We start from the raw sequence: 144,179 nt of genomic DNA, 5'->3' as shown, positions 1-144,179 counted from the left end.
AATACAGACCAATAAGGTGAGGAAATTCAGGCGCGATGTGCGTGACAAACAAACTGCTAATGTATACTGATGGCGTGGCCCGAGTGATCGGTCCTGTTCCCGTTATAGAAATATGTCAAGCTCCAGATCTAGGTCATGATCAGTGGCTTCAAACATCCCTCAGGATGCACAACATACTCAGATGCCAGAAGACCCAGTAGGATCTACCGCGTCTCAGAATAGAGTTACCACCAGACAGACATCCAAGAATAAAGGTCCAGCTGGGAGACGACAAGGGACGGGTACCCAGGGTGGCCTTCAGGTACTTAATTTATCAACAAGAACGTTCACCAGTACACAAATTGCAGTTTTAAGTAAGGGCCTGACTTTTTCACCCACCCACCCCTTTGATTTTTTTACAGCATTAAAGGATCTTTACCTTTTTTCTAGAAAATTAATTTTACGGAAATTACATCATAAGAGCTTTGATCCAGCTGAGTCTTTGACTGAGACGGAGAAGGAAACATTGCGGATTCTGGAGGAACTGTTGGACGAACAATCTCCGACACCCCAAGGTAGGTTTCCACCTACCATCATGCCCAGATCAACGAGGTTTCCCACCTTGTCACTTTGCCCGGCGGTTGATTTGTTCACCAAGTTGGTTAGTGCTGACTTAAAAAAACCTTTGTCAAAACGTCAATTTGACAATTTGACATATACTCAACGGTCCGCCATTAAAGAATTACAATCTTACACTGATGTAGTTTACAAACCAGCTGACAAGGGGGGAAACATCGTGATCTGGCCATGCAATAAATATGAGAAAGAGTTGTTCCGACAGCTTAAGGACACTATCACATACACCAAACTTACCCATAACCCAATGCTTTCCTTCTCATCTCAATTACAAGGTATACTCAACTGTGCCTTAGATGAGGGCATAATTGATAAAAAGGTGTGGGAGGGATAGACAATCAGGCACCCCAAGACACCCACATTTTACCTTCTACCAAAGGTCCACAAGGACGCCGTCAACCCCCCGGGACGTCCGATCTTGTCGGGCATCGACGGTCTTTGTGACCCGATCTGTAAATTTATAGATTTTTACCTCAAACCGTTGGTTGAGGTTCTTCCGTCGTATGTCAAGGACACGACGGACGTCATTACTAGGGTGGACGGGGTCCTTGTGGATCCTGGGGTTCTCTTAGTAACAGCAGACATTCAAACTCTATATACCTGCATAGACCATGAGCATGGTTTGGAAACGGTCCGCCTCTTTCTGGGAGCCTCCAACCTGGACGGCCCTTTGTGCAATTTTATCCTCGAGCTGCTGCGCTTTGCCCTTACCCACAATTTTTTTGTATTTAAAGACTCTTACTATCTGCAGAAGCGCGGCCCAGGCCGCCGACCATGTGCTGTGCTGGCTGCGATATATAGAGGATATTCTATTTTTGTGGGGGGGCACGGCGCAGCAGCTTGAGGTTTTTGTTGTGAATTCCGCTCTTGGGCTCCCTCCGGTGGTTATAAGTAGCATTTTTGTGAATTCTGCTCTTGGGCTCCCTCCTGTGGTTTTGAGTGGTATGGCTGCTTCTTGGATTTAGCATCAGCAGCTGTTCTCACTGATTGTCTTTCTGGCTCGGCTATATTAGTCTGGCCTTATCCCTAATTCAATGCCAGTTGTCAATTGTTGAGCTTGGAGTCATGACTCTCTGAGGATTTCCCTGCCACTCTGACCATTTCAGCAAAGCTAAGTCCTTGCTTGTCTTTTTGCAGTTCACTTGTTGTGGACTTTGTTGTTTGGCATTTTCTATGTTTTGCTCATTTGTCCAGCTTAGCAGTATGGATCTATTTAGCTAAGCTGGAAGCTCTGGGCAGCAGAGTTTGCCCTCCACACCTTTAGTCAGGTGTGGAGATTTTTGCATTTCTCTGCGGTGGACTTTTTCTAGTTTTTATTACTGACCGCACAGTTTTCTGTTCTGTACTAATTCTGTCTAGCTAGTAGTGGCCCCCTTTGCTAAATCTTGTTTCATACTACGTATGTCATTTCCTTCTCCTCTCACAGTCATTATTTGTGGGGGGCTGTCCTATCCTTTGGGGATTTTCTCTGAGGCAAGATAGCTTTCCTGTTTCTACCTTTAGGGGTAGCTAGTTCTCGGCTGTGACGAGGTGTCCAGGGAGTGACAGGAACATCCCATGGCTACTGCTAGTGTCTGTGTTAAGATTAGGAACTGCGGTCGGTATAGTTACCACCTGCTCAGAGCTAGTTGCATGTCGCTCCTTAATCACCAGACCATAACAGTACAACTGGCCAAAAATGAGCTGAATGCATCTCAAAAGAAGGAAAAGAAAAAGAGTTCTGAGCCATTTTTTTTTCTTTAGTCTGTTTTGTCTTTTTCCTTCCTCTTAATCTCTGGGTGATTCAGGATTTGGATGCGGGCATGGATGTTCAGGGGTTGTTTTCTCGTGTGGATCAGCTTGCTGCAAGAGTACAGAGTATTCAAGATTATGTTGTTCAGACTCCGGCCTTAGAGCCTAGAATTCCTACTCCGGATTTGTTTTACGGGGATAGAACTAAGTTTTTGAACTTTAAAAATAACTGCAAATTGTTTTTTGCTCTGAAACCCCGTTCCTCTGGTGACCCCATTCAGCAAGTAAAAATAGTTATTTCTCTGCTGCGTGGTGACCCTCAGGACTGGGCATTCTCCCTTAAGTCAGGGGATCCGGCATTGCTTAATGTAGATGCATTTTTTCAATCGCTTGGATTATTGTATGACGAACCTAACTCTGTAGAGCATGCTGAGAAAACACTGTTGGCCCTTTGTCAGGGTCAGGAAGCGGCAGAATTATACTGCCAGAAATTTAGAAAATTGTCTGTGCTCACTAAATGGAATGAGGATGCTCTGGCAGCAATTTTCAGAAAGGGTCTTTCTGAAGCCCTTAAGGATGTTATGGTGGGGTTCCCCACGCCTGTTGGTTTGAGCGAGTCTATGTCTCTGGCCATTCAGATTGATCGGCGCCTGCGCGAACGCAAAGTGGTGTGTTGTGGATTCTGTTTGTGGGCTCCCTCTGGTGGTTACTGCTGGTACTGGGTGACTTTGGTGGGTTGCGGCCTTTGGTTTCCACCTGTCCATCAGAGGCTGGGTGGTTCCTATTTTACCTGGCCTTTCTGTCATCCCCTTGCAGGCTATCAATGTATTCAGATGTGCTCTGTTTGGTTCCTGCCTACCTGCTCCCAGATCTTTCAGGATAAGCTAAGTGCTGATTTTCAGTTGTTGGTTTTTTTGTCCAGCTTGCTTATTATGTCTCTATGCTAGCTGGTAGCTCTAGTGGACTGAGGTTCTCCCCATGTGCCATGAGTTGGCACATGGGTTCTTGTAATCTCAGGATGGTTTTTTTGATTAGGGTTTTTTGCTGACCGCTCAGACCCCTTTTGTATCGTTCTGCTTTCTAGTTTACAGCGGGCCTCAATTTGCTGAACCTATATATATCATCTCTATGTGTGTGCCTTCCTCTCATTTCACCGTCAATACATGTGGGGGGCAACTATACCTTTTGGGGTTCATTCCTCTGGAGGCAAGTGAGGTCTTTATTTTCTCTGCAGTACTAGTTAGCTCTTAGGCTGGTGCGTGGCGTCTAGAACCAACGTAGGCACGCTCCCTGGCTATCTCTAGTTGCGTTTGTCAGGCGTAGGGCAGCGGTCAGCCCAGGTTCCATCACCCTAGAGCTCGTCCGATATTTTGTATTACTTTGCTTGTCCCTTGCTTTCCCTAGCCATTGGGATTCATGACAGTATAGCCGGCCCACAAAGTGTTAATTGTTTGGGCTGAAGCAGGAGAAAAAGAAGTGTTTAAGGGAAAATTTTTTTTTTTTCCTTCAGAGTTTTCCTACCTAGCCCTTAATTGCTGTCTAGCTGCTTCTTACCTCCTCTTAACCCTTGAATGGCTCTGATATTAGCTGTTTAACATGGATGTCCAGAGTTTGGCTTCCAGCCTGAGTAATCTCGCGGCAAAAGTTCAAAACATACAGGATTTTGTTGTTCACACTTCCATGTCTGAACCTAGAATTCCTATTCCAGAGTTCTTTTCTGGAGATAGATCTACCTTCCTGAATTTCAGGAACAATTGTAAATTGTTTCTTTCTTTAAAATCTCGCTCCTCTGGAGACCCTGCTCAACAGGTTAAGATTGTAATATCTTTCCTGCGGGGCGACCCTCAGAATTGGGCATTTGCATTGGCACCAGGGGATCCTGCATTGCTCAATGTGGATGCGTTTTTTCTGGCATTGGGATTGCTCTATGAGGAACCCAACCTGGAGATTCAGGCTGAAAAGGCTTTATTAGCCCTCTCTCAGGGGCATGATGAAGCGGAAATATATTGTCAAAAATTTCGGAAATGGTCGGTGCTTACTCAGTGGAATGAGTGCGCCCTGGCTGCAAACTTCAGAAATGGTCTTTCCGAGGCCATTAAGGATATTATGGTGGGGTTCCCTACGCCTACAGGTCTGAATGAGTCGATGGCTATGGCCATTCAGATTGATCGGCGTTTACGGGAGCGCAAACCCGTGCACCACTTGGCGGTGTCTTCTGAACAGGCACCTGAGACTATGCAATGTGATAGAATTCAGTCCAGAAGTGAACGGCAAAATTATAGGCGGAAAAATGGATTGTGTTTTTATTGTGGTGATTCAGCTCATGTTATATCAGCATGCTCTAAACGCACAAAAAGGGTTGATAAATCTTTTGCCATTGGTACTCTGCAGCCTAAGTTCATTTTGTCTGTGACTCTGATTTTTTCACTGTCTTCCATTTCCGTCGATGCCTATGTGGATTCAGGCGCTGCCCTGAGTCTTATGGATTGGTCATTTGCTAAACGCTGCGGTTTTAGTCTGGAACCTCTGGAAGTTCCTATTCCTCTGAAGGGAATTGACTCTACACCATTGGCTATGAATAAGCCGCAGTATTGGACACAAGTGACCATGCGCATGACTCCCGTTCATCAGGAGGTGATTCGCTTCCTTGTACTGTATAATTTACATGATGTACTAGTGCTTTGTCTGCCATGGTTACAAACTCATAATCCTGTCCTGGACTGGAAAACAATGTCTGTGTTAAGCTGGGGATGTCAGGGGGTTCATGATGATGCACCTCCGATTTCAATCGCTTCATCTACTCCTTCTGAGATCCTTGCGTTTTTGTCTGACTATAGGGATGTTTTTGAGGAGCCTAAGCTCAATTCGCTCCCTCCTCATAGAGAGTGTGACTGTGCTATAGAATTGATTCCTGGCAGTAAGTTCCCTAAGGGTCGTTTATTTAATCTGTCACTGCCAGAGCATACTGCTATGCGGAATTATATTAAGGAGTCCTTGGAAAAGGGACATATTCATCCATCTTCGTCCCCTCTGGGAGCAGGTTTTTTTTTCGTGGCCAAAAAAGATGGTTCCCTGAGGCCTTGTATAGATTATCGCCTTCTGAATAAGATTACAGTCAAATATCAGTATCCACTGCCATTATTGACTGATTTGTTTGCTCGCATTAAGGGGGCTAGGTGGTTCACTAAGATAGATCTTCGCGGTGCGTATAATCTGGTGCGGATAAAACAGGGTGACGAGTGGAAAACCGCATTTAATACGCCTGAGGGCCATTTTGAGTATTTGGTAATGCCTTTTGGACTCTCCAATGCTCCGTCAGTCTTTCAGTCCTTTATGCACAATATTTTCCGTGAATATCTGGATAAGTTTATGATTGTGTATTTGGATGATATTTTGGTGTTTTCTGATGACTGGGAGTCTCATGTTTTACAGGTCAGGAAGGTGTTTCAGGTTCTGCGGGCCAATTCTCTGTTTGTGAAGGGCTCAAAGTGTCTCTTCGGAGTCCAGAAGATTTCTTTTTTGGGGTACATTTTTTCTCCTTCTACTATTGAGATGGATCCCGTCAAGGTTCAGGCGATTTATGACTGGACACAACCTACATCTGTTAAGAGCCTTCAGAAGTTCTTGGGGTTTGCTAATTTTTATCGTCGGTTCATTGCTAATTTTTCCAGTATTGTTAAACCTTTGACTGATTTGACTAAAAAGGGTGCTGATGTTGCTGATTGGTCTCCTGCGGCCGTGGAGGCCTTTCGGGAACTTAAGCGCCGGTTTTCTTCTGCTCCTGTGTTGTGTCAACCAGATGTTTCACTTCCTTTTCAGGTTGAGGTTGATGCTTCCGAAATTGGAGCGGGGGCGGTTTTGTCACAGAGAAGTTCTAATGGCTCGGTGATGAAGCCATGTGCATTCTTCTCTAGAAAATTCTCGCCCGCCGAGCGCAATTATGATGTGGGTAATCGGGAGCTTTTGGCCATGAAGTGGGCATTTGAGGAGTGGCGTCATTGGCTTGAGGGTGCTAAACATTGTGTGGTGGTCTTGACTGATCACAAGAATCTCATTTACCTTGAGTCTGCCAGGCGTTTGAATCCTAGACAGGCTCGTTGGTCGTTGTTTTTTTCTCGTTTCAATTTCGTGGTTTCATACCTGCCAGGTTCTAAGAATGTGAAGGCAGATACTCTTTCCAGGAGTTTTGTGCCTGACTCTCCTGGAGACTCTGGGCCTACTGGTATCCTTAGGGATGGGGTAATATTGTCCGCCGTATCCCCAGACTTGCGACGTGCATTGCAGGAGTTTCAGGTGGATAAACCGGATCGTTGTCCGCCAGAAAGACTGTTTGTTCCGGATGATTGGACCAGTAGAGTCATCTCCGAGGTCCATTCTTCTGTGTTGGCTGGTCATCCTGGAATATTTGGTACTAGAGACTTGGTGGCCAGGTCTTTTTGGTGGCCTTCCTTGTCTAGGGATGTGCGTACCTTTGTGCAGTCTTGTGAAGTGTGTGCTCGAGCTAAGCCTTGCTGTTCTCGGGCCAGTGGGTTGTTGTTATCCTTGCCCATCCCGAAGAGGCCTTGGACGCACATTTCCATGGATTTTATTTCTGATCTCCCGGTTTCACAGAAAATGTCCGTTATCTGGGTTGTGTGTGACCGCTTTTCTAAGATGGTTCATTTGGTGCCCTTGCCTAAGTTGCCTTCCTCCTCTGAGTTGGTCCCTTTATTTTTTCAGAACGTGGTTCGTTTGCATGGGATTCCGGAGAATATCGTTTCTGACAGGGGATCCCAGTTTGTGTCTAGATTTTGGCGGACGTTTTGTGCCAAGATGGGCATTGATTTGTCTTTCTCGTCTGCATTCCATCCTCAGACGAATGGCCAGACGGAGAGAACTAATCAGACCTTGGAAACTTATTTGAGGTGTTTTGTTTCTGCTGATCAAGATGACTGGGTTGCTTTTTTGCCACTGGCCGAATTTGCTCTTAATAATCGGGCTAGTTCTGCCACGTTGGTCTCTCCTTTTTTTTGTAATTCGGGGTTTCATCCTCGTTTTTCCTCTGGTCAGGTGGAGTCTTCGGATTGTCCTGGAGTGGACGTGGTGGTGGACAGGCTACATCAGATTTGGAATCAGGTGGTGGACAATTTGAAGTTATCTCAGGAGAAGACTCAGCAGTTTGCTAATCGCCGTCGCCGCGTGGGTCCCCGACTTCTTGTTGGGGATTTGGTGTGGTTGTCTTCTCGTTTTGTCCCTATGAAGGTCTCTTCTCCTAAGTTTAAGCCTCGGTTCATCGGTCCTTATAGGATCTCGGAGATTCTTAACCCTGTATCTTTTCGTTTGGATCTCCCAGCATCGTTTGCTATTCATAATGTGTTCCATCGGTCGTTGTTGCGGAGGTATGAGGTGCCCGTTGTTCCTTCGGTTGAGCCTCCTGCTCCGGTGCTGGTGGAGGGAGAATTGGAGTATGTTGTTGAGAAGATCTTGGATTCTCGTGTTTCCAGACGCAAACTCCAGTATTTGGTTAAGTGGAAGGGTTATGGTCAGGAGGATAATTCCTGGGTGGTCGCCTCCGATGTTCATGCGACTGATTTGGTCCGCGCCTTCCATAGAGCTCACCCTGATCGCCCTGGGGGTTCTCGTGAGGGTTCGGTGACCCCTCCTCAAGGGGGGGGTACTGTTGTGGATTCTGTTTGTGGGCTCCCTCTGGTGGTTACTGCTGGTACTGGGTGACTTTGGTGGGTTGCGGCCTTTGGTTTCCACCTGTCCATCAGAGGCTGGGTGGTTCCTATTTTACCTGGCCTTTCTGTCATCCCCTTGCCGGCTATCAATGTATTCAGATGTGCTCTGTTTGGTTCCTGCCTACCTGCTCCCAGATCTTTCAGGATAAGCTAAGTGCTGATTTTCAGTTGTTGGTTTTTTTGTCCAGCTTGCTTATTATGTCTCTATGCTAGCTGGTAGCTCTAGTGGACTGAGGTTCTCCCCATGTGCCATGAGTTGGCACATGGGTTCTTGTAATCTCAGGATGGTTTTTTTGATTAGGGTTTTTTGCTGACCGCTCAGACCCCTTTTGTATCGTTCTGCTTTCTAGTTTACAGCGGGCCTCAATTTGCTGAACCTATATATATCATCTCTATGTGTGTGCCTTCCTCTCATTTCACCGTCAATACATGTGGGGGGCAACTATACCTTTTGGGGTTCATTCCTCTGGAGGCAAGTGAGGTCTTTATTTTCTCTGCAGTACTAGTTAGCTCTTAGGCTGGTGCGTGGCGTCTAGAACCAACGTAGGCACGCTCCCTGGCTATCTCTAGTTGCGTTTGTCAGGCGTAGGGCAGCGGTCAGCCCAGGTTCCATCACCCTAGAGCTCGTCCGATATTTTGTATTACTTTGCTTGTCCCTTGCTTTCCCTAGCCATTGGGATTCATGACAGTGGTGCACCATATGGCAGCGTCCTCTGAGCAGAGTCCTGAGCCTATGCAATGTGATAGGATTTTGACTAGAGCGGAACAGAGGGGATACAGACGTCAGAATGGGCTGTGTTTTTACTGTGGGGATTCTGCTCATGCTATTTCTGATTGCCCTAAGCGTATTAAGAGGGTCGCTAGATCTGTTACCATTAGTACTGTGCAGCCTAAGTTTCTCCTGTCTGTGACCCTGATTTGCTCATTGTCAACTTTTTCTGTCATGGCATTTGTGGATTCGGGCGCTGCCCTGAACTTAATGGACTTAGAATTTGCCAGGCGCTGTGGTTTTTCTTTGCAGCCTTTGCAGAGTCCCATACCCTTAAGGGGTATTGATGCTACACCGTTGGCAAAGAATAAACCTCAGTATTGGACTCAGCTGACTATGTGCATGGCTCCAGCACATCAGGAAGATTGTCGTTTTCTGGTGTTGCATAATTTACATGATGTTGTTGTACTGGGTTTTCCATGGTTACAAGTACACAATCCAGTGCTGGATTGGAAATCAATGTCTGTGACTAGTTGGGGTTGTCAAGGGGTACATAGTGACGTTCCTTTAATATCAATTTCCTCTTCCCCCTCTTCTGATGTTCCTGAATTTTTGTCAGATTTCCAGGATGTATTTGATGACCCCAAGTCCAGTTCCCTTCCTCCACATAGGGACTGTGATTGTGCTATTGACTTGATTCCTGGCTGTAAGTTCCCTAAGGGCCGACTTTTCAATCTGTCTGTGCCAGAGCATGCAGCCATGCGGAGCTATGTAAAGGAGTCTTTAGAGAAGGGGCATATTCGTCCGTCTTCGTCACCATTGGGAGCGGGATTCTTTTTTGTTGCCAAGAAGGATGGCTCCTTGAGACCCTGTATTGATTATCGTCTTCTTAATAAGATCACGGTCAAATTCCAATACCCTTTACCTTTGCTCTCTGACTTGTTTGCTCGGATTAAGGGGGCTAGTTGGTTTACCAAGATTGACCTTCGAGGGGCATATAATCTTGTTCGTATTAAAAAGGGTGAGGAATGGAAAACTGCATTTAATATGCCCGAAGGCCATTTTGAATACCTGGTGATGCCTTTCGGGCTTTCTAATGCTCCTTCTGTATTTCAGTCCTTTATGCATAATATTTTCCGCAATTATCTTGACAAATTCTTGATTGTGTATTTGGATGATATTTTGATTTTTTCCAATGATTGGGAGTCTCATGTGAAGCAGGTCAGGATGGTATTCCAGATCCTTCGTGATAATGCTCTATTTGTGAAGGGGTCTAAGTGCCTATTTGGAGTTCAGAAGGTCTCTTTTTTGGGGTTTATTTTTTCTCCTTCGTCTATAGAAATGGATCCTGTTAAGGTCCAAGCCATTCATGACTGGATTCAACCCACATCTGTGAAGAGCCTTCAGAAATTTTTTGGCTTTGCTAATTTTTATCGCCGTTTCATTGCCAACTTCTCTAGTGTGGTTAAACCCCAGACCGATTTGACGAAGAAAGGCGCTGATGTGACTAATTGGTCCTCTGAGGCTGTTGAGGCCTTTCAGGAGCTTAAACGCTGATTTACTTCTGCCCCTGTCTTGCGTCAGCCGGATGTTTCTCTTCCTTTTCAGGTTGAGGTTGACGCTTCTGAGATTGGGGCAGGGGCCGTTTTGTCACAGAGGAATTCTGATGGTTCCTTGATGAAGCCATGTGCCTTCTTTTCCCGAAAGTTTTCGCCTGCGGAACGCAATTATGATGTCGGCAATCGGGAGTTGTTGGCTATGAAGTGGGCATTTGAGGAATGGCGACATTGGCTTGAGGGAGCCAAGCACCGCATTGTGGTCTTGACCGATCATAAGAATCTGATTTACCTCGAGTCGGCCAAGCGGCTGAACCCTAGAAAGGCTCGGTGGTCCCTGTTTTTCTCCCGTTTTGATTTTGTGGTCTCATATCTTCCAGGATCTAAGAATGTTAAGGCGGATGCCCTCTCTAGGAGTTTTTTGCCTGATTCTCCTGGAGTCCTTGAGCCGGTTGGCATTCTTAGGGAAGGGGTGATTCTGTCTGCCATCTCCCCTGATTTACGGCGGGCGCTTCAGGAATTTCAGGCTGATAAACCTGACCGCTGTCCTGTGGGGAAGCTGTTTGTTCCTGATAGATGGACAAGTAAGGTAATTTCTGAGGTCCATTGTTCTGTGTTGGCCAGTCATCCTGGGATTTTTGGTACCAGAGATTTGGTTGCTAGGTCCTTTTGGTGGCCTTCCTTGTTGCGGGATGTGCGTTCTTTTGTGCAGTCCTGTGGGACTTGTGCCCGGGCTAAGCCTTGCTGTTCCCGCGCTAGTGGGTTGCTTTTGCCTTTGCCTGTCCTGGAGAGGCCTTGGACGCATATTTCCATGGATTTTATTTCGGATCTTCCTGTGTCCCAGAGGATGTCTGTTATCTGGGTGGTTTGTGACCGGTTCTCTAAAATGATCGATTTGGTACCTTTGCCTAAATTGCCTTCCTCCTCTGATTTGGTTCCATTATTTTTTCAGCATTTGGTTCGTTTGCATGGCATTCCAGAGAATATTGTGTCTGACAGAGGTTCCCAGTTTGTTTCCAGGTTTTGGCGGGCCTTTTGTGCTAAGATGGGCATTAATTTGTCTTTTTCTTTGGCATTCCATCCTCAGACAAATGGCCAAACTGAGCGAACTAATCAAACCTTGGAAACCTATTTGAGATGCTTTGTGTCTGCTGATCAGGATGATTGGGTGGCTTTCTTGCCGTTGGCCGAATTTGCCCTTAATAATCGGGCCAGTTCGGCTACTTTGGTTTCGCCTTTCTTTTGTAATTTTGGTTTCCATCCTCGTTTTTCTTCAGGGCAGGTTGAGCCTTCTGATTGTCCTGGTGTGGATTCTGTGATGGACAGGTTGCAGCAGATTTGGACTCATGTGGTAGACAATTTGACATTGTCCCAGGAAAAGTCTCAGCGTTTTGCTAACCGCCGTCGGTGTGTTGGTCCTCGGCTTCGTGTGGGGGATTTGGTCTGGTTATCCTCCCGTCATGTTCCTATGAAGGTTTCTTCCCCTAAGTTCAAGCCTCGGTTTATTGGTCCTTATAAGATTTCTGAGATTATCAATCCAGTGTCTTTTCGTTTGGCCCTTCCAGCCTCTTTTGCCATCCACAATGTTTTCCATGGATCTTTGTTGCGGAGATATGTGGTACCCGTTGTTCCATCTGTTGATCCTCCTGCCCCGGTGTTGGTTGAGGGGGAGTTTGAATATGTGGTTGAGAAAATTTTGGATTCTCGTTTTTCGAGGCGGAGGCTTCAGTATCTTGTCAAGTGGAAGGGTTATGGCCAGGAGGATAATTCTTGGGTGCTTTCCATTTGGCTCGTCCTGATCAGCCTGGGGGCTCTGGTGAGGGTTCGGTGACCCCTCCTCAAGGGGGGGGTACTGTTGTGAATTCCGCTCTTGGGCTCCCTCCGGTGGTTATAAGTAGCATTTTTGTGAATTCTGCTCTTGGGCTCCCTCCTGTGGTTTTGAGTGGTATGGCTGCTTCTTGGATTTAGCATCAGCAGCTGTTGTCACTGATCGTCTTTCTGGCTCGGCTATATTAGTCTGGCCTTATCCCTAATTCAATGCCAGTTGTCAATTGTTGAGCTTGGAGTCATGGCTCTCTGAGGATTTCCCTGCCACTCTGACCATTTTAGCAAAGCTAAGTCTTTGCTTGTCTTTTTGCAGTTCACTTGTTGTGGACTTTGTTGTTTGGCATTTTCTATGTTTTGCTCATTTGTCCAGCTTATCAGTATGGAACTATTTAGCTAAGCTGGAAGCTCTGGGCAGCAGAGTTTGCCCTCCACACCTTTAGTCAGGTGTGGAGATTTTTGCATTTCTCTGCGGTGGACTTTTTCTAGTTTTTATTACTGACCGCACAGTTTTCTGTTCTGTACTAATTCTGTCTAGCTAGTAGTGGCCCCCTTTGCTAAATCTTGTTTCATACTACGTATGTCATTTCCTTCTCCTCTCACAGTCATTATTTGTGGGGGGCTGTCCTATCCTTTGGGGATTTTCTCTGAGGCAAGATAGCTTTCTTGTTTCTACCTTTAGGGGTAGCTAGTTCTCCGGCTGTGACGAGGTGTCCAGGGAGTGACAGGAACATCCCACGGCTACTGCTAGTGTCTGTGTTAAGATTAGGAACTGCGGTCGGTATAGTTACCACCTGCTCAGAGCTAGTCGCATGTCGCTCCTTAATCACCAGACCATAACAGGTTTTCATGAGTCAGCTTAATGATAATCCGTTTAATATCTCTCTGACTTATCAGTATGATCAGAACCATATTGACTTTCTGGACATCAGTCTGGAGATTGACAGCACACGTCGCATCCAGACTGATGTCTTCAGAAAGCCAACTGCTGTTAGCGCTCTATTTCATGCTGACTCGGCACATAATCCAGCAACTGTGAGGGCCATCCCGGTCGGACAGTTTCTGAGGATGAGGCGGATCTGCTCCACAGAGGATAGGTTTCAAGCTCAGGCTGTGGCCCTCAAAGCACGCTTTGAGGCACGCGGCTACAGCCGCAGGTGCATCAGGCATGGCTACGATAGAGCTAGGAGAACACCTAGAAGGGATCTTCTTTACTCGACAGGTGATAGAGTTAAAACTGGCTTAAAAAATGAGAAAATAAGATTCATAACAACATATAACCATGAATGGTCTAATGTGCGAGACATCCTTACCCGACATTGGACAATCTTAGGAACAGAGCCATCTCTGGGTCCCGTCCTGGGTGATTTTCCCTCTATGACAGCAAGGAGGTCCCCAAATCTAAACAACATGCTAGTATGGAGCCATTATGTTCCCCCTGTTGGTAACCCTTTTGGTACTAGAGGCCCTCTGCTCGGATGTTTCCAGTGCGGCCACTGTGTGGCCTGTGCCAATATTGTACGGACAGCCTCCTTTGCATCATCTGATGGATCAAGGATATTTTCTATCAGACACCACATATCTTGTGGCACCACGAACGTTATATACTAGAACGTTATATACTATGCAAAATGTGGTTGCTCCTTGATTTATGTGGGACGTACGTCCAGGGAACTACGTATCCGTACCAGGGAACATGTACGTGACATACGGGCAGCTAGGAGCGCAGTCGATGCCTCGGACCTAAAGACGTTACCCCGTCACTTCAAATTACATCACGATTGTGACGCGGGGTCGCTACGGGTCAGAGGCATCGACTGTGTACACCTGGGTACACGAGGGGGTAACTATAAGAAGGTGCTGGCACAAAGAGAAGCCAGCTGGATTGTTAGACTCAATACTGTTGCGCCCAACGGTCTGAACGAGTCGCTTAGTTTTTCTGCATTTCTGTAATTTGTGGTGTGCAGCACATTTTTAATTCTCTGCATTGGCGTGTCCTCTCCTTCCTCACTGACATTGTATCCGACTCCCCCTGTATTGGACCAGATTTTCATTCACTGGTTCCTGTTTTTATTTTTTTATTTTAATTTATGTATTCACTGTGATATTGTATGTTTTATATTTTGTTTTTTTCTTTATAGTTTCTTCTCATTTTCTGTCATGCCGGTGTGGATCTTTATTACCATCTGCCCCAGTGGAGGACTTGGTATCAAGTCCATGGAAGAATTTGATTGACTGTCCCACACACATTAAAGAATATATTACCTGCTATAATTATCGAACTGTTTTGTGGGATTTTATCATCATTATTTTATGTGTATTTCTTCCATGTATACCATCTGCCTCGTACCCCCTGGGGCCCTCTGTCACCTTAGAACTTCTTAATTTTTCCCCCATTGCCTGGGACTTATGTCTGTCCTTATTAGTACCTTCTATACTGTGTGATCACGTATTTCACATTGGTGGCAGTGCGCATGCGTGGATCTGGTCGGCTGTCTCCTGCTCCCGGGCGGCGTCCTCTTGCCTCCCACGTGTGATTGGGGCTCATTCCCCGCTCGCACGCTGGGACGCTGGATGCCGGTCTCTGGCGCAGGACCTGCTGGCTGATCTGCGCATGCGCCGCTTTTGCCACGTTCTATTGGCTGATCCACAGCATGTGACAGACCACGTGGACCTAACCCGGCCCATATTAAGGTCCTATTCGGCATGGTATCTCACTTCCCCTTGAAAAAGCGGCAATTACAAAAGCGAAACGCACGTCGGGGGTCTTTTATTCCAACTCGGTTCCTGTCCGGTGTGCTCCGTTGCCCTTCAGTCTAGCGGTAAGCGTCGCATCATATGTATATGCATTATAGTGAGGACGTTGTGTCACCCTATGGTATTTGTGACTACGGCGGCGATTTGCGGCTACCGTATTTTTTGGACTACAAGACGCACTTTTTCCCCCCAAAAAAGGGGGGAAAATGGGGGGTGCGTCTAATAGTCGAAATGCAGGCTTACCCGTGGCGGCAGAGGTGCGGTGGCAGAGGTGCGGCGGCAGACGTGCGGAGATGAGGAGGCGCAGAGAGCGGGGTCCCTTTCCCCGGTGAGGTGATGCAGCAGCCCGGTAAGGAGCAGAGCCGGGTGAATCCTGTTGTCATCGGTGGTGGCGGCCATCTTCCGGGGGCCGCGCGTGCGCAGATGAAGCGCTCTGCTTCCCGGGGCTTCAGGAAAATGGCCGCGTGATGCCGCGCGTGCGCAGATGGGGATCGCGGCGGCCATTTTTCTGAAGTTCTTAGCTTCAGGAAAATGGCCGCGCGATCTCCATCTGCGCACGCGCGGCCTCCCGCGGCCATTTTCCTGAAGCCCCGGGAAGCAGAGCGCTTCATCTGCGCTCGTGCGGCCCCCGGAAGATGGCCACCATCACCGATAACAACAGCATTCACCCGGCTCTGCTCCTTACCGGGCTGCTGCATCACCTCACTAGGGAAAGGGACCCTCTCACACCATACCTGTCACTGCACCTCCTGATCCCAGCACCTCCTGATCCCTGCACCTCCTGATCCCAGCACCTCCTGATCGCAGCACCTCCTGATTGCAGCACCTCCTGATCGCAGCACCTCCTGATCCCAGCACTTCCTGATCCCAGCACCTCCTGATCCCTGCACCTCCTGATCCCAGCACCTCCTCATCCCAGCACCTCCTCATCCCAGCACCTCCTAATCCCAGCACCTCCTCATCCCAGCACCTCTGCTGGTAACCAGTGCTGCAACCCTCCCATGGACACCAGGCCGTGGCGTCGCCCACCTAAGCAGGAAGGGACCCTGCTCAGGTGCACGCCGTACCGCATCACCCCACCTCTGCCGACACCATGCCTCCTGTGACCCTGATCTGCCACCGCCAGCCTTCAGGTAAGATACTGTAAATTCGGACAATAAGACGGACCCCCATCTTATAAAAAATCTTTTTTTCTGCAATTTTCACCCCAAATTTGGGGTGCGCCTTATGGTCCGGTGCGTCTTATAGTCTGCGAAATACGGTACTTCTATTACCAACACACTGATTCTTTCAGATTGGTTTATATCTTGGGCACCGCACACCGGTGGATATCTGTTCCTCCAAACCACCCTTATGCATTCTTATTTACTTTTCTGTAATATAATTTCTTTGTACTCTCTGATATTTTTTGATACTTGTTTATGACTATTTTGTACATTTAATAAACTTATATATTTTTATACCCGTGATACTCCTGGTTCTCTTTAATGTCATTAATTATGGAGTGGATTGTTTTCTCCTTTGGTTGTGGGTTATTTTTCACTATTTAGTGCAAATAGGCCCTCTTCTCTCTTCAAGACATGTTTTCTGGTTTTGTTGTAACAATAGGAAGATGATGTGTCAGTAAGGGGTATCCCGAGTGAAGGGAAGCAGCCTAGAGATGCTGCAAGTATGCTTACCGGTGTGTAGCTCAAGCGCTGGTGGCGTACTGGGACGCTTTGGAACACACGCTGAATGCCCATGTCAGGATCACACTCAGTCGGAGTAGCCTTTGGAAGTGGGGAGTCACCAGAAATAATACACAAGACACGTCTTGTATAGTCTATCACTGGGAAGTCTCTGAAGCACGCCTGCCTTCAAGGTGCTATCCCTTCTTTATATAGTTGTTTCGGTAGGTTTAGTGGTTATACAAGTTTTGCATGTTTAAACAAAGAGACGAAACAGGAAAGAAAGAAAGAAACAGTTTCGTGGGCGGCAGTTTCACAGCAAACAGTACAAAGGCAATTCCACAGACAAGAAAAACAGGATTTTATACTATAGCTAAAATGTCTTTGAATGGACAGGTCAATATTGATCACAAATCCTTTTTGGTTCATTGAGGTAATCATTTTTGTTCTGCTCTTCACAATCCCCCCTTTGACATATTCCATTCAAAACCTTGTCGATCATTTTAGTCATTCTTTTTGTGATATTACAACAAAAAAAACTTTATATTCTCGCATCCATTACACAAAATTTACTTGTGCATACCGAGATACCCTTGAGTACAACCTTGAATAATACATATATAATTACAATAACCATAACTGTATGTATTAGGCTTTGCATAATCCCGGTAACCCACCCACCGATTCCCCTGAACCAATTGGCCGGGTTAAGAAAGGAAAAGGTATCTGACCACCAGCTATCCTTATTTTGGTCATTGTCTTTGTCATACTGATCCCTGAGTCGTTGTACGTCTTTTAATTTAAATCTCATACTCATAGTACTATTCGGGTCTATATAATGACAGCAGGTGGGTCCGATGATTTGACACATACCCCCTTGTGAGGCAGTTAGGTAATCCAATACCAGGGTATGTTGGTTAGTGACTATTATAAGCTGATTCTGTACAGCTATACTAGTATTTAATATGTCCAATATATCCCAAATCTGGTCATCTAGATAATCCGTGGCTCTAACTAATTTATCCCACATCTGTGTTAACATAATTAACATCAATATCATGAGTCTTATACTGCTTTTTTGCAATGGCTTGCATGTATCCATGATGCCTTTCCTTCAAGCTTGACTGCTGTTGGAGTTAACAGGACTTGGAAAGGTCCGTCAAATCTCGGTTCCAGAGTCTTTCTGGTGTGTCTTTTCACGTAGACTTGATCACCAGGTTCCAACTTGTGGCCTCCTTCGAGATTTTCTGGATCTGGAAGGGAAGCAAAAACTTGCGAATGCACTTTAGTTAAACGTTTTTGTAATTCTTGTACATAAGCAGTTAAAGTCTCAGTATTCAACATCAGTTGTTGTGGAAAATAACAACCCAAATTTGCTGCTCTACCAAAAAGAATCTCATGTGGTGACAGCTTAGCCTTCCCCCTTGGGGCGTTTCGGATGGAATACAGGGCAAGTGGTAGACACTCGGTCCAAGGCTTTCCTGTTTCTGCCATGGCCTTCTGGATTTTTAATTTTATTGTTCCATTTAATCTTTCCACTTTACCTGAACTCTGTGGGTGATACGGAGTGTGAAACTGGTTTTCTACTCCCAACATTTTCATAACATTCTGGAATATTTCTCCAGTAAAATGGGTACCCCTATCTGACTCGATCACCTCAGGCATGCCGTAACGGGGTATCAGTTCATGTGCTATTTTAATGGCAGTAGTTTTTGCTGAGGCTTTACGAACTGGATAAGCCTCTGGCCACCCTGAGAACATGTCCACACACACAAGCACATATTCGTATCCATTGTACCTAGGAAGTTGGATGTAGTCGATCTGGAGTCTTTGAAAGGGATACAGTGGTCTTACATGATGCTTGGTTGGGGTTTTAATGGTCTGACCTGGATTGTGTGCCAGGCATATAGCGCATGCAGCACACATGTTCCGAGCAAAATTACCAAAGCCTGGAGCCAACCACCTTTCTTTTACCTTGAGCGTCATACCATTTGCCGACACATGCGTGGGTAGGTGGAGGTCACTTGCCACTGCGGGGTACCAGGCTCTGGGTAAACACAACAAAGTTCCTTTTTTCCATAATCCTTGCTGATCTTCTGCCCCTTTTTTCTGCCACTGCCCTCGTTCTTCGTCGTCTACCTGTTTCTGAGCTTCCTTCAATCTCTCCTCATCATCTTCAGAGCTATCTAGTGTGTGGGCATGATGTAAGGGTTTACGTGCTGCCTGTTTTGCTGCCTTATCGGCTTTATCGTTACCCCTGGCTTCCTCGGTGTCGAGTCTCACATGTGCAGCTACCTTTATCACCGCTATTTCTTTAGTTTCTTGTGCTGCCTCCAGAATCTGTCTAATGAGGGAGGCATGTTTAACAGGTTGGCCTGAAGCAGTCATATAACCTCTGGCTCTCCATATTACGCCAAAATCGAAAATAATGCCATGTGCATATCTAGAATCAGTGTATATGTTTGCTGTCTGATCTTTGGCTATTTTTAGAGCTTCAACCAATGCCGTAAGTTCTGCTTCTTGTGCAGACTGATTAGCAGGGAGAGGTTCTGCTTTCAGCACTTCATGCTGAGTTACTACCGCATAACCTGTATGAAATTGTCCATTCATATCTGCATATCTACTGCCATCTATGAAAAGTTCAAATGTAGCATTACAGAGTGGCTTGTCACGTACATTACATAAGCCCTGAGTCTCTTGTTCCATTAATTGTACACAATCATGCATTGACTTTGATGGGTCAAAGGAGTTGGAGAGTGCAGTTTCCTCAGGTATGGTACCCCCCTCAGACTCTAAAGGGAGCAAAGACGCGAGATTAAGAGTCTGAATCCTGGCAAAGGAAATGTTGGGCGGCAGTAGTAGGGAACATTGGAGACGGAGGTGTCTGGCCATTGAAATATGTTTAGGTTGGACCTGGTTAAGAATGCCATGTACATCATGAGTGGTCTGAACTAGAAGTGGGTGATCAAGAACAATCTCAGAAGCTTTATCTAATAATAGTGAAATTGCGGCTACTACTCTTACACAAGAAGGTGCGGCTCTAGCTACAGGGTCCAGATGAGCTGATATGTATGCCACAGGTCTCTGTTTGTTTCCATGTTTTTGTGTGAGCACCCCTGTAGCATGTGAGGATATCTCAGCTGCCATCAATTGAAAAGGTTTAGTGTAGTCTGGGAGTCCCAAAGCCGGAGCTGATACCAGTGCTGTTTTCAAAGAGGAAAATGACTGTTTAGCCTCTTCACTGAGTGAATATGGTGTGTTGGCAATACAGTCATATAAAGGCTGCATGAGTTGACTTTCATGTATGATCCACTGTCTACAGTGTGAAACAATACCCTTTATCTAATCTAAGATGCACAGGAAAACAAACAAACAAAGTCAGTTTTACAGCTGAACTTCAAAGCTTAGGTGAACACACACCTCCCTACCTATCTTAGTTCAAGCAACAAATCAGAGCATCCATGGATGTGACTCTATTATCCTGTGATCTGTGTTACTCTTATCATTATGAATTCTATCGAAACCTGGAGCTAAAAAACACAAGTACCAGTAAATAACCTCATTTACTTCACAGGGGATCTGATAGAAAACAGCAAAAAAAAACAACAACTAACAAATCCTATTATCATTGCAATCACATTGCACCTCAGATAAGGCCCTTCTGCCTCCTGTCTAAACCACACTGGTCTAACAATTCATTTCAATAACAAAAGAGCAAACTTAGCAAATAGAAGAAGAATAAAATGAGCTAAAACAAAGCAAACAATCATAAAGACCAGAGACCAGATAGAAACTCTTTTAAGCTGAGTTTATATCAAGGCCTCACTAGCCTCCCTGGTTGTAATCGGCCATTTTGAGGAGTTTGCCCATGGCTTTGGACAGACTGAGAGAAAATGCCATTATGTCTGTGAAAATGCCTGTGCTCCCTGACAATATTGCTAGGCCCCTCACAATTACTTGTGCAGTAACAGTTCCTTGCAATATGTCCAAAGTGACCACATTTAAAACATTTCACAGAATAATATTTCCTCTCCTTCATCGTACCCGGCCATTTGCAGTACCTGGCAATATGGCCGGAGCCAGCACAGGCATAACATGTAACACATGCCAAGCCTGATTTATGGGCCCGGACAGAACATATTTCCTTCTGTCTGGAACTTTTAAACTCTTCCATTACTAAGGATGCACTCTTAACAATGTCACGTTTGAACTTTCTTTGTAATTTAGACAGCACATACCTGTCATTACTTTTTATTATTGGATCAAAATTTGATAAAATATTTGATCCCTCACCTATTCCATCACTCCCCCCTTTTTGCCCTGCACAGGGCACAATTGGTCGGGGATCTGACCTTGTGTTCAGAGACAAAGAGAAGGCCGGCACCACATTTGAAAAATCATTGATGATATTTTTCAGACTAGTAATCAGTTGGGAACTAGTATCCAGCTCCACACTGCACTGATTAACAATGGCATCACTGGCTGCTGCCATTTCCTTCACAGCTCTGACCTCAGCCCCAGACTGAATCAGCTGGGCTTCCATATCAACACAATGATTTTTCATTTTCAGCAGTTGTGATTCAAGACTAGCAATCTGCTTTTCTCTGTCTACATTATACTGTTCATTCTCTGCCAGTTGTGTCTGTAAGGCACACACTCTCTGCACATTAGTCACACAACACTGGCAGTGGAAATTTGGGGAATCTGCATTATACAGGGATTCCTCATACACACAGATCAGTTTAGCTAACATTTGTAGTCGTTTGCTTGATTTATTCAAGACCGTCCGTTTCTGTATGCACATGCTGTCATGCCCACATGCTTGTTCCAATAGGGCAGACCACAGCATTTCTGCTACCCTAGAGACATCAATCAACGCTTGGATCTGATCTATCCATTTCTTGTCTCTGATTATGCCCTTTTTTTTTTCTCCTGAATTCCTTCCCATTTTTTTCTACTAAAGGCTTCTGCCTTAGTAACTCCAAACTTACTAAAAATCTTTCTCAGCCCCTTAGTGGCATCTTCACCACTTCTCTCCTTTATGATAGTATAGATATCTAATTCTTCTGGTTCCGACTTTGTTTGCTTATTCCCTATTTTCTTATCCTGAGCTTTCTTGCCCTAGGTGGCGTTTGGGTATGAGAATACCTCGTTACCTTCTTCCTAAGGAGCTAGGATGTCTTTTTGCTTGCCCTAGGTGGCGTTTGGGTATGAGAATACCTCGTTACCTTCTTCCTAAGGAGCTAGGATGTTTCCTACACTTATAGCAAACAACACAAATGCAACCAGACAGAAAAAGAAAAAGAACATACAACGTATCTTGTCCCAGGCTAATTTATCTGTCCTGGGCTCATACTATCATACACAATGTATTCTTGTCCCAGGCTAATTTATCTGTCCTGGGCTCATACTATCATACACTTATCCGTCACCAGGTTTTTGTCAAAGACAGGATCAGAGATTGAACATAGGCGCGGAGGTCTCCCCGAAAGGACGCAACCACGTTGCCCAGTGGGACAGTCACTTCTTCTGTTTCAACACCCTGGGCGGCTTATAGGGCTATTCCCAACTTCCACACACCTTCTATTCACATTCACTCTCATTCAATGCCGTACTCCGTGAGGTGATCAATTCCTAAATAGTTCAAGAACCCAAGCTATAGGTATCCTCCTCTACTAGAACTACCCGCTAAAGAACACGACACAGAAAATCTTACGGACAGTGCAGGGCAGATATAAGAGATCTAACAGTGTCTCTTACCTGGCCAGGTTTTTGTTCATCTGCCGTCCATTATCCCAGATTCTCTTTTCGTTCGTATTCTGACGGTGTTCTTGAAGGAATACACAGACCTCGGGTCCCTGTTCAGGCGCCAGGAAATGTCAGGATCACACTCAGTCGGAGTAGCCTTTGGAAGTGGGGAGTCACCAGAAATAATACACAAGACACGTCTTGTATAGTGTATCACTGGGAAGTCTCTGAAGCACGCCTGCCTTCAAGGTGCTATCCCTTCTTTATATAGTTGTTTCGGTAGGTTTAGTGGTTATACAAGTTTTATGAATACACAAGACACGTCTTGTATAGTGTATCACTGGGAAGTCTCTGAAGCACGCCTGCCTTCAAGGTGCTATCCCTTCTTTATATAGTTGTTTCGGTAGGTTTAGTGGTTATACAAGTTTTGCATGTTTAAACAAAGAGACGAAACAGGAAAGAAAGAAAGAAACAGTTTCGTGGGCGGCAGTTTCACAGCAAACAGTACAAAGGCAATTCCACAGACAAGAAAAACAGGATTTTATACTATAGCTAAAATGTCTTTGAATGGACAGGTCAATATTGATCACAAATCCTTTTTGGTTCATTGAGGTAATCATTTTTGTTCTGCTCTTCACACCCGGCGTGTGCTTCCGGGTTTAAGTACCTTGGAGACAGTATCACGTGATACCTCACGTCATCGCGGTCACGTGTGTGTGGGAGAGGTGTGCACAAGCGCAATGCGGAGCTGACGCCATGTTTGGACATATTAAGTCCTGGCAGCCTGCCCTAAGGGCCCGTATCTATAAAGGAAAGTTAGGATGTAAAAGCCAGCGTCTTTGTGTTGTATTAGCGCTGTGAGTCCCGCCATGTTGTATATTTTATATTTTATAGAATAGAATGGGCAATGAATAGTGTTAGGTATGGCCATATGGGGGGATATAACTATGTTATGTGTGAAAAAAAGGGGGGGAAGAAGAAGGAGAAGGAGAAGGGATTGAAATATAGGGGAAAGGACTATGTGAAGGAAAAAAAGAGTGAGGATATGGGGTGCTGTGGTACTGGCCTATTGATTGACCCGAGTAAATGGAACTGTACAGTTAAAGGACACTCTATACTATACCGATTATATACTATACCGTGGATAGCACGGGGTGCCTAGAAAGAGACAAATAAGAGGATTAACGATTCTATGAAAAAAAGAAAGCATAGATTAATTTAGGCCTATCATAACACATGTAACTAATTCAACTTATAGTGGTAAATAGTCTTATATGGTACAAATGGTATATTCATAAGAAACTAGAGGTGTCGCAGTCTCTATTAAGTCCCTTGGGTTCCAAGGTCTATAAAGTGAAGATCCAATATGCTTCACACTTCTTCAAGATCCTCGTCCTATTCTGTCCCCTTCTGCATGGGTCAATTTGTTCCAAGACCTGGAATCTTAATTGAGCAACACTATGCCCTCTACTCCGAAAATGATGTGGAAGGGGTAAGTGAGCTCTGTTACACCTAATGCTAGACTTATGTTGCGATATCCTATCATGTATTGCTTGTGTTGTCTCACCTGGCCAGGCCGCAGGGACACTTGATCATATAGATCACATACGTGGACTCACACGTGAAGAAACCTTTAATAGGGAAACCCTGACACGTGTGGGGGTGGAAAAAATGTTCTCCCTTCTGAATGTTGTTACATTGTAGACAATTGAGACAAGGGAAAGTTCCCTGTCTTTGTGTATGTAGGAACATCTGTCTGGGTACCCTGGTGCCAGATCCAACTTCTGCCCTTAACAGCTTGTCTCTGATATTGGTGGGGCGACGACAGCAAGAGAGAAAAGGTTGCTGAAACTCGGGGATGTTAGGATAACTTTTGCTGAGGATATTCCAATGTTTATGGAGTGAAGCCTGGACCTGCCTGGAATAAGGATGGTAAGTGTTCACAAAAGGTATACCTGGTGCAGAGTTTTTGCTCTTTGGGGTTGCATGTGTAGCCGTGGTTAAAAGTTTTATTGGATAACCCCTAGAGGAGAATTTTTCTTCCATCTCTTTTAATCTCAGATTTTTGGTATCCTCTTGGGTCACAATTCTTCTGACCCTCTGAAATTGTGATATTGGGATTGATTTTTTTATGGCTGGGGGGTGAAAACTAGTATATTCTAATAGACTATTTCTATTTGTGGTTTTGGTAAACAGATCAATGGAAAGTGTACCATCTATGTTTTTGTGTAGCATGGTATCCAGGAAGCTAATGATATAATATATTAGAAATATTCAGAAAAATTCCCACGCTCGAGTTCATATGAGGTTATGCCAGGAGGGGGCGCAGCACCGCAAGTCTAGGTAGCTATGTTCCCCTGCTTTCCATTCATTCCCCAGTTTTTACAGCCAGGGGCAGCTGCATTAGCAGGCTTTTGCTTGTAAAATTATTTAACCCCTTCTGATGGATTTACATCGTGCGACATGACTGAGCTCCTGAGAGGTATGGGATATTGCTGTTTTTTATTTTAACTTTGTTTCAGGTGACAAGGATCTTCAATTGGGTTGAGTGTTTAATAAACATATTACAACACCCTGTGTCTTTATGTCATTAAAATACTTTTTTCATAATGTGTTTTTTTTAACCCTTTATTAATATAGGATTAATAATGGATAGATGTCTTATTGACACCTCGCCATTATTAACCTGGCTTAATGTCACCTTACAATAGAGAGGTGACATTAACCCCTTATTACCCCATATCCCACCGCTACTTGGGAGCGGGAAGAGAGAGGCTAAGTGCCGAAAAGGCGTATCTTAGAGATGTGCCTTTTCTGGGGTGGCTGGGGGCAGATGTTTTTAGCTGGGGGGGGGGGCAATAACCATGGTCCCTCTCTAGGCTATTAATATCTGCCCTCAGTCACTGGCTTTCCCACTCTGGCGGAGAAATTTGTGCGGGAGCGCACGCCAGTTTTTTCTGGGATTTAACCCTTTATTTTAACAGCTAGAGCCCCCAAATTTTGCACACAGACACTTCTAACATTAGTAGTGCGGAATATGTAAAAAATAAGGGATATGAAATGGCTTACTGCATGTAAACCATATCTCATATCCTGTCGGGCTTGGGAAAGCTATAGCAAAAGCCGGCAATTGAATTACCGGCTTTTCTGCTATCTAGCGCTATATGAAATATAAACATATCTATATATATGTGTCTCACTGATATATATATATATATATATATATATATATATATATACACACTCACCGGCCACTTTTTTAGGTACACCTGTCCAACTTCTTGTTAACACTTAATTTCTAATCAGCCAATCACATGGCGGCAACTCAGTGCATTTAGGCATGTAGACATGGTCAAGACAATCTCCTGCAGTTCAAACCGAGCATCAGTATGGGGAAGAAAGGTGATTTGAGTGCCTTTGAACGTGGCATGGTTGTTGGTGCCAGAAGGGCTGGTCTGAGTATTTCAGAAACTGCTGATCTACTGGGATTTTCACGCACAACCATCTCTAGGGTTTACAGAGAATGGTCCGAAAAAGAAAAAAAATCCAGTGAGCGGCAGTTCTGTGGGCGGAAATGCCTTGTTGATGCCAGAGGTCAGAGGAGAATGGGCAGACTGGTTCGAGCTGATAGAAGGGCAACAGTGACTCAAATCGCCACCCGTTACAACCAAGGTAGGCCTAAGAGCATCTCTGAACGCACAGTGCGTCGAACTTTGAGGCAGATGGGCTACAGCAGCAGAAGACCACACCGGGTACCACTCCTTTCAGCTAAGAACAGGAAACTGAGGCTACAATTTGTACAAGCTCATCGAAATTGGACAGTAGAAGATTGGAAAAACGTTGCTTGGTCTGATGAGTCTCGATTTCTGCTGCGACATTCGGATGGTAGGGTCAGAATTTGGCGTAAACAACATGAAAGCATGGTTCCATCCTGCCTTGTATGGAGCATCTTTGGGATGTGCAGCCGACAAATCTGCGGCAACTGTGTGATGCCATCATGTCAATATGGACCAAAATCTCTGAGGAATGCTTCCAGCACCTTGTTGAATCTATGCCACGAAGAATTGAGGCAGTTCTGAAGGCAAAAGGGGGTCCAACCCGTTACTAGCATGGTGTACCTAATAAAGTGGCCGGTGAGTGTATATATAGACTGTATATATGTTTTTACGAATAGTTGAGCAAATCGATCCATTCTATTATTATTATTATTATTATTTATTGTTATAGCGCCATTTATTCCATGGCGCTTTACATGTGAGGAGGGGTATACATAATAAAAACAAGTACAATAATCTTAAACAATACAAGTCATAACTGGTACAGGAGGAGTGAGGACCCTGCCCGCGAAGGCTCACAATCTACAAGGGATGGGTGAGAATTAGTGTTGAGCATTCCGATACTGCAAGTATCGGGTATCGGCCGATACTTGCTGTATCGGAATTCCGATACCGAGATCCGATACTTTTGTGGTATCGGGTATCGGGTATCGAAACAACATTAATGTAATAATGTGTAAAAGAGAGAATTAAAATAAAAAATATTGCTATACTCACCTCTCCGACGCAGCCCGGACCTCAGCGAGGGAACCGGCAGCGTTGTTTGTTTAAAATTTGCGCGTTTACTTGGTTACGTGAAGTCCCGGCTTGTGATTGGTCGCGGCGGCCATGTTGCCGGGACACGGACCAATCACAGCAAGCCGTGACGTAATTTCAGGTCCTTGCAGGATTTTAAAATTACGTTCCGGCGTTGTGATTGGGCGCGTCGTGGTCACATGGGCGACGTAACCAATCACAAGCCGGGACGTCACGGGAGGCTGGACACGCGCACATTTTAAAATGCGCGCGTGTCCAGCCTCCCGTGACGTCCCGGCTTGTGATTGGTCGCGGCGGCCATGTTGCCGGGACGCGGACCAATCACAACGCCGGAACGTAATTTTAAAATCCTGCAGGACCTGAAATTACGTCACGGCTTGCTGTGATTGGTCCGCGTCCCGGCAACATGGCCGCCGCGACCAATCACAAGCCGTGACGTCACGGGAGGCTGGACACGCGCACATTTTAAAATGCGCGCGTCCAGCCTCCCGGCTTGTGATTGGTTGACCGCGATGCAACCAATCACAAGCCGGGACGTCACGGGAGGCTGGACAAGCGCGCATTTTAAAATGCGCGCGTCCAGCCTCCCGGCTTGTGATTGGTTGACCGCGATGCAACCAATCACAAGCCGGGACGTCACGGGAGGCTGGACAAGCGCGCATTTTAAAATGCGCGCGTCCAGCCTCCCGGCTTGTGATTGGTTGACCGCGATGCAACCAATCACAAGCCGTGACGTCACGGGAGGCTGGACAAGTGCGCATTTTAAAATACGCGCGTGTCCAGCCTCCCGTGACGTCACGGCTTGTGATTGGTTGCGTCGCCCATGTGACTGCGGCGCAACCAATCACAACGCCGGGACGTAATTTTAAAATCCTGCAGGACCTGAAATTACGTCACGGCTTGCTGTGATTGGTCCGCGTCCCGGCAACATGGCCGCCGCGACCAATCACAAGCCGGGACTTCACGTAACCAAGTAAACGCGCGAATTTTAAACAAAGAACGCTGCCGCTTCCCTCGGTAAGGTGCAGGCTGCGTCGGAGAGGTGAGTATAGCAATATTTTTTATTTTAATTCTTTCTTTTACACATTAATATGGTTCCCAGGGCCTGAAGGAGAGTTTCCTTTCCTTCAGACCCTGGGAACCATCAGGGATACCGTCCGATACATGAGTCTCATTGACTTGTATTGGTATCGGGTATCGGTATCGGATTGGATCCGATACTTTGACGGTATCGGCCGATACTTTCCGATACCGATACTTTCAAGTATCGGACGGTATCGCTCAACACTAGTGAGAATACAGTAGGTGAGGATAGAGCTGGTCATGCAGCGGTTTGGTCGATCGGTGGTTACTGCAGGTTGTAGGCTTGTTGGAAGAGGTGGGTCTTCAGGTTCTTTTTGAAGGTTTCGATGGTAGGTGAGAGTCTGATGTCTTGTGGTAGAGGGTTCCAGAGTAGGGGTGATACGCGGGAGAAATCTTGTATGCGATTGTGGGAAGAGGAGATAAGAGGGGAGTAGAGAAGGAGATATTGTGAGGATCGGAGGTTGCGTGTAGGTAAGTACCGGGAGACGAGGTCACAGATGTATGGAGGAGACAGGTTATGGATGGCTTTGTACGTCACGGTTAGGGTTTTGTACTGGAGTCTCTGGGCAATGGGGAGCCAGTGAAGGGATTGACAGAGGGGAGAGGCCGGGGAATAGCGGGGGGACAGGTGGATTAGTCGGGCAGCAGAGTTTAGAATAGATTGGAGGGGTGCGAGAGTGTTCGAGGGGAGGCCACAGAGCAGGAGGTTGCAGTAGTCAAGGCAAGAGATGATGAGGGCATGGACTAGGGTTTTTGCAGATTCTTGGTTGAGGAATGAACGGATTCGTGAAATATTTTTGAGTTGAAGTCGGCAGGAAGTGGAAAGGGCTTGGATATGTGGTTTGAAGGAGAGATCAGCGTCAAGGATTACCCCGAGGCAGCGAGCTTGTGGGACTGGGGAGAGTGGGCAGCCATTTACTGTAATGGTTAGGTTCATTGGGGGGGGGCGCATGAGATGGGGGAAAGATGATGAGTTCTGTTTTGTCCATGTTAAGTTTCAGAAATCTAGCGGAGAAGAAGGATGAAATAGTGGACAGACATTGAGGGATTCTGGTTAGTAGGGAGGCGATATCTGGTCCAGAGATGTAGATCTGTGTGTCATCAGCATAGAGGTGATACTGAAAGCCATGAGATTCTATGAGCTGTCCCAGGCCAAAGGTGTAAATGGAGAAGAGCAGGGGCCCAAGGACTGAACCTTGTGGGACTCCGACAGATAGGGGGCGAGGTGAGGAGGTGGTGTGTGAGTGGGAGACGCTGAATGTCCGGTCTGTTAGGTATGATGAGATCCAGGATAGGGCCAGGTCTGTGATGCCAAGGGATGAGAGGATCTGTAATAATAGGGAATGGTCCACTGTGTCAAAGGCAACCGACAGGTCGAGGAGGAGGAGAACAGAGTAGTGTCGCTTGCTCTTGGCGGTTAAGAGGTCGTTGGTGACCTTAGTTAGGGCAGTTTCAGTGGAATGGTGTGACCGGAAGCCAGATTGTAAGCGTCAAAGAGGGAGCAAGAAGAGAGATGGGAGGACAGTTCAAGATAGACGTGTTGTTCCAGTAGTTTGGAGGCATAAGGGAGAAGTGATATAGGGCGATAGCTAGATACAGAGGATGGGTCAAGAGAGGGCTTTTTGAGGATAGGTGTGATGGAGGCATGTTTAAAGCTTGAGGGGAAAACACCTCAAGCCGGTGAGAAAATCTCACATACGGATGCCTTACGGATGCCATACGGATGACACACAGATAATTTTTGGAGAAAAAAAGAAAAATCGCATCTTCGCATTGAATACGGATCACTGTTCAGGAAATTTTCTGCGTATCTCGGCCATAAAAAACGGACCGTATTTTTATACGTTGTGTGTGACTCCGGCCTTAGGAGCAGGATAGCACCAAACAGAAAAAATCAAGAAGCAGATAGTCATGTGTGGTTGGGAAGAGGTGCATGACAATACACCTCGACAAAAAAGACAACGTATTTAAGCTGGGTTCACATTGCATTATTGGCAATGTGCTGAAGGCATCCGTTACATAGCGGCACTAACGCTATTGAACGGAGGCATTAGCGCACCCATTGACTGCAATTATGTAGCGCATCGCAAACGCATGTCATAATTGGCATGCGTTAGTGATGTGCCATCATTCTGTGATGGACCCTCGGAAGTGGTCTGCAGCATTTCAGGGTCCGTCACTGCTAGCGCAGATGGAGCATAACGTGTCCTTTAATGGCACTTGCGTTAACGCAGTCCTTTTAATGCACGGACTGCCCTAACACAATATGAACCCTGCCTTAGAGGTTATGTTTTGCAGTTTTCACTTGGTGGTGTACAGAAATCTTGCCCAATCCAACCCTTGTTCATTTTTATAAGAGTCAGCCTGTCAGCATTTTCAGATGACAGGTGGATGCGCTTATCTGTTAAAACTCCACCAGCGGCACTAAAAAGCCGCTCTGACAGAATGCTAGCAGCAGGGCAGGCCAGGACCTCCCAGGCATAGATAGCCAGTTCATGCCACATGTCCAGCTTGGATACCCAATAATTAAAAGGCACAGAGGAATTACAGAGGTCGTTTGTACGATCTACAAGGTACTCCCTCAGTATCTTCCCAAACATTGCACTTCTTGTGACAGCACCCCTTGCCTCAGTGCTGTAATGATGGGAGGGTCTGAGAAAACTGTCCCAGAACTTTGTCGGTCTTCCCCTGCCTGAGCTGGATTGTACTTCTGTCTCTCTTGCTTGGACTCCTTGGTTGTACAACAAACTCTGACGTCTGCTGCCAGCATTCTCACATGGGAATTTTCTAAGTAATTAAGCTACAAGGGCACCTCTGGTACTGCAACATTTCAGTACACCTCTCTGCCTCTGGCAGAAGAGATTGAAAGTTCTCCTTGTAGCGTGGGTCACCAACCAGTAATGAGTGTCACCAAAAAATGTTATAATGCGAGGTTTATGTGAAACGCAGAGTAACATAAAGTCAGCCATGTGTGCCAGACTGCTAACAGGCAAGACTTCTGTGTCCTCACCAACAGGATGACAGATCATGCTGTCCTGCTCCTCTTCATACTCCTCCTCCCTGTCCTCAGTCCATCCCCACTGAACAGACGGTATGACAGTTGTGCCTGTAGTACCACCTATAGCGCATGAATGTTGCTCTTGTTCTTACGCCTTCTCCTCCTCATTGCCTACCAACCCACGTTGGGAAGACATGAGGCATGGCTAAGTGTACTCCCCCTGTATGGTTCCTTGTTCCATGTCCTCATGCTTTACTGCAATGCATCCTCTTTAATTGTGAGCAGAGCGGTTTTCAGAATGCTGAGAAGCGGCATGATGACACTAATTATGACATCATCGCCGCTCACCATCTTGGTGCAGTCTTCAAAGTTTTGTAGGATGGTACATATGTCTGACATCCATGTTCACTATTGAAGTCTTATGTGTGGAGTCTGAACTGAATATCGATGGCCTTGTTGATGTTGGTAGTCAACAACGGCCCTCTTCTGCTCGCAAATCCTTTCCAACATATGCAGCGCAGAGTTCCAATGCGTGGGGACATCACATACCATTCGGTGAGCCGGAAGCTGCAAACACTGTTGAAGCACGACAAGGGCGGCTGAAGCTGTAGCTGACTTTCTAAAATGGGCAGACAGATGGTGTACTTTCACTAGCAGATTCAGCAGCTCTGGGTAGCTTTTCAGAAAACGTTGAACCATGAGGTAAAGCACATGAGCTAGGCAAGGTACGTGTGTGAGCTCACCTTGCCTCAGAGCCACCACTAGGTTACGGACATTGTTACATATGACCATGCCTGGCTATAGGTTCAGCGGTGCCATCCAAATATCTGACTTCTCTTTCAGCGCTGTTCACAACTCTTTTGCATTGTGCAGTTTTTCACCTCTGCAGATTAGCTTCAGCACAGCCTGTTGCTGCTTGGCTGAGGCAGTGCTGTAGTGCTTCCAGCTTCTGACTGATGTGTTGATTTCAGAGATGGAGGCTGAAGAGGAGGAGGAGGAGCTGTAGACTGTGGGGGCAACCCTGATTGATGTAGGGCCCGCAATCCTCAGTGTGGGGAGGATGTGTTCCATCCCAAGGTCCGACTGGGTCCTGGCTTCCACTATGTTAACCCAGTGTGCCATCAGTAAGATGTACCATTTCTGCCCACAAGCACTTGTCCATGTGTCCGTGGTTAGGTGGACTTTCCCAGTAACATCATTGCTGAAGACACAGATAATGTTGTGGGACACATGCTGGTGTAATGCCGGTACGGCACACCGGGAGAAATAGTGGCGACTGGGGACCGAGTGCTTTGGGATGGCCACCGCCATCAGGTTGTGGAAAGCTTCCATCTCAACAAGCATAAAAGGCAACATTTCGAGCGCAAGCAAAAGAGAAATGTTAGAATTTAGTACTGTGGCCTGTGGGGCATTGGCTGAGTATTTCTGCTTGCGTACCAATGACTGGGGTAGAGCAACTGAAGGCTGTGCTGGGACAAGGACGTGGATGGGTTTGATGATGGTGCTGCTAGACTGTGGGCAACAACAGGTGCTAGGCTATAGGCATCTTCACATGTAAGGTGGACTAGGGATTGGCTTCTACACAAAACAGTGGAAGAAGCAGTGGTGTCACCTTCAGACAGCGTTCCCGGAGCCTGGGGTTCTTCCCATAAAGTCGGGTGCTTTGCTGCTTTGTGCCTGATCATGCTGGTGGTGGTCAGGCTGATAGTTTTGCTACCCCTGCTGATGCGGGCAAGGCAGGTTCTGCAAATGGCCTGTTTGGGGTTATCAGCAGAGTCTTTAAAAAATAACCAGACTCGGGAAGATCTAGCAGTTGGAATGGCAACTTCCCTCATGTTGGTGTTACGGGGAATGGATGCACGCCTTCTGTCTGTTGCCACCACACTGCTTTTTCCTGCCTGTTGGGGTGATATGCCTCTTTCCCCATGTGTGCTGCTGTCCTTGCTCTGCATGTCCTCCTGCCAGGTTGGGTCAGTAACAATGTCATCCCCACTTCGTCTTCCACATCCACACCCTGCTCCTCCTCCTGACTTTCTGGCAATTGTGTCTCATCATCGTCCACCTCTTGTGACACTTTCCTACCATTGCCTTTGTGTGACCATGGCTGGTCAAAACTTTGGGCATCGCTACATGTGATCTCATCTGGCCCCACTTCAAGTTGACTGGCCCAGAGTCCGGAATCTTGAAAGAGAAAACTGAACAGCTCTTCAGAGTGTCCAAGTGTGGGATCAGTTGTCTCAGGGCACTCGGCATGGTGGGAGGAAGGAGGATCAGGGTGAGGAATATCCAGTCCACACTCATGGCTATTCAGACTTGACCGTTTGGAAGACATGGTGGTGGTGGTGGCTAAGTGACTGCAAGCATTATCAGCTATCCAACCAACAACCGTTTCACACTGCTCTCACTTCAATAGTGGTGTGCTGTGGTCATCTAGAAACTGGGACAGGAAGGTCGAGCAAGAAGATGTGGGTGTTTGTTGTGGCCCTCTTTCAGTTTGGCCACGGCCTCATTCTTTGCATGCACCATCAGCATCACGTCCACTTGCCCCTTGCCCATTTTAAATGGACTACTGAACTATTTCAAAAGCTCAACACAAATGTATTTATTTGGAGCAAAATTATATCTGATCAGTATGCCTTCAAAGCTACGATTTTTCCACCACAGGTACAACAGGCTACAGCCACAGATAACAGACTGTATAATTATTGTTTCCATTGTATGTGAAATGTGGAAAAAAGAGCAGAACTAGGCTAGCACACAGAACTATTCTAAGTATGCCTGTGAGACTACGATTTTTCCACCACAGATACCCCAGGCCTCAGCGTGACATAACAGACTCTATAATTTTTTTTTGTTTTTGGTGACTTTTTGAAAAAAAAAGAGTAGAACAAGGCTAGCACACAGAACTGTGCTACGTATGCCTGTGAAACTACAATTTTTCCACCACAGATACACCAGGCTGCAGCCATGTATAAAATATTTTTTGTTTTTTGGTGAATTTTTAAAAACAAAACAGTAGAACATGGCTAGCACACAGAACTATGACACGTATGCCTGCGAAATTATGATTTTTCCACCACAGATACACCAGACCGCATCCACAGATAAGACTGTATAATTTTTTTTTCTCTTGTATATGAAGTTTTACAAAAATTAAAAATGAATACAAGACTAGCAGACAGAACTATGCTACATATGCCTGTAAAACTACGATTTTTCCACCACAGATACACCAGGCCGCAGCCACAGATAACGGACTGTATAAAATATTTTTTATTTTTTGGTGCGTTTTTGAAAAAAAAAGTAGAACAAGGCTAGCACACAGAACTATGATACGCATGCCTGTGGAAATACGATTTTTCCATCAAAGATGCACCAAGCCGCAGCCACAGATAACAGACTGTATAATTTTTTTTTCTCTTGTATGTGAAACTTTGCAAAAAATTAAAAATGAGTACAACAAGGCTAGCAGACAGAACTATGCTATATATGCCTGCGAAACTGCAATGTTTCCACCACAGATACACAAGGCCGCAGCCACAGATAACAGACTGTATAAAATATTTTTTGTTTTTTGGTGAATTTTTGAAAAAAAAAAGTACAACAAGGCTAGCACACAGAACTATGATACGTATGCCTGCGAAGCGCCGATTTTCCCACCACAGATACACAAGGCCTCAGCCTGACATAACAGACTGTATACATTTTTTTTTATTTTTGGTGATTTTGTAATTAAAAAAATGAGTGGAGCAAGGCTAGCAGACAGAACTATGCATCTTATGCCTGCGAAGCTACTAGTTTTCCACCACAGATACAACATGCCTCAGCCTGACATAACAGACTGTATACATTTTTTTTTTGGTTTTTGGAGAATTAAAAAAAAAAGAAAAAAGAGTGGAACAAGGCTAGCAGACAGAACTATGCAACTTATGCCTGCGAAGCTACGATTTTTCCACCACAGATACACCAGGCCTCAGCCTGACATAACAGACTATAGAAAATATTTTTTTTGGTGAGTTTTTTTTTTAAAAAAAGGAGAACAAGGCTAGCACACAGAACTATGATACGTATGCCTGCAAAACTACGATTTTTCCACCACAGATACACCAGGCCGCAGCCACAGATAACAGACTGTATATTTTTTTTTCTGTTGTATGTTAAATTTGCAAAAAAATTTAAAATGAGTACAAGGCTAGCAGACAGAAATATGCATCTCATGCCTGCGAAGCTACGATTTTTCCACCACAGATACAGCATGCCGCAGCCACAGATAACAGACTGTATAATTTTTTTCTCTTGTATCTGAAATTTGGCAAAAAATTAAAAATGAGTGCAACAAGGATAGCAGACAGAACTATGAAACTTATGTCTGTGAAGCTACGAATTTTCCACAACAGATACACCACCCGTCAACCTCAGATAACAGACTGATCTCAATGTGGCCTTGATTTTTTTGGGCAGAACTAAATTGTGTCAGCAAGTTGGCTATGACACAAAAAGAAAAAAAAAGATTTTTTGGCGCACTTACATCTGGTGCCTGGGACAAAAAAATAATGGTATATTTGCACATTCTTCGATTACAATAACCTGGTTGTAGTTGGCAGCGTGAACAAGCAAATAAATGTTGAAATAAGGGGGCTATGGATTGCTTTAGAATAAAAGGAGCAGGTATAAGGTGATGAAAAAAAAAAAGCCACAGAAAACTGCAGTTAGGTATATATTACATAAGCAGCAGCAGCAGCAGACAGTAATGGAGCCTTTATATGTATGCAGTGAGAGTTATGTACTCACATACAGTGCCTACAGGTCTTGCACTGATGTGGATATGTGCACATAGACTCCCCTGCCTACCTAGCGCTGCAATCTCTGGACCCCCGAATTAGCCCTAAAAAGGACTGTTGGTTTCTCAGGAGTTGTGGACTGAACAGTTGCAGACCTACACTAACTATAAGGGTATGTTTCCACGGTCAGGAAACGCTGCTTGTTTGAAGCTGCACAGAGCTGCAGCGTCAAACAAGCAGCGTCCAGATGTTCCAGCATAGTGGAGGGGATTTTATGAAATCCCGTCTCCACTATGCGTGGAAACCCGCACGCGGCGGCCCTGCGACTACGGACATGCTGCGCGTCTTTTCAGATCGCAGCATGTCCGTACACCTTGCGGGGACGCAAGTTACAAATACTTATGAAAAATCCTGACCAAATCCTGATGCAATCCTGAACGTGGACACATACCCTTAGGGTATGTCTCCACGTTCAGGATTGCATCAGTCTTTGGTCAGGATTTTATGCAAGTAAAATCCTGACCAAAACTGCACCTGAGGTCACTGGCAGGTCACCTGTGGTGTACCTGCGTGTTTTGCTCATAGTAGCAACATGCAGCGTTTTGAAAAAACGCACAACGCATGCGTTTTCGCAGCAAAAACGCATGCGTTTTTAAACGCATAGTGGAGTCTGGATTTCATAAAATCCCATCCACTATGCTGTAACATCTGGACGCTGCGTTTTTGACGCAGCAGAGAAACGCAGCGTCAAAAACGCAGCGTTTCCTGAACGTGGAAACATACCCTTAAAAGGACGATTCTGACCCTATCTCAGCAGCAGCATTCCCTACACTCGCTAAGTAGGGAGCAGAATGCGGCAAGCAGAGCGGTGCAAGGCCTCTGAGGGTGCGTGTCCACGCTCAGGATGGCCGGCGGTATCGTCGGAGCGGCGAAGCCGCTCGGCGATAAGCCCCGCCCCCTTTCTGGGACGCGATGGTGCCGGATGTGTACAGTACACATCCGGGATCATCGCACCCCTCGCCATAGGGCCCTGTGATATGCCTTGCGGGGACGCTGCGTCCCCGCAAGGTGTACGGACATGCTGCGATCTTAAAAGACGCGCAGCATGTCCGGAGTCGCAGGGCCGCCGCGTGCGGGTTTCCACGCATAGTGGACACGGGATTTCAACAAATCCCCTCCACTATGCTGGAACATCTGGACGCTGCGTGTTTGACGCTGCAGCGTCAAACAAGCAGCGTTTCCTGACAGTGGACACTCACCCTTAGGGTATGTGTCCACGTTCAGGATTGCATCAGGATTTGGTCAGGATTTTTCATCAGTATTTGTAAGCCAAAACCAGGAGTGGGTGATAAATGCAAAAGTGGAGCATATGTTTCTATTATACTTTTCCTCTAATTGTTCCACTCCTGGTTTTGGCTTACAAATACTGATGAAAAATCCTGACCAAATCCTGATGCAATCCTGAACGTGGACACATACCCTTATAGACCTGATGATGCTGTGCGGCCAGCCAATCACTGTAATACCACAACAAAGATGGCAGCAGCATTACAGTGCATGGCTGACAATCCCTGCACTGTCACTGGCGCTCTACAGAATGCCAGAATTGCAGGGCAGAGACCCGAGCTCCCGTCAAATAATCCCGGAAATACTCGGTGCTCGCCGAGTTCACCGAGCATAGTGATACTCGGGCAAGTACCTAGTAGTAGTGAGTAGGGTTGAGCGAAACGGATCGGTCATTTTCATAAATCGCCGACTATTAGGCAAAGTCAGGTTTCATGAAACCCGAACCAATCCTAGTGTGGGATCGGCCACGCGGTCGGCGATCAGAGCGCCAAAGTCGCGTTTCGTATGACGCTGTTACCGCCGTTTTTCATCCAATGAAGGAGGACGCAGAGTGTGGGCAGCGTGATGACATAGGTCTCTGTCCCCACCATCTTAGACAAGGGCATGTCAGTGATTGGCTTGCTGTCTGCGGCATCACAGGGGCTATAAAGGGGCGTGCACGCCGGCCGCCATCTTACTTCTGCTGATCTGAGCATAGGGAGAGGTTGCTGCAGTTAGTCAGAAGCAGGGACAGAGTTAGGGAGTAAATATAAACCCCCAAACCGCTTGTGCTGGAGCGATTTTCACTGTCCCACACCACCTTTTTGTGCAGGGACAGTGGAGGTCGTATTTTAGTGCAGCAGCTGCATAGCTGTGTGCACGGTGCTGTGCAAACCAACTGCTTTTTCAAAGCAAAAATCCTGTTGCTCCTTTCTGCACAGTTACCTGTCTTATTTATTTGTTTACCAATTTTTTTGTTCAGCAGTCCTTTTTTTTGCTGCCATACTTGTCCTGAGATCATTGTAGGAAGCTTGTTATTGCAGTAATTTTTTTTTTTTTTATAATAATTACAGCCACTTTCTGCCACGTTCATAGTGTTGTGTTATACCACTGGTCCAGAGTTGTGGTTCAGTGTCTCCCCCCAAAAGTGAGTTAGTAATTCTCACACAGTTTATATTCTGCAGTACTGCTAGTGTGTCATATATCAGGCAGCCACTTTCTGCCACGTTCATAGTGTTGTGTTATACCACTGGGCCAGTGTTGTGGTTCAGTGTCTCCCCCCAAAAGTGAGATAGTAATTCTCACACAGTTTATATTCTGCAGTACTGCTAGTGTGTCATATATCAGGCAGCCACTTTCTGCCACGTTCATAGTGTTGTGTTATACCACTGGGCCAGAGTTGTGGTTCAGTGTCTCCCCCCAAAAGTGAGATAGTAATTCTCACACAGTTTATATTCTGCTGTACTGCTAGTGTGTCGTATATCAGGCAGCCACTTTCTGCCACATTCATAGTGTTGTGTTATACCACTGGGACAGAGTTGTGGTTCAGTGTCTCCCCCCAAAAGTGAGATAGTAATTCTCACACAGTTTATATTCTGCTGTACTGCTAGTGTGTCGTATATCAGGCAGCCACTTTCTGCCACGTTCATAGTGTTGTGTTATACCACTGGGCCAGAGTTGTGGTTCAGTGTCTCTCCCCAAAAGTGAGATAGTAATTCTCACACAGTTTATATTCTGCTGTACTTCTAGTGTGTCGTATATCAGGCAGCCACTTTCTGCCACGTTAATAGTGTTGTGTTATACCACTGGGCCAGAGTTGTGGTTCAGTGTCTCCCCCCAAAAGTGAGATAGTAATTCTCACACAGTTTATTGTTGTGAATTCCGCTCTTGGGCTCCCTCCGGTGGTTGTAAGTGGCACTTTTGTGAGTTCTGCTCTTGGGCTCCCTCCGGTGGTTTTAAGTGGTACTGCTGCTCCTTGGATTTAGTAGTCAGCAGCTGCTTCCACTGATTGTCTTTCTGGCTCGGCTATTTAGCCTGGTTCTATCCTTCAGCCTGTGCCAGTTGTCAATGGTTCCTGGTTGGATTCACATCTCTGCTTGGATTTCCCTGATATTCTGACCAGTTCAGCAAAGATAAGTCCTTGCTTTGTTCTTTTGCAGTCCACTTGTTGTGGACTTAATCTTTCTGCACTTTCTATGTTTTTTCTAGTCCAGCTTGTCAGTATGGATTTATTCAGTTAAGCTGGAAGCTCTGGGAAGCAGATTTACCCTCCACACCTTTAGTCAGGTGTGGAGATTTTTGTAAACTCTGTGGTGGATTTTTATAGTTTTTAATACTGACCGCACAGTATTCTGTCCTGTTCTATCTATCTAGCTAGACTGACCTCCTTTGCTACATCCTGGTTTCATTCTGCGTATGTCATTTCCCTCTCCACTCACAGTCAATATTTGTGGGAGGCTGTCCTATCCTTTGGGGATTTTCTCTGAGGCAAGATAGCTTTCCTGTTTTTATCTTTAGGGGTAGTTAGTCCTCCGGCTGTGAAGAGGTGTCTAGGGAGTAACAGGAACATCCCACGGCTACTTCTAGTGTTGTGTTAAGCTCAGGAACTGCGGTCTGTACAGGTACCACCTCCTCTAGAGCACGTCCCATGTTGCTCCTAAACCACCAGCTCATAACAGTACAACTGGCCAAAAATGATTTAATGCATCTCAAAAGAAGGAAAAGGAAGTTCTGAGCCATTTTTTTTTCTGCAGTCTGTTTTGTCTTTTTTTTCCTCTTAATCTCTGGGTGGTTCAGGATTTTGGCGCTGGCATGGATGTTCAGGGTTTGTTTTCTCGTGTGGATCAACTTGCTGCAAGAGTACAGAGTATCCAAGATTATGTTGTCCAGACTCCGGCTTTAGAGCCTAGAATTCCAACCCCTGATTTGTTTTTAGGGACAGATCCAAGTTTTTGAACTTTAAAAATAACTGCAAATTGTTTTTTGCCTTGAAAACCCGTTCCTCTGGTGATTCCATTCAGCAGGTTAAAATTGTCATCTCTCTGCTGCGTGGTGACCCTCAGGACTGGGCATTCTCCCTTGAATCAGGGGATCCAGCATTGCTTAATGTAGACGCATTTTTTCAAGCGCTCGGATTATTGTATGACGAACCTAATTCTGTGGATCATGCAGAAAAGACCTTGTTGGCCCTGTGTCAGGGTCAGGAAGCGGCAGAAGTATACTGCCAGAAATTTAGAAAATGGTCTGTGCTCACTAAATGGAATGAGGAGGCTCTGGCAGCAATTTTCAGAAAGGGTCTTTCTGAAGCCCTTAAAGATGTTATGGTGGGGTTCCCCACGCCTGCTGGTTTGAGTGAATCTATGTCTCTAGCCATTCAGATTGATCGGCGCCTGCGCGAGCGCAAAGTTGTGCACCATATGGCAGTATCCTCTGAGCAGAGTCCCGAGCCTATGCAATGTGATAGGATTTTGACTAGAGCAGAACGGCAGGGATTCAGACGCCAGAATAGGCTGTGTTTTTACTGTGGTGATTCTGCTCATGTTATTTCTGATTGCCCTAAGCGTACTAAGAGGGTCGCTAGGTCTGTTACCATCAGTACTGTACAGCCTAAATTTCTCTTATCTATGACCTTGATTTGCTCATTATCGTCCTTTTCTGTCATGGCATTTGTGGATTCAGGCGCTGCCCTGAACTTGATGGACTTGGAATTCGCCAGGCGCTGTGGTTTTTCCTTGCAGCCTTTGCAGAGCCCAATTCCTTTGAGGGGCATTGATGCTACACCGTTGGCCAAGGATAAACCTCAGTATTGGAATCAGCTGACCATGTGCATGCCTCCAGCAAATCAGGAAGATTGCCGTTTTCTGGTGTTGCATAATTTGCATGATGTTGTTGTACTGGGTTTTCCATGGTTACAGGGACATAATCCGGTGCTGGATTGGAAATATATGTCTGTGACTAGTTGGGGTTGTCAAGGGGTACATAGTGACGTTCCTTTGATGTCAATTTCCTCTTCCCCCTCTTCTGAAGTTCCTGAGTTTTTGTTGGATTTCCAGGATGTATTTGATGAGCCCAAGTCCAGTTCCCTTCCTCCACATAGGGACTGTGATTGTGCTATTAACTTGATTCCTGGCTGTAAGTTCCCTAAGGGCCGACTTTTCAATCTGTCTGTGCCAGAGCGTGCCGCCATGCAGAGTTATGTTAAGGAGTCTTTGGAGAAGGGGCATATTCGGCCGTCTTCCTCACCATTGGGAGCGGGATTCTTTTTTGTTGCCAAGAAGGATGGCTCCTTGAGACCCTGTATTGATTATCGCCTTCTTAATAAGATCTGTCATGATTCCCAATGGCAGGGAAACATCAGAACACAAAAATAACGGACGAGCTCTGGGTGATGGAATCTCGAGCTGACCGTGAACTAAATCTACCACACAACTAATAGTAGCCAGGGAGCATACCTACGACTTCCTAGATGCCACGCGCCAGCCGGAGGACTAACTACGCCTGGTAGAGGAAGGAACAGACCTGGCTTACCTCTAGGGAAATACCCCAAAAGATGATAGCAGCCCCCCACATGTAATAACGGTGAGTTAAGAGGAAAAGACATACACAGTATGAAAGTAGATTTAGCAAAGAGAGGTCCACTTACTAGATAGCAGAAGGATACAAAAGAGGACTTCACGGTCAACTGAAAACCCTTTCAAAAAACCATCCTGAAATTACTTTAAGACTCCTGTGTCAACTCATGACACAGGAGTGGCAATTTCAGCCCGCAAGAGCTTCCAGCTACAGAGAATAACAAAAACTGCAAACTGGACAAAAGATACAAAACAAAAGGACAAAGTCCACTTAGCTGATCAGCAGACTAGTAGCAGGAACATGCAACCGAAGGCTCTGGTTACAATGATGACCGGCAAGGAAATGACTGGAGAGCAAGGATAAATAGGAAACTCCCAAACACTGATGGGAGCAGGTGAACTGAGACAGCAAAGCACACACAAGTCACCAGTACCACCAGCAACCACCAGGGGAGCCCAAAAAGCGGATTCACAACAGTACCCCCCCCTTAAGGAGGGGGCACCGAACCCTCACGAGAACCGCCAGGGCGATCTGGATGAGCCCTATGAAAGGCACGAACCAAATCCGAGGCATGAACATCAGAGGCAGTTACCCAAGAATTATCTTCCTGACCATAGCCCTTCCATTTAACCAGATATTGAAGTCTCCGTCTGGAAATACGGGAATCCAAGATCTTCTCTACAACGTACTCCAATTCACCCTCCACCAGCACAGGAGCAGGAGGTTCAGTAGAAGGAACCACCGGTACCTCATATCTCCGCAACAACGACCGATGGAATACATTATGGATAGCGAAAGATGCCGGGAGGTCCAAACGAAAGGACACAGGCTTAAGTATCTCCAAAATCCTATAGGGACCGATGAACCGAGGCTTAAACTTAGGAGAAGAAACCCTCATAGGGACAAAACGGGAAGACAATCACACCAAGTCCCCAACACGAAGGCGAGGACCAACACGACGACGGCGGTTAGCAAACTGCTGAGTCCTCTCCTGGGACAACTTCAAATTGTCCACCACTTGTCCCCAAATCTGATGCAACCGATCCACCACCGCATCCACTCCAGGACAATCCGAAGATTCCACCTGACCAGATGAAAAACGAGGATGAAACCCTGAATTGCAAAAGAAAGGAGAAACCAAAGTGGCAGAACTAGCCCGATTATTAAGAGCAAATTCTGCCAACGGCAAAAAGGCAACCCAGTCATCCTGATCCGCAGACACAAAACACCTCAAATAAGTCTCCAAGGTTTGATTAGTTCGCTCCGTCTGGCCATTAGTCTGAGGATGGAATGCAGACGAAAAAGACAAATCAATGCCCAACCTGGCACAGAATGCCCGCCAAAATCTAGACACGAACTGGGTTCCCCTGTCAGAAACGATGTTTTCCGGAATACCATGCAAGCGAACCACATTTTGAAAAAATAGAGGGACCAACTCAGATGAGGAAGGCAACTTAGGCAATGGCACCAAATGAACCATTTTAGAAAAACGGTCACACACCACCCAGATGACAGACATCTTCTGAGAAACAGGGAGATCAGAAATAAAGTCCATAGAGATGTGCGTCCAAGGCCTCTTCGGAACAGGCAAGGGCAACAATAACCCACTAGCCCTAGAACAACAAGGCTTGGCCCGAGCACACACATCACAAGACTGCACAAAAACACGCACATCCCGAGACAGGGACGGCCACCAGAAGGATCTAGCCACCAAATCTCTGGTACCAAAAATTCCAGGATGACCTGCCAGCGAAGAAGAATGAACTTCCGAGATGACTCTACTGGTCCAATCATCAGGAACAAACAGTCTACCAGGCGGACAATGATCAGGTCTATCCGCCTGAAATTCTTGCAAAGCACGTCGCAGATCTGGGGAGACAGCAGACAAAACCACCCCATCCTTAAGGACACCAGCAGGTTCAGAATCCCCAGGAGAGTCAGGCTCAAAACTCCTAGAAAGAGCATCTGCCTTAACATTTTTAGAACCCGGTAAGTATGAAACCACAAAATTAAACCGAGAAAAAAACAACGACCATCGTGCCTGTCTAGGATTCAGGCGCCTGGCAGACTCTAGATAAATCAGATTCTTGTGATCCGTCAAAACTACCACCTGATGTCTGGCACCCTCAAGCCAATGACGCCACTCCTCAAATGCCCACTTCATGGCCAAAAGCTCCCGATTACCAACATCATAGTTTCGCTTGGCGGCCGAAAATTTTCGAGAAAAGAACGCACAAGGTCTCATCACTGAGCAGTCGGAACTTTTCTGCGACAAAACCGCCCCCGCTCCGATCTCGGAAACATCGACCTCAACCTGAAAGGGAAGAGAAACATCAGGCTGGCGCAACACAGGGGCAGACAAAAAGCGGCGCTTAAGCTCCCGAAAGGCCTCCACAGCAGCAGGGGACCAATTGGCAACATCAGCACCCTTTTTGGTCAAATCCGTCAGAGGTTTAGCAACGCCAGAAAAACCAGTTATAAATCGACGATAAAAATTAGCAAAGCCCAAGAATTTCTGAAGACTCTTAAGAGAAGTAGGCTGCGTCCAGTCACAAATAGCCCGAACCTTGACAGGGTCCATCTCAATAGAAGAAGGGGAAAAAATGTACCCCAAAAAGGAAATCTTTTGAACCCCAAAAACACACTTTGAACCCTTTACACACAAAGAATTCTCCCGCAAAACCTGAAAAACCCTCCTGACCTGTTGAACATGAGACTCCCAGTCATCAGAAAAAATCAAAATATCATCCAAATACACAATCATAAATTTATCAAAATATTCACGGAAAATATCATGCATTAAGGACTGAAAGACTGAAGGTGCATTAGAAAGGCCGAAAGGCATTACTAAATACTCAAAATGGCCCTCAGGCGTATTAAATGCGGTTTTCCACTCATCCCCCTGCTTAATTCGCACCAAATTATACGCCCCACGAAGATCAATCTTAGAGAACCACTTAGCCCCCCTTATGCGAGCAAACAAATCAGTCAGCAAAGGCAACGGATACTGATATTTGACTGTAATTTTATTCAGGAGTCGATAATCAATACAAGGCCTCAGAGAGCCATCCTTTTTAGATACAAAGAAAAAACCAGCTCCTAAAGGAGATGAAGAAGGACGAATGTGTTCCTTTTCCAGGGACTCCTTAATATACTCCCGCATAGCAACATGTTCAGGTACAGATAAGTTAAACAAACGACCATTTGGAAATTTACTGCCAGGAATCAGATCTATGGCGCAATCACAATCTCTGTGGGGAGGGAGTGAACCAATTTTTGGCTCCTCAAAAATATCACGATAATCAGACAAAAATGCCGGAATCTCAGAGGGAATACATGACGAAATGGAAACCAAAGGTATGTCCCCATGAGCCCCCCGACATCCCCAGCTTAACACAGACATTGTTTTCCAGTCAAGGACTGGGTTATGAGATTGTAACCATGGTAATCCAAGCACCAAAACATCATGCAAATTGTACAACACAAGGAAGCGAATCACCTCCTGATGGTCTGGAGTCATACGCATAGTCACTTGCGTCCAGAATTGTGGTTTATTACAAGCCAAAGGCGTAGAATCAATACCCTTCAGAGGTATAGGGACTTCCAGAGGCTCTAAATCAAACCCACAGCGCCTGGCAAAGGACCAATCCATAAGACTCAGAGCGGCACCAGAGTCCACATAGGCATCCACGGTAATAACTGATAATGAACAAATCAAGGTTACAGACAGAATAAATTTAGACTGTAAATTGCCAATTGAAATAGACTTGTCAACCTTCCTTGTACGTTTAGAGCATGCTGATATAACATGAGCAGAATCACCACAATAGAAGCATAACCCATTTTTACGCCTATAATTCTGCCGCTCGCTTCTGGACAGAATTCTGTCACATTGCATTTTCTCTGGCGTCTCTTCAGAAGATACCGCCAAATGGTGCACGGGTTTGCGCTCCCGCAAACGCCGATCAATCTGAATAGCCATTGTCATGGACTCATTCAGACCTGTGGGCGCAGGGAACCCGACCATAACATCTTTAACGGCATCAGAAAGGCCCTCTCTGAAATTTGCCGCTAGGGCGCACTCATTCCACTGAGTAAGCACAGACCATCTACGAAATTTTTGGCAGTATATCTCAGCTTCATCTTGCCCTTGAGATAGGGCTATCAAAGCTTTTTCAGCTTGAATCTCCAAATTAGGTTCCTCATAAAGCAACCCTAAAGCCAGAAAAAGCGCATCCACATTGAGCAACGCAGGATCCCCTGGTGTCAATGAAAATGCCCAATTTTGAGGGTCACCTCGCAGCAAAGAGATTACAATCTTAACCTGCTGGACAGGATCTCCAGAGGAGTGAGGTCTGAGAGAAAGGAACAATTTACAATTATATTTGAAATTCAGGAACCGAGATCTATCTCCGGAAAACACCTCTGGTGTAGGAATTTTAGGTTCAGACATCGGAGTATGTATAACAAAATCTTGTAAATTTTGAACCTTGGTAGCAAGATTATTTAAACCTACAGCCAAACTCTGAGGGTCCATCTTTAAACAGGTGAGATCAGAGCCATTCAAGGATTAGAAGGAGAGAAAGGCAAAGGCTGTAATTAGAGCTGAAATACAACTGATCCAACTATGGAGCAAGCATAGGGAGAAAAAAAAAAAAAATCTACAGACTTCTTTATTCTCTCCTTTCTTCTGCCAATAACTTTAACATTGGCCGGTCATACTGTCATGATTCCCAATGGCAGGGAAACATCAGAACACAAAAATAACGGACGAGCTCTGGGTGATGGAATCTCGAGCTGACCGTGAACTAAATCTACCACACAACTAATAGTAGCCAGGGAGCATACCTACGACTTCCTAGATGCCACGCGCCAGCCGGAGGACTAACTACGCCTGGTAGAGGAAGAAACAGACCTGGCTTACCTCTAGGGAAATACCCCAAAAGATGATAGCAGCCCCCCACATGTAATAACGGTGAGTTAAGAGGAAAAGACATACACAGTATGAAAGTAGATTTAGCAAAGAGAGGTCCACTTACTAGATAGCAGAAGGATACCAAAGAGGACTTCACGGTCAACTGAAAACCCTTTCAAAAAACCATCCTGAAATTACTTTAAGACTCCTGTGTCAACTCATGACACAGGAGTGGCAATTTCAGCCCGCAAGAGCTTCCAGCTACAGAGAATAACAAAAACTGCAAACTGGACAAAAGATACAAAACAAAAGGACAAAGTCCACTTAGCTGATCAGCAGACTAGTAGCAGGAACATGCAACCGAAGGCTCTGGTTACAATGATGACCGGCAAGGAAATGACTGGAGAGCAAGGATAAATAGGAAACTCCCAAACACTGATGGGAGCAGGTGAACTGAGACAGCAAAGCACACACAAGTCACCAGTACCACCAGCAACCACCAGGGGAGCCCAAAAAGCGGATTCACAACAAAGATCATGGTCAAATTCCAATACCCTTTACCCTTGCTTTCTGATTTGTTTGCTCGGATCAAGGGGGCTAGTTGGTTTACTAAGATTGACCTTCGAGGGGCATATAATCTTGTTCGTATTAAACAGGGTGACGAATGGAAAACTGCATTTAATACGCCCGAAGGCCATTTTGAATACCTTGTGATGCCTTTCGGGCTCTCTAATGCTCCTTCTGTATTTCAGTCCTTCATGCATGATATTTTTTCCGCAATTATCTTGATAAATTCATGATTGTGTATTTGGATGATATTTTGATTTTTTCCGATGATTGGGAGTCTCATGTGAAGCAGGTCAGGATGGTATTCCCGATCCTTCATGATAATGCTTTGTTTGTGAAGGGGTCTAAGTGCCTATTTGGAGTTCAGAAGGTCTCTTTTTTGGGTTTTATTTTTTCTCCCTCGTCTATAGAAATGGATCCTGTTAAGGTCCTAGCCATTCATGACTGGATTCAACCCACATGTGTGAAGAGTCTTCAGAAATTTTTGGGCTTTGCTAATTTTTATCGCCGTTTCATTGCCAACTTTTCCAGTGTGGTTAAGCCGCTGACCGATTTGACAAAGAAAGGCGCTGATGTGACTAATTGGTCCTCTGTGGCTGTTGAGGCCTTTCAGGAGCTTAAACGCCGATTTACTTCTGCCCCTGTGTTGCATCAGCCGGATGTTTCTCTTCCTTTTCAGGTTGAGGTTGACGCTTCTGAGATTGGGGCAGCGGCCGTTTTGTCTCAGAGGCGTTCTGATGGTTCTTTGATGAAACCGTGTGCCTTTTTTTTCAGAAAGTTTTTGCCTGCAGAGCGCAATTATGATGTCGGCAATCGGGAGTTGTTGGCCATGAAGTGGGCATTTGAGGAGTGGCGACATTGGCTTGAGGGAGCCAAGCACCATGTTGTGGTCTTGACCGATCATAAGAATCTGATTTACCTCGAGTCGGCCAAGCGGCTGAACCCTAGACAGGCTCGATGGTCCCTGTTTTTCTCCCGTTTTGATTTTGTGGTCTCGTATCTTCCGGGATCTAAGAATGTTAAGGCTGATGCCCTCTCTAGGAGTTTTTTGCCTGATTCTCCTGGAGTCCTTGAGCCGGTTGGCATTCTTAAGGAAGGGGTGATTCTTTCTGCCATCTCCCCTGATTTACGGCGGGTGCTTCAGGAATTTCAGGCTGATAAACCTGACCGCTGTCCTGTGGGGAAGCTGTTTGTTCCTGATAGATGGACAAGTAAGGTAATTTCTGAGGTTCATTGTTCGGTGTTGGCTGGTCATCCTGGGATTTTTGGTACCAGAGATTTGGTTGCTAGGTCCTTTTGGTGGCCTTCCTTGTCGCGGGATGTGCGTTCTTTTGTGCAGTCCTGTGGGACTTGTGCCCGGGACAAGCCTTGCTGTTCCCGCTCTAGTGGGTTGCTTTTGCCTTTGCCGGTCCCTGAGAGGCCCTGGACGCATATTTCCATGGATTTTATTTTGGATCTTCCTGTTTCCCAGAAGATGTCAGTTATCTGGGTGGTTTGTGACCGGTTCTCTAAAATGGTCCATTTGGTACCTTTGCCTAAATTGCCTTCCTCCTCTGATTTGGTTCCATTGTTTTTTCAGCATGTGGTTCGTTTGCATGGCATTCCGGAGAATATTGTGTCTGACAGAGGTTCCCAGTTTGTTTCTAGGTTTTGGCGGGCCTTTTGTGCTAGGATGGGCATTGATTTGTCTTTTTCTTTGGCGTTTCATCATCAGACAAATGGCCAAACTGAGCGAACTAATCAGACCTTGGAAACCTATTTGAGATGCTTTGTGTCTGCTGACCAGGATGATTGGGTGGCTTTCTTGCCGTTGGCCGAGTTTGCCCTTAATAATCGGGCTAGTTCGGCTACTTTGGTTTCGCCTTTCTTTTGTAATTTTGGTTTTCATCCTCGTTTTTCTTCGGGGCAGGTTGAGCCTTCTGATTGTCCTGGTGTGGATTCTGTCATGGACAGGTTACAGCAGATTTGGACTCATGTGGTAGACAATTTGACGTTGTCTCAGGAAAAGGCTCAACGTTTTGCTAACCGCCGTCGGTGTGTTGGTCCCCGGCTTCGGGTGGGGGATTTAGTCTGGTTATCTTCTCGTCATGTTCCTATGAAGCTTTCTTCCCCTAAGTTCAAGCCTCAGTTTATTGGTCCTTATAAGATTTCTGAGATTATCAATCCGGTATCTTTTCGTTTGGCCCTTCCAGCCTCTTTTGCCATCCATAATGTTTTCCATAGATATTTGTTGCGGAGATATGTGGTGCCCGTTGTTCCCTCTATTGATCCTCCTGCCCCGGTGTTGGTTGATGGGGAGTTGGAATATGTGGTGGAGAAAATTTTGGATTCTCGTTTTTCGAGGCGGAGGCTTCAGTATCTTGTCAAGTGGAAGGGTTATGGCCAGGAGGATAATTCTTGGGTTGTTGCCTCCGATGTCCATGCCGCCGATTTGGTTCGTGCTTTTCACTTGGCTCGTCCTGATCGGCCTGGGGGCTCTGGTGAGGGTTCGGTGACCCCTCCTCAAGGGGGGGTACTGTTGTGAGTTCTGCTCTTGGGCTCCCTCCGGTGGTTGTAAGTGGCACTTTTGTGAGTTCTGCTCTTGGGCTCCCTCCGGTGGTTTTAAGTGGTACTGCTGCTCCTTGGATTTAGTAGTCAGCAGCTGCTTCCACTGATTGTCTTTCTGGCTCGGCTATTTAGCCTGGTTCTATCCTTCAGCCTGTGCCAGTTGTCAATGGTTCCTGGTTGGATTCACATCTCTGCTTGGATTTCCCTGATATTCTGACCAGTTCAGCAAAGATAAGTCCTTGCTTTGTTCTTTTGCAGTCCACTTGTTGTGGACTTAATCTTTCTGCACTTTCTATGTTTTTTCTAGTCCAGCTTGTCAGTATGGATTTATTCAGTTAAGCTGGAAGCTCTGGGAAGCAGATTTACCCTCCACACCTTTAGTCAGGTGTGGAGATTTTTGTAAACTCTGTGGTGGATTTTTATAGTTTTTAATACTGACCGCACAGTATTCTGTCCTGTTCTATCTATCTAGCTAGACTGGCCTCCTTTGCTAAATCCTGGTTTCATTCTGCGTATGTCATTTCCCTCTCCACTCACAGTCAATATTTGTGGGAGGCTGTCCTATCCTTTGGGGATTTTCTCTGAGGCAAGATAGCTTTCCTGTTTCTATCTTTAGGGGTAGTTAGTCCTCCGGCTGTGAAGAGGTGTCTAGGGAGTGACAGGAACATCCTACGGCTATTTCTAGTGTTGTGTTAAGCTCAGGAACTGCGGTCTGTACAGGTACCACCTCCTCCAGAGAACGTCCCATGTTGCTCCTAAACCACCAGCTCATAACAGTTTATATTCTGCTGTACTGCTAGTGTGTCGTATATCAGACAGCCACTTTCTGCCACGTTCATAGTGTTGTGTTATACCACTGGGACAGAGTTGTGGTTCAGTGTCTCCCCCCAAAAAATGAGGAAGTCTGGTGGAAGAGGCCGTGGGCAGGGGTTGCCAGCTAGTACTGATGGTGGTGGTGCTGCATCTGGTGGTAGTGGCAAAAGCACAGTAGCACCTAAGGCTGAAGGTGTTGAGCTTGCATCATCATCTGGCTACACAAGGCCTTGAAGGCTCCCTTACCTGGGAGTAGGAAAACAGCTTTTAAAGCTGGAGCAGCAGGAAAAAGTTTTGTCTTTCCTTGCTGACTCAGCCTCTAGCTCTTTCGCCTCCTCTTCCCAAAGTTCAAAATCTAAGAGCAGCCAGTCGTCAGTGGATGCTTCCGGTCTGGAAAAAGACGTTTCCTTGTGTCCTTCTTCCAAACCAAAAGTGAAGGATGCGTCAGGCGACACTACAGGTTACTCCATGGAGCTCTTTACCCATACCGTGCCATGGTTAGAAAGGGAAATTGTACACTGCCCATTACAAGAAGAATCGGACATGGAGTGCACTGATGCACAGCCACAGCTAGATTATGATGCTGTTCCATTGACTCAGATCACTACATTGACCTCGCAGTTTCCTGAGCCAGAATCTGACCCTGATGAGACTATGGTGCCCTGTCCCGAACGCTATAGCACCGGCTTACACGGTGACACTGAGGAAGGTGCACATGACATTGTGGAGGAGGAGGTGATAGATGACCCAGTTCTTGACCCAGATTGGCAGCCATTGGGGGAAGAGGGTGCCGCTGGCACTAGCTCATAAGCGGAGGAGGGTTATCTGCAGCAACATCAATCTACATCGCAACAGCTGTCATCAGCCAGGCCCGTATCAGGCCCAAAATGTGTGACAAAAACAGTTTTAGGACAGCATGGCCAACAGCTGAAAGTTGCACAGCATGAAATGCCTGAAAAGGAATTCCATAGTAGGAAGAGTACAGTGTGGCATTTTTTTGACCAAGATCCCAATGATCAGTCTAAAGTGATCTGTAAGAAATGCTCAAAGACCTTTAGCAGAGGGAAGAAACTTCTAAATTTAAATACAACGTGCATGCGTAGACATTTAACCAGCATGCACTTGCAAGCCTGAACTAATTACCAAATGTCCTGTACCGTTGGTGCACCTGGTCAGAATGAAGGTAGTCAGCAACGCTACATTGCTTCCCTCACTGTAAGCCCACCGGTTCGGACACCACCAGCAGCAAATGTGGAGGGATTATCACAAGGCCAAAGCAGGCAGGGAATCAGAAGTTTATTGGTAGGAAGCACTGTATGTAGGCCAACATCACCAACTGTCTCTCAATCCGCCATGTCCACCACCGCTTACTCCACCATCTGCAGGTCTCCTATCCAGCTCAACCTAGAAGAGACTCTCGTGAGGAAAAGAAAGTACTCATCGTCTCATCCGCGTACACAGGGTTTGAATGCCCACATTGCCAGATTAATCTCGTTAGAGATGATGCCCTACCGGTTGGTCGAAAGCAAAGCTTTCAAAGACCTGATGGCATACGCAGTACCATGCTATGACCTACCCAGTCGGCACTTCTTTGTGAGAAAAGCCATCCCAGCCCTCCACCAGCATGTCAAAGACCGCATTGTCCATGCACTGAGGCAGTCTGTCAGTGGAAAGGTGAACCTCACCACAGATGCATGGACCAGTAGGCATGGCCAGGGATGTTACGTGTCCATCACGGTGCACTGGGTTAATGTGGTGGATGCAGGGTCCACAGGGGACAGCCATAGTGGGACAGTTCTGCCTAGTCCACGGTCTAGGAAACAGTTGGCAGTAGGCGTTCGACAACCCTCCTCCAGAAGTGACAGCTCGTCCACAGAGCGCAGTCGCCTGGCAACTCCATCCACAGCTGCCAGTGTTGCACACGAGGTGTCTCATTATGGAACAGCTAGTGGTAAGCGTCAGCAGGCTGTGTTGGAAACGAAGTGTTTGGGCGACAACAGACACACCGCGGAAGTACTGGCCGAGTTCTTGCAGCAAGAAAGTGAGTCATAGCTGGGCAGTGTACATCTTGAGGCAGGCAAGGTAGTCAGTGATAACGGAAGGAATTTTATGGCTGCCATAGCCCTTTCACAACTTAAACACATACCTTGCTTGGCTCACACTTTGAACCTGGTGGTGCAGTGCTTCCTGATAAATTATCTGGAGTTACCAGCCCTGCTCTTGAAGGTGCAAAAACTTTGTTCGCACATCCGCCGGTCGCCTGTACACTCCAGCCGTATGCTGAACCATCAGCGATTGCTAAATCTTCCACAGCAACGCCTAATTATAGATGTTGCAACAAGGTGGAACTCCACACTGCACATGGTTCAGAGGCTGTGTGAACAGAGGCGTGCTGTCATTTTTTTGTGGGAGGATATGCATACACGGGCAGGCAGTTGGATGGCAGACATGGAGTTGTCTGGTGTGCAGTGGTCGAAGCTACAAGACCTCTGTCAAGTGCTTCAGTGTTTTGAGGAATGCACATGGCTGGTAAGTGCAGACGACGCCATCATAAGCATGAGCATCCCACTTATGCGTCTGCTGATGCAAAGTTTGACGCACATTAAGGAGCAGGCGTCTGCAGCCGAGGAGGAGGGAAGCCTTGATGACAGTCAGCCATTGTCTGGTCAGGGAACTGTCCAGGACGAGGTGGCGGATGAAGAGGATGAGGAGGAGGATGATGGGGATGAATATGTATGGGAGGAGGGAGCTTCTCAGGGGGCAATAGAATCTGGTGCCATTGCAAGTTCTGGTACAGGTTTCTTGCGGGACACTTGTGTTGTAGATTTGCAAGAAAGTGCTCCTAAACCCAGCAGAAGCAGTGAATTGACACCTGGGACATTGGCCCACATGGCTGAGTATGCCTTGCGTATCCTAAAAAGGGACCCCCGCATTGTCAAAATGATGACCGATGACGATTACTGGTTGGCCTGCCTACTGGATCCACGCTACAAAGGGAAATTGCAAAATATAATGCCACATGAGAACCTAGAGCAAATATTGGCTACCAAACAAGCAACTCTTGTAGACCGTTTGGTTCTGGCATTCCCAGCAGACAGCGGTGGTGATGGTTCGCACACGAGCCGTAGGGGGCAACATGGCAGAGGTGCTTGCGGTGCAGAAATCCAAAGTGGCATCGGACATAGGGATTTTATGACAAGGTTGTGGAGTGATTTTTCAATGACCGCTGACACGACAGGGACAGCTGCATCGATTCAACGTGACAGGAGACAGCATTTGTCCAGTATGGTTACAAACTACTTTTCCTCCCTTATCGATGTTCTCCCTCACAGGTCATTCCCCTTTGATTACTGGGCATCTAAACTAGACACCTGGCCTGAATTGGCAGAATATGCATTACAGGAGCTCGCTTGCCCTGCTGCCAGTGTGCTATCAGAAAGACTCTTCAGTGCTGCTGGTTCAATACTGACCGAAAAAAGGACACGTCTGGCTACCCAAAATGTTGATGATCTAACCTTCATTAAAATGAACCAATCATGGATTTCAAATTCTTTTGCCCCACCTTCCCCTGCTGACACATAGCTTTCCTTTAAGAAGGTCTTGCTTTTGGACTCCTCTTACTGACTGCTCCAATTCCTCCATTTGCTGCTGCTGAATGTCCACCATAGGCCATTTTTAACACCTCCCTAAATGGGCTGACTCCCCCCACGGGCCCGTGGTCACCACTTGGCGCAAGCACCCGTGCGAGTGCCGTTTGCCTGGACAGGTGGGTGTGCCCACTTTTGGCCGACAGCACTGGCACAGGGTCCCTCACAGTACAATTAAGTGTCTCTGGCGGTGGGGGTGCATACCCAACGTCAGACACACCATCGTAATATGAGGGGCCCTGGGCCAGTACCGCCGCCCACGAGAGAGTGTTTCCCCCCAGCTCAAACAGTGCTCCACCGCTGTTTAGTCGGTGCTGTAAAATCCTTCAATGGCACTGCCAATACAAATTGAGAGATGATAGTAAATATATACAGGGACCATGCCCTCCATTTTGACCTGTGAATACTGTGCGTGAACTACCACTATCTGGTACTCATCAGAGGAACCCACCCCTGTACGTTGCTTTGCCACCTGTTTATTTACGAACATTTTTTTTGCAGACATTTAGCCTGCTTTACTATTTAGGCCAACGTGCTGTGTCAGCCACTTATTCCAGTTGTCCTCCACCGAACAAAGCAGTGCCACCAGTTTACTCCTGTTACCAGTTTAGAACTGCATTGAGCCAACTTTTTTATTTTAGGCCTAGTAAGTCTGTCTGCGCCACTCCTAGCAATCGTCCTCCGCTGACCAAACCAGTGCTGCCTGTGAACCCCTGTTACCCATTTTAAACTGCATCGAGCCTACTTTTTTTATTTTAGGCCTAGTAAGTCTGTCTGTGCCACTCCTACTAATCGTCCTCCGCTGACCAAAACAATGCTGCCTGTGTACCCGTTACCCTTTTTGAACTGCATTGAGCCTACTTTTTTATTTTAGGCCTAGTAAGTCTGTCTGCGCCACTCCTACTAATCGTCCTCCACTGACCAAAACAATGCTGCCTGTGTACCCGTTACCCTTTTTGAACTGCATTGAGCCTACTTTTTTTATTTTAGGCCTAGTAAGTCTGTCTGCGCCACTCCTACTAATTGTCCTCGGCTGACCAAAACAATGCTGCCTGTGTACCCGTTACCCATTTTGAACTGCATTGAGCCTACTTTATTATTTTAGGCCTAGTAAGTCTGTCTGCGCCACTCCTAGCAATCGTCCTCCGCTGACCAAACCAGTGCTGCCTGTGTACCCCTGTTACCCATTTTAAACTGCACTGAGACAACTTTTTAATTTTAGGCCTAGTAAGTCTGTCTGCGCCACTCCTACTAATCGTCCTCCGCTGACCAAAACAATGCTGCCTGTGTACCCGTTACCCATTTTGAACTGCATTGAGCCTACTTTTTTATTTTAGGCCTAGTAAGTCTGTCTGCGCCACTCCTAGCAATCGTCCTCCGCTGACCAAACCAGTGCTGCCTGTGTACCCCTGTTACCCATTTTAAACTGCATTGAGCCAACTTTTTTATTTTAGGCCTAGTAAGTCTGTCTGCGCCACTCCTAGCAATTGTCCTCCGCCTAACAAAACAATGCTGCCTGTGTACCCCTGTTACCCATTTTTAACTGCATTGCGCTTACTTTTGTCTGTCTGGGCCACTCCAGTCCTGACAATCGTCCTCCGCTTAACAACGCTCTGCCGCCTGTGTACCCCTGTAACCAACTTTTTTAATTTAGGCCTACTACCTGTGTCTGTCTGCGCCACTCAATACAGCTGTCCTTCACTGCACAAAGCAGAGCCTCAATTTGCAGCCGATATCACATATTAAAGTGCATTTGGCCTACTAGTTTGGTTGGGCCTACTAACGGTGTCTGCCACTCCTTGGTATTCTCCTGTGTTTTTCTCCTGAGCTTCAATCTTCAGGCTTTCGGCCTATAGGAATTTTAAAACTGCATTTGGCCTACTGGTTTGGTTGGGCCTACTAACGGTTTCTGCCGCTCCTTGTTGTTCTCCACTGAACAAAGCAGTGCTGCCTGTTTACTCCTGTTACCAATTTTGAACTGCATATAGCCTACTATATTCTTTGGGCCTATATCTGTGTTTCCTCCTCATCCTGCCCATTGCCCAGCCACTGCTAGATGAGTCTGCTGGTACATTGACCCAGACCACTACATTCTCCTTGCACTCTACATAGCCAGTATCTGACCCTGCAGAAAGTCTGGTTCCCCTTCCCGCATACTATACCACCTTACACGGGGACAAAGAGGAAGGTGCAGATGAAAGTGCAGGTTCCTTCAACAGGTGGGGGGCATACTCATTGGCAACGTCACTGGCACAGGGCCCCTCATAGTACGCAAAAGTGTCTCTGCCGGTGGGAGGCGACCCCACTGTCAATCACAACGCCGTACTTTGAGGGGCCCTGTGCCAGTGGCAATGCGAACGAGTGTGCCCCCCCTGCTTGCTCAGGATCACAGCACTTGCAAAGTTGAAATACTTACCTCTCCCTGCTCCACCGCCGTGACGTAGTCCGCGTTTCCTGGGCCCACGAAAAAATTGAGCCAGCCCTACTCCCCCCACAACTGTTGCCAAATGACCCCCAAATTTTCAATGGCTAACTATTATTATAAGGTAAATTAAGATTGACAAGCTTAAGTAACAAGAATTGATGTTTATGGCATTAAAATGGGCTCTGTTGGTGTTTTCCTGTTTCCCACTCACTGCCGACTTTGATTCTCCATTGACTTGCATTGGGTTTCGTGTTTCGGTCGGATCCCCTACTTTTCGAAATAATCGGCCGATTTCACCCGACCCGACTTTTGACAAAGTCGGGTTTCGCGAAACCCGACTCGATCCTGAAAAAGTAAAAGTCGCTCAACCCTAGTGGTGAGCACGTTTGCTCATCACTATTAATAAGGTTAAAATTGCTATTTATGCTTATGCATTGAAAAATGTTACTTACTCCATGTATAGTTTGCATAGAAAAAAAGGTACATGAAACATAATTCTTAAATTAGTTGACCCATCATGTGGGAAGGAGAGGCTTGGCTTTTATATATTCGCTTTTTACTCAATGAAAATAAAAAAAAATTTTTGGCTTGTCACTCGTGGGCTAAAGACAGTTAAAGCATCTATACTGGTGGCTTCATATATCTTTATCAGCATCATAATCACAAACGTGCTACATATAATCTGGTCTTAAGTTATGAATTGCATACTGTTGTGAAAGTAGTGTTAAATAGATTTGTATATTAAAACTGTGAAAGGTACAGGAAAAGGCAATGCATAAAATAACCCAAAATCTCAAGTGATGACTGACATTTCTGTAGAATTTACCCTCAATACATTCTTCTAGCATTCGTTTAGTTTATTCAAGTGAGGTTATAAACACATCATTCAGAATGTGCTTAAGCAAAGTGTACCATTATGATTATTTAAATCTGTTTATTTAAATCCCCTTGATGTACCTTGATACCTTGATGTTTTATGCATTTGAAATATTTAACAATTGGAAGCAGGCTTTTATTCACTTCTTATTTTCCTTTATGTTAGATTTCTTAGTTGTGCTAGCATACTGTTCGTAGATACAGTTACCTGTAAATAGGTCAGAATCTTTTGCAAGATGACAGAAAAACTGATAGATAACCTTAGTTTTACTACAAGAAGCTTTTTAAAGACACCAAATAAATAGACTGTAATTATTATAGGAGAGAATTGTATAAAATGATAATAAAAAGTTTAAAAAATGTTTTGAGTCCATCACGAACCTTGACATACAGTACAGACCAAAAGTTTGGACACACCTTCTCATTTAAAGATTTTTCTGTATTTTCATGACTATGAAAATTGTACATTCACACTGAAGGCATCAAAACTATGAATTAACACATGTGAAATTATATACTTAACAAAAAAGTGTGAAACAACTGAACTTATGTCTTATATTCTAGGTTCTTTAAAGTAGCCACCTTTTGCTTTGATGACTGCTTTGCACACTTTTGGTATCTTGATGAGCTTCAAGAGGTAGTCACTGGGAATGGTCTTCCAACAATCTTGAAGGAGTTCCCAGAGATGCTTAACACTTGTTGGCCCTTTTGCCTTCACTCAGTGGTCCAGCTCACCCCCAACCATCTCGATTGGGATCAGGTCTGGTGACTGTGGAGGTCAGGTCATCTGGCGTAGCACCCCATCACTCTCCTTCTTGGTCAAATAGCCCTTACACAGCCTGGAGGTGTGTTTGGGGTCATTGTCCTGTTGAAAAATAAATGATGGTCCAACTAAATGCAAATCGGATGGAATAGCATGCCACTGCAAGATGCTGTGGTAGCCATGCTGGTTCAGTATGCCTTCAATTTTGAATAAATCCCCAACAGTGTCACCAGCAAAGCACCCCCACACCATCACATCTCCTCCTCCATGCTTCACGGTGGGAACCAGGCATGTACAGTCCATCCGTTCACCTTTTCTGCGTCGCACAAAGACACGGTGGTTGGAACCAAAGATCTCAAATTTGGACTCATTAGACCAAAGCACAGATTTCCACTGGTCTAATGTCCATTCCTTATGTTATTTAGCCCAAACAAGTCTCTTCTGTTTGTTGCCTGTCCTTAGCAGTGGTTTCCTAGCAGCTATTTTACCATGAAGTCCTGCTGCACAAAGTCTCCTCTTAACAATTGTTGTAGAGATGTGTCTGCTGCTAGACATTGACCTGGTCCCTAATCTGAGCTGCTGTTAACCTGCAATTTCTGAGGCTGGTGACTCAGATAAACTTATCCTCAGAAGCAGAGGTGACTCTTGGTCTTCCTTTCCTGGGGCGGTCTTCATGTGAGCCAGTTTCTTTGTAGAGCTTGATGGTTTTTGCCACTGCACTTGGGGACACTTTCAAAGTTTTTCCAATTTTTTGGACTGACTGAACTTCGTTTTTTAAAGTAATGATGGCCACTCATTTTTCTTTACTTAGCTGCTTTTTTCTTGCCATAATACAAATTCTAACAGTCTATTCAGTAGGACTATCAGCTGTGTATCCACCAGACTTCTGCACAACACAACTGATGGTCCCAACCCCATTTATAAGGCAAGAAATCCCACTTATTACACCTGACAGGGCACACCTGTGAAGTGAAAACCATTCCCGGTGACTGCCTCTTGAAGCTCATCAAGAGAATGCCAAGAGTGTGCAAAGCAGTCATCAAAGCAAAAGATGGCTACTTTGAAGAACCTAGAATATGACATGATTTCTGTTGTTTCACACTTTTTTGTTAAATATATAATTCCACATGTGTTAATTCATAGTTTTCATGCCTTCAGTGTGAATGTACAATTTTCATAGTCATGAAAATACAGAAAAATTATTAAATAAGAAGCTGTGTCCAAACTTTTGGTCTGTACTGTACCTATATGTCAATTTCGGAAAGGGGTTCCTGCCTAATGACGTACAGCACAGCCATCAGAACTGAATGAGAGCAGAATGAGAACCCGGCTGCAGTGACGAGCGGTGACATCAGCAAGGTTCAAAAAGTTCACAGCTTGCGGATCACACAGAGTTTACCATGACAACCGCCGGCTGTGACCTGTGGTTATCTTAATAACATCACTACTCATCACTGCAGCCAGGTTCTCACGCTACTCTCATTGTGTTCTGGCAGCTGTGGTGAGCAGACACGCTACTGATGTCACCACTCACCACAGCCTCTGGCTGTAGCAGCATCTGGAGTCATAGTGGGACTTCCTTATTATGGACTTAAGTTACAAAGGACCATTGAGGATTCCTTTTTTATGTAATAAATGAGTAGAAAAGGGTAATTGTTGGGGAGTGCTTTTTACAATTAACCCCTTAACTACCAGGGGTATTTTTGGTTTTGCATTTGTATACATACCAAGCACACCCCATTGCTCTCCATCCACCGTAACATCTGGGCATGCACCTCTCTCACAGTCCAGCTGCTTGTTGTGTTCACCCTACTCCACCCAGGTCAGTACAGCAGCCAGCCCTCGCAAGTGCAGTTGTGCTCACGTAAAAGATTGTTACCTTCTACACATGACAAAGCTAACAGTTTGAACTTCACCATCTTCAATGTACTAACAATAATAACCTTTATTTACAGGTGCTTCTCACAAAATTAGAATATAATCAAAAAGATAAATTATTGCAGTTCTTCCATACAAAAAGTGAAACTCATACTGTATATTATACAGAGTAATTACAAACAGAGTGATCTATTTCAAGTGTTTATTTATGTCAATGTTGATGATTATGGCTTACAGCCAATGAAAACCCAAAAGTCATTATCTCAGTAAATTAGAATAATTTATAAAACCAGCTAAACAAATAATTTTAAAATCTGAAATGTTGGCTTACTGAAATGCATATTCAGTAAATGCACTCAATACTACGTCAGGGTTCCTTTTGCATCAATTACTGCATCAATGCGACATCAACTCCCCAACCATCACCCCACTTGCCACCCCTACAGGGCAAATGGGAAGAGTCAGGCTATGCGCCAGAATTGGCACATCTTAGAGAGACGCCTTTTCTGGGGAGGCTGATAGCTAATGTTTTTAGCCTGGGGAAGCAAGTATCCATGGCCCCTTCCTAGGCTATAAATATCCACCTGCAGCTGTCTGCAAAGGCTTTGCTGGTTATTAATTATAGGGGGACTCTACATTATTTTTCTTGGGTCTCCCATTTTAATAGCCAGTAAAGGCTAAGTATACAGTTGTGAGCTGATATTAATAGCCTGGGAAGCTCTGTGGGTATTACCCCCTTCCCAGGCTATAAACATCTGCCTCCAGCTGTCAGGTTTCCCTCTGATGGCTAAGAAAATTACTCAGGAAGCCACACCATTTTTTTCAGAAAAATAATATTTTAATAATTAAATACATGTACAGTAAGCTGCGTACACATTGCACTAATTGTATTTATCACTGATATCTGTAAATCTACCTATTCTATGTGTATTTACTGTATGCTATCCATCTCTTCTATGACGTCGGCTCCTGCTGTGATTTTATACTACATGGCTGCTGAATTGCAGGTTTTTCTTCTATGTACTGTATCTATCTATGTAATATATATACATATATATGTGTGTCACTGACATCAATATACACGTGGTCAAAATTGTTGGTACCCCTCATTGAATGACAGGAAAACCCACAATGGTCACAGAAATAACTTGAATCTGACAAAAGTAATAATAAATAAAAGATCTATGAAAATGAACAAATGAAAGTCAGACATTGCTTTTCAACCATGCTTCCACAGAATAAAAAAATAAATAAAACTTATGAGATAGGCCTGGACTGAAATGATGGTACCCCTGAAAATAATGTGACAAAAGGGACATGTTAAATCAAGGTGTGCCCACTAACTAGCATCAAAGGTGTCTATAATCTTGTAATCAGTGAGTGGGCCTTTATATAGGGCAACAGGTACTCACTGTGCTATTTGTTGAAATGGTATGTATCATACTCAACATGGACCAGAGGAAGCGAAGGAAAGAGTTGTCTCAGGAGATTAGAAAGAAAATTATAGACAAACATGTTAAAGGTAAACGTTATAAGACCATCTCCAAGCAGCTTGATGTTCCTGTGACCACAGTTGCATATATTATTCTGAAATTTAAGATCCATGGGACTGTAGCCAACCTCCCTGGATGTGGCCGCAGAAGGAAAATTGATGACAAATCAAAGAGACGGATAATACTAATGGTAACAAAAGAGCCCAGAAAATCTTCTGAACAGAATAAAGGTTGATAGGGCTAGCGGAAAGCACCAAATAATAAAGAGGTAGATATGAGGTGCATTTGCAGCCCGGGGTCCACCGCGCAATGATGGTACCTGCTGCTGAGTAATGGCGGATGGATGCTTACTCACACGTGGGTTTAGACCTCACCCAGTGTGAAAGGTAGTGATCTCTGTTGCTTCAAAGACTCGCCTAAATAAATGCTGCACCCTGTTAACAGTCACAGGGTGCAGCTGAAGACGCTAGTGGGATCCCTAAGATTCACCCCCACTAAGCTGGTGGCTGGTCTCACTCTGACCCTTGGTGGCTTTTAAGCCCATGTCTGAGGATGCCCCGAGTCAGCAGCTGAGACCAAGCGGGAGTTCCCACCCTACACTGACCGATTGTCGGGATAAAGGATTACTGCACAGATTGTGCTCTGGTGTGAGACAGCACTGTCAGGCACTAGGTAGCTCCTCCATTAGCGAGCAGTCAACAACTCTAGGAAGGGGAATGATTCGGAGCTTTCATCCATCAACAGGCATACATCCACACACACACACATGAAAATAGGTTTACACTAGTGCATGGCCGAGCAGCCATGCTAGCCTTTTATAGTAGTAGCGCTCCGGGACCTTCTTGATGGTCCAATATAAGTCGCAACAGGATCTGAGCATGTGACCCCCCACCTCCAATGCGAGGTTGTCCCATGGGCATGCTCAGTATGGGAAAAGCAGGACTTAGTCCCTGAAACGTCTGCTCGCTGCTGATCAATGGTGGCTACAAAGGCAGAGCCTGGAAAGGCAGCAGTAACCAAGCGCACAGTATCAGCTTGAGCCAGACACTGGGACCGACGTCTCCGCTGAGCAGGCTCCACTGTGGCTGAAAGAGAATGGGAGACTGCAGCGGACATGGTTTGAGATTCGCCCTGTGTGTTGGTGGAACTCAACTCCTAACATTACACTTCCTCCTAGAGCCCCCCTCCTTGGGCCTCGCTATGTTCAAAGGCTGCAATGAGCAGCAGAGCCTGAATGTGCTCCACAGGTTCCCAGGTTCTGTCCTTTTGGCCGTGACCCTTCCAGTCCACTGGATAGTATTTTTTGCCATGTACCACCTTGCACTCCAAGATAGAGTTCATCTCATACTTGTCCATGGACGAACCCTGTGACCCGGCAGATGACTCGGAGAACCGGGACATATAGACCGGCTTTAAGAGAGATACATGAAAGATGTCGGTGATACCCAGGCATGGAGGAACAGCCAAAAGGTAGACCACAGGGTTAACCTGTTCCAGAACCTTGAAAGGACCTATGTAGCGAGGCGCAAACTTAATGGACTCAGCTCGCAGCCTGATGTTACGGGCGGAGAGCCACACTAAGTCGCCAGGAGCAAAGGTCGAAGCGGGGCACCGGTGTGCATCGGCAGAAACCCTCATTCTCTCCTTGGAGGCCCGGATGGAATCCTGTGCGCATTCTTAAATGTCATGTGCCTCCACCGCCCAGTCTGTCACCCTAGAGTCGGTGGATGACATGGGCATGGGCACAGGGACACGCGGATGCTGGCCGTAATTAAGGAGGAATGGGGTCTGCCCGGTGGAGTCGGCTATGGCATTGTTCAAAGCAAATTCCACCCATGATAGCAAGGATGCCGAGTCATCCTGCCTGGTGGAGACAAAATGTCGCAGGTATGTGACCAGAGTCTGGTTGGTCCCTCTACCAACCCATTAGTTTCAGGATGGTACGCAGAAGAGAGATTCAGCTCAATGCTGAGTAAATGACAGAGCTCTCTCCAGAACTGAGACTTAAACTGGGGACCCCGGTCACTGACAATTTTGTCAGGCATGCCATGTAAACAGAAAACATGTTTAATGAACAATGCCACCAAGGCCAATGCAGAAGGTAACCGTGGAAGAGGCACCAAGTACACCATTTTAGAAAAATGGTCAGTGACTACACAGATAATGGTGCAGCTACAAGACTTGGGTAAGCCCACCATGAAGTCTATCCCGACCATCTCCCAGGGCCTGTATGCCACTGGCAGGGGGTAAAGTAGCCCAGCAGGCTGTTGCAGAGGAGACCGATTCTTGGTGCAGGAAACACACGCCCAAATATAGACCTCGAAGTCACGGGCCATATGCGGCCACCAGTATGTCCTCTCCAGAAGCTCAGATGTCCTCTTGGTCCCAAAATGTCCTCCCACCCTGGGCGAGTGAGCCCAAGAGACAACCTCCGGTCGCAAATTGGATGGAACGAAAGTCTTGCCTGGGGGCACAGACTCTAGCGAAACCGGAGCCACAGTTCTCTGGCTCTCTGAAGGGACAATAAGCCAAGGCTCCTCCTCCTCTGATAACACTAAGGAGTGAGAGAGAGTGTCGGCATGAGTGTTCTTCTCCCTGGAGAGAAAATGGAGGGTAAAGTGGAACCGGGAGAAGAACAAGGACCATCTGGCCTGGCAAGAGTTTAGCCGCTGGGCGGTTTGCAAATACACCAAATTTTTGTGGTCGGTGAAAACTTGGAAGGGATAGTGAGCCCCCTCCAGGAGGTGTCTCCACTCCGAAAAGGCTAACTTCATGGCTAGCAACTCCCTGTCCCTGATGGAATCATTCCTCTCCGCCGATGTGAAGGTCTTGGAGAAGAAGAAGCAAGGATGCTTCTGACCTTGAGCATCCTTCTGGAAGAGTACTGCTTGAGCACCGACGGAAGAGGCATCCACCTCCATGATAAATGGTTTGTCAACATCAGGGCGGCGTAAAATGGGAGCACCAGCAAAGTGTGACTTGATAGAGAGGAAGGACTTGGAGACCTCCTACGACCACAATTTGGGATTAGCTCCCTTCCTGGTTAGGGAGCAACCAGAGGAGCTGCCAAAGTTGAGAAGAGAGGAATGAACTGGCGATAATAGTTGATGAACCCCATAAAGCGCTGCACCGCTTTGAGAGAATGGGGTTCTTGGCAGTCCATCACAGCCTGTAGCTTGGCAGGATCCATAGGCAATTATTGGGCAGAGATGATATAGCCCAGGAAAGGCAAAGAATCCTGCTCAAACACACAGTTCTCCAACTTGGCATAGAGGGAGTTTGCCCATAGGAGGTCGAAGACATTGCAAACATCTCTCCGGTGGGAGTCTATATCTGGAGAGTAGATGAGAATATCATCCAGATAGACTACAACCGAGGTGGAGAGCATATCCCGGAAGATATCGTTCAGAAAGTCTTGGAAAATGGCTGGGGCATTACAAAGCCCGAAGGGCATCACCAGGTTTTCATAGTGCCCATCCCTGGTATTAAAAGCCGTCTTCCATTCGTCCCCCTCATGGATGCGAATCAGGTTGTAAGCACCCCGCAGATCAAGCTTAGTAAATACCCTCGTTCCCCGCAACCTATCAAAGCACTCAGATATCAGGGGCAGAGGGTATTTATTCTTAACGGTGATGGCGTTAAGACCCCTGTAATCTATGCATGGACTTAGTTCTCTGTTCTTCTTCTGCACAAAGAAGAACCCCACCACTGCAGGAGACACTGACTTCCTAATGAATCCTTTTGCCAGATTCTCCTGGATGTACTGAGACATTGCCTCTGTCTCCGGGAGATAACCGGGAGAGGTAGACTTGACCCCGGAGAGGCTCAGCACTAGGCAGGAGGTCAATAGGACAAGCATAGGAGCGGTGAGGCGGAAGGGTCCCCGCAGCCCTCTTGGAGAACACATCCACATAGGGCCAATAGTGCTTAGGGTGAGAGGAAAGATCTGCGGGTTCTTCAGTTGTAGCAACCTGAACGCACTCCCTCTGACATCTACCCTCACAAGATTCACTCCATCTCAGAATTCTCCCTGAGGACCACTCTGTATGAGGAGAGTGGTAGCGTAGCCATGGTATAACCAACAGGACCTCATCAATTCCCTCAGGAATGACTAGCAGGGAGATTATCTCCTGATGAGGTGGAGACATGGATAAAGTAAATGAGATGGTTTGGTGTGTTATCTGTGAGGGTAGTGTCGACCCATTTACCACTCGTACGGTCACAGGTTTGGCGAGCATCACCAGGGGTATTGCGTGTCATTGGGCGAAGGCAGATGACATAAAATTGCCCTCTGCCCCAGAATCCACGGAAAAGCTCTACCGTAAGAGTGGATAAGCCTAGGGTACTTGTCCCCTTAAAGGACAGTTTGGAGGAAAACATCGCCGTGTCTAGTGTACCTCCTCCTACAACCACTAGAGGCTGACGTTTTCCCGACCGCTGGGAACATCTGGAGGCAAGATGTCCTGACTGCTGGCAGACATGACAGACCTTGAGTGCATGAGCAGTCTGGGACTTAGATCCCGCTCGTGACACCTCCATGGCCTCATGTGACTTGGACTCCTGGAGATTCCAGAGGTTTGGCGAAGGTGGGAGTCAGCTGAAACGTTTGTGGCTTGTCAACATGTAGTTTGGCAAATTTCAGTTTGGCTTTTTTATGATTTTTTTTAAACAATGGCGTCCTCCTTGGTTATCTCCTATGAAGTCCATTTTGCCTCATACAATGACGTATGGTGCGGTGCGATCTGACACTAATGTTCCTTGAACTTGAAGCTCACCAATGTTAGGAGTTGGGTTCCCTCCACTGCACAGGGGGAATCTCGAACCATGTCCACTGCAGTCTCCCATTCTCTTCCAGCTGCAGTGGAGCCTGCTCAGCGGAGACGTCGGTCCTAGTGTCTGCTTCAAGCTGATACTGTGCACTTGGTTACTGCTGCTTTTCCAGTCTCTGCCTTTGTAGCCAGCATTGATCAGCAGCGAGCAGACGTTTCAGGGACTAAGTCTTGCTTTTCCCATACTGAGCATGCCCGCGGGACGACCTTCCATTGGAGGTCGGGGGTCACATGCTCAGGTCCTGTTGTGACTCCTATTGGAACATCAGGAAGGTCCCGGAGCGCTACTACTAGAAAAGAAAACCTAAAACAAAGAGATGGACACTTGAGCTAAAAATATTGAAAAGTTTATTAGAAATATTCTAAAAAAATTTGTCAAACAACAATAATGAATAATCACTGATAAAAGACACAATAGAAAGAGGCAGGCAACAAAGTAGTACCACGAACTGGAAGGAGTATCACAGGATAGTTCAAAAATAGCCACTACATATCATGAATAAACTGATACAGACAAAATAAATAATCACTGAATCATTCTCTGTAGGATTATTGTAATGGGTCACAACTATGTAGATGGACTAGTGGTTCATAGTATCATATAAAATCCATTAAACGTACAGATTTGTAGTAGAGTACATGGTGCCAGCAAGGATAGTCAGTATAGATACACAATAACGCCAAAATGGCTATAATACTGACTAGGTAATCAAATATAAAAAGAGGATTATGCTAAGTAACAGGTATCATAAACCAATACTAAATAATTATCTTAATAGTTACCCTTAACTAACATATATAGGCTAACTGGTAGAGGATTAAATAAGTTTTCATAGCAAACTAAGATCATAATAAAGTGAACAGTGCAAGAAAGTACAAAGTACAGCCAAATATACTGTAATCCCTAGCCACCACAGCTAGTATAGTCGATAGGGATAATATCCTCAAAGTCTCAGGTAAGATATACAGGGGTTTACAGGGACAAATACCATTATATTGAAAACCTGCAGATGTGGCAAGAAGATAACAGGAGACCAGACACCATGAGGAAAAGCACTATGATACACAAGAACCAACCTGCTCCAGAACGTGGGAAGGGAAGCCCGGACGCGCGTTTCGCACACTTGCTTCTTCAGGGGGTGTAATGTCAGGGTCAAAAACACCACCTTATATACCCAATAATGCTCAATATAGAAGCGGCTGAGGCGGTGCTTCCCATGGCGCCGCAGTGACCGGAAGCCGAGAAGTCGGCGTCCCACATCACAGGTTCTCGCCCTCCACTGACACGCCAGTGGGAGGAGCCTGAAGTGCAACGTAAACAGGACGCGTATCCACAGCAACCAGGCCACGCTGGCCAAGGGGAGCGTGCACCGCTGTTGTAAGTGAGTAGAGATGGTACAGGGAAGAACCGGACATAGAACGAATACAAAAGGAAGATAAATATAATCTTAACATAATAATAAAGTAGTGCACATACCTGGGAGTGAAATAAAGTGAAGAAGAAAAAGAAAGATGAAGTGCTGTGCTCAAAAGTGGCTAAAAGGGAGAAAAAGGAAAAATAAACTGAGTGAAATGTATAAATGAGCAAAGAAAGCCCATGTGCACAACATGGATGAAATATAAAAATTACAACTATTAGATTGAATCTGCACAATAATAAACACAGTAAGCATAGTATAAAGATAAAGTGTAAATGAAAATAAAAGTGAATTTGAGACATGAGTGTGATAAAAATATATAGCTACACCTATATTTCAATAATGACACAAATATTGTGTACATTTTGATGAATACAAATAAATATAGTATTTATACAAATATGAAAAAACACACACCCCAGGCAAAGACACACACTGAAAAGTAAGAATGTGTAAAGCATAAAAAACATAATACTAAAACCACAGACAAATCACATTAAAAAAAATTATAAATTTATAAATATTTAAAGAAATGGGACTTTTCTAAGAAACATCAGTCAACACCCTATTCACACTTCGTCAGCCCATCCCACACATCTTAAAGGGAACCTGTCACCCCGTTTTTTCAGTATGAGATAAAAATACCGTTAAATAGGGCCTGAGCTGTGCATTGCAATAGTGTATTTTGTGGACCACGATTCCCCACCTATGCTGCCAAAATACGTTACCAAAGTAGCCGTTTTCGCCTGTCAATCAGGCTGGTCTGGTCAAAAGGGCGTGGTGTCTTCCCCCAGATCTTGCTTAGTTTTCCGTTGGTGGCGTAGTGGTTTGCGCATGCCCAAGGTCCCGAATCCACTGCACAGGGGAGTTAAAAGAGCGCGATGTGCACTATTTTATTGGTGTTCGGTGGGGGCGGCCATCTTCCTTTGGCCACGCGTGCGCAGAAGCGGCGCTCTGCTGGCCGCGGCTTCAGGAAAATGGCCGCGGGATGCCGCACGTGCGCAGATGGAGATCGCGGCGGCCATTTTCCTGAAGCCGAGATGCGAACCCTGCTTCAGGAAAATGGCCGCTGTGCCACCAACGGAAAACTAAGCAAGATCTGGGGGAAGACACCACGCCCTTTTGACCAGACCAGCCTGATTGACAGGCGAAAACGGCTACTTTGGTAACGTATTTTGGCAGCATAGGTGGGGAATCGGGGTCCACAAAATACACTGTTGTAATGCACAGCTCAGGCCCTATTTAACAGTATTTTTATCTCATACTGAAAAAACGGGGTGACAGGTGCCCTTTAAGAATAACATCCCGTATGGTCAGTTTCTTAGGGCAAAACGGATTTGCTCTGAAGATATTCTTTATCAGAGACAGGTGGATGAAATCTCAAATCGTTTCAGGGTTATTCGGAAAGGGTAGTTAGAAGATGTATGAGGAAAGCCTCGCATGCTGACAGAAGAGACCTCTTGAAGACTAAAAAGAAACCACAAATGTCACATCAGGTGAGACTTATTTTTACCTTCTCAAGCAACTCTATCATTTTTAGAGAGATACTGGATAAATATTGGCCTATTATTAAACAAGATACTGTGCTGGCCAAATGCCTTACTCCTACACCCTTGATCACGTATAGGAGAAACAAAAATCTGCTTGACATACTAACCCATAGTTACTATAGAGGCCAGGGACCAAAGTGTGCCTTTGGCTCTATAGGCCCCAAATGGGGTTTCTTTCCCTGCAGGGACTGTGCTGCATGTGCCAATCTGGATCGTTGCTTCAATTTCTTGTCCAGTGATGGCTTAAAAGAATTTAGAATTACGCAACACATCACCTGTTCAACGGAATATGTGATATATTACGCAACGTGCCCTTAATCTATGTGGGTTTGACTTCACGTCAATTACGTGTAAGAGTTAGAGAGCATGTCCGTGACATCAAAGGGGCCCGAGACTCCATGACGGATGAATTTTTAAAGCCCATTCCTAGGCATTTTAAGGAAGCTCATGGATGTAACAGCAACCTTCTACGGGTGCGTGGCATTGACTGCAACTTGTTGGATGGACGTGGTGGCGACATTAAGAAAAGACTTACTCAACTGGAAGCGCAATGGATTATCTGTATTGATTGCATCCGTCCTAAGGGCCTCAATGAGGTCCTTAGTTTTGTCCCATTTCTTTAAATATTTATAAATTTATAAATATTTTTTAATGTGTTTTGTCTGTGGTTTTAGTATTATGTTTTTTATGTTTTACTCATTCTTACTTTTCTATTTATATAGTTTCTTATGGTCCTTTTACCCACTGAAATTTCAGGATGTGCGGACAGATTCCTCTTCTCTCTAATGAAAAATATACAAAGAAAAACAAATATATTTTATAAAGGAAGAATTATACATATGTATGCAGTGTGTGTCTTTGCCTGGGGTGTGTGTTTTTTCATATTTGTATAAATACTATATTTATTTGTATTCATCAATATGTACACAATATTTGTGTCATTATTGAAATATAGGTGTAGCTATATATTTTTATCACACTCATGTCTCAAATTCACTTTTATTTTCATTTACACTTTATCTTTATACTATGCTTACTGTGTTTATTATTGTGCAGATTCAATCTAATAGTTGTAATTTTTATATTTCATCCATGTTGTGCACATGGGCTTTCTTTGCTCATTTATACATTTCACTCAGTTTATTTTTCCTTTTTCTCCCTTTTAGCCACTTTTGAGCACAGCACTTCATCTTTCTTTTTCTTCTTCACTTTATTTCACTCCCAGGTATGTGCACTACTTTATTATTATGTTAAGATGATATTTATCTTCCTTTTGTGTTCGTTCTATGTCCGGTTCTTCCCTGTACCATCTCTACTCACTTACAACAACGGTGCACGCTCCCCTTGGCCAGCGTGGCCTGGTTGCTGTGGATACGCGTCCTGTTTACGTTGCACTTCAGGCTCCTCCCACTGGCGTGTCAGTGGAGGGCGAGAACCTGTGATGTGGGACGCCGACTTCTCGGCTTCCGGTCACTGCGGCGCCATGGGAAGCACCGCCTCAGCCGCTTCTATATTGAGCATTATTGGGTATATAAGGTGGTGTTTTTGACCCTGACATTACACCCCCCGAAGAAGCAAGTGTGCGAAACGCGCATCCGGGCTTCCCTTCCCACGTTCTGGAGCAGGTTGGTTCTTGTGTATCATAGTGCTTTTCCTCATGGTGTCTGGTCTCCTGTTATCTTCTTGCCACATCTGCAGGTTTTCAATATAATGGTATTTGTCCCTGTAAACCCCTGTATATCTTACCTGAGACTTTGAGGATATTATCCCTATCGACTATACTAGCTGTGGTGGCTAGGGATTACAGTATATTTGGCTGTACTTTGTACTTACTTGCACTGTGCACTTTATTATGATCTTAGTTTGCTATGAAAACGTATTTAATCCTCTACCAGTCAGCCTATATATGTTAGTTAAGGGTAACTATTAGGATAATTATTTAGTATTGGTTTATGATACCTGTTACTTAGCATAATCCTCTTTTTATATTTGATTACCTAGTCAGTATTATAGCCATTTTGGCATTATTGTGTATCTATGCTGACTATCCTTGCTGGCACCATGTACTCTACTACAAATCTGTAAGTTTTAATGGATTTTATATGATACTATGAACCGCTAGTCCATCTACATAGTTGTGACCCATTGCAATAATCCTACAGAGAACGATTCAGTGATTATTTATTTTGTCTGTATCAGTTTATTCATGATATGTAGTGGCTATTTTTGAACTATCCTGTGATACTCCTTCCAGTTCGTGGTACTAGTTTGTTGCCTGCCTCTTTCTATTGTGTCTTTTATTAGTGATTATTCATTATTGTTGTTTGACAAATTTTTTAGAATATTTCCAATAAACTTTTCAATATTTTTAGGTTAAGTGTCCATCTCTTTGTTTTGGGTTTTCTATATTAAGTATATGGCGGAGCTTATATTTTGCTTGCCCCATTAGTTGGTCTACTATAAAAGGCTAGTGTAAACCTATTCTTATGTGTGTGTGGATGTATGCCCGTCGATGGATGAAAGCTCCGAATCATTCCACTTCCTAGAGTTGTTGACTGCTCGCGAATGGAGGAGCTACCTAGCGCCTGACAGTGCATTCTCACACCAGAGCATGATCTGTGCCGTAATCCTTTATCCTGACGGAAACCTTGATTGGAGGTATCATACGAAGAAGGTTTACAAGAAGGGAAAGAGCAAACTGTACTTTCTACGGAAGCTCACGTCGTTCAATGTGTGCAGTAAAATGCTTGAAATGTTTTACCAGTCTGTTGTGGCAAGTGCTATCTTTTTTGCTATCATTTGCTGGAGCAGTAGTGTGCGAGTTGCTGAGGCTAATAAGCTCAAAAAACTTATCAAGAAGGCAAGCGCAGCTGTTGGCCTCCATCTTGACTCTATTGAGGAGGTAGTGGAAGATAGGGTTCAGATGAAGTGTAGGGCTGTAATGAACAATAATACACACTCACTATACAAGCTGTTCTTGAAGCAGAAGAGCACATTCAGCAGTTGTCTAATCTTACTTAGGTGCAAATAGGAGAGATTCAGGAAATTGTTTGTGTCTACTGCTATAGGGATATATAACAATTTCCTAAGGGTGAAAGACGACAGTGACCTATGGCTGGTGCACTAATGGCAATGGTCAGAGATTTAAGTACCTACATTCACCTAAATTTGTTTGTTACGTAATGAGGTTACTCATGTGCAAGATCTGTATCTAGTAATTATTTTATGTAATGCTGTTTGTAATGTTGTAGTGTTTGAAATTCTGTCTTGTAATGCTGCTCTTATACCATAATTTCCCTCAGGATCAATAAAGTGTATTGTATCGTATGAACATGTATGTTTGTGGTCACCTGATAAAGAAGATCTTCCTTCGCTTCCAAGCGTGACATCACTCTCCCTGTGAGGAAAGCAATGCCACTGTAACAACAAGGACCCTGAGGTGTTACACATCCCAGCTTCTATCACTAACCACTTCTTGTGGCCTCTCACAACTTTCAACCTCTGATACACACAAAGACGGTAACACTCCTGATCTGGCCTTTGTCCGGCTCAGCTCATTCTCCTACATAAATAACTCACTTCTTACCCATTTCCCCATGTATTTAGGAGTATAACCAAAACTTAGACATTTTTAGGCTCTCCCTAAAAACACATCTGTTTAGGGTGGCCTATCACATTCCCTAATCAAAGTCCTTTCTATATATATTAACTATTCTCTACTTCTCTGAATATAATTCGCCATCAAACTCAACTGTACCCAAAAGCCTCATGAAATCTTTATCTGCCTCCCATTTCCTCAAGATGGTTGTACCATCATTGTAAATAAGCACCTGTAATTTGTGTCACCTCCACTTGGTTGTATATTGTAAGCTCTGAAGAGGAGGGTGGTCATTATTATTGCTTTAAGGCTGGAGTCTTATCGCATAGCACTCGGTCCAGTGTTAATCTATGGGGCAGCTCACATCAGCGTTTATTTTCTCAGGCATATTCGGCATACATGTAAAATCACAGCATTCTGCGATTGGCACTGATACTTGGCTGAAACTCACCAATGCAAGCCTATGGGTGTGAGAAAATAATCTCAGAGCACTCAGACCATGAGAGTGCTGTCCGATTTTTACGCACCGGTGTACTTTGAAAAGCAGGCAATTCATCTGCCGCATACAGTAAAATCACAGTGTGACAAGCTAGAATAAAATATATAGATTAGATATATAGACAAAAAATACATAGATTTACACACATAGTTAACATTGTTGGTACCCCTCGTTTAATGACAGAAAAACCCACAATGGTCACAGAAATAACTTGAATCTGACAAAAGTAATAATAAACAAAAGATCTATGAAAATTAACAAATGAAAGTCAGACATTGCTTTTCAACCATGCTTCCACAGAATTTAAAAAAAACAAAAAAAACTCATGAAATAGGCCTGGACAGAAATGATGGTACCCTTAACTTAAGATTTTGCTGCACAACCTTTTGAGGCTGAGGCAATCACTGCAATCAAACGTTTCCTGTAACTGTCAATGAGACTTCTGCACCTCTCGGAAGGTATTTTGGTCCACTCCTCAAGAGCAAACTGCTCCATTTGTCTCATGTTTGAAGGTTGCCTTTTCCAGATGGCATGTTTCAGCTCTTTCCAAAGATGCTCAATAGGATTTAGGTCAGGGCTCATAGAAGGCCACTTCAGAATAATCCAATGTTTTCCTCTTAGCCATTCTTGGGTGTTTTTAGCTGTGTGTTTTGGGGCATGATCCTGTGTTCAAGACCCATGACCTGCGACTGAGACCAAACTTTCTGACACTGGGCAGCACAATTCTCTCTAGAATTCCTTGATAGTCTTGATATTTCAATATGGCTCTGCTCTCTCTGATACACTTACTCTTGGTAGTGCACAGCTAACATGATGAAATGACATCATCGTGACTCCTGTCTCACATGCTGGTTAGTGAAAGAAGAAATGGGTGGGACTGTGCTTCATCAATGTATTCACTGCTGTCTGCATCTCGAAGACGAGTGGTGAATGCAAGCGGTGGTGGCAGATGGACGGTAGGCGGGTTAGAGCATGGTGCAGCTAGCTCTCTTTTGGTCAGGCATATAGCTGCAGGAATGTAAATTGTAATATTCTTTTTTTGTCTACACTTTGCTGTTGAGATATAGGGCACTGGTGCCTTTTGAGTTGATATTTTTACCCTATGCTTGGTTAAAAAAAGTAACCATTACCGACTACCACAATTTTTGTTCTTGATTTCTTTTAGTGTTTCTTAAAGCCAGAAAGTTGCCATTTGAAATTACTTTAGTTTTGTGCCATGTCTGTGATCTGATTTTTTTCTACAAAATTAAACAACTAAATGAACATCGTCTAAGGCCAGTGACTACATAATTTTTGCCAGGGGTTGTAGTTCCTAAACACTTCCACTTTTCAACAATTGCAGTCGCAGTTGATCGTGGAATATTTAGAAGGAAATATATTTCATGCACTGACTTGTTACAATGGCGACAACTTATAGTGTAATAGTTTTTAAGATTGAAAGTAGACTTAAATGGGTTTTCCCATGAACAAAAGTTTATCTTAATCAATAGATCTTGGAATAATAATACTATCCACAATTGGATGTCCTTGAATAAAATGTTCCTGTGCTGAGATGATCTTATAAATGTGCCCCTGCTGTGTACTGTGTAATGGCCGTGTCTGACGGTGCAGGAACATGATCTGATCATACCACATCTCTAAAAGAGAATTTACAGACATTACAGCAGGGGATCACAGCTGATTCTTTTTGTGAGGTAAAACATTTCCCTGCCTGTTTTTTAACAAAGTTTTAACCCCTTTCTGACCTCGGACGGGATAGTACGTCTGAGGTCAGATCCCCCTCTTTGATGCAGGACTCCGGCGGTGAGCCCGCATCAAAGCCGGGACATGTCAGCTGTTTTGAACAGCTGACATGTGCCCGCAATAGCGGCGGGTGAAATCGCGATTCACCCGTCCCTATTAATTAGTTAAATGCCGCTGTCAAACGCTGACAGCGTTGTGCCAGCTTCTAACCACCCATGGAGGTTATTGAAGCATGGCAAAAGTAAAAAAAAAGTTAAAAAAATGTGAAAAAAATAAAAAAAATATAAAAGTTTAAATCACCCCCCTTTCGCTCCATTCAAAATAAATCAATAAAAAAACACAAACCTACACATATTTGGTATCGCCGCATTCAGAATCGCCTGATCTATCAATTACAAAAAAGCATTAACCTGATCGCAAAAAGCGTAGCGAGAAAAAAATTTGAAACGCCAGAATTACGGTTTTTTGGTCGCCACGACATTGCATTAAAATGCAATAACGGGTGATCAAAAGAACACATCTGCACCAAAATGGTATCATTAAAAACGCCAGCTCACCACGCAAAAAATAAGCCCTCAACCGACCCCAGATCATGAAAAAATGAAGACGCTACGGGTATCGGAATATGGCGCAATTTTTTTTTTGGCAAAGTTTGGAATTTTTTTTCACCGCTTAGATAAAAAATAACCTAGACATGTTAGGGGTCTATGAACTCGTAATGACCTGGAGAATTATAATGTAGGTCAGTTTTAGCATTTAGTGAACCTAGCAAAAAAGCCAAACAAAAAACAAGTGTGGGATTGCACTTTTTTTGCAATTTCACCCCACTTGGAATTTTTTTCCCATTTTCTAGTACAAAACATGCTAAAACCAATGATGTCGTTCAAAAGTACAACTTGTTTCACAAAAAAAAAGCCCTCACATGGCCATATTGATGGAAAAATAAAAAAGTTATGGTTCTGGGAAGGAGGGGAGCGAAAAACGAACACGGAAAAACGGAAAATCCCAAGGTCATGAAGGGGTTAATTCAAAGAAAGCATCAGCTGTGATCTTACGCTATAATGTCTGTACACTTTTTTTTCTCCTCCCTGCCCAGGAACTGTGGTATGATCAGATCCTGTACGGTGCGAAACAGCCATTACACAGTACACAACAGGGGCACGTTTATAAGATTATCTCAGCACAGGAACACATTTTAAATTATTATATTAAACTTACTTTTTACATTTCTTTGCTGAACTTTAAAATCTCTTGATTTTTACTTACATTAACAAAATAGACCTTTGTTGCTAGGTAACATTAAGAAATAAACACAGCACACATTATGTTTTAAATATTCCTAATGGCATGTCATTGTTCATGCTCAAAATCAGCCGAGAACAGTAGTTTATAACAAGATTCATGCCAATATACATTATGCAATTGTTATAAATTTCAGTGATTTAAGAAAAATGTGATCAAATTTGTACTATGGAAACCACTGGGGTAGGTAATGACACCTGGGTGAAGATAGAAGAAAGCACTGAAAGTCTCATAAAGTTTAAACTATTCTATTCACTAACAAATTATTATGAAAAGTCAATTATATATTTTTATATATTTTACTATTAACATTTTATTTTAAAGAACCATTATTTCAAGGGTGCTGCACATATGTAAAAGGTTTACATTCAAATGCATCTATAAAATACAAGCAAGTCACTGATGTTCGTCCTTCATAGTCGAAGATGACCATGGCTTCAAGGTTAGAAGAAAATGAGTAGTTATGGGTCTGGAGGTAGCTGATGAGGCCAATCCAGGCCCTGAAGGTTCGCCCACATACTTGACATAAGGAAGCCGATGTGGTCAGTACACCAGATTCTGCTTGTGCCTTGCGGACTGGACGCTTTCTTTTCATGTCCAAGATTTTCCTATCTTCAGCTGTACGTGCTTCTGAGGTGATCCTGCACCGCCAAGCTCTGCCCATTCATTGATGTTGACTTCCAAGTTTTTGAGAGATGCCTTAAGGCAGTCTTTAAAGCTTTTCTTCTGCCCCCAACTGCTCGCTTTCCTTGGCACAGTTCTCTGTACGGCAGTTGTTTCGGTAGTCGGCTGTCAGGCATTATGACCAAATGTCCAGCCCACCTGGCATGGACTTTCAGCAGGAGAGTGTACACGCTGCAGAGCCCAGTTTGTTCTAGAATTGCTCTGTCCGGGACATTGTCTTGCCACCTAATGTGGAGGAGTCTGTGAAGGCAACTCATGTGAAAATGATTAAGCTGTTTAGCTTGCTGGCTGTAGACTGTCCAGGTCTCACTAGCATAGAGAAGTGTGGTGAGGACCATCGCGCAATAGACCTTCAGCTTGGTGGTAAGGCTGAGTCCCCCTCATTCTCAGACGTTCTTATGCAGTCTCCCGAAGGCAGTACTGGCTTTGGCAATTCTGTTAGTAACCTCAGCGTCTATGGTTACTTCACGAGAAAGTGTGCTACCTAAGTAGGTGAAGTTATTGATTGTTTGAGGTTTCGCTCTTTCACCGTGATATGTGGCTCTTTGTATAGTTTCCCTGGAACAGGTTGATACATGACTTCAGTTTTTCTAGAGTTGATCTTGAGACCAAAATTCTCGCAAGCATGCAAAAAAACAGGCCATTTCATGCTGCATCTGCTGTTCAATGCTAGCGTTAAGTGCACAGTCATCAGCAAATATTAATTCACGGACAACAATCTCATGCACCTTCGTAACCGACTTCAGGCATTTTGGGTTGAATAACTTGCCATCAGTCCTGTACTTAACCTGTATCCCATCTTCACAGTTGCTAAAAGCATTACTTAACTGTCATGATCTCAATGGCAAGAGAACATAGCATAAGCATATATAGGAACTAGCTCTTGGAAGATGGGAACTGAGCTGACCATGAACTAAACCTAACGCACAACTAGCAGTGGCCGGGTAGCATGCCTACGTTGATTCTAGATGCCCAGCCCAGCCGGAGGACTAAATAAAGCTAGCAGAGGAAAATATTAGTCCTAGCTCACCTCTAGAGAAATACCCCGAAAGGAGACAGAGGCCCCCCACATGTATTGGCGGTGAGTTGAGATGAAATAACAAACGTAGTATGAAAATAGGTTTAGCAAATTTGAGGTCCACTTACTACATAGCAGAAGACAGAAAGGACACTTTCATGGTCAGCTGAAAACCCTATCAAAAAACACCATCCAGAAATTACTTTAAAACTCTGGCATTAACTCATAACACCAGAGTGGCAATTCCCGTTCACAAGAGCTTTCCAGACACAGTAACGAAACTACAGCTGTGAACTGGAACAAAATGCAAAAACAAACATGGACAAGAGTCCAACTTATCTAGTAGTTGTCTAGGAGCAGGAACAAGCACAGAGAGGCTTCTGATAACATTGTTGACCGGCAAGCAACTAACAGAGCAGCAAGGTTATATAGCGACTCCCACATCTTGATGGGAACAGGTGAACAGAGAAGATGAAGACACCAGTTCAATTCCACCAGTAGCCACCGGGGGAGCCCAGAATCCAAATTCACAACAGTACCCCCCCCTCAAGGAGGGGGCACCGAACCCTCACCAGAACCACCAGGGCGATCAGGATGAGCCCTATGAAAGGCACGAACCAGATCGGAGGCATGAACATCAGATGCATTCACCCAAGAATTATCCTCCTGGCCGTATCCCTTCCACTTGACCAGATACTGGAGTCTCCGTCTGGAAACACGAGAGTCCAAGATTTTCTCCGCAACGTACTCCAACTCACCCTCAACCAACACCGGAGCAGGAGGCTCAACGGAAGGCACAACCGGTACCTCATACCTGCGCAATAATGACCGATGAAAAACGTTATGAATAGAAAAGGATGCAGGGAGGTCCAAACGGAAGGAAACAGGGTTAAGAATCTCCAATATCTTATACGGGCCGATAAACCGAGGCTTAAACTTAGGGGAAGAGACCCTCATAGGGACAAAACGAGAAGACAACCACACCAAATCCCCAACAGAAAGCCGAGGACCAACACGACGGTGGCGGTTGGCAAAAAGCTGAGTCTTCTCCTGGGACAACCTCAAATTGTCCACCACCTGCCCCCAGATCTGATGCAATCTCTCCACCAGAGCATCCACTCCAGGACAATCCGAAGATTCCACCTGACCAGAGGAAAATCGAGGATGAAACCCCGAATTACAGAAAAACGGGGACACCAAAGTGGCAGAGCTGGCCCGATTATTGAGAGCGAACTCCGCCAATGGCAAAAAAGCAACCCAATCATCCTGGTCAGCAGACACAAAACACCTCAGATATGTCTCCAGGGTCTGATTAATCCGCTCGGTCTGGCCATTCGTCTGAGGATGGAAAGCGGACGAAAAAGATAAATCTATGCCCATCCTAGCACAGAATGCCCGCCAAAATCTAGACACGAATTGGGTCCCTCTGTCAGAAACGATATTCTCAGGAATACCATGCAAACGAACAACATTTTGAAAAAACAGAGGAACCAACTCGGAAGAAGAAGGTAACTTGGGCAGAGGAACCAAATGGACCATCTTAGAAAAACGGTCACACACCACCCAGATGACAGACATCTTCTGAGAAACAGGCAGATCTGAAATAAAATCCATCGAGATGTGCGTCCAAGGCCTCTTAGGAATAGGCAAGGGCAACAATAATCCACTAGCCCGAGAACAACAAGGCTTGGCCCGAGCACAAACGTCACAAGACTGCACAAAGCCTCGCACATCTCGTGACAGGGAAGGCCACCAGAAGGACCTTGCCACCAAATCCCTGGTACCAAAAATGCCAGGATGACCTGCCAACGCAGAAGAATGAACCTCAGAGATGACTCTACTGGTCCAATCATCAGGAACAAACAGTTTATCAGGTGGGCAACGATCAGGTCTCTCCGCCTGAAACTCCTGCAAGGCCCGCCGCAGGTCTGGAGAAACGGCTGACAATACCACTCCATCCTTAAGGATACCTGTGGGCTCAGAGTTACCAGGCGAGTCAGGCTCAAAACTCCTAGAAAGGGCATCCGCCTTAACATTCTTAGAACCCGGTAGGTATGACACCACAAAATTAAACCGAGAGAAAAATAATGACCAGCGCGCCTGTCTAGGATTCAGGCGCCTGGCGGTCTCAAGATAAATCAAATTTTTGTGGTCAGTCAATACCACCACCTGATGTCTGGCCCCCTCGAGCCAATGGCGCCACTCCTCAAAAGCCCACTTCATGGCCAAAAGCTCCCGATTCCCAACATCATAATTCCGCTCAGCGGGCGAAAATTTACGGGAAAAGAAGGCACAAGGCCTCATCACGGAGCAGTCAGAACTTTTCTGCGACAACACTGCCCCAGCTCCGATCTCAGAAGCGTCGACCTCAACCTGAAAAGGTAGAGCAACATCAGGCTGACGCAACACAGGGGCAGAGGAAAAACGGCGCTTAAGCTCCCGAAAGGCCTCCACAGCATCAGGGGACCAATCAGCAACATCAGCACCCTTCTTAGTCAAATCGGTCAATGGCTTAGCAATATCCGAAAAACCAGCAATAAATCGACGATAAAAGTTAGCAAAGCCCAAAAATTTCTGAAGACTCTTAAGAGAAGAGGGCTGCGTCCAATCACAAATAGCTTGAACCTTGACAGGATCCATTTCAATGGAAGAGGGGGAAAAAATATATCCCAAAAAGGAAATCCTCTGTACCCCAAAAACACACTTAGAACCCTTCACACACAAAGAATTAGACCGCAAAACCTGAAAAACCCTCCTGACCTGCTGGACATGAGAGTCCCAGTCATCCGAAAAAATCAGAATATCATCCAGATACACAATCATAAATTTATCCAAATAATCGCGAAAAATATCATGCATTAAGGACTGGAAAACTGACGGAGCATTAGAAAGACCAAAAGGCATCACTAAATACTCAAAGTGGCCCTCGGGCGTATTAAATGCGGTTTTCCACTCATCCCCCTGCCTGATTCGCACCAAATTATACGCCCCACGAAGGTCAATCTTAGAGAACCACTTGGCCCCCTTTATGCGAGCAAACAAATCAGTCAGCAACGGCAATGGGTATTGATATTTAACAGTGATTTTATTCAAAAGCCGATAATCAATACATGGTCTCAAAGAGCCGTCTTTTTTTGACACAAAGAAAAAACCGGCTCCTAAGGGAGATGACGATGGACGAATATGTCCCTTTTCCAAGGACTCCTTTATATATTCTCGCATGGCAGCATGTTCAGGCACAGACAGATTAAATAAACGACCCTTTGGGTATTTACTACCCGGGATTAAATCTATGGCACAATCGCACTCTCGGTGCGGAGGTAACGAACCAAGCTTGGATTCTTCAAAGACGTCACGATAGTCAGACAGGAACTCAGGAATTTCAGAGGGAATGGATGATGAAATGGAAACCACAGGTAAATCCCCATGAGCCCCCTTACATCCCCAGCTCAACACAGACATAGCTCTCCAGTCGAGGACTGGGTTGTGAGATTGCAGCCAAGGCAATCCTAGCACCAAATCATCATGTAGATTATACAGCACCAGAAAGCGAATAATCTCCTGGTGATCCGGATTAATACGCATAGTTACTTGTGTCCAGTATTGTGGTTTATTATTAGCCAATGGGGTGGAGTCAATCCCCTTCAGAGGAATAGAAGTCTCCAAAGGCTCTAAATCATACCCACAGCGTTTGGCAAAGGACCAATCCATAAGACTCAAAGCGGCGCCAGAGTCGACATAGGCGTCCGTGGTAATAGATGACAAAGAGCAAATCAGGGTCACAGATAGAATAAATTTAGACGGTAAGGTGCAAATGGAAACAGATTTACCAAGCTTTTTAGTGCGTTTAGAGCATGCTGATATAACATGAGTAGAATCACCACAATAGAAACACAACCCATTTTTCCGTCTAAAATTCTGCCGCTCGCTTCGGGACAGAATTCTATCACACTGCATACTCTCTGGCGACTTCTCAGTGGACACCGCCAGATGGTGCACTGGTTTGCGCTCCCGCAAACGCCTATCGATCTGAATAGCCATTGTCATGGACTCATTCAGACCCGCAGGCACAGGGAACCCCACCATAACATCCTTAATGGCATCAGAGAGACCCTCTCTGAAAGTCGCCGCCAGGGCGCACTCATTCCACTGAGTAAGCACAGACCATTTACGGAATCTTTGGCAGTAAATTTCCGCTTCATCTTGCCCCTGAGATAGGGACATCAAAGTTTTTTCTGCCTGAAGCTCCAAATGAGGTTCGTCATAAAGCAACCCCAAGGCCAGAAAAAACGTATCCACATTGAGCAACGCAGGATCCCCTGGTGTCAATGAAAAAGCCCAGTCTTGAGGGTCGCCCCGGAGCAAGGAAATCACAATCCTGACCTGCTGTGCAGGGTCTCCGGCAGAGCGAGATTTCAGAGACAAAAATAATTTGCAATTATTTCGAAAATTCTGAAACCCGGATCTATTCCCCGAGAAAAATTCCGGCAAAGGAATTCTCGGCTCAGATACAGGTGCATGACAAACAAAATCTTGCAAATTTTGTACCTTCGTGGCGAGATTATTCAAACCTGCAGTTACACTCTGAAGATCCATTACAAACAGGTGGACACAGAGCCATTCAAGGGTTAAGAGGAGGTAAGAAGCAGCTAGACAGCAATTAAGGGCTAGGCAGCCAAACTCTGAGGGGAAAAAAAAAAAAAAATTTCCCTTCAACACTTCTTTTTCTCCTGCTTCAGCCCAAACAATTAACACTTTGCGGGCCGGTCAAACTGTCATGATCTCAATGGCAAGAGAACATAGCATAAGCATATATAGGAACTAGCTCTTGGAAGATGGGAACTGAGCTGACCATGAACTAAACCTAACGCACAACTAGCAGTGGCCGGGTAGCATGCCTACGTTGATTCTAGATGCCCAGCCCAGCCGGAGGACTAAATAAAGCTAGCAGAGGAAAATATTAGTCCTAGCTCACCTCTAGAGAAATACCCCGAAAGGAGACAGAGGCCCCCCACATGTATTGGCGGTGAGTTGAGATGAAATAACAAACGTAGTATGAAAATAGGTTTAGCAAATTTGAGGTCCACTTACTACATAGCAGAAGACAGAAAGGACACTTTCATGGTCAGCTGAAAACCCTATCAAAAAACACCATCCAGAAATTACTTTAAAACTCTGGCATTAACTCATAACACCAGAGTGGCAATTCCCGTTCACAAGAGCTTTCCAGACACAGTAACGAAACTACAGCTGTGAACTGGAACAAAATGCAAAAACAAACATGGACAAGAGTCCAACTTATCTAGTAGTTGTCTAGGAGCAGGAACAAGCACAGAGAGGCTTCTGATAACATTGTTGACCGGCAAGCAACTAACAGAGCAGCAAGGTTATATAGCGACTCCCACATCTTGATGGGAACAGGTGAACAGAGAAGATGAAGACACCAGTTCAATTCCACCAGTAGCCACCGGGGGAGCCCAGAATCCAAATTCACAACACTTAACATTGCAGAGAATAGCATACTGAACAGGGTTAGAGCAAGCACACAGCCTTGTTTTACGCTGTTTGTTACTGGGAAAGCCTCAGATTCATCTCCATTGTTCAGAACCTTCACCATCATGCCATCATGGAACTGCCGGACGATTGAGATGAACTTGCTCGGGCATCCAAATTTTGCCATGATCTTCCACAGGCCTTCTCTACTGACCAAAGCCTTGATCAAATCAAATCAAATCAAAAGTCACATAAAGGTCACTGTATTGCTCCTGTCGAAGTTGACGTGCTGCAAAGACTATATCTGCTGTTCCATGTTCAGCACTAAAACCACACTGGCTTTCATGTAGTAGGCATTGCTCAAGGTGATGTAGAAGGCGGTTGAGCAAGAGATGAGCCAATATCTTTCCTGCAGTGGACAGAAGGGAGATGCCTCGATGGTTGTCACAAGATTGGCAATTACTTTTCCTCTTGTTTATGTGAATTATGCTGGCATCTTTCAGCTGTTGTGGAACCTGTTCCTTTTTCCACATATTGTCAGGGACCTCGTGGCTGACCTGTCTAGATCCGGACACAAGTCCCTTACTGCACAGAATGGGATGGGTAGACAGCACCTGCAGACACAGAGTGGCATGGTCACAGGCATGTGGGACTTGCGGCACGTGATCGAAGGAGGAGTGGCCGTGGTGGGGCCAGCCACCAGAGTTCCCGGAATGATCAGCGGAGCACCAAGGGTACAACCAGGGGGTGACCAGCTGGGGAGTCGACAAGCATATAAACAGAAGGGTAACCGGGTACAAGCGGGTGTCAGGAAACCGAGTGGGTAATATGAGAGCTGAGGGAACAACCAAAAGGGAAGTCAGAATCAAAGTCAGGTCAGAAAACCAGATAATCCACAGACAGAACCTATTCGACAGGCAAATATGATGTGGGGGACAGGCCAGGTCAAAACAGGAAGTAAACTCACAAGGCAGGCACAAGGCACAAACACGCAAGCGTACAGGAGTCACTTAACTCAGCTGAGGGCAGAAGTATAACTGACAAGGATGCAAGCCTCCCAGGGCTATTTAAAGCCAGTCCCTGTCCAAAGGGAGGCCACCAGAATTAACCCCCAAGGCTCCTGCACAAATCCTACCATAGGATCATGACAGTACCTCCCTCTCAATGGGGAGCAACTGGATCCCCAGGCCTCCGCGGATGTATGGCATGAAATGCTCTAACCAGACGGTCAGCATGCACCAAGTGAGCAGGAACTCATGAGCGATCCTCCGGCCCATACCCCTTCCAGTGCACCAGATACTGCAGAGCGGTGCACCAGCCAAAAATCCATAATGTTCCCAACCTCATATTCCCTGTGACCCTCCACCAACACCAGAGGGGGTGCTGACCCAGAATCTTCCTTGAATGACCCTAGTGGTTTTAACCCCTTCACCCCCAAGGGTGGTTTGCACGTTAATGACCGGGCCAATTTTTACAATTCTGACCACTGTCCCTTTATGAGGTTATAACTCTGGAACGCTTCAACGGATCTTGGCGATTCTGACATTGTTTTCTCGTGACATATTGTACTTCATGATAGTCATAAAATTTCTTCTATACAGGTCCTTCTCAAAAAATTAGCATATAGTGTTAAATTTCATTATTTACCATAATGTAATGATTACAATTAAACTTTCATATACTATAGATTCATTATCCACCAACTGAAATTTGTCAGGTCTTTTATTGTTTTAATACTGATGATTTTGGCATACAACTCCTGATAACCCAAAAAACCTGTCTCAATAGATTAGCATATTTCACCCGACCAATCAAATAAAAGTGTTTTTTAATACCAAACAAAAAAACCATCAAATAATAATGTTCAGTTATGCACTCAATACTTGGTCGGGAATCCTTTGGCAGAAATGACTGCTTCAATGCGGCGTGGCATGGAGGCAATCAGCCTGTGACACTGCTGAGATGTTATGGAGGCCCAGGATGCTTCAATAGCGGCCTTAAGCTCATCCAGAGTGTTGGGTCTTGCGTCTCTCAACTTTCTCTTCACAATATCCCACAGATTCTCTATGGGGTTCAGGTCAGGAGAGTTGGCAGGCCAATTGAGCACAGTAATACCATGGTCAGTAAACCATTTACCAGTGGTTTTGGCACTGTGAGCAGGTGCCAGGTCGTGCTGAAAAATGAAATCTTCATCTCCATAAAGCATTTCAGCCGATGGAAGCATGAAGTGCTCCAAAATCTCCTGATAGCTAGCTGCATTGACCCTGCCCTTGATGAAACACAGTGGACCAACACCAGCAGCTGACATGGCACCCCACACCTTCACTGACTGTGGGTACTTGACACTGGACTTCAGGCATTTTGGCATTTCCTTCTCCCCAGTCTTCCTCCAGACTCTGGCACCTTGATTTCCGAATGACATGCAAAATTTGCTTTCATCAGAAAAAAGTACTTGGGACCACTTAGCAACAGTCCAGTGCTGCTTCTCTGTAGCCCAGGTCAGGCGCTTCTGCCGCTGTTTATGGTTCAAAAGTGGCTTTACCTGGGGAATGCGGCACCTGTAGCCCATTTCCTGCACACACCTGTGCACGGTGGCTCTGGATGTTTCCACACCAGACTCAGTCCACTGCTTCCTCAGGTTCCGGTCACCTCTTTTCGTTGTACAGCGTTTTCTGCCACATTGTTTCCTTCCAACAGACTTACCATTGAGGTGCCTTGATACAGCACTCTGGGAACAGCCTATTTGTTGAGAAATTTCTTTCTGGGTCTTACCCTCTTGCTTGAGGGTGTCAATGATGGCCTTCTTGACATCTGTCAGGTCGCTAGTCTTACCCATGATGGGGGTTTTGAGTAATGAACCAGGCAGGGAGTTTTTAAAAGCCTCAGGTATCTTTTGCATGTGTTTAGAGTTAATTAGTTGATTCAGAAGATTAGGGTAATAGGTCATTTAGAGAAACTTTTCTTGATATGCTAATTTATTGAGACAGGTTTTTTGGGTTATCAGGAGTTGTATGCCAAAATCATCAGTATTAAAACAATAAAAGACCTGACAAATTTCAGTTGGTGGATAATGAATCTATAGTATATGAAAGTTTAATTGTAATCATTACATTATGGTAAATAATGAAATTTAACACTATATGCTAATTTTTTGAGAAGGACCTGTATAACTTGCGTTTATTTGTGAAAAAAACGGATATTTGGCGAAAATTTTGAAAATTTCGCAATTTTCCAACTTTGAATTTTTATGCCCTTAAATCACAGACATATGTCATGCAAAATACTTAATAAGTAACATTTTCCACATGTCTACTTTACATCAGCACAATTTTGGAACCAATGTTTTTTTTTGTTAGGGAGTTATAAGGGTTAAAATTTGACCAGAAATTTCTCATTTTTACAGCACCATTTTTTTTAGGGACCACATCTCATTTGAAGTCATTTTGAGGGGTCAATATGACAGAAAATGCCCAAGTGTGACACCATTCTAAAAACTGCACCCCTCAAGGTGCTCAAAACCACATTCAAGAAATTTATTAACCCTTCAGGTGTTTCACAGGAATTTTTGGAATATTTAAATAAAAATGAACATTTAACTTTTTTTCACACAAAATTTATTTCAGCTCCAATTTGTTTTATTTTACCAAGGGTAACAGGAGAAAATGGATCCCAAAAGTTGTTGTACAATTTGTCCTGAGTACGCTGATACCTCATATGTGGGGGTAAACCAATGTTTGGGCGCATGGCAGAGCTCGGAAGGAAAGGAGCGCCATTTGACTTTTCAATGCAAAATTGACTGGAATTGACATGGGACGCCATGTTGCGTTTGGAGAGCCCCTGATGTGCCTAAACATTGAAACCCCCCACAAGTGACACCATTTTGGAAAGTAGACCCCTAAGGAACTTATCTAGATGTGTGATGAGCACTTTGACCCAACAAGTGCTTCACAGAAGTTTATAATGCAGAGCCGTAAAAATAAAAAATCATATTTTTTCACAAAAATGATCTTTTCGCCCCCATTTTTTTTATTTTCCCTAGGGTAAGAGAAGAAATTAGACCACAAAAGTTGTTGTGCAATTTGTCCTGAGTACGACGATACCCAATATGTGGGTGTAAACCATTGTTTGGGCGCAGGGCAGAGCTCGGAAGGGAAGGAGCGCCATTTGACTTTTCAATGCAAAATTGAGTGGAATTGAGATGGGACGCCATGTTGCGTTTGGAGAGCCCCTGATGTGCCTAAACATTGAAACCCCCCACAAGTGACACCATTTTGGAAAGTAGACCCCCTAAGGAACTTATCTAGATGTGTTTTGAGAGCTTTGAACCCCCAAGTGTTTCACTACAGTTTATAATGCAGAGCCGTGAAAATAAAAATTCCTCTTTTTTTTCACAGAAATGATATTTTAGCCCCCAGCTTTGTATTTTTACAAGGGTAACATAATAAATTGGACCCCAAAAGTTGTTGTCCAATTTGTCCTGTGTACGCTGATACCCCATATGTGGGGGTAAACCACTGTTTGGGCGCATGGCAGAGCTCGGAAGGGAAGGAGCGCCGCTTGGAATGCAGACTTAGATGGATTGGTCTGCAGGCATCACGTTGCATTTGCAGAGCCCCTGATGTACCTAAACAGTAGAAACCCCCCACAAGTGACCCCAAATTGGAAACTAGACCTCCCAAGGAACTTATCTAGATGTGTTGTGAGAACTTTGAACCCCCAAGTGTTTCACTACAGTTTATAACGCAGAGCTGTGAAAATAAAAAATATTTTTTTTTTCACAAAAATTATTTTTTAGCCCCCAGTTTTGTATTTTCACAAGGGTAACAGGATAAATTGGACCCCAAAAGTTGTTGTCCAATTTGTCCTGTGTACGCTGATACCCCATATGTGGGGTAAACCACTGTTTGGGCGCATGGCAGAGCTCGGAAGGGAAGGAGCGCCGTTTGGAATGCAGACTTAGATGGATTGGTCTGCAGGCGTCATGTTGCATTTGCAGAGCCCCTGATGTACCTAAACAGTAGAAACCCCCAAGTGACCCCATATTGGAAATTAGACCCCCAAGGAACTTATCTAGATGTGTTGTGAAAACTTTGAACTCCCAAGTGTTTCACTACAGTTTACAACGCAGAGCCGTGAAAATAAAAAATCTTTTTTTTTCCCACAAAACTTATATTTTAGCCCCCAGTTTTGTATTTTCCCAAGGGTAACAGGAGAAATTGGACACCAAAAGATGTTGTCCAATTTGTCCTGAGTATGCCGATACCCCATATGTTGGGGTAAACCCCTGTTTGGGCACACGGGAGAGCTCTGAAGGGAAGGAGCACTGTTTTACTTTTTCAACGCCGAATTGTCTGGAATTGAGATCGGATGCCATGTCCCGTTTGGAGAGCCCCTGATGTGCCTAAACAGTGGAAACCCCCCAATTATAACTGAAACCCTAATCCAAACACACCTTACCCTAATCCCAACGGTAACCCTAACCACACCCCTAACCCTGACACACCCCTAACCCTAATCCCAACCCTATTCCGAACCGTAAATCTAATCCAAACCCTAACCCTAACTTTAGCCCCAATCCTAACTGTAGCCTTAACCCTAGCCCCAACCCTAGCCCTAACCCTAGCCCCAACCCTAGCCCTAACCCTAGCCCTTACCCTAGCCCTAACCCTAGCCCTTACCCTAGCCCTAACCCTAGCCATAACCCTAGCCCTAACCCTAGCCCTAACCCTAACCCTAGCCCTAACCCTAGCCCTAACCTTAGCAATAACCCTAACCCTAACCCTAGCCCTAACCCTAGCCCTAACCCTAACCCTAGCAATAACCCTAGCCCTAAACCTAGCCCTAACCCTAGCCCTAACCCTAGCCCTAACCCTAGCCCTAACCCTAGCCCTAACCCTAACCCTAGCCCTAACCCTAACCCTAATGGGAAAATGGAAATAAATACATTTTTTAAATTTTTTTATTTTTCCCTAACTAAAGGGGTGATGAAGGGGGGTTTGATTTACTTTTATAGCGGGTTATTTAGCGGATTTTTATGATTGGCAGCCGTCACACTGAAAGATGCTTTTTATTGCAAAAAATATTTTTTGCGTTTCCACATTTTGAGAGCTATAATTTTTCCATATTTGAGTCCACAGAGTCATGTGAGGTCTTGTTTTTTGCGGGACGAGTTGACGTTTTTATTGGTCACATTTTCGGGCACATGACATTTTTTGATCACTTTTTATTCCGATTTTTGTGAGGCAGAATGATCAAAAACCAGCTATTCATGAATTTCTTTTGGGGGAGGCGTTTATACCGTTCCGCGTTTGGTAAAATTGATAAAGCAGTTTTATTCTTCAGGTAAGTACGATTACAGCGATACCTCATTTATATCATTTTTTTATGTTTTGGCGCTTTTATACGATAAAAGCTATTTTATAGAAAAAATAATTATTTTGGTATCGCTTTATTGTCAGGACTATAACTTTTTTATTTTTTTGCTGATGATGCTGTATGGTAGCTCGTTTTTTGCGGGACAAGATGACGTTCTCAGCGGTACCATGGTTAATTATATCTGTCTTTTCGATCGCGTGTTATTCCACTTTTTGTTCGGCGGTATGGTAATAAAGCGTTGTTTTTTGCCTCGTTTTTTTTTTTTTTTTCTTACGGTGTTTACTGAAGGGGTTAACTGGTGGGGCAGTTTTATAGGTTGGGTCCTTACGGATGCGGCGATACTAAATATGTGTACTTTTATTGTTTTGTTTTTTTATTTAGATAAAGAAATGTATTTATGGGAATAATTTTTTTTTTTTCTTTATTTAGGAATGTATTTTTTATTTATTTTTTTACACATGTGGAAACATTTTTTTTTTTCTTTTTTACTTTGTCCCAGGGGGGGACATTACAGATCGGTGATCTGACAGTGTGCACAGCACTCTGTCAGATCACCGATCTCACTTAGAGTGCAGCAGGCTTACCAAGCGCCTGCTCTGAGCAGGCACTCGGTAAGCCACCTCCCTCCCTGCAGGACCCGGATGCCGCGGCCATCTTGGATCCGGGACCTGCGGCGAGGAGGGAGGTAGGAGACCCTCGGAGCAACACGATCACATCGCGTTGCTGCGGGGGTCTCAGGGAAGCCCGCAGGGAGCCCCCTCCCTGCGCGATGCTTCCCTATACCACCGACACACCGCGATCATGTTTGATCGCGATGTGCCGGGGGTTAATGTGCCGGGGGCGGTCCGTGACCACTCCTGGCACATAGTGCCGGATGTCAGCTGCGATAGGCAGCTGACACCCGGCCGCGATCGGCCGCGCTCCCCCCGTGAGCGCGGCTGATCGCGTATGACGTACTATCCCGTCGGTGGTCATATGGGCCCACCCCACCTCGACGGGATAGTACGTCAGATGTCAGAAAGGGGTTAACAGTAATTTATGGAACACATTAGACAATTTAAATGAGGCTGGAAGACGCAAACTATAGGCTACCCGATTGACTATTTCCACAATCTCATACTGCCCGATGAACTTAAGGCCTAATTTGGCCGACGGAACCTTCAGGTTGATATTCCGTGTGGAAAGCCAAACCTTCTCCCCAACCGGAAACATGTGACACAGAGTTCTCTTTCTATCAGCGAAAAACCTCCCTTGAGCCCTGGAAATATCACGTCGCACCTCAGCTCACAGATCCCTTAACCGCTGAACAGAATCCTCTGCCTTGGGACAACTGGAATCCAATAGTGAAAATTCCCCAAAATGAGGATTAAAGACATAGTTGACCAGAAATGGGGACATACTAGTGGACTGACATACCCGGTTCTTGAAGGCGAATTCAGCCAAAGGTAAAGCATCGTGCCAGTCATCTTGCCTAACAGAAGTTAAACACCTAAGAATCTGTTCCAAGGATTGCTTGGTGTGTTCTGTCTGCCCATTACTCTCTGGGTGATATGCGGAAGAGAAAGACAAAGAAATACCCAATTTCTTACAGAACACCCTCCATAATTTAGCCACAAACTGCACACCTGTGTCAGACACAACATTCAGGGGTACCCCATGCAAATGGACCACATGCTGAACAAACAATCTGGACAAAATCTCAGCTGAAGTTAATGAAGCTAAAGGAACAAAATGGGCTTGCTTAGAAAACCTGTCCATCAACACCCATATCACAGTATTACGCCTGGACGGAGGGAGATTGGTAATGGAGTCCATGGACAGATGAGGCCATGGCCTCTCAGGAACCGGAAAAGGCACCTGATCCATAAAGGCACCAAAAATAAAATGCAAATTGACTTTATTAAATACAATTAGAAAATTATTAAAAAGACCACATCCATAATATACATATACATACCCCACGGGGGGGGGGGGGGGGACAACCCAATACAAAACAGATCAAAAATGGGGCACAATATGAAGCTTATAAGAGCAGGTCACAATTAAAGAGGAACAAAGTACAAATATATATATATATATATATATATATATATATATATATATACATGTATATATATATATATATATATATACATGTATATATATATATATATATATATATATATATATATATATATAGTACAGACTAAAAGTTTGGACACACCTTCTCATTTAAAGATTTTTCTGCATTTTCATGACTATGAAAATTGTACATTCACACTGAAGGCATCAAAACTATGAATTAACACATGTGGAATTATATACTTAACAAAAAAAGTGTGAAACAACTGAAAATATGTCTTATACTCTAGGTTCTTCAAAGTAGCCACCTTTTGCTTTGATGACTGCTTTGCACACTCTTGTTATTCTTTTGATGAGCTTCAAGAGGTAGTCACCGGGAATGGTTTTCACTTCACAGGTGTTCCCTGTCAGGTTTAATAAGTGGGATTTCTTGCCTTATAAATGGGGTTGGGACCATCAGTTGTGTTTTGCAGAAGCCTGGTGGATACACAGCTGATAGTCCTACTGAATAGACTGTTAGAATTTGTATTATGGCAAGAAAAAAGTAGCTAAGTAAAGAAAAACGAGTTGCCATCATTACTTTAAGAAATGAAGGTCAGTCAGTCCGAAAAATTGGGAAAACTTTGAAAGTGTCCCCAAGTGCAGTGGCAAAGACCATCAAGCGATACAAAGAAACTGGCTCACATGAGGACCGCCCCAGGAAAGGAAGACCAAGAGTCACCTCTGCTTCTGAGGATAAGTTTATCCAAGTCACCAGCCTCAGAAATCGCAGGTTAACAGCAGTTCAGATTAGAGACCAGGTCAATGCCACACAGTTCTAGCAGCAGACACATCTCTACAACAACTGTTAAGAGGAGACTTTGTGCAGCAGGCCTTCATGGTAAAATAGCTGCTAGGAAACCACTGCTAAGGACAGGCAACAAGCAAAAGAGACTTGCTTGGGCTAAAGAACACAAAGAATGGACATTAGACCAGTGGAAATCTGTGCTTTGGTCTGATGATTCCAAATTTGAGATCTTTGGTTCCAACCACCGTGTCTTTAAGCGATGCAGAAAAAGTGAGCGAATTGACTCTACATGCCTGGTTCCCACCGTGAAGCATGGAGGAGGAGGTGTGATGGTGTGGGGGTGCTTTGCTGGTGAAACTGTTATTTTTCAACAGGACAATGACCCCAAACACACCTCCAGACTGTGTAAGGGCTATTTGACCAAGAAGGAGAGTGATGGTGTGCTACGCCAGATGACCTGGCCTCCACAGTCACCAGACCTGAGCTCAGTCGAGATGGTTTGGGGTGAGCTGGACCGTAGAGTGAAGGCAAAAGGGCCAACAAGTGCTAAGCATCTCTGGGAACTCCTTCAAGATTGTTGGAAGACCATTCCCGGTGACTACCTCTTGAAGCTCATCAAGAGAATGCCAAGAGTGTGCAATATTCAAATTGCCTCTTCTGAGAAAAAGAGGACTTAACTCTATAGTGCCACCTGTTGGAAGTAGCGATCCTACAAGTCACAATCAACCATTTAACGAGTCGTGCAATATGACTTAGGATAAAAGCCAAATCAGTATCTCAATTCGCAGACACGGTGTTCCGGGCTGTTGGCCCTCGTCAGTGCGAAGCATGAGAACCAATTTGGCTAGGTGAGAGGCTCTGGACTGGGGTCTAAGGGGTAACGTTTCTCCTTATGGAGAGTGACATACCAGCTGACTTGTCAAGGTAAGGAGGCTTATTCGCCGTGCAATGCTCCTCTGGGAAATTCAATATTCAAATTGCATCTTCTGAGAAAAAGAGGACTTAACTCTATAGCGCCACCTGTATAATCTATATAATCTATATAACCTGTAGGATCGCTACTTCCAAAAGATGGCGCTATAGAGTTAAGTCCTCTTTTTCTCAGAAGAGGCAATTTGAATATTTAATTTCCCAGAGGAGCATTGCACGGCGAATAAGCCTCCTTACCTTGACAAGCCAGCTGGTATGTCACTCTCCATAAGGAGAAGAGTGTGCAAAGCAGTCATCAAAGCAAAAGGTGGCTACTTTGAAGAACCTAGAATATAAGACATATTTTCAGTTGTTTCACACTCTTTTGCTAAGTATAGTCTAGTCTGTACTGTATGTATATATATATATATATATATATATATATATATATATATATATATATATATATATATATATATATATACATAGATAGATATATATAAATACAGAACTCACACACCGGGAAATATCTCTAAATAACTAAGTGCTCACAGCCTCTCCTTAAGTTATCTTCCCATGAGAGGTAAATATATATTAATATATCCATGCACTCAAACCTGCCCAAAAGTACCGCCAGTATAGACAATGTACAGTACAAAAAAGGAACAGCATCCCATCCAGGTGATGAAAGATTAATAGAGCTTTATTCTGCCATCATGCAACGTTTTGACCATAATAGGTCTTTGTCAAGCATATACAAAACATAAAATGGCAGCCTTATATAGAGTGGTGGCACATGCACACCAATCACTCACAAGCTACTGCCCACTTTGCTTTAATACAAATATACACATAATAAGCAATTATTTTTCCAAACTTCTTATTCCCACTACATAATCACATACTGTCTTAGCATTAGGCACATAAAAAGAAAAAACTACAACAAGAAATTTTACAAAAAATCACAATGTCAGACAAACAACCAATCAAATATAAATCTGAACACATTGTTATGGAAACCAAATCCCAATCAGGACTCACCCCATTGTTTGTTTACACCTCTAACCAATCGTTGCTCACACAACTCAAGGCACTCAAACCGGCCAATCTGAGCTCCTCACACTGTTCTGGCATTTCTAACCAGGGACTCAATCGGCCATCACCCAATCTGTGTGTACGCGCTGCTTGCGCATGCGCAGTAGAGCGCTGGAGCCAGGAAGCGCCCACATGATCAAATCACATGGCCGCTCACCGACACCATGGTCCAAGCGCCCGCACATCCTCAGGAATAAGCATCCTGCCATCCCCATGGTGACATAATCACCTGACAGCATACAAAGGAAGCCATTTCTTTTAAAGGGCCACACTAAACATCATAATATATGTTCATATTTTACAAACACTTCAGACATACACATGTCAGTGAACATATATATCTGTGGCTCCAGCCCTAACATAAGAATTGTCTTTCACAGTGTATGTGTTAAGGGTCGAGTTCCCGCCTCTGCACAGGGGGAATCTCGGGCCATCTCCGCTGCGGTCTCCCATTCTTCTTCTGCCGCAGTGGAGCCTGCTCAGTGGAGACGTCGGTCCCAGCGTCTCGCTCAGTCTGACTCTGTACAGAGAGTTACTGCTGCTTTTCCTGCTTCTGCCATTGGAGTCAGTGCTGGGCAGCGGCGAGCAGACGCTTCTGGGACTAAGTCCTGCTTTTCTCGTTCTGAGCATGCCCAGAGTAAAATCTCTCAGTGGAGATCGAGGGTCACATGATCAGACACTGCAGCTAAGGCCACTGGTCCTTCAGGAAGGCCCTGTAGGTGCTTACGCTCTGTGGCAGCCTCTCATTGGTCCTTCTAACTTAAGGTCCTGTACGTGCTGCAACTATTTAAGGCTTGCATGGCCGCACGGCCATGCGCTAGTATTGTTCTAAGTTATGTACTTTGCGCCAGTGTGGTCATGTATGATTGTGTTCAGGGACCCGGCTGAAATAAGCCCCTAGAATGCTGGCACCTCCGGCGAGGAGTTTGTGTGTGTGTGTATTCAGGGACCTGGCTGAGAAAAGCTCCTAGAATGCTGGCACCTCCGGCTAGGAGTTTTGTGTGCGTGCATGACCACTGACTGCTCTCGTTTGGGTAGTTAGCCTGTGCCACTGTGAAGTCTAACAGGGCGCAGTGCTTTGAGTTCACGGCTACTCTGTGAAGTAACATTAGCTCATACCGCCATATTGTTCCGCCATTTGCTAGCAGCAGGTTCGCCTGCACGGTGGACCCTGGGCTGCGAACGCATCTATTATAATAAAATCTCTATATTCATTTGGTGCGTTCCGCTAGCCCTAACAGTATGTAGCCCAATAACAGGCAGGGTGAGTCCTGCTAAACACTTTCCATCTTTATTGTCATATGACCACCAGGAGAGAAAAAAAAGGCATGGGAAAATATACAAACATATCAAATAACTTTAAGATCCAATTTTCAGGCTCCAATTTCGCATGTCAGCTTCTCACTCCCCGTCGTCAGTGACAACATCTAAATACAAATGCCAAAAATTAATAAAACTGAAAAATAAAAATAAAAAAAATAGAAAAATGAAAAAAAAGGAGAAAAAAGGAAATTTTCAAATACACCCCAGAAAATGCCCCTTCTACAAAGGATTCAAGATACACAAATCTGTAGATTGTAATTTATTAAGATTGAGCCCCCTTGGATATAACGCACCAAGGGTGGAATTCCATTTTATTTATTTCTTCTTTAAAATCTTCAATCTATCACCTCCCCTCCTTTGCAAAGTAACACTATCACCCTAAATCTCAGCTGATTAACAGAGTGCCTAAACTCACAAAAGTGCTTCGGTACAGGTAAACCTATCAATTTTGTCCTAATTGTGCTCTTGTGTTTACTTATCCGAGATTTTATTTCCATCGTCGTCTCCCCCACATACATCATCCCACATGGTCACACCAACAGATATATCACAAAACTAGAAGTACATGTATATCTATTCTTAATAAAGAACTTTCTTCCAGTATGGGGGTGATAGAAACAGTCTCCTTTAAGCATGTTACTGCAACATGCACAATTAAGGCAGGGAAAATTGCCCTGCCTCGGAGGACATAAAGTAGTCTGTATAGAGTTTTTGAAGGACCCCACGTCCGATTTAACAAGTCTATCCTTCAAATTCTGTCTCCTTCTATAAGAGAGAATGGCAAAAGAAGCAAAATCAGGTATTGACGGTAAACCCCTCTGAAGTAGGTTCCAGTGTTTCCTCGGGATACTACCAACCTGTCTACTGGCTGGACCATAAGTGGAAACAAACGGTGCACGTTTAGAAACAGGTCCAGCATATTTTTTATGCATTTCAACTCTTGTCAAATTCTTTGCCTTTTCCTTGCATCTAAAAACCTCCATTTTTGGATACCCTCTCATAATGAATTTATTGCACATTTCATCCAATCTATGGTCAATCCTGTCTTCATCAGATACTATCCTATGGACATGAAGTAACTGACTCCATGGAACGGAATCCACCATTCTCTTAGGATGATTACTGTTGTATAGAAGCAAATTATTCCTATAAGTGTCCTTAAACTAATCTGTACCTAGGGAACTGCCATTCTTGTATACCATCACATCCAAAAATGGTACTGGTTCCGTAGAGCATGTTAGAGTAAACTTCAATTCTGGAAGCACATTATTAATTTTGTTTTGAAAGCACAGGAGATCCTCATATCCACCATACCAAATAACAAAGACATCGTCGATGTAGCATCAGCAGGGGAATATGTCCAAAGTGCAAGTGCCAGTACCTGTAAGCCAATGAAATGTAGTGAAGGCCCGTGGTCCGTGGGTGACCCCCTGCACCCCAATGCGCATTTTGCCCTTTAGCTACTTCCGGGGGCGTGAGTTGTACAGCTTAGGGTAATGTTTTTATAATACCCGTGGGCCAATGAGCTGCCAGGAACGTTATTTAATATTAAGTTGCCATGGGTCACTAAATGACTTAACGGCGCATGCACATGTCGCTCCACTCCGGAATTGAAAGACACATCCGGACATTCACCGGGTGGACCGCAAGCTGGAACGCAAGCCAGTCACACTATTGGAGATGTCTGAAGTGTATGGAGGAAAGACAATCAGCGCATGCGCTCCATCCTATAGGCCTGAGTAGAAGATTATAACAATGCACCATACTTAAAATTAAAGAATAAACCCGAAAGTGCCGATGTGCACATGTGGAAAGGAGAAAGGTGACTATTGCTTAGACAAAAGATACCAAATTTATTATTATTGCAAATTCAAAAAGTGTCCCGAAAAGGCATACACTGTGTGCAGAATTATTAGGCAAGTTGTATTTTAGAGGATTATTTTTATTACTAGATGGCAGCCCGATTCTAAAGAATCGGGATTCTAGAATCCATATATACTTTATTTATTCAAATGTAAGAATAATACAATTAATAAATAATAGTAAGAAAGAACAAAAAATGGCTGCACTCACCAGCTCTTGACAATTCTTGTTATTTAAGGTACAGTTACACAGGATCCATGAACATGCTTATGAGGGGAGTGATGAAAGACATCAGACAACAACTTTGCGTGTTGTGGCAAATGCCACAACAACGGTTCTTTGCTTAAGAACAATAATGTAAATAATAAATAATATGTATCAATAACTATGTATATTGGTATGTTCTATGACATTTTAAAATATTTCATTATTATGTAGAAAAGCTCTTAGTACCCATACTGGCGCATACTTGTGTGCCCATCAGGTATTTTCACAGTAATTTTACATCTGATGGGTTGGTATGAAACGTTTTTAATCATCTCTTGGGCTTAGCTAAGCCTTCATTTTAAATAATTCTAATAAGTACAACAGAAATAAAAGCCTTTTTGTGTATCCAAATTTTTTGTGTTTATTTTTACAGAAGTGTAAAATTTAAGAAATCAACGTTCATAGTACACCGATGGGCTAATATAAGCATGCCCATCAACCACGTCACGGTAGCCTTTGAACTGATGGGTCCTAACTAACTGATTCTTATTTCTTAATACTCAAACCTCTTTCACATCTGCATGTTTCTGATATTTGCAGAAGTAATGTTAAAAACAATACAACTTCCACACTTGGCACCAAAGAACTGACCTACAACACACTTTCAGCAAGTGCCATGCAATGTAGATGAAGCTTGGAGTTAACTTGCAGTAAATGCGGCAAACGCGGCGTCGACAATTGCATTAAATGCAGCCACAACAAAAACACTGGTAAGTGGAGATTTTGTGGCGAAAACTGCAGAAACCACATGTGCCGCACCTGCCGCAAGTGAAGTACAAATTCCGTATACATTGCATGCAACTTACAGCAAGAGTGGCGTGGGTCAGCCCTTAGGCAGGAAGTGCAGAAATAGCCTTTTTTCCACCATAAATTCTCCAAATAGCAGAAAAATGTTGATGTGAAAGCAAAATCTCTATTCTTTCCCTATCTATCTAAATATGTACCTATCTATATATCTATTTCTATGTACAGAACACACCTGGAGATAGAGATGTGTGTGAACAGCCATCCCACCCGTCTCTTACCTGTTCACAAAAACCTCACCCTTTTTAAAAACAAAATGAAATCTCTCAGCAGCTATACTGCTGGAGCTTCAAATACAGGTTCCTATCACCAAATACAGGCATTTGGATGATACACATCTTACATCTTGTACTTAATGTGTGTTCTACTTACCTATAAAAATATGTATTGATATATCATATTTCTAAATTTATGTAGATATGATATAGAGTTATTAACCCTATATGCTAATGAGTACGTATGTTATATACGTATCTATATATATAATTGTCTAAGGGTTTTTCCGTCTGTCTGTCTGTCTTTCTGTCTGTCTGTCTGTCCTGGAAATCCCGCGTCTCTGATTGGTCGAGGCCGCCAGGCCTCGACCAATCAGAGACGGGCACAGCATGGCGACGATGATGTCATAAAGGTTGCCTCGACCAATCAGTGACGGGCACAGTCTGCTGTGAATTCGCCTCGACCAATCAGCGACGGGCACAGTATCGACGTAGATGTCATAATGGTTGCCATGGCGACGATGATGTCATAAAGGTTGCCTCGACCAATCAGTGACGGGCACAGTCTGCCGTGAATTCTGGAATCATCATTGTCCATATACTACGGGGACATGCATATTCTAGAATACCCGATGCATTAGAATCGGGCCACAGTCTAGTTTCCTACATAAGTACTTAAAATCTATATGTCTATGGCTACACTAATTTTTTTTTGTTTTTGTTTTATTTCCTTATCTCTATACATAGAATTTGCCTATTGCTGTCTAAGTTATTAGAAAAACTGAATAATGAAAAAAAAGAAAAGTAACTTTAAACTAAAATATTTTTGTAGATAATATTACGTGTGAAGACTTTAGTACTATCAGCCAATAATTGTCCTTGAAGTGGTGTATTAACCACTTTAACCCTCACATTGCAACATTGCTTCACCCTGGAAAAAGCAACATACAATTGACCATGGGCAAAAGCAGGTTCTGGTAGATAAATGCCAACTCGATGGAGGGTCTGGCCTTGAGATTTATTTATGGTCATTGCAAATGCGGGCTTGATGGGAAATTGTCTCCGTCTTAATTTAAAAGGTAATCCAGTCTCTGATGGACACAAATCAATTCGTGGAATGAATACCACATTTCCTGCTGCTGACCCACTAATTACTTTAGCCAGTATGATATTGGCATGTAAGGCAGTGACAATGAGCCGCGTACCATTGCAGAGACCTTTGTTCGTGTTCAGATTACGTAATAACATGACAATGGTGCCAATTTTAAGTTTCAGCCGATGTGAAGGCATTCCAGTTGGTGTTAGTGAATTCAAAAACTCAAGTGGGTATTGATCGAGGTCATCAGCTTCATCAGGATCGATGGAATCATCACTGATATATTCAGTATAGTCACCTATCAATAAATCCATGACTTGGGAATTGACTTTCTCAACGTCCTCATTTTTTGGACATAAAATTGCATGAGATGCAGCTGTATTTATGCTTTCGGTGTCATTCACATCAATACAAAGATTATCTCCAAAACTTTCAATTATTAAAGAGCCAGTGCATACCATGTCTGGAGGAATTTCAATTACATCATCTCCAAGGTTATGTTCATTAGATAGTTCACCATTTCCCAGTTGAAGCAACCAACTGCTGTAGTGAGGATCAATGGAGCGCATGTTGTTAATAAGTGGCAGGCGAGTAAAATGTTGCCAGTGTTGTGAATATTTTATACAGCTCTCTACAACATCAGTTCTTGTCCCATGAGGGATGACAGGAAGACATTGTCTAAAGTCGCCTCCAAAAACAATCACTTTACCTCCAAATGGTGTTTTTTCTTTGTGAGCTACATTTGTTGTCATGACATCACGTAAAACTCTATCAATGACATGCAATGCATATTTGGATAGCATTGTGCACTCATCAATAATAAAAAGTTTAGTGCTGTGCAAATCTTTTGCTGCATCGGTATCATTCTTAATCCTGGAAACAGATGTTTCATTCACAGGAATTGGAATCCCATAAAGAGAATGAATGGTTCGTCCACCTTGTAGCAAGTTGGCGGCAATTCCAGTAGTGGCAGCAGGTGACACAATGTCTCCTTGTCCTCTTAGCTGATGTAGGAGTAGATGATATAGGTACGTTTTTCCGCTGCCACCAGGACCATCAAGGAAAAAACACTTTGCTGTAGAATTAGTGTCTTCTAAAGCTTGAGTGATAGCATCAAAAGCAAAAAGTTGGTCCTCATTTAGAGTAGCTTTCATTTCAGCAGCTGCTGATAACTCATAATCTTTATCATACTGTGGGAGGAGGTGTTGTTTCTTGACTGGACGTGGCAAATTAAAATCAGTATAAGTTTTGCCATGAGCTTTAAGAACATGTTGGACATCTGTCATAGCATAGCCTTCACAATTGACACACTCCAGAGTGTCGGAGTGGTATGCATAGCAGTAGTCTTCTACAAAGTGTTCCTTAAATTCATCCCATAAGTCTCGAGGTTTAGCTGGAGGACCAAAAATACAAATGTAGGCAAACATGTCACGTAGCTGTGCTGGCATGTTGAGAATACTGGCATCAAGTAATGTATTTCTCCACAGACTATCATCAAATAGTAAGCCAAGAGCTAATGCCGCATCTTTGAAGGTTTCATGTGTGACTCCGTGTACAGTTTTTATGCTGTCAAAACTGGTTGCACCTTTGACATGTAACAATAACAATCTTAAATAGTAGCGTTCTTGGTCTTTCACACTGACAGTATACATTCGTCCAATCACAGAACCACCTGCTCGCTTTCTAACTTCCCAAGAACCTTCTTTCCAAACATAGTTTTCGGGAATTTCACGGTATAAATAAATATGAGCATGATGGTCGTTCTGATTAAGCTTGAAGTAGGCCATAAGTGTAGAATTTTGATGGAGCTTTTGTTTGATGTTTCCAATAGAGTCATCCTCATGAAAATAGAGTGGCTGAGAATGCGGTAGATGTACAGCAAGGCGAATGATGCTATGAGATTGTTTATGCATTGGATATGAGAATATTCGCCAAGCTGCCTCTGGTGCACTGACATATCTTGAATCCATGAATTGGTGTGTTTCATCATGTTGGATGTTAGTCTGGCAGATTTCAAGATTGGCTTTATCATGTCCTTTGTAGACGTATTTAAATAAATATTTCACAGCCTGAATGGAACCACAAACTTCGACATTTATATGGCACTTGTATTTTAATAGCAGGAACGGATTATATGGAACCACCCACGAATTGTCAATCATGTTAGAATGGTGTTGAAAAGATGGGCCAAAGTGTCTGCGATAAGTAGGATAGGCGTCCTTAGCTATGATGGTTCTTGGTTGCAAATCTTTAGGGAAACCTTTTGTACACTTCCCCAGATCCATACAGGGAGAATTTGGGTTGTGTTCTCCACACGGACCATGAATCATATGTTAGAGAACAATTTTATGGAGCTGAGGGTAGTGGGTAGGATTGGGAATTTCAGCCCACACTGTATTGTCTATGTCCTCCTCAGTCCTTAATTTGGAGTTGCTGTCCAGAATAATCAAAATGTGAGCGTGTGGAAGGCCACGTTTTTGAAATTCAATTACATGAACCATAGCGCAAACTTTCCCAAATAATCCGTTGTTAATGTCTTTTAAGAGTGCTTCCAGTTTTATTTTGAAAACACGTGCCACCAAATCAGGTCTATGTTCCACACACTGCCAAGGTTCCAAATTCTCAGTAATCTCATTCCATTTCGGATTACAGGTCATGGTGATGAATAGATCAGGACGACCATATTTAGTCACAATAGCCATGGCATCCTGGTACCGCTGCTGCATATTCCTGGGACTGCCTTCAAACGAAGATGGTAAAATGACCGTTTTTCCAATGGGGATGCCCTTCTCAATGGATTTTTTCTGGAGATGTTCCTGGAGTACACAATAATCCTCTACTTTCAAATCCTTTTGGTGTTGACGGATATAATTTAGGCGATTTACCTCGATTTTCACATAAGCATCCACTAAGTACTGCTGAGTGAGTTTGCCACCATTCAGGAGTGGATTAAACTGATTACGGACAGACAGCACATAGCAGTAATATTGCAGTTGTGTAACTCTGCGTGGACTTTGCCCTTGTTGCTTGAGGCCATCATGCCAGCCCTGGTCTCCATAAGGGAAAAATAAAGGATAGAGTAAAGCATCTAAATTACTGTGTAGAATGCTGACCTGTTGTGTTCTTGGCGCCAAAGGATTTTTGGGGTCCGGTTGTAAATGTATTAAAATATCACGATTAAATGGTGGCTCTCCATTGTCATTTTCAAATACGACAGCAACTTCATTGACAGTTGGATTATTATATCGGCGAGGGTCTTGATTCCGATCTTGTTTAAGGGCCATGATGATATTTGGCATGAGAGTGCCATTAGCTTCAGCTTTAAGATGTTCTTCATGTTCCACATCTCGTAACATTTTGTAGGCAGCAACAAAGGGATTCACATTGTCTAACTGAAGAGCAATTATACTCATCAAAGTGGGATGACATTTTTGATTTTGTTCACAGTTTAAACGTTGTTCATTCGCGGTAGCAGTATCCAAAATATACAGTTGGGCATAAGCTGGAATTTGATCATCACTGGGATGTAGGGTTCCAGTACGATGATATATTTGTCCATGTATACGGAAACAGTAAGGGCCATGTCCAGGTGGAGGGGATATATTGGCACCCATGGAGACGAAAGCAAATGAGCTGTTAATACTACGAATATTTTCCATGAGATTCTTACTGAACTCACTCTCCCCTGTCAGCAATCGTTTAAAGACCTCGGGATATTGGGGTATAGGTATATGCACTTTACTCTTGTGACAACACAGAGTAAAATTTTTATCTGCTGGTATCTCAGCATTAAAATGTAATGCTTGACAATGTTCACATAAATAGTTCATAGGACCACAGGAGTGTTCTACTATGGTACTGTCATCATTAGTAAAACCTGTAGGATGTTGAGGTACAGGTTGTGGTAACGGAGCATTGGAATGTTTCTTTAAGCCAACATATATAAAGCGTGGACCTGGTAGAGGATCTTCACTGTCCACAGATTCAATCACTGAGGAGTTGGAAGGTGTATCGTGGTCAGGGTTTATTAATATGGAGGTGCAAGCGTTTTTTTTGCGCCGTTCACGGCGTGCACCAGCTGCATTTGGTAATGGTTTGTTTGTTGCCTTAGAAGAGTCAGGTGTGAAGCATGTCTTATAAGCAGACTTAACGGTGTACAGGCGACGGCGTTTATCATTTGGAGTGTAAGTAGGACAGTGTTTGCGCTTACGTGCAGATTTACCAACGGTTAAAGGAGCTTCAGGCTGCACACATTCTATGAATGGAGACAAAGAAGCTGTATTGTGGGCAGAATCTATGACTGAGGACGTGGAAATATTATGTTTGCAACGTTGAGAGCGTGCAGCAGCAGCTTTATTACTTAATCGATTAGTTTTGTCCTCAAAAGACTCATTAGTAATGCGTTTATTGCAAGCAGCATTAACAGTGTCCAGGCGCTTCTGTCTGTCCTCTGTAGTCTCGTTAGCACGCTGTTTGCGCTTACGTGCGGCATCGGCGGCTTTTCGCTCTGCGTCATTGGTATACTTATTATCAGACCTGATGTTACGTGCGCCATCAGCAGCTTTGGGCTCTGTGTCATTAGTATACTTAACAGTGTCCAGGCGCTTGCATCTATCCTCTGTACTCTTGTTAGCACGCTGTTTGCGCTTACGTGCAGCATCGGTGTCTTTTCGCTGTGCGTCATTGGTATACTTATTATCAGACCTGATGTTACGTGCGCCATCAGCAGCTTTGGGCTCTGTGTCATTAGTATACTTAACAGTGTCCAGGCGCTTGCATCTCTCCTCTGTACTCTTGTTAGCACGCTGTTTGCGCTTACGTGCAGCATCGGCGGCTTTTCGCTCTGCATCATTACCATACTTTATATCACACCTGATCTTACGTGTGCCATCAGCAGCTTTGGACTCTGTGTCATTAGTATACTTAACAGTATCCAGGCGCTTGCATCTATCCTCTGTACTCTTGTTAACACGCTGTTTGCGCTTACGTGTGGCATCGGCGGCTTTTCGCTCTGCATCATTACCATACTTTATATCAGACCTGATCTTACGTGCGCCATCAGCAGCTTTACACTCTGTGTCATTAGTATACTTAACAGTATCCAGGCGCTTGCATCTATCCTCTGTACTCTTGTTAACACGCTGTTTGCGCTTACGTGCGGCATCGGCGGCTTTTCGCTCTGCATCATTACCATACTTTATATCACACCTGATCTTACATGCGCCATCAGCAGCTTTGGGCTCTGTGTCATTAGTATACTTAACAGTATCCAGGCGCTTGCATCTATCCTCTGTACTCTTGTTAACACGCTGTTTACGCTTACGTGTGGCATCGGCGGCTTTTCGCTCTGCATCATTACCATACTTTATATCAGACCTGATCTTACGTGCGCCATCAGCAGCTTTGGACTCTGTGTCATTACTATACTTAACAGTGTCCAGGCGCTTGCATCTATCCTCTGTACTCTTGTTAGCACGCTGTTTACGCTTACGTGCAGCATCGGCGTCTTTTTGCTCTGCATTATTAGTATACTTTATATCAGACCTAATCTTACGTGCGCCATCAGCAGCTTTGGGCTCTGTGTCATTAGTATCCTTACTATTAGAGCTCATGTTGGCTAAGCTAAACAGCTTTAAGCGTGGTGGTGGCAAACAACAGGTTAATAAGAGGCAGTGTCAGGTAGTAGGAAAATAGCCAGTTAATAATAGGCAATAGTTCTTTGCAGGAATACAGATATTAATAAATAGGCAGTTTATATTGCAGAGAAATTGCTGGGCAATAATGGACAATGTCCTTATGTGGCAAATAATAGAGCAATATACCCAGTGTGGCAAAGAAGAGGATAATAAACGGCAGTCTCTCAGTATAACAGTCAGTGAATAATAGGCAGTATATGGAGAAAACACCAAACAAAAGTTCAAAATTGGTGTGAAAATGTCACTGAACCACTTCACAACTAAATATATATAGTTTTGGTAAATGGTATTATCATTTTTTTGACGAAATTCGGCAGGAGCTTGAAGAGCGACGTCACTGGGACCGCCTCCACGCAGTAGAAACTTGCTGTGAGGTAAAAATTCAAAAATCACACCAAAATGGCGGGCGGAGTGTGTCACAGTACGGCACATTTCTGATTGGTCGCTCGCGGCAGGCGGCAACCAATCAGAAAAGTGCCGCGCACCACGAAGGCATATATCTTTGTCCACCCTGAGCGGGTGTAGGATGCTGGTGACGTCACTTATCTCCGGACATTATCTCCGGACAAAGCCACGGAAGTTGGCACAAATTGCCGGAAGTAGTATTCTAGGCAATTATATACAGGTCCTTCTCAAAAAATTAGCATATAGTGTTAAATTTCATTATTTACCATAATGTAATGATTACAATTAAACTTTCATATACTATAGATTCATTATCCACCAACTGAAATTTGTCAGGTCTTTTATTGTTTTAATACTGATGATTTTGGCATACAACTCCTGATAACCCAAAAAACCTGTCTCAATAAATTAGCATATTTCACCCGACCAATCAAATAAAAGTGTTTTTTAATACCAAACAAAAAAACCATCAAATAATAATGTTCAGTTATGCACTCAATACTTGGTCGGGAATCCTTTGGCAGAAATGACTGCTTCAATGCGGCGTGGCATGGAGGCAATCAGCCTGTGACACTGCTGAGATGTTATGGAGGCCCAGGATGCTTCAATAGCGGCCTTAAGCTCATCCAGAGTGTTGGGTCTTGCGTCTCTCAACTTTCTCTTCACAATATCCCACAGATTCTCTATGGGGTTCAGGTCAGGAGAGTTGGCAGGCCAATTGAGCACAGTAATACCATGGTCAGTAAACCATTTACCAGTGGTTTTGGCACTGTGAGCAGGTGCCAGGTCGTGCTGAAAAATGAAATCTTCATCTCCATAAAGCATTTCAGCCGATGGAAGCATGAAGTGCTCCAAAATCTCCTGATAGCTAGCTGCATTGACCCTGCCCTTGATGAAACACAGTGGACCAACACCAGCAGCTGACATGGCACCCCACACCATCACTGACTGTGGGTACTTGACACTGGACTTCAGGCATTTTGGCATTTCCTTCTCCCCAGTCTTCCTCCAGACTCTGGCACCTTGATTTCCGAATGACATGCAAAATTTGCTTTCATCAGAAAAAAGTACTTGGGACCACTTAGCAACAGTCCAGTGCTGCTTCTCTGTAGCCCAGATCAGGAGCTTCTGCCGCTGTTTATGGTTCAAAAGTGGCTTTACCTGGGGAATGCGGCACCTGTAGCCCATTTCCTGCACACGCCTGTGCACGGTGGCTCTGGATGTTTCCACACCAGACTCAGTCCACTGCTTCCTCAGGTTCCGGTCACCTCTTCTCGTTGTACAGCGTTTTCTGCCACATTGTTTCCTTCAACAGACTTACCATTGAGGTGCCTTGATACAGCACTCTGGGAACAGCCTATTTGTTGAGAAATTTCTTTCTGGGTCTTACCCTCTTGCTTGAGGGTGTCAATGATGGCCTTCTTGACATCTGTCAGGTCGCTAGTCTTACCCATGATGGGGGTTTTGAGTAATGAACCAGGCAGGGAGTTTTTAAAAGCCTCAGGTATCTTTTGCATGTGTTTAGAGTTAATTAGTTGATTCAGAAGATTAGGGTAATAGGTCATTTAGAGAACCTTTTCTTGATATGCTAATTTATTGAGACAGGTTTTTTGGGTTATCAGGAGTTGTATGCCAAAATCATCAGTATTAAAACAATAAAAGACCTGACAAATTTCAGTTGGTGGATAATGAATCTATAGTATATGAAAGTTTAATTGTAATCATTACATTATGGTAAATAATGAAATTTAACACTATATGCTAATTTTTTGAGAAGGACCTGTATTAGATTTTAATGTTATCAGTGTTTACCTTTGAACGTTTATATTGTATTGTCCTGTCACCAGCCATGTGTACGATTATTGGCCGAAAGCCTCTCTGGAACCAATAATCACCCCACGTAAAGGTATCTTTATAAGTTAAAGATTCAGAATACTATGACTTTTATCATATCCTGAACAGTCAAGTTTTTCATGAACCGTTAAGGTTTTCTGGTTGAAGTAAAAAAAACTCTGAGTGTTTACAGTTTGAAACCATAAAATGTTGAAAAATTATGTCACTCTTGAGTATATCACTCAATGGTGCTCATAAACGTGTCAAATTTGATCTATAATATACTTTAATATACGTTACTTTAATCTTTAATATACTTAAGAACAGGGCCCCAGACATCACACAGGGGGTCTGAAACACCGCACAGTGGTCCAAAATATCGCTGTGCTCTGCCTGGGGCCCCATATGCTGCCTGGGGCCCCTGTGCTCTGCCTGGGGCCCCATATGCTGCCTGGGGCCCCTGTGCTCTGCCTGGGGCCCCTGTGCTCTGCCTGGGGCCCCATGTTCTGCCTGGGGCCCCTGTGCTCTGCCTGGGGCCACTGTGCTCTGCCTGGGGCCCCATATGCTGCCTGGGGCCCCTGTGCTCTGCCTGGGGCCCCATATGCTGCCTGGGGCCCCTGTGCTCTGCCTGGGGCCCCATGTTCTGCCTGGGGCCCCTGTGCTCTGCCTGGGGCCACTGTGCTCTGCCTGGGGCCCCATATGCTGCCTGGGGCCCCTGTGCTCTGCCTGGGGCCCCATATGCTGCCTGGGGCCCCTGTGCTCTGCCTGGGGCCCCATATGCTGCCTGGGGCCCCTGTGCTCTGCCTGGGGCCCCTGTGCTCTTCCTGGGGCCCCATGTTCTGCCTGGGGCCACTGTGCTCTGCCTGGGGCCCCATAAGCTGCCTGGGGCCCCTGTGCTCTGCCTGGGACCACTGTGCTCTGCCTGGGGCCCCATATGCTGCCTGGGGCCCCTGTGCTCTGCCTGGCGCCACTGTGCTCTGCCTGGGGCCCCATATGCTGCCTGGGGCCCCTGTGCTCTGCCTGGGGCCCCATATGCTGCCTGGGGCCCCTGTGCTCTGCCTGGGGCCCCTGTGCTCTGCCTGGGGCCCCTGTGCTCTGCCTGGGGCCCCATGTTCTGCCTGGGGCCCCTGTGCTCTGCCTGGGGCCACTGTGCTCTGTCTGGGGCCCCATATGCTGCCTGGGGCCCCTGTGCTCTGCCTGGGGCCCCATATCCTGCCTGGGGCCCCTGTGCTCTGCCTGGGGCCCCATGTTCTGCCTGGGGCCACTGTGCTCTGCCTGGGGCCCCATAGGCTGCCTGGGGCCACTGTGCTCTGCCTGGGACCACTGTGCTCTGCCTGGGGCCCCATATGCTGCCTGGGGCCCCTGTGCTCTGCCTGGGTGTAGGACACTGGTGACGTCACTTATCTCCGGACATTAGCTCCGGACATTAGCTCCGGACATTAGCTCCGGACATTATCTCCGGACATTAGCTCCGGACAAAGCCACGGAAGTTGGCACAAATTGCAGGAAGTAGTATTCTAGGCAATTAATCTCCGGACATTAGCTCCGGACATTAGCTCCGGACATTAGCTCCGGACATTAGCTTCGAACATTATCTCCTAACATTAGCTCCGGACAAAGCCACGGAAGTTGGCACAAATTGCAGGAAGTAGTATTCTAGGCAATTATATATTAGATTGATCAACAACTATGTTCTCAATCAACCCAAAAGATTCATAAATATCAAGGCTTAATATTTTTGGAAGTTGGAGTGTTTTTTTTTTTTAGATTTGGCGATCTTAGGAGGATATCTGTTTGTGCAGGTAACTATTACTGTGCAGAATTATTAGGCAACTTAATAAAAAACAAATATATTCCCATCTCATTTGTTTATTTTCACCAGGTAAACCAATATAACTGCACAAAATTTAGAAATAAACATTTCTGACATGAAAAAACAAAACTCCAAAAAATTAGTGACCAATATAGCCACCTTTCTTTATGATGACACTCAACAGCCTTCCATCCATAGATTCTGTCAGTTGCTTGATCTGTTTACGATCAACATTGCGTGCAGCAGCCACCACAGCCTCCCAGACACTGTTCCGAGAGCTGTACTGTTTTCCCTCCCTGTAGACCTCACATTTTATGAGGGCCCACAGGTTCTCCATGGGGTTCAGATCGGGTGAGCAAGGGGGCCATGTCATTATTTTTTCTTCTTTGAGACCTTTACTGGCCAGCCACGCTGTGGAGTAGTTGGAGGCATGTGATGGAGCATTGTCCTGCATGAAAATCATGTTTTTCTTGAACGATACCGACTTCTTCCTGTACCACTGCTTGAAGAAGTTGTCTTCCAGAAACTGGCAGTAGGTCTTGGAGTTTATCTTCACTCCATCCTCAACCCGAAAAGGTCCCACAAGTTCATCTTTGATGATACCAGCCCATACCAGTACCCCAACTCCACCTTGCTGGTGTCGGAGTGCAGCTCTCTGCCCTTTACTGATCCAGCCTCTGGCTCATCCATCTGGCCCATCAAGAGTCACTCTCATTTCATCAGTCCATAAAACCTTTGAAAAGTCAGTCTTAAGATATTTATTGGCCCAGTCTTGACATTTTATTTTATGATTCTAGTTCAAAGGTGGTCGTTTTTTAGCCTTCCTTACCTTGGCCATGTCCCTGAGTATCGCACACCTTGTGCTTGTTGCTACTCCAATAACGTTGCAGCTCTGAAATATGGCAAAACTGGTGGCAAATGGTATCTTGGCAGCTTCACGCTTGATTTTCCTCAATTCATGGGCAGATATTTTGCGCCTTTTTTTGCCCAACATGCTTCTTGCGACCCTGTTGGCTATTTGCCATGAAACGCTTGATTGTTCGGTGATCACGCTTCAAAAGTTTGGCAATTTCAAGACTTCTGCATCCCTCTGCAAGACATCTCACAATTTTGGACTTCTCATAGCCCGTCAAATCTCTCTTCTGACCCATTTTGCCAAAGGAAAGGAAGTTGCCTAATAATTAAGCACACCTTATATAGGGTTTTGATGTCATTAGACAACACCCCTCCTCATTACAGAGATGCACATCACCTGATTTACTTAATTGGTAGTTGGTAGGGTTGAGCGACTTTTTCTTTTTTGAGGTCGAGTCGGGTTTCACGAAACCCAACTTTCTCAAAAGTCGAGTCGAGTGAAATCGGCTGATCTTCTTGAAAAGTCGGGGTCGGGGATCGGCCAAAACACGAAACCCAATGCAAGGTAATGGAAAATCTATATATTTTTATATTTACTTCAGCGCGATATACACTCACCGGCCACTTTATTAGGTACACCTGTCCAACTTCTTGTTAACACTTAATTTCTAATCAGCCAATCACATGGCGGCAACTCAGTGCATTTAGGCATGTAGACATGGTCAAGACAATCTCCTGCAGTTCAAACCGAGCATCAGTATGGGGAAGAAAGGTGATTTGAGTGCCTTTGAACGTGGCATGGTTGTTGGTGCCAGAAGGGCTGGTCTGAGTATTTCAGAAACTGCTGATCTACTGGGATTTTCACGCACAACCATCTCTAGGGTTTACAGAGAATGGTCCGAAAAAGAAAAAAAATCCAGTGAGCGGCAGTTCTGTGGGCGGAAATGCCTTGTTGATGCCAGAGGTCAGAGGAGAATGGGCAGACTGGTTCGAGCTGATAGAAAGGCAACAGTGACTCAAATCGCCACCCGTTACAACCAAGGTAGGCCTAAGAGCATCTCTGAACGCACAGTGCGTCGAACTTTGAGGCAGATGGGCTACAGCAGCAGAAGACCACACCGGGTACCACTCCTTTCAGCTAAGAACAGGAAACTGAGGCTACAATTTGTACAAGCTCATCGAAATTGGACAGTAGAAGATTGGAAAAACGTTGCTTGGTCTGATGAGTCTCGATTTCTGCTGCGACATTCGGATGGTAGGGTCAGAATTTGGCGTAAACAACATGAAAGCATGGATCCATCCTGCCTTGTATGGAGCATCTTTGGGATGTGCAGCCGACAAATCTGCGGCAACTGTGTGATGCCATCATGTCAATATGGATCAAAATCTCTGAGGAATGCTTCCAGCACCTTGTTGAATCTATGCCACGAAGAATTGAGGCAGTTCTGAAGGCAAAAGGGGGTCCAACCCGTTACTAGCATGGTGTACCTAATAAAGTGGCCGGTGAGTGTATGTGAAAAGCCGGTAATTCAATTGCCGGCTTTTCATTTCTCCTGCCTAAACCCGACATGATATGAGACATGGTTTACATACAGTAAACCATGTCATATCCCCCTTTTTTTTGCATATTCCACACTACTAATGTTAGTAGTGTGTATGTGCAAAATTTCGGCGCTGTAGCTATTAAATTTAAGGGTTAAATCGCAGAAAAAATTGGCGTGGGCTCCCGCGCAATTTTCTCCACCAGAGTGGTAAAGCCAGTGACTGAGGGCAGATATTAATAGCCTAGAGAGGGTCCATGGTTATTGCCCCCCCCTGGCTACAAACATCTGCCCCCAGCCACCCCAGAAAAGGCACATCTGGAAGATGCGCCTATTCTGGCACTTGGCCACTCTCTTCCCACTCCCGTGTAGCGGTGGGATATGGGGTAATGAAGGGTTAATGCCACCTTGCTATTGTAAGGTGACATTAAGCCAGATTAATAATGGAGAGGCATCAATTATGACACCTATCCATTATTAATCCAATTGTATGATATGGTTAAAAAAAACACACACACAATATTGAAAAGTATCTTAATGAAATAAACACACAGGTTGTTGTAATATTTTATTGTTCTCTCAATCCACCTGAAGACCCTCGCTCTGTAACAAAGGAAACATAATAAACCAACAATATACATACCATCCGTAGATCTGTAACGTCCCACGATGTAAATCCATCTGAAAGGGTTAAAATATTTTACAGGCAGGAGCTCTGCTAATGCAGCTGTGCTCCTGCCTGTAAACCCCGGGGAATGAAGGAAATGTAGGTCAATGACCTATAGTTACCTTCAGTCGCGGTGATGCGCCCTCTGCTGGATGTCCTCATGAACTGCAGCCTGGGAACTTTTTCCCACGCTCGACGTCATATGAGGACATCCAGCAGAGGGCGCATCACCGCGACTGAAGGTAACTATAGGTCATTGACCTACATTTCCTTCATGGAGGGACTTCATCTTTTACCTGCGCGAACACAACCGCAGATACATATAGACCTGGTACTATAGATTTAGAGGTCCCATTTGTAGTCAATATGCTATTTTATGATCATGTTTGTAACATATGTTTTTGTATATATTCATATTTTTTTTATAAATCGTTATGGATGTATTTATACCATTTATGCACTTGTCACTTTTTTTATTTTCATTACATTTATTAATATTAACTACATTAATTGTTTTTCATGTTAGTTTTACAGTCACTTTGTGCACTTTATGAACTGTTTCGACACAACATCGCACGATGTTTATGCCTTTTCGGGACACTTTTTGAATTTGCAATAATAATAAATTTGGTATTTTTTTTATCTAAGCACTATCACTTTTCTCCTTTCCACATGTGTACATCGGTACTTTTGGTTTATTCTTTATTTTTAAGGATGGGGCATTGTTGTAATCTTCTACTCAGGTCTATAGGATGGAGTGCATGCGCTGGATGTCATTCCTCCGTCCACTTCCGACAGCGCCAATAGTGTGGCCGACTTGCGTTCCAGCTTGCAGTCCACTCGGTGCATGTCCGGAAGTGTCTTTCAATTCCAGGGCAGAGTGACATTGAGTCCTTTAATGACTTACGGCAACTGAATATTAAATAACGTTCCCGGCATCTCATTGGCCCACCAGTATTATAAAAACATTACCCTAATCTGTATAACTCATGCCCCAGAAGAAGCTAAAGGGCGAAAAGCACGTCAGGGCACAGGGGGTCACCAACGGGCCTTCACTGCTTTTCATTGGCTTACATTGCTTTTCATTGGCTTACAGGTACTGGCACTTGCACTTTAGACATATTCCCCACTTGGGGCTATGATTACATTGTCTATACTGGTGGTCACTTTTGGGCAGGTTTGAGTGCATGATATATTGATATATATTTACCTCTCATGGGAGGATAACTTGAGGAGATGCTGTGAGCACTTAGTTATTTAGAGATACTTCCCTGTGTGTGAGTTCTGTATTTTTATATATATATTTTTTTGTACTTTGTTCCTCTTTAATTGTGACCTGCTCTTATAAGCTTCATATTGTGGCCTTTTTAATAATTTTTTAATTGTATTTAATAAAGTCAATTTGCATTTTATTTATGGTTCGCTTCATTTAAGTGGTGGCATACATACTGCCTTCTTTGTAATAAATTTTTTTACATCAGAACCCAGTGATGCCCACCAAAATACCCTTGCCACCGCCTTCTGCATGGCCATGATCCCAGGATGGGCACTTAATCTAGACTTACGAAATTCCTAAAGGAGCTTATCCCAAAATTGGTACGGTACAAACAATTTATCTCTTGGTTTGAAAGCAGGGGCCAAAGACTGAGCCCCCACAATCTCTCATTCCAACTCAGATGAAATCCCTGCTATCACCACCCCAGGGCGAAGAATGGAGGATGGCGGCTCTGGGGGAGACACAGGCTCAAAACTTCGGGACAAGGCTTTGGCTTTAACGTTCTTAGAACCAGTATGAAAGGTAATAGAAAACTGAAACAAAAGCGACCAACGAGCTTGTCTAGGGGTAAATCTTTTTGCCGACTCAATATATGCCACATTTTTATTATCCATGATTACAGTAATCAGGTGAGCTTCCTTTTCCAAAAGGTGCCTCCATTCTTCAAATGCCAACTTGACCGCAAGAAGTTCTCTATTGCCCACATCATAATTTCTCTCGGCGAAAGATAACTTCTTGGAAAAGAAGGTACATGGCTTGAGATTAGCCAAAGTGTCAGGTCCCTGGGACAACACTGCTCCCACTCTCACCTCAGAAGCGTCCACCTCTAAATAAAAGGTTTAGACGAATCTGGTTGTACCAAAATCGGACTTCAAACTTTTTTTATGCTAAAAAAGACTCCTTGGCGGCCGCTGACCAATCTTTTACATCAGCCCCCTTGCGGGTAAGATCAGTAAGGGGTTTAATTTTCAACAGCAGAGAAAAAGGCAGCAACACTTACCTGCCCAGATCTTGGAACAAATGCACTGCAGGGTGCAGCCAGCCCATAAAGCAAGATGTTAGGAACACAGGCGCAAAATACCAGATCAACAGCCACTCTCCACATAGCCACTCCTGGAGGGGGTGACTGCCAAGTATACTATTGCACAATAAAGGCCCACATAGGGCGTTGTTCACACAATGGTACTGCATAGTGTCTGGTTCACAGCCTATTAGTCACGCCCCTACTATTCGATTAGGCGGGCTGGCCAGTACACTCTCAATGCATCCCAGTGCGAACACCCCTCATACGAGACCGAACATGTTTGGGCTTGGCTGCACCCTGAAAAATATAGTGCAAAAAATATACAAAAATAGAGAGGTATTGGTTGATATTTTGGCCAAAATACGCAAGCTCGTAACCCACGCCAAGGGTCCCCACGCTTACGAATCCTACACTAAACTAAATAGCAAAGCCACTAGAGACTCAAGGTCTACAAAAATTCAATTTTCAACAGCAGAAAAAAAGGCAGCAACAATGGTACTGCATAGTGTCTGGTTCACAGCCTATCAGTCATGCCCCTACTATTCGATTAGGCGGGCTGGCCAGTACTCTCTCAATGCATCCCAGTGCGAACACCCCTCATACTAGACTGAAAGTGTTTGGGCTTGGTTGGACCCCGAAAAATATAGTGCAAAAATACCAGATCAAGATCTGGGCAGGTAAGTGTTGCTGCCTTTTTTTCTGCTGTTGAAAATTGAATTTTTGTAGACCTTGAGTCTCTAGTGGCTTTTCTATTTAGTTCAGTAAGGGGTTTAACCACCTGCGAACGCCCCTTAATAAATTTATGATAATAGTTGGTGAATCCCAGGTAGCTCTGGAGACCCTTAAGAACTCGGGGTTGAACACAATCAGCGATTGCCTGCACCTTCCTGGGATCCATACGAAACCCTTCAGTGATGAGTGTTGAGTTCCCGAAAGTGGAGGCAAGGATGCCACCCGCCATCTTTTTTTAAAATGAAAATAAACCCAACAGCCACAGAAGAGACGGAAGGCTGTATATGCCCCTTCTGAAGACTTTCAGCAATATACTTCTTCATCGCCAAATGCTCAGGACCGGACAAATTGAATCGACGGGCTTTAGGTAGCTTAGCCCTGGGACTAACTCAATGGCACAATAAAAGGGTCTATGTGGCTGTAAAACCTCAGCCTCGCTTTTGAAGAACATGTCTTCTAAGTCCTTCAGGTACTCCGCAATACCCTCCTGACCGACAGACAATACAGAGACAGATTTCACAAGTTCAGATAATAATTCAAATTCACAACTATGGTTAACACAAATAGGGCCCCATTGAACAATCTCCCCCATTACCCAATTGATGATAGGGTTTTGGCGTTGCAACAAGGGCATTCCTAACACCAACCTAGCGGGCAAATTCCTCAAGACAAAACAACTTATCTCTTCAACATGATCAGAGCCTACTTTGAAGGAAAAGACCTCTGAGACGTAACAAAGTCCTTCTTTAGTGAGGGAAGATGAGTCAACGGCCATCACTTTAATATGAGTCTGGAGTAGTGTTGAGCGATACCTTCCGATATGCAAAGGTATCGGTATCGGATTGGATCGGCCGATACCCAAAAAGTATCGGATATCGCCGATACCGATACCCGATACCAATGCATATCAATGGGACACAAAATATCGGAATGGTTCCCAGGGTCTGAACGTGAGGAAACTCTCCTTCAGGCCCTGGGATCCATATTCATGTATAAAATAAAGAATAAAAATAAAAAATATTGATATACTCACCCCTCTGACAGCCCCGGCTCTCACCGGTCCAAGCGTCTGCCTCCGTTCCTAAGAATGCAGAGTGAAGGACCTTCGATGACGTCGCGGCTTGTGATTGGTCACGTGACCGCTCATGTGACCACTCACGCGACCAATCACAAGCCGTGACGTCATCGCAGGCCCTACACTCACTCATTCTTAGGAACGGAGGCTGCCGGTTACATCGCTAAGGTCCAGGGTCCGCTGGAGGGGTGAGTATATCAATATTTTTTATTTTTATTATTTATTTTTTTACATGAATATGGATCCCAGGGCCTGAAAGAGAGTCTCCTCTCCTCCAGACCCTGGGAACCATACGCACCGAACACTTCCGATTCCGATATCGCAAAAATATCGGAACTCGGTATCGGAATTCCGATACAGCAAATATTGGCCGATACCCGATACTTGCAGTATCGGAATGCTCAACACTAGTCTGGAGTCTATCTCTCCCTATCTTGCATTGGGAAATCAAGTGAGGACTGACCAAGTTGATGGATGAACCGCAGTCCACAAAAGCTGTAGAAAAGTAAGAACAACCCTCCACCAACAGTTCCACTGGAAGCAAAACTTTAGCAAATGAGGAAAAGTGCACCTGAGGGTCTGGATGGCTTCCTTGATCACCACCCAGACCTAGTCATTTCCCGCCATCTTGAATAGTGAAGGGCAGGAAGGGCAATTCCTCTTCCAGTGTCCCTACTCTACACAATAGAAGCACAGATGTTTCTCACGATGATGTTTTCTCTCTTTCTCTTTCAAAGTGATGGCACCCACCTCCATAGCCTCCGAAGTAGCCACGTCTTCGTCTCCACTGGGGAACAGTGATGTTTCCAGTAGCATACCCCCTGTTGCCCGTAACCTGTGATCCATAAGAACCGCATGGGTCATGGCATCTTCCAGGGAATCAGGTGAGGGATGAAGCACAAGGGCATGCTTCCATTACAGAACAAGACCCAGAAGGCTGCATCATCCCATGAAACCTCCGCAGCCCAATGTCTGAATTCTGAGCAAAACCACTCGGCTGAGTGTTTCCCTGACAAACACTCATCACCATATCCTCCGCCAGACACACTCTATCAGGCTCATCATAATGTGCCCTAAGGCCTCAAAAATGCATCCACCCACACTCTCTCAGGGGCTGTAGAGGAGAGAGAAAATTCCCAGGCTTGCGGAGCCCCCTTAGCAGAGATATGACAACACTCACCCTCCGACTTTAATCTCCAGAGGAACAGGGTCGGGTAGACACTGCCCTCAGACACAGAGCGGCACGGTTGCAGGCATGCAGGACCTGTGGCATGTCATTGCAGGAGGAAGGGCTGTGGCTAGCTGCCAGAGCTCCCAGAATGATCAGCAGAGGGGTGGGGGGTGACCAACTGGGGAGCCGACAAGCGTATAAACAGAAGGCTAACTGGGTACAGGCGGGTGTCAGGAAACCGAGTGGAAAATATGAGAGCCGAGGAAACAACCGAAAGGGAAGTCAGAAACCAAGCCACGGTCAGAAAGTCATATAATCCACAGACAGAACCTAATCAATAGGCAAGTACGACATAGGGGACAGGCTGGGTCAAAGCAGGATGTAAACTCACAAGGCAGGCACAAGGCACAAACACACAAGTGTACAGGGGTCACTTAATTCAGCCGAGGGAAGAAGTATAACTGGCAAGGATGCAAGCCTCCAGTGGCTATAAAAAGCCCTCTCCTGTCCAAAGGTTGGCCACCAGCATTAACCCCCGAGGCTCCTGCTCAAATCCTAGCATAGGATCATGACACATATACTGGAATAGTTTGGCCACCGTTTGCATCAGAGCAGGGCACCAGCTTTATATACCTCAGCAGGTATAGCATAATTTCCAGGTGCTTTTCCGCAAGAAAGATGTGGAGCGGCCCCCAAACGCAGGGCAACGGGGGTACTCGGTACCAGGTCTCTCAGTCCTGGGGATGTCACGGTGGCCTGACCCGGTCCGTGGCCCTGCTAAGGGGTGCCCAATTAAAGATGTAGGTGGCGGTGTAGGTCGCAGTAAATAACAAGGACACAGGGTTGCAGTCTCTTTACCTCTTTACTGACGGCTTCGGCATCCGCAATCCAGAGCACTGCTAACAGGGTTGGCTGAGACCGGCCGGTCCAAAGCCACATCCAGAGTTCCCTTTTCAGGTGGAAATCAGTGGCCTTCCTACCAGTGTTGTAGTACCTCCCTGCTGAGCACCACGGGATAGTCCTCACAACTGTCGTGTATGTTTCTGTTCTTTCTCTCTCCGTCCCCCAGATGATATGGATAGGACGCACCCGTATGACGGGGAAGGCCTGGAGTTATTTTATAGGGACCCTAGAGACGCCCCTCTCCCACAATTGCCTCCGTTGTCTTCATTAGGTGTAAAGGTGAGACAGCCAACCTAAAGTTAACTGCCCTGCCATTGGTTCAAAGTAATGCGTAGAGTCTAGTACTTCCTCGGCGTTCCGGCCGCCGGCTACGCGCCTCAGAAGGATGTTGCTGATCTTGAGGCACGACTCCTTCTGGTTCTATCTCCTTTGTGCTGTGATCCCATTTCTCACTTCTCCACAATTTACTTTGCTTCGTGTCCTTTCTTAGGAGTCTGCCGCTATAAGGCACAGGCACGACTCCGTAATGATCTGTCTGTGCTAGGCCGTTGTCAGGATCCCACCCCTGACAGGTCCTCTCTCGAGCTCTCCCCAGCTACTTTCTTCCTAAGTTCCTATCCAACCCCCAGTTTTACCCATGTGTGAGGAGTGGCCTAGTAGATAGGACCTTTGCTCCCCCTGGCGGCCGGAGTGTGAGTGTAATGTGTGTCTGTGATACCTGCAAGGTGAACTCTTTTAGTGCAATCAGACGTACCATCACGCCCCCTGGTGGAAGAGCGACGATACTGGAACGAGCAGACTCTGGGGTGCCGCACTCCCCCCCCCGTTAAATCCAGTACTCCCGGACTGGGGAAAGAAGAACAACAATACATGTTAACAAAAGACATACAAAATTTTGAAATGCTATGAACAAGTAAATGCTATGAACGAGTAAATATAACAGTGCTTCCCTCTATGGGAGGTGAGGACACTTGAACATTGCAAAAGTTTCATCATGCACAGTTCATGACTCCCAGTTCAGTGGGTACAACCTTGAAACAGCAGGGACCCCGGGTAAACAAAGGGGTCCCTGTGAAAGTTTTGGAGCAATTCACTGTCCATTACTCCATTGTCCATTTTTGAACCTGTAACAAAGATATTTACACAAACATTTTCAACCAAATAGCAACTATCATTAATATCTCCAAGTTTTGTAGCGAAGTGGAGTTTGGTTCTTGGTGCTACGTGTAGACCTCCGCAGTGCAGGGGTTGCTATTGGCCTAACAGGGCCCGCTATGCTTGCTATCACTGGTGTAGTGCACTGTCTTCTAGCTACACTTCTAGTGAGTCTGGGTAGCACTGGCATGCTGGAGCTCTCAGGGCTGCTGCTACTAATGGTGGGTATGGCAGATTCGCTGATAGCAGAGGGAGGACTTGCTGGTTCAACGGTTGGCATGGCATCCTCTGGTGGGGTCCGCTGTGATTGCGGGTCCGGAAGATCTGGCACCACATTTAGTTCTGGCGGTTTCAGTTGACGAAACGTTAAGACAGGTACCACGATGGCCTGATTTATTTGAGTCCAAGACTGGGGAAAATCGCCAAGAACAGTTTGTATCATCTTCTCTTCTTTTACAGGTGGAGAGGTTCCGGGATCTGTTTCCCTCTCTCTCAACTTATCAGGGCATATTTTAAGGTGGTCTCTGGATATTGCCGTTGAGGTTTCCCCTCCATCTTTGCTGATCAGACAGACCTTCGTATTGTCAAAATCGGATGGCAGGATGGTATACGGTTCCGCTTCCCATTGGTCGTCAAGCTTGTGTAATCTCCTCTTCCGTTTGAGTACTTGCTCACCGGGTGACAAGGGAATCGCAGGAGCATGCTGGTTGTAGTCTCTTTCTTGTTTTTGTCTGGCTTGGGCGAGACTTCTTTCCACGCATTCCTGTATTTTGCGGTTCCTTTGCTGCCTTTCTGCATCCCAATCTGCATCTGGCGAGGTATCTTCGGGGGTTAGGACCCCCATGTCTAGATCAACATGTAACTTGCTAGATCTTCCTCGCATCAGGTATGCTGGAGTGCAGTTGGTGGAATTCACTGGGATGTGGTTGTACATGTCTACCAAGTCAGGCAACTTCGTTGGCCACAAGTTCCGTTCCTCCACAGGCAAGGTCTTCAGTAAGTCGATTACCACTTGGTTCATCTTCTCACACATCCTGTTGGTTTGTAGATGGTACGGGGTGGTTCTGATCTTCTTACACCCGTACAGATTGCAGAACTCCTGGAACACCTCCGCTTCAAATGCTGGTCCCTGTTCGGTCAGTACCTTCTCCGGGTACCCATGTGGTCTACAGAAGTACTGCTGGAAGGTTTTGGCGGCCGTCCTGGCCGTTAGATCTTTGACAGGCACAACTACCAGGAATCTGGAGTAGTGATCCACGATGGTAAGAGCGTAGACATAGCCTGACCGGCTAGGTGTTAGCTTCACATGATCTAGCGCGACCAGTTCGAGCGGCCGTTTGGTGATGATGGGCTGCAAGGGAGCCCGTTGGCTGTCACGGTCCTTCCTGCGTAGGTTACATGGGCCACACTCTCGACACCACTTCTCGATGGATTTCTTCATGCCAATCCAGTAGAACCTCCCTGGGAGTAGCCTCTCCAACTTCCTCCATCTGAAGTGTCCGGCCCCATCGTGGTACTCTCCCAGAACCATTGGCGCATCTTACCTTGGAACCACTATCTGCCATACCAATTCATGAGTGCGTGGGTCGATGCTTCTCCGGCACAGCTTACCATCATGAATAAACAGTTTGCCTCTCTCCTTCCACAGCTGTTGTGTCTCTTGTGGATCATCCGGGCTGGGATGCAAACCTGCCGGCGTCAGGAGCTCTTTCACCCGACGGACCGCGGGGTCACCATCCTGGGTCTCTGCCGATCCGTGGTGGGGCAGGGGATTCAGCGTGGCGTCCTGCCTGTTCTTGTGCCTGTTCTTCACATGATGGGAACACTGAGTGGCTTTGGGGCAATGGAAAGCGGGCAGCTCTACCTCTTCAAGTGCCTCCGGGTCTTCCCCCGTTTCTGGCAAGTTGAGCATCCGGGACAAGGCATCGGCATTCGCATTCTTGTGCCCTGCCCGGTACTTGATGGTGAAGTCGTAATTGGACAGCCGGGCCATCCACCACTGTTCCAAGGCACCAAGTTTTGCTGTGTCCAAATGCATTAGTGGATTATTATCCGTGAAGACGGTGAATTTTGCTGAGGCCAGGTAGTGCTTGAACCTCTCCGTCACTGCCCAAACGATGGCGAGGAATTCCAGCTTAAAGGATCTGTAGTTGTCAGGGTTCCTTTCAGTGGGACGAAGTTTCCTGCTGGCGTAAGCGATTACCCTCTCCTTGCCTTTCTGGACCTGGGACAACACTGCTCCCAGTCCCATGTTACTGGCATCTGTATACAGCACAAACGGTTGGTCATATTCAGAGTAGGCCAGTACCTCTTCTCCCGTCAGCGCCAACTTTAAACAAGTGAACGATCCTTCCAGTCCCTCGTTCCAATCAAATGGGGTATGCTTACCCTTGGTTTTCTTGGATTGGCCCACCAACAGGTCTTGCAATGGCGTGGCCTTCTTAGTGAAGTCCTTGATAAACCTCCTGTAATAGCCTACCAACCCGAGGAACTGCCAGACTTCATGGAGGTTGCCGGGCTTCGGCCAGTCTTTGATTACGGTGACTTTGTCAGGGTCTGGGGCCACCCCGTCGGCACTAACTACATGGCCCAGGTACTGCACCTTGGGTTTTAGCAGATGGCATTTGGACGATTTTACCTTTAGGCCAAAGTTGGACAGGGCTTCGAACACCTCGGCCAGGTGCTTCAGATGGTCCTCATAAGTCTTGGAGAAGATGATGACGTCATCCAGGTATAGCAACACGGTTTTGAAATTCTTGTGCCCTAGACAGCACGCCATCATCCTCTGGAACATTCCCGGGGCATTGCACAATCCGAAGGACATGTAGTTGAATTCGCAGAGACCCATCGGCGTCGTGAAGGCCGTCTTCTCCTTGTCCGCCTCTGCCACGGGAACCTGCCAGTACCCACTGGTGAGATCCAAGGTAGAGAAGTAGTTAGCAGATTTTAAAGCAGCCAGGGACTCCTCTATCCTGGGCAGTGGGTATGCATCCTTATGTGTAATGCGATTTAGCTGCCTATAATCAACACACATCCTCATTGTGCCATCTTTCTTCCTAGCGAGGACTAATGGAGCTGCCCAGGGGCTACAACTGTCTCTCACTACCCCAGCCTCCTTCATCTCTCGCAACATGTCTTTGGCACACTGATAATGAGCTGGGGGTACAGGACGATATCTCTCTTTTATGGGTGGATGATCTCCTGTGGGGATATGATGTTGAATCCCTTTTACCTGCCCAAAATCTAGGGGGTGCTTGCTGAATACCCGCTCATACTCTTGAACCACCCTGTAGGCCCCCTGTTTCTGGTGAGATGGGGTAGAGTCAGTGCCCACGTGAAATTCCCGACACCAATCTTTCAGTTGCCCTGCAGAACCGTTGTTCTCCGCCGGATTGGACGGGACCAAGGGTCCGGGTGCCTGTATCACACTATTATTAACAGTAAACAGTTTGGCAAGTGTGGCATATTTGGTTAGGTGGACTTCTTCCTCCCCACAATTAAGAACACGTACTGGCACCCTCCCCTTGCAGACGTGAACCACCCCTCTGGCTGTCTGGAGGGTAGGCCTATTATCTGAATATACAGGTTCTACCAGGGCCTGATAGTCCTTACCCCTGAGGCCTATGGCTGCTCGACACCATATTAGCATTTCACTCATGGGGGGTATCGCAATGGGGTTTGAATCACTCACTGTGACACGACCAATTTCACCACCAGTCAGCTCCACCTGCTGTCTCTGCATCAGAGCCCTGATTTCTTTCTGCAGGGCAAGTTGTTCACTGTAACCAGCTGTTTCTGCTACCTGCTGTAACAGGACAATAACTTCCGCTAGACAATTTTCTATAACATTAGTACCAATGGTCATCATGGGATTACATTCACGTCGGTCAATATCAACAATTACAATCCCTTGGGCCTCCAATTCTACCCGCCCCACTTTAATGGTGACCTCTTTGTACCCCACTTGTGGCAATGGCTGACCATTACTGGCTATTATGGTGAAATCATCATCAGGGCTATGAGTAATGTCGGTGTCCTCCCAATAAAGTAAAGGATGTAAGGCATAGTCGTCACCTGAGAACCGGTGTCCAGCAAAGCGTTCATGGGGATACTGTCGATCACGATGGGAAGAACTGGTCGCCCTCCAATGTATTTGGCTCTCCAATTTTGCGGGCCTGATCGTCCTACTCCTGGGGGTTGGCCCTCTGCCCCAGGGGTTGCTCGTTTAAATGACAGTACCTTGCAAGGTGGCCCACCTGGTGGCAGCGGCGGCAGATAGGTCATCCGTCCCTATGAAAGCGATCGTCGTCCCTGCCTCTGGTCGGCGGAATCCTCCTCTGTTGCTGCCAGGGGACATCCTCTGGTCTGGAAGCCAGCTGGATCTTCTCCTTGGGGGCCTCCTGTAAGGACTGTACGGTCCGGGCTAGGGCAGCAACGCTCTTGGTCAGCTCCTGCATCTGGAGGCGTAGTCCTGCAGGGGGGGTCGTCCTCCAGGATCTGGACATCGGCCTCGGCGACAATTGGGGCATCTGGTGGCACCTCCTGGTGGTACGCGAGAGCTTGACGCCTGGGAAGTACTGCACAGCTGGGCTGTCGCTCCTGTAGCGCCTGGATGGCTTTATCTTTGAATTGCGCGAAAGTCAGGTCTGGATTCTGCATGGCCAGGAAGTGCAGTTGGGCCCTTTGGTGACTGCACAGGAGCCCCTCGATGAACCGCTCTTTCAGGGTTTATCCTCATCTTGCATGCTGTTTGGGTCATTCTGTTTGATGGCCCTCAGTGCCTCCTGGAGATTAAGGGCATAGTCCCGTAAGCTATCCTGCGGCCTCTGCTTGCACCCATAGAACGTCAATTTAACTTCTGTAGCGGTGCGGGTGTCAAAGGTGGTTTTAAGCTTTGCAAAGACCTGCTGCGCAGTTCTCTTTTCTGCGGCGGGCCAGGACTTCACTTCCCTCAGAGCCGCTCCAAAGAGTTGGACTGTTATCATATGAACTTTCTGAGGCTCTGTCAGGGGATAAAACTCAAGCAGGCTGCAGATCCCTTCTTTAAAGTCAGTTAATGTATGTGATTCTCCAGAGTATCGCGGGAGCCAGGCTGCTCCAGTTAGGTACGGCATGGAGAAGGGCATTATGGCTGCTGTAGCTGCGGCAGCATCTGACTGGCTGCTGGGGGCGGCAAGCTCTGCGGAACCCGGCGGTGGTACAAGGCCTACGGCTGCGCCAACTGCGGGGCCCGGAGGTGCCCCCAAATCTGCGGCTGCGACCGCCGCCTCCACTTCCCCTGGATCAGACATGGCCGCCCCTCCCCTCTGCTAACCTGGTGGAAATCGGGTTCCTCTTCCGGAATCGGCACCTCACCGCGTCTTCTTGTTCCGTGCTCTTTTCGGCCGGCTCCACCCACGAAGCTATGGCTCCTCCCCTCGTGCCCCACATGGCGCGGCAATGGCGGATTTTGGTGGCAAATAGCAATACACAGTCTTTGCAATAAATCACGATTCAGCACAATCCAGTCACAGTTCCAAGGCACACATGACCTGATTCCTCAGGCTTAAGTAGATCCTGTTCGTGACGCCAAGTTGCAGCGGCCCCCAAACGCAGGGCAACGGGGTACTCGGTACCGGGTCTTTCAGTCCTGGGGATGTCACGGTGGCCTGACCCGGTCCGTGGCCCTGCTAAGCGGCGCCCAATTAAAGATGTAGGTGGTGGAGTAGGTCACAGTAAATAACGAGGACACAGGGTTGCAGTCTCTTTACCTCTTTACTGACGGCTTCGGCATCCGCAATCCAGAGCACTGCTAACAGGGTTGGCTGAGACCGGCCGGTCCAAAGGCACATACAGAGTTCCCTTTTCAGGTGGAAATCAGTGGCCTTCCTACCAGCGCCTGTGCGTTGTAGTACCTCCCTGCTGAGCACCACGGGATAGTCCTCACAACTGTCATGTATGTTTCTGTTCTTTCTCTCTCCGTCCCCCAGATGATATGGATAGGACGCACCCGTATGACGGGGAAGGCCTGGAGTTATTTTATAGGGACCCTAGAGATGCCCCTCTCCCACAATTGCCTCCGTTGTCTTCATTAGTAGTGTTGAGCATTCCGATACCGCAAGTATCGGGTATCGGCCGATACTTGCGGTATCGGAATTCCGATACCGAGTTCCGATATTTTTGTGGTATCGGAATCGGAAGTTCCCAGTGTATGGTTCCCAGGGTCTGGAGGAGAGGAGTTTAGGACCTGCGATGACGTCGCGGCTTGTGATTGGTCGCGTGAGCGGTCACATGAGCGGCACGCGACCAATCACAAGCCGCGACGTCATCGAGGGTCCTAAACTCCTCATTCTTAGGAACGGAGGCTGCCGGTTACAATCGGTAAGGTCCAGGGGCCGCCGGACGGGTGAGTATATCCATATTTTTTATTTTAATTCTTTATTTTTTACATGAATATGGATCCCAGGGCCTGAAGAAGAGTTTCCTCTCCTTCAGACCCTGGGAACCATCCAGGATAGCTTCCGACACTTGTGTCCCATTGACTTGTATCGGGTATCGGTATCGACGATATCCGATATTTTTCGGGTATCGGCCGATACTATCCGGAAGGTATCACTCAACACTATTCATTAGGTGTAAAGGTGAGACAGCCAACCTAAAGTTAACTGCCCTGCCATTGGTTCAAAGTAATGCATAGAGTCTATTACTTCCTCGGCGTTCCGGCCGCCGGCTACGTGCCTCAGAAGGATGTTGCTGATCTTGAGGCACGACTCCTTCTGGTTCTATCCCCTTTGTGCTGTGATCCTGTTTCTCACTTCTCCACAATTTACTTTGCTTCGTGTCCTTTCTTAGGAGTCTGCCGCTATAAGGCACAGGCACGACTCCGTAATGATCTGTCTGTGCTAGGCCGCTGTCAGGATCCCACCCCTGACAGGTCCTCTCTCGAGCTCTCCCCAGCTACTTTCTTCCTAAGTTCCTATCCAACCCCCAGTTTTACCCATGTGTGAGGAGTGGCCTAGTAGATAGGATCTTTTGCTCCCCCTGGCGGCCGGAGTGTGAGTGTAATGTGTGTCTGTGATACCTGCAAGGTGAACTCTTTTAGTGCAATCAGACATACCATCACTCCCCCTGGTGGAAGAGCAACGTTACTGCAACAACCAGACTCTGGGGCGCTGCAGATGTTTTACTGCTTTCCTGACTTCATCTCCCCTTGGAAGAACATCAAGGTTCTCGGGCAGGCGAGCAATAGCCTCATCATTGATATTGGCAGTGCTCAGCCCATCGTTCCAGAATTTGTTTATTTTCTGTCAGCAGCTTAGTTCCATCTGCGTTAAGCAGAGATGAAGAGCTTGATGATTGGGGTCCATGTACAGCTTTGAGCGCATCGTAGAAGCATTTCTATAATTTGTAAAGCGCTGCGGAATATGCTGGCGCTATATAAATAAAATGATTATTATTATTATTATTATTATTATTTCTAGTCATGGGTATCTGCATAGCCCTGAATTTCATCAGCCTTCTTGCTAAACCAGTTATCCTGCATCTCGCGCAGCTTGATTTGTACCTTTCTTTTTATGTTGATAAAGGCATCTTTCTTAGCTAGCGACGTGGGGTTATTTTGATACACCTTGGACCGCTGATGTTTCTCTTCTAGAAGTGTCTTTATTTCCTCGTCATTCGTCGAACCAATCTTGATTATTTCTTGCTACTGATCTGAGATGCTCCAGGGCAGTATTGTAAACAGCATCTCTCAGAATCGTCCACTGTTCCTCAACACCAGTCTCCCCTGCCTGCAGTATATATAACAGTCTGCCATCAAGGTCATTGGCAAATTCCCCTGCAATTCTTTTATTTTGCAGCTTATAGACATTCAGCCTCTTTGTAGTTTTCTGCCCTTGGGGTCTCCTCGCAGTCAGGATGCGGAGCCCGCACTTAGACACAATGAGGCAATCGTCAGTCCAGCAGTCTGCACCACACATGCATCTATAAAATACAAGCAAGTACAATAACTAGAAACTAACAGTGACATACTGGTACAGGGAAGGATGCTTTACCCTCACAGGCTTAAAATCTACAAGATATTGGTGAAAAAGATAGTATGTTAAGGAGTTGGAACAATTTTGATGGTAATTAGGTAGCAGCAGGGGTATTCAAGGTTATTATTATTATTTATAACTAGCTATTGAACCCGTTCTACGCCCGGGTGGCGAGCATTTATATTGGAATATGGTCTCCATCCTGGTATGTGCTGCTCCCATCCTGTCATATGCTGCGCCATCCTGCGCCCCCATCCTGTCATGTGCTGCTCCACCGTGTCATGTGCTGCTCCATCCTGCGCCCCCATCCTGTCATGTGCTGCTCCACCGTGTCATGTGCTGCTCCATCCTGCATCCCCATCCTGTCATGTGCTGCTCCACCGTGTCATGTGCTGCTCCATCCTGCGCCCCCATCCTGTCATGTGCTGCTCCACCATGTCATGTGCTGCTCCATCCTGCGCCCCCATCCTGTCATGTTCCACTCCACCGTGTCATGTGCTGCTCCATCGTGTCATGTGCTGCTCCATCCTCATCCCCATCCTGTCATGTGCTCCCATCCTGCGCCCCCATCCTATCACGTGCTGCTCCATCCTGCGCCCCCATCAGTGCGGGCGGCTGTGCTGAGTGCGGGCGGCTGTGCTGAGTGCGGGCGGCTGTGCTGAGTGCGGGCGGCTGTATGTGGCTGTGCTGAGTGCAGGCGGCTGTATGTGACGTGGCTGTGCTGGGTGCGGTGGCTGTGCTGGGTGCAGCGGCTGTGCGTGGCTGTGGGAGGCTGTGCTGGGTGCGGCGGCTGTGCGTGGCTGTGGGCGGCTGTGCTGGGTGCGGCGGCTGTGCTGGGTGCGGTGGCTGTGCTGGGTGCGGCGGCTGTCCGTGGCTGTAGGCGGCTGTGCGTGGCTGTGGGCGGCTGTGCGTGGCTGTGGGCGGCTGTGCTGGGTGCGGAGGCTGTGCGTGGCTGTGGCGGCTGTGCGTGGCTGTGCTGGGTGCGGCGGCTGTGCTGGGTGCGGCGGATGTGCTGGGTGCGGCGGCTGTGCTGGGTGCGGCGGCTGTGCTGGGTGCGGCGGCTGTGGGTGGCTGTGCTGGGTGCAGCGGTTGTGCGTGGCTGTGGGCGGCTGTGCTGGGTGCGGCGGCTGTGGGCGGCTGTGCTGGGTGCGGCGGCTGTGGGCGGCTGTGCTGGGTGCGGCGGCTGTGCTGGGTGCGGCGGCTGTCCGTGGCTGTGGGCGGCTGTGCGTGGCTGTGGGTGGCTGTGCTGGGTGCGGCGGCTGTGCGTGGCTGTAGGCGGCTGTGCGTGGCTGTGGCGGCTGTGCATGGCTGTGCTGGGTGCGGCGGATGTGCTGGGTGCGGTGGCTGTGCTGGGTGCGGCGGCTGTCCGTGGCTGTAGGCGGCTGTGCGTGGCTGTGCTGGGTGCGGAGGCTGTGCGTGGCTGTGGCGGCTGTGCGTGGCTGTGCTGGGTGCGGCGGCTGTGCTGGGTGCGGCGGATGTGCTGGGTGCGGCGGCTGTGCTGGGTGCGGCGGCTGTGCTGGGTGCGGCGGCTGTGGGCGGCTGTGCTGGGTGCGGCGGCTGTGCGTGGCTGTGGGCGGCTGTACATGGCTGTGGGCGGCTGTGCTGGGTGCGGCGGCTGTGCTGGGTGCGGCAGCTGTGGACGGCTGTGCTGGGTGCGGTGGCTGTGCTGGGTGCAGCGGCTGTGCGTGGCTGTGGGAGGCTGTGCTGGGTGCGGCGGCTGTGCGTGGCTGTGCTGGGTGCGGCGGCTGTGCTGGGTGCGGTGGCTGTGCTGGGTGCGGCGGCTGTCCGTGGCTGTAGGCGGCTGTGCGTGGCTGTAGGCGGCTGTGCGTGGCTGTGGGCGGCTGTGCTGGGTGCGGAGGCTGTGCGTGGCTGTGGCGGCTGTGCGTGGCTGTGGCGGATGTGCTGGGTGCGGCGGATGTGCTGGGTGCGGCGGCTGTGCTGGGTGCGGCGGCTGTGCTGGGTGCGGCGGCTGTGGGTGGCTGTGCTGGGTGCAGCGGTTGTGCGTGGCTGTGGGCGGCTGTGCTGGGTGCGGCGGCTGTGGGCGGCTGTGCTGGGTGCGGCGGCTGTGGGCGGCTGTGCTGGGTGCGGCGGCTGTGCTGGGTGCGGCGGCTGTCCGTGGCTGTGGGCGGCTGTGCGTGGCTGTGGGCGGCTGTGCTGGGTGCGGCGGCTGTGCGTGGCTGTAGGCGGCTGTGCGTGGCTGTGGCGGCTGTGCATGGCTGTGCTGGGTGCGGTGGCTGTGCTGGGTGCGGCGGCTGTCCGTGGCTGTAGGCGGCTGTGCGTGGCTGTGCTGGGTGCGGAGGCTGTGCGTGGCTGTGGCGGCTGTGCGTGGCTGTGCTGGGTGCGGCGGCTGTGCTGGGTGCGGCGGATGTGCTGGGTGCGGCGGCTGTGCTGGGTGCGGCGGCTGTGCTGGGTGCGGCGGCTGTGGGCGGCTGTGCTGGGTGCGGCGGCTGTGCGTGGCTGTGGGCGGCTGTACATGGCTGTGGGCGGCTGTGCTGGGTGCGGCGGCTGTGCTGGGTGCGGCGGCTGTGCTGGGTGCGGCGGCTGTGCGTGGCTGTGGGCGGCTGTACATGGCTGTGGGCGGCTGTGCTGGGTGCGGCGGCTGTGCTGGGTGCGGCGGCTGTGCGTGGCTGTAGGCGGCTGTGCATGGCTGTGGCGGCTGTGCATGGCTGTGCTGGGTGCGGCGGCTGTGCGTGGCTGTGGGCGGCTGTGCGTGGCTGTGGGCGGCTGTGCGTGGCTGTGGGCGGCTGTGCTGGGTGCGGCGGTTGTGCGTGGCTATGGGTGGCTGTGGGCAGCTGTGCTGGGTGCGGCTGTGCGTGGCTCTGGGCGGCTGTGCGTGGCTCTGGGCGGCTGTGCGTTGCTGTGGGCGACTGTGCGTGGCTGTGCTGGGCGCGGCGGCTGTGCTGGGTGCGGCCATTTTCTTGGTCCTGCTCCCGGAGTCGGCGCCTGCGCAGTCCGCGCTTTCCGGCGCCATTTTCTTGAAGACACTGCAATGTGTCTTCAAGAAAATGGCGCCGGAAAGCGCGGACTGCGCAGGCGCCGATTCCGGGAGCAGGGGGGACAGTCACGGCCCGGAAGCGCGTCGGTGGAACGGGTCAGGTAAGTATACTCACCCTCCGCCTCCTGGCTCGTCCCTGCTTGTCCGGTGGAGATCGCGGTGTGCGTTCAGCGCTTACGCATACCGCGATCTCCTGGGAGCGTCGCTCTGTGCGGTCCGGACTGCGCCGGCGCTTGCGCTTGCGCAGTCTATAGAGGCTTCGGACAGAGTGACGCTCCCAGCGTTATATTATAGATTATAGTGCATTTATTTCATGGCACATTACATGTAAAAATGGGTATACATAATAAAAACAAGTACAATAATCTTGAACAAAACTATTCACTAACTGGTACAATAGGAAAAAGGACCCTGCCCACGAGGGCTCACAGTCTACAAGGGATGAGTGAGGATTCTGTAGGAGAGGGTAGAACTGTTCATGCAGCAGTATGGTGGAAGAAGGGTTACTGCAGGTAGTATGCTTCTCAGAGAAATGTCTTCAGACTCCTTTTGAAGGTTTCCACGGTAGGTGAGAGTCTGATATGTTTGGCTTGAGAGTTCCAGATTAGGAGGGATGCATGGGAGACATTTTGTATGTAATTGTGGGAAGAGAAGATAAGAGGGTTGTAGAGAAGGAGATCTTGTGAGGCTCGGAGGTTGTGTGCAGGTAAGTCCGGGAGTTTAGGGCACAGATATGTGGAGGAGACAGGTTGTGGATGACTTTGTATGCCATGGATAGTGTTTTGAACAGGCATCTCTGGGCAATGGGTAGCGGGGGTATAGGTGGAATAGTCGGGCTCCAGAGTTTGGATAGATTGGAGGAGTGCAAGAGTGTTAGAGTGGAGGCCACAAAGCAGGAGGTTGCAGTAGTCAAGGTGGGAAATGATGAGGGCATGCACTAGTGTTTTTTCAGATTCTTGGTTAAGCAATGTGCGGATCCGGGACATATTTTTGAGTTGGAATTAGATAGGGCTTGGATATGTAGTTTGAAGGAGAGATCAGAGTCAAGGGTTACCCCGAGGCAGCGAGTTTGTGGGACTCTTTGGAGTGAGCAGCCATTTACTTTGATGACTAGGTCTGTTGGGGGGTGTTGAGTGAGATGATGAATTAAGTTTTATAAATGTTAAGCTTTAGAAATCTAGCAGAGAAGAAACATGAAATAGCATGCAGACATTGTGGGATTCTTACAAGTTGAAGACTTTCTTGAACAACTTGAAAGTGGAAGGTTTGAAGAGGTGAGCTTTTATGTTGTATATCAAGAAAAATATATCAAAGTACCTTGTTAGCTAGTTGATAGAAAAATACTGACAATTGAGAGTCTTCATTGTTTGATACCTTTTAATGACTAGCAAAAAAGATTGTACCAGATAGCAGCTTTCAAGACTAGTTAAGTCTCCTCATTGGGCATAGTATAACAAAAAATCTGAAGTTCCATATTTATACACAAAATGACATAGAATAGTGCAGTAAATAAGACAAGTGACCTGAAGTAAAACTATCAATATGAGAAGGGAAAAAGAATTTTGAGTCATTTATAAATAAGGAGTTGGAAACTGTGATTCTCCTTTTTTGCATTTGGATAAAAAAAATGTCTCTTTCCAATTGTGCATCTGTCTTCAGAAGTGTTGTTAGAAGAGACAGGGCGAGAACTTAGAGCAAGGATGAATTCTAATTACCAAACAATATAATAAAATGAAAAGAATAGTTCTACCTGTGAATAGTATTGAAAGGTAACTTCAAATTCCAGATAGACAGAAGAGTGTGAGAGTACAAACTTATGACAGCCTACAACACACTCAGAGCAGGAATGAATGTGTTGCATGGATTTATGCTAATTATGCAAATTGTCTCTTCAGAGAGGAAGATAACTAGAACTCTAGTGCCACCTATTTGAAGGTAGCAATCCTACAAGTCAATGTTGACCCTTTAACAAGCCTTGTCACATGACTTAGGATAATCCGCAAGGAGAAACGATACTTCTTGCATGGATTTATGTATTTTCAAAACAACAAAGGAATGTGCTACCCAAACCCTTTGGGGCATTACAACCTCAAACCAGACCTTAAACAGTTGACAATAAAACTTTCACTCATACTATCTATGAATTGTGCTAATACATTTATTGTCACAACTGTTTATTCACTTGTTTATTTTTTGGACTATAGCACGATATTTTATTCCTCAAAATTTGAGAGGAAAAGGGGGCTGCATCTTATAGTCCGAATGTAGCTTACTTGGCTCACCGTGGAGATCCCAATCTGTGCATGCGCAGCCACCGTGCCATTTTGTTGGAGACCAAAGTAGGTTAATCTGTGGCTCTAGCACAAAATTTTAAGTAAGAGGCTCATATAAATGCTGAGAGGCCACGTTAGAATCAAAGACCCACACACCCAGTCCTGCCACACAGTGCCGGCCCTGCAGCTGTCACAAAACTACAACTCCCATCAAGCTTTGACAGGTTGGGATGAGGGTAGCTGCAGTTTGGCAACAGCTGCAGAGTCACACAGGTAGAGCAAAACTGCTGCCCCAATACTAGAATGTTGTACAACTTGTGACCCTCCAGCAGTAGATCTCCTCCATAACAGTATCAGCAGACCACCCCTATAACAGTGCATCAGCAGTAGGGATAAGCGAGTAGTCAAATATTCGGACTCGCTATACTCGTAATGAGTAGGTCCTAATACTTGGGTATTCGTAATGAGTAGCAAGTCCAATGCAAGTCAATGGGAAATGTGAGTAATTTTCTGCTGGACCTTACAAAGAGGACTGAGGGCCTGAGGAAAAAGCTGAAATGTGTGCATGATTGTTTAAAAGCAGACAGTAAAAAGCTGTGTGTTGTTTATCGCAGGAAGAAGCAACCCATCACCATCACAAGGACTTCACAATTATAAAGTTTGGACTACTGTCCTTGTTGTTCCACTGCCACTGCACAATGTGCAGGCGTAGTGTCTCCAAATAATTAGCCCGAGGGGCTGTATCAAGGTTGATGCAGGAAAAATGCCTCAAGGGCCAGACAATTATGAATCTAGGACTACTAGCACGGTAGTTCTAGTGCCCAATGTGCAGACATAGACATAGTGTCTCCAAAAATCAGCCCAAGGGCTGTATCATGGTTGATGCAGGAAGGAGGCCTCAAGGGCCAGATAATTATAAAGCTAGGACTACTAGCACAGTAGTTCCAGTTCAGAATGTGCAGGCATAGACATAGTTTCTCCCAAAATCAGCCCAAGGGGCTGTATCATGGTTGATGCAGGGAGGAGGCCTCAAGGGCCAGACAATTATGAAGCTAGGACTACTAGCACATTAGTTCCAGTGCCCAATGTGATTTGACCCACAGACACTGATTTGGTACCCTGTTGTTCTGCCCACCGACTAGGGTGCTTGGCTGCCATGTGTTTCCGCATACTGGTGGTGCTCTTGTGCCCTTTGCCCTGGCCTCTGGTCAGCTTCATATGGCAGATGCTACAGATGACAATGTTTGGTTCAGAAGGACTATAGGAGAAAAAATTCCTGACAGAGGATGAATGCCTACTTGCCTTGACTTGGGGCACAGAGGGAATGCTCTTGGCAACAATTGACACACTTCACACTCTGCTCAAACCAGTAGCCCTTGGTGCCTTTGTTGGTGCTATGTATCCATCTTCTTCCTCTGTGCTGCTGTGCTGGCTATGCATATCAATGGTCCAGGATAGATCAGTGGACTCATCATCGACCACCTCGTCGTCCATGTCATACTCCTTCCGTGTTGATATTGTCGGCTGGGCAGACGGCAACTGTGTCTCATTATCATCAGCCTCCACTTCTTGAGCTGGTATGTCTGTTATGATCCTTAGTGGCTGAGGATCACAGAACTGACTAGCTAAGTTACTGAACATAGAACGAGCTCTAGGGAGGTGGTAACTGGACTGACCGCAATCCTGATCCTAACCGAACACACTAAAGGTAGCCGGTGAACGTGCCTGAATTTCTAGACGTCTCGACGCAGCCTGAGAAACTAGCTACCCCTAGAGAGAAAGAAAGTAAGACCTCACTTGCCTCAGAGAAATAACCCCAAAGATATAGAAAGCCCCCAACAAATAATAACGGTGAGGTAAGGGGAAAATACAAACGTAGAAATGAAACAGATTCAGCAAATGAGGCCCGCTAATACTAGATAGCAGAAGACAGATAGGAAACTGTGCGGTCAGTAGAAAACCCTATACAAAATATCCACGCTGAGAATTCAAGAACCCCCACACCAACTAATGGCGTGAGGGGAGAAACTCAGCCCCCTAGAGCTACCAGCAAGCGAGGAAATCACATATTAGCAAGCTGGACAAGGACAGATAATAAACCAAGAAACATATTGAACACTGATGATCAAAAAATGAACAAATAGAAACTTAGCTTCTCTTGGAGAGACTGATAACGAAGGTAAGCAGGAGAGATCAAAATAGCACTGAATACATTGACAGCAGGCAACAACTGAAAGTCCAGGTGAGCTAAATAAGAAACCAACCAGCAGATAACGAGACAGCTGATCCCAGCCACAGACCTGCAGAATGACAAAAAGAGCCACCAGAGGGAGCCCAAAGATAGCACTCACACAGTACCACTTGTGACCACAAGAGGGAGCCCAAAAACAGAGTTCACAACATATATCACGTGGCTGAAAGTGTCTTTCTTCTGGCAATGGGTTTTAAAATATTTGGTCATGAACAGACGATATCTCCTCACGTTCCTCTTCATTGTTGCGCGTTGAGAGGCCAGAGTCAACCAAAGGATCATATGTACCAAATAGATCAAGCTTGGGGTCAAATGTTTCCTGTGACTTCTGAGGGGGGAGGAAGTAGGAACAGGTTGAGGATTGGATGACCCAGCATTCTGTGTATCGACACTAGACTGTGTGGTCGTGGAAGACTGGGTGCTGCTTTAAGTTTACGTTCCAGACCGGGAATTTTCGCACCACAAGGGCAAAAAAATTGGCCTGAGGTTAAAGCCAAAGATTTAGCTTGACAGTCACCACAGAAGACAGCGGTGCTGGTTGCATCTCAGTTGTGCAGTACCATGCATGCTATTCGGTGTGAAAACAGCACCACAAGGGCAAAAAAATTGACCTGAGGTTAAAGCTGAAGATTTAGCTCGACAGTCACCACAGAAGACAGCAGGCTGTGTCTCAGTTGTGCAGTACCATGCGTGCTATTCGGTGTGCAAACAGCACCGCGACGGCAAATAAATTGTCCTGCAGGGGTAAATGTGACCCCAAAGACAGCTGGGAAAACTGTCACTACTCTCTGACCTTATACAGTACTTTCAGCTCTCAGAAGAGCTGAGATATTGAGGTACTATGCATGTAATGTAACGCTCCTGCCTGTCTCCCTGCACTACAGTCACTTACTACTAAAATACTTCAGGTAGCTCTCACAAGAGCTTTTGTATTTTTGAGATGATTTTATGAACGATTTGCAAAAGCACAACTCTCCCTAGCAGCTGTTCACACTCTCCCTACACTATTACTAACTGTGTTCTGGATGCAATGTGCAGGAAATGTCAGCGACAGGGCTTATAGAGAGCCTATAAGTCATAGGCTATGACTGATCTATGATGCTGCGCGGCCAGCCAATCATAGTAATGGCATAACTAAGATGGCTTCTGCATTACTGTGATTGGCTAACATGCTGGGCGGGAGATCCGAATATTGCTAAGCAAGTAGTGAAATACTCGCTATGTTCCGAATACCGCGAGTACCGCATTACTCGCCGAGTACCGAATACTTGCAAATATACTCGCTTATCCCTAATCAGCAGAGCTCCCCCATAACAGTGTCTGCAGACATTTCATTAATATTTTACCACATTTTTCATCTCAAATTTGTTTTTCCTATTTTCCTCGTCTAAACCCTATCTGCATCACATGGTTCAAAGCATCCTTTAGTCCGAAAAATATGGTAGTTTTGCTTCACATCCCTTGTCTTATTTACTGCACTATTCTATGTCCTGTTATGTATAAATATGTGACTCTTTCGATATTGTGTTATACTGAGCCTCCTGAAGAGACCTGAGTAGCGTTGAAAGCTTGCTATTTGTTATCTCTTCAGTTAGCCATTTAAAGTTATCAACTACTGAGGTGTCTCAATTTTTAAGATTCAGGGTATGTGCACACGTTGCAGATTTGCCTGCGGATTTTTCTGCACTAAATCCGCAGCTCTTGGCAGAAAACGTAGGTACGTTTTTGGTGCATTCTTGATGCGGTTTTCAGTGCGGTTTTAAATGCTGTTTTCCCTGCAGATTGTCTGCGTTTTTGACACCAAATAAAGCTTTGAAACTTGACAAACTTCAGTAAGAAAAAAAAATAAAAATGATGTAATTTCCTTGTCCAACCCCTTCTTCTTCCATCCTCCATTTTGGGAAAACACATCACAATGAGCGGACGTATTTTCAGCCAGCAGAGCGTAGCCAAAATCTCAGGCCGCAGATACAGCTCTGCAGGCCATACTGGATTCTAATGCTGGGGTTGCTGCTGCAAATCCTGAATCATCAAAGACAGCGGGTAAGCTAAAGTGCATGTCTTGGTTATTTTTTTTATATAGCGCTAACATATTCCGCAGCGCTTTACAGACATCTTTATTTTTTAAATATTTTTCACAGTGTTGTGTTCTAAACGATATATATATATATATATATATATATATATATATATATATATATATATATATATATATATATTTGTTTTTATTTTAGAGGCAGCAGCAGAGTAGGCGTGCGCGCAGAAGAATCTGGGTGCACCCTCTTGTAGCGGAGCGCACACAGAAGAGCCACTTTTATGTCCTTTACAACGATTTGAGGAGATTAGTTGAAATACATGGAGAGACAAATTAAACTGTTTTTCCAAAAATGTTATGATATGTTAAGTAACCATTTTGTTTCTTTTAAAATTTTCAGATATCCTGAAAAATTTATATCCTTCTGCCGTCTCTCCATCCCGGCTTTAGACAGACTGCTCACAATACTCTCACCCCATCTGACACTGAATGACACTTTTATGAGGAAGGCCATCTCTGCTGAGGAAAGGCTGCTCATCACCTTGCGGTAAGTAACTAGTTTTTTGTTTAAATGTCATTAGGGCTCTTTCACACGTCAGTATGTCCGGTACGTGTGATGAAAGTTTTCACATGTCCCGGAGACATTGACAAACTTTGACCCACTCATCTATGGACATGTCAGCGTGTTTTCGGCGGCTGTGTGTCCGTGGGCAAAACACGCTGACATGTCAGATTTTTACCATTTGCATGTTCCACAAAGTGTCCCGCACACATCCCCAGGAGAGCACACATTGATGTCCTCTGTGTGACACGCATTGGCACTGTTGAAGAAGCCCTACAGGAAGCGCTGTTCCTTGGTGGCAGGTGATGAAGATGCTGTCATCATTCTCCCCTGCTCTGCATGATTTCAGCGCCATCAGGGAAGAATGGGATTTGTCTTCATCACCTGCCACTGCTAACTGCGCTTACTGTAGCGCTTTTTTTTACTGTAGCGCTTTTCCCTGCTAGCCATCCGTGTGGGAATGATTCAGCACATGGACGGCACACGGTTGCCTCAGGTGTGCCACACACACACACAGACACATGGACATGGATATCTCTGGTATAGTGTTTTACGGTACCGGAAATATCATGTTTAATACATGCCAGGAAACTGTAACCATTTTTGGTTGCTAGCAGATGCGTCCACTGTATTTTATGCCTTATCTACAGCATTCTATAATTAAGGCCCCAGGTCAGTGGAGATAGATTAGAAAAAGAAGTCTCGCACTCAACTTAAGTATATTTGCAGATTTTATTAGGTGCTGATGTAGCACTGGGGAAACGTTTCAGCCTCAAATAGGCTTTCGTCAGTCACTACAACATTCAGAAAAATGGAAAAACAAAATATAATACAGTGTATAAACAGCCAGGTACATTAAACAAAACAAAGTATATACAAATTTATCCAAGGAGCCATTTTTATAAGATAATGAAAAAATCTCATATCAGAGTATAACCATATATAATATTCCCGCTCAGAAATAGTGATCAAAGGTGGACGAAATATACTTTGGGAGAAACACATACCGTATTGTGTCTTTTTTGCTGTATAGACACTTATAATGGTCAGGACACCGGTCATATGTGGTGCCTAAATTGGCGCAACAAAAGAGAGCAATAGTTCATAACTGAGTGAACCGAAGTGGTATGTATGGTGGTGTACTTAGTGAGACAGTGGTACTTACACTAAGTCATTGCCTGGTGAGAGCGTACAGAGATAATGGAAACAGAAATGCTGAGAAAGTTATGTAGCTCTAATGGAGGAGAAACTATTGCTCTCTGCGAGACTTCTTTTTCTATCTATAGAAGGATTTGGGTACCTAGTCTCTGCACCTATTATAGCAGTGCACACGGTGTTTCCTCCAGTGGAGATAGATTAGACACATATTTTTGATTATACCCGTGTGTGGGGTGCTATCGTGTGATCTTATCCCATAGCTATGTCCAGGTCCTGCACCCACCTTCTTGCGATACCACTCTCCTGCTCTACTGCGCAGATGTACTTTAGTGTCCTGATGATGATAGAGCAAAGTGTGCAGATGTGCATGCGCTGGGCCTCTCACCTTTCCTTGTGTTCGCTCACTGCAGGACTTACTTCTGCCCTCAACAGGTTAGATTAGTGCGTTGAAGCAAGCAAGAGGGTGGCGGCGTTGGCTAAACATTGGAATAGCTGGACACGGACCTGCAAGTCCCATCTGATGTGACTGGCGGTTTATTTTTTGATACCCTTTGTGTTGTGCCGGGTTGCTAAGGCCAGCATTATAGAATGCTTTAGATAAGACATGAAAGGTGCTGGATTCACATTATAGTGCCCATAACTGCTGACATGTTTCCTTACATTTTTGTGTGACATTTCTAATATTCTTTTTTGTTTCTTTGCAGATTTTTGGCCACAGGAGAGAGCTATACATCCCTGCATCTCTAAAATTGTGAGGTGCACATGTACCATGATCTGGCAGAAGTTGCAGCCCATCGTGATTCCTTCCCCAACCGAGGAGACTTGGCTGCAGGTTGCAGCAGGCTTTCAGTCTGTGGCCAATTTCCCAAACTGCATAGGTGCAGTCGATGGTAAACATGTAAGGGTTCAGCAGCCACCACGATCAGGATCACGCTTCTTTAATTATAAGAAGTATTTTTCTGTGGTCATGATGGCGGTTGCTGATGCCCATTACAAATTTGTTGCCATTGATGTTGGTGCTTATGGCAGTACTATGGATTCTCAGGTGCTGCGAACATCACAGATTGGGCTGCAAATTCTTCAAGATGGCGGAACGCCCCAGGACCTTTGCCGGGTTCCACACATCCAGTGCCCTCTGTGATGGTATCGGATGAGGCATTTCCCTTAACGACAACCCTGCTGCGCCCATACCCATGAAGGGGACTGAATGCCTGGCGGAGGATTTTTAATTATCGGCTGAGTCGTGCATGCAGATATGTGGAATGCACCTTCGGGATCATGAGTAGTCAGTGGAGGATCTTTCACACTGCCATCCAGTTGGACACAGACACCGTTGACGCTGTGATTAAGGCTTGCTGTGTACTCCACAAGTATGCCCGTGAGTAGAACACTGACGTAGATGTGGAGTACCAGCAGCCAGTATTTAATCCAGTGGTCAATGTGGGTCTGGGAAGGCCCTCCAACTCGGGTGTGCGTGTGAGAGAAACCTTTGCTGACTATTTTCTAAGTCCAGAAGGTGCCGTGCACTGGCAATACTCCTGTGCTGGTGTTGGGCAGCCTGAGCAGCAGAGAAGGATGGAAGAACATTGACTGACCAAAAAGAGATGGCAAGATTGCTAAGAAAAGTTATGAGAAGAAGTCAAGATCCCTATTAATCAGAATTCAAGATCAATATAAACTTGTGTTGTATTTTTTTTTTTGCCTAATTTCATGTGTTTATTATTCTATATAATTAGTGTTCTTTGCTTAAAAAAGCTATCATGATTCTTCTCCTTCCCATAGTCCCGTGCCTATATACCCATCTCACATAACCTCCATCCCATAGTCCTGTGCCCATATACCCATCACACACAACCTCCATCCCATACTCCTATGCCCATATTCCCATCACACATAACCTCCATCCCATAGTCCTGTGCCGATATACCCATCACACACAACCTCCATCCCATCATCCTGTGTCCATATATCCATCACAAACAACCTCCATCCCATAGTCCTGTGCCCATATACCCATCACACATAACCTCCATCCCATAGTTCTGTGCCCATATACCCATCACACATAACCTCCATCCCATAGTCCTGTGTCCATATACCCATCACACATAAGCTCAATACCATAGGCCAGTGCCCACATACCCATCACACAGTCAGACATAGAGGCCTTGTCTAGTCCCCTTACACAAAAGTATATAAAAAACAAAAATGACATTTTTAAACAGAACTTTATTTTACAAACAATAAAGAAATTATGACAAACATCGTCATTATTTTTTCAATATGAAACAAAACTGAAGTGGGCCTTTTCTTGCAAATGTGCAACTTGCCCTGGAAATATTTAAATAATTGCAAACAGAATTGCATATTACTGCAAGTATGCATAGTCCGGACAATACCCATAGGAGGTAGCAGGGTCTGTCGTGAAAGTGGGAGTCGGTGAGGGTCCCAGCCGTTGGGTATTTCCTCCATCGGAAGAATAAGTGCTGGCTGGTCTGTTGTAAGAGGAATAGCCAGGTTCTCGTGGTTGGGGTTCCCTTACGGGCGGTTTGGGTCGGGGCCAAAAAAGTCCAAACACCCCCATCAACACCACGTCATAAAGAATTGGAGCAGGGTCCTCCAAAGCGGTGAGGGACATTTGCACCAGTGACATAAAAAGTGACTGCCTATCCGGTGGCAGTGAGCGAGCCTTCCTATTAATTGTTAATGCAGAAAAATCACAATGATCCTCAGTTGACGATTTTTTTTAGCAAATCAAGGGTATCAATGGCAATTTGAACCGTTTTATCCTCATTTTTTTTCTTTTTTTATTTTTTACTGGGCTCTCCTGCCACCGGATAGGCAGCTCTTTCTCTCCTCTCCGTTACAACAGCTTCTGTGGAAGCAGATGCTCCAACAGCTGCTGTAGTTGGTGTGTCTGCAGCAGCTGCTGAAGATGTTGCACCAGCAGAGGCTATTGTAACGGATGGAGAACTGGTGCCACCTGTCATGTCGGACGCTGTTCAGACCAGGTCGTTCGACAGACAGCGGTAATTCAAAACCCTTTGTTGTGGAAGTCGATGCGTCTGAGGTTGGTGTGGGGGCGGTACTATCTCAAGGCTCATCTTTGAGTGGTTTGCGTCCGTGCGCCTATTTCTCCAAGAAACTGTCATCCGCCGAACGTAACTACGATATCGGCAACAGGGAGTTGTTGGCAATCAAGTTGGCCTTTGAGGAATGACGACACTTCTTGGAGGGGTCGGTACATCAGGTTACTGTTATTACCGATCATAAGAATCTGCTGTATTTGGAGTCAGCCAAGCATCTGTCCCCCAGGCAGGCTCGCTGGGCATTGTTTTTCACGCGGTTCGATTTTGTTGTCACTTACAGACCGGGGACTAAAAACACTAAGGCGGATGCTCTGTCCAGGTGTTTTCCGGGGGGTGAACCTCGGGAAGATACAGTACCCATCCTCCAAAAGGGTGTTGTGGTTTCGGCTCTCACTACCGAGGTTGAGGCTGAGATTGCCGAGGCTCAGGAGGAGGTACCATCTGAGCTTCCCATCAACAAATCTTTTGTACCGCTTCATCTCCGCTTAAAGGTTTTGGCGGAGCATCATGATGCTGTCCTGGCTGGCCACCCAGGGGTTAGAGGTACCTTGGAGTTGGTGTCACGTCGGTTTTGGTGGCCCAAGATCTGACAGGACATGGTCTTATACGTGTCAGCTTGTACCACGTGCGCTAGGGCTAAGACGCCCCGCTCCCATCCTGTTGGCACACTACTTCCTCTTGAGGTACCTAGTAAGCCATGGACGGAAATCTCCATGGATTTCATCACTGATTTACCCTCCTCAGCTGGGAACACGGTCATCTTGGTGATTGTTGATCGGTTTTCTAAAATGTCGCACTTTGTGCCTTTGCCTTCGTTGCCTAACGCTAAGACTCTGGCTCAGGTATTTGTGCAGGAGGTGGTCAGACTTCATGGGGTTCTGTCTGACATCGTGTCTGATAGGGGGTCTCAGTTTGTGGCAAAATTTTGGAAAGCATTTTGCTCACGGCTGGGGATCAAGTTGTCTCATTCTTCGGCGTTCCATCCTCAGTCAAATGGTCAGACTGAGCGTATGAACCAAAATTTGGAACCGTACCTGTTATGATCCTTAGTGGCTGAGGATCACGAATAGACCAGCAAGTGAATAAACTAAGGACAAGCTCTAGGGAGATGGTAACTGGACTG

The sequence above is a fragment of the Ranitomeya variabilis genome, chromosome 2 (assembly GCF_051348905.1).
Source record: "Ranitomeya variabilis isolate aRanVar5 chromosome 2, aRanVar5.hap1, whole genome shotgun sequence".
In the NCBI taxonomy this organism is placed as follows: domain Eukaryota; kingdom Metazoa; phylum Chordata; class Amphibia; order Anura; family Dendrobatidae; genus Ranitomeya; species Ranitomeya variabilis.
Note: the sequence above shows the minus strand (reverse complement) of the source record.